This window comes from Pezoporus flaviventris, unplaced genomic scaffold (assembly GCF_033815535.1).
Source record: "Pezoporus flaviventris isolate CSIRO_AGI_PZ_B2104156 unplaced genomic scaffold, CSIRO_AGI_Pfla_v1 ptg000213l, whole genome shotgun sequence".
Classification (NCBI taxonomy): domain Eukaryota; kingdom Metazoa; phylum Chordata; class Aves; order Psittaciformes; family Psittacidae; genus Pezoporus; species Pezoporus flaviventris.
Window position 1 is genome coordinate 3195297 of NW_026892761.1, and position 144179 is coordinate 3339475.

Consider the following 144179-nt stretch of genomic DNA (forward strand, 5'->3'; position numbering starts at 1 on the left):
CTTCTCCAGCAATCAAAAACCTCATTTGTCTTCAAAACAATTATCCTCCATCTCAGGAGAGGGCAAGTCAATAGGAGACACCAGTCCATTGGTCTCAACATCACCTGCTGTCCCATCAGTCAGACAATGCTGCCTGCCGCTCCTGCATCCACAAGGGGCTTTACTAGCACTATGATTTAAGCACAAACCTGAATCCAAACTCCTCCTCAGAGCATCACGGTGACCTGCAGTGAGGCCTGGACCCCATGGGATGGACCTGACCCTATTAACAGGAGGCTCCATGGCACTGGATTCCCAGGCATCATGAATCCAGCCCACTCCTGCAGAGAACTGTAGCTTGGAAAGGATGACAACTGACAAAAACACACACACACAAGTGCCCGTGAAACACTGATTATATTTCTATGCTTTGATAGCAATATAATACTTCATATGAGACCGGGAAACATACTTTCAAACATTTTAAGTTACCTGTACACCTAACATAACCTGTCGTTGCTGCTTACTCGGGTCCATGACTTACCAGTCCCACAGCAACATCACAAATGCCCAGAACCCCACAAGCTTTTGTTTTGCTCTGGAAACAAACACACTTGGATAAAGCTCATTTTATAAACACTACAATTGCATTGCAGTTTCCATCTAGACATATATTAAGAAAAACTTCTACCTTCCATAAATACGTCACACATAAAATCTGCTCCCAAAATACATTCACGCATCTTCCCCATCTAAGATCCCTGGCTTGTACCCAAAGTGTCTACAACCTGGTAAGGGCAATTGCTGGGCAAAGACTGAGCACAGGCTGGTGTTTGCAGGTGAGGTTGTGAAGAAGCCTTTGGTTTTTGGGTGGTGTTGGAGTTAAGTCCTGCATCAGTGGGCCTAATCCTGTTTCCTAGGAAAACAGGGCTTTCCTGCACCCTGTGCCCCATCAAAGCTGCACAAGCTGCCTGGTTTCAAGCCCCAAAAGCCATCCTCCATCTCACCTTCTAGTTTTCCAGCAGTTCCTGGAGATGCTCAAGTTTTTCCCAGGGGCTGGAAAACAAGGGCTTTGGAAGCAGGAAGGTCACTACCTGGATTTGGTGGAAAGGGATCTGTGAATGGAAGAACCTGCTTTCTTGGCTCGACCACGCTCCCATCGCTGCCATACCTGTCTGCAATAGGAATGGCTTCACTACCGCTCTGATAGTTGGTCCTTTTCTAACAAAGGAAACAAACTTAGGAAAGCATAAATACACAAAATAGACAAAAACATCTACAAGGGAATCCGAAGTAGCAGCTGGCACAACAGCAGCACCAGTTGCGCAGCTCAGTAACGTAGGTCTGGTCCCCGTGAACGTGGTTTATACAGCGTAGGACTCCAGGGGCTGGCCACAGCTCTCCCCCAGAGCTGTACCTGGATTGTGTGGCTGTGCAAATACAGGCAGACTAAGCACTAACCTCGCCTGATCTAGGTTGAGAAGGAAGCCAGACAAACAGCCGCCCAAATTCCACTTTTCCCCCTCAGAAAGGTCAATATTACAAGCACACATTCAAAGGGAATGCTGCCCTCTCTACTTGCAAACAGAGCCTGTTACAAGCCAGCATCCCCTTTCCACGAGGCAATCCTTGGTTAGGGCAAGCTACCCCTTAAGCTAATGGTCTACAGATGAATTAAGTTCATTCTGCCCTTTCCCATCTACCCAAACCCAATGTCTTAACAGAGCAAACCAAGAGGAGCATTGCATAGATCTGTGTCTCGTGTCTTCCCGCACCCAACAAACAGCAAGAAGTAAGTCCAAGTTTCGCACAGTACATTACAAAAGGCATCACCTTTAAACAAAGCAAGAGGAAAAGAAGGGTCACCACGGTGTGAACCCTGCAGTGAAACGAGGCAGTGAACGTACAGTGCTCGGCAGCTCCTGTGGATGGCTGCCTGTAGTGTACCGAGGAACCAGTTAGTGATGTCCCCCCTCAAACCCATCTCCATCACGCATTCATCTGAGTTTGCATAAGTAGATAACCTGCTCCTGAACGAGAGGAGCGATGCTGTGTGTCACAGGAAGGAGGACACTGTCAGGGCAGTCTGCTTCGCATACAGTAGTTTAAGGGCCAAGTTGTCCTTGCTGCAATGCAGATTGCAGGACACCAGGGCTCTTCTCAGGCTTGGGAGGTCTCCATAGAAGTTTTGCTACAGTTGGCTTTACAATTGAGCTATTACAGCCCAGACCCTCCAGTGGTTTAAACCCCACATGCTCCATTGGAGTTACTGGTGCTTATTTCCACGAGTGGAGAATGTGGTCCTGGCTTGTCACAGACATAAAATAAAGCTACGGTAGCCCTTGATTTAAATAAAATTAAATAACTGCATATGGCATCAGCGCACAGCTTTAAATGTGCTTCTGCTGTTAAGAAAATAGCAAGCACACCAGTGGTTGATTAAATTATTTATCTTGAGCTAAAAAAAAAGTGATAAGATTACTATTTAAACCCCCCTAGGGACAGCATAGCATCCTTCTCATTGTACTTCCGAGTCTGAGAAAGTCACTTGCATGTGTACAGTGCTATATATCCTCTCCAGCCGGCAGCGAGGGTTTGTGCTCCTGGTGGTTCCCATGTTCAGATGCATCCGAGCTGCCTGGAGCTGACTCTGGTTGGGGAGGTTTGTAGAGTAAACAGGCGACTAGGAAGAAGGTTGTCCCAAGCACCTGCAGCATGAAGACACCCCGTTACTCTCTGCTCCCCATCAGCCCAGGTGCCTAAACCTCATTTGCAATTAGATTTGCTGACCAGGCTTTGCGGAGGAGATGATGCTCAACATCAGCAGAACAGCACACAGAGCCAGAGGGGGTGAAAACAGAATGTAGCCAGCCCCATAGCAATGGGACAGTGAGAATTTGGGAAGCAGTTCTGCCTCACACAGACACCCGAGGCACAGTGCTGCATGTACCAACACCGCCTGAGCCATTTGCAGAAGGCTTTTGAAAGCCTCTTTATCACAGCAACTGCTAACACTGCTACCTAGGGCAAGTGCTTGTTTGGGAGCAGTTAAAATAATGGGTTTCAGCTAATAAACAAGGAACACAGAGCTAAGCTCTCGTTTTCTAGCAGTGATCGGGGAATGGTTATTTACAGCCTGCCCACAGCACCATCCCTCACTCTCCCTAACACGCTGCAGTTATATATTTTACTCCATTTCTAGCAAAAATCACTTTGGTAACTGTTGTGAGAAGAGGACATATTTCATATGGTGCAACGGAAGCTGTAAGCCTAGAAAGTAATGGGAATTTGAGAGAATGATGCTGCCTGGAGCACAATTACCTGTTGAGAAGCAAACAGAGCTTTTGCCTTCCCAGAGGACATTTCTTGTGTGAAGGGGAAAAGATCAGGACAACCCAGTTTTGTCAAATCCTCTCCCAGAGCAATTGAGATATCAGGGCCCAGATACCTCCTAGAGACCTTCCAGAAAGGGAAGCTAACAGGCAGCATCACCTTGTAGACCAGTCCAGCGATGAGGGTGTATCGGCTCATGGCTGAGTTCTGGTAAACGTAGCAAGACCCTTGCTCACCACACTGGTCCTGCCAGAGCAGGCAGGATTTATCGATCATGGACCCAAAGGCAATGGGGCCAGGGATGCCTCCTGTGGGAAGAGAGAGCGGATCTTCAGATTGGGCAGCACCAACACACCAGCCTGGCAAGACGAAAAGTGCTCGCAGAAAAACATCAGGCTCTGCTGCTACTGTGATCCAGCAAACTCATCCTGCAACGTCTAGAGCCATAAGGTATCCAAAACATGCTGAGTTTCAAGACCCGAGAGTCCAGTGGGACAGTCCTGACCTCCGTGTCACACAAGAGCCAAAAGACAACACAGGAGCTTCAGTGCCTCTGCTCCTTTTATCCGAAAGTAAGGATACCTTGCAGAACATTGCTCCTCTACCCCATCTGTGGCATGTTACAGAGCCCTTCATTCAGTTTGCAAACCACATGCAAAGGGAATGAGGTTTTCCTGAACGACAGCAAACAAGAGGAAGCATCCTCCTTTCGACAGTGCACATCCCAACCCTTTTTTTCCAACCCAATGGGTTTTTATTTTTAGATAACAGCTTGGCACACGGTCCACAAAGCCAACAAACCACCCTGATGCACAAATTCACTCTGTTCCATACCTAGCGTTCGTACTACGATCCACTGGATCCCAAGTGCAAATGATCTTTGCCTGTCAGAGACACACCTGGGGAACAAAAGGAGACTGTTTAAGAATGCTGCCAGGCTGTATGGTACCTCCCTGTGGCATCAGGCACTAGGATCCAGCACTCTTGGTACCTCCATCCCCTCTGGAGATAGAGGTTTACCCCAGCACGGTGTCCCCCCAGCACTGCTGTAAACTGGGACAGATGTATGTGTCCCATGTCACAGAATAGAGCCACCAGTTTGATCTTCCAGCTAGACATGGAAGTGAATTAGACTTGATGCCTCTAGACTGACAGTAACAAGATGGTTCCCATCACATCTGCCCCATGAATAAGCAGAGGTAGATACTGGGGCTTCTTACAGTGTTGGCAGAGGATGTGGTGACCCTGTGCTTACCGCAGAGTGGCTGTCAGGGCAGGAATGCTGCTCAGGAAGGTGAAGAGGATCACCATGAACATGAACAGCAGCAGCAGGGGCCTTTTTGCACAAGAGGAGGCACATTTCCCTGCCTCTGCATCGCCAGGGCCGGGCAGGAGGGTTTTGTCAATGCAGCTACACTCATGATAGACCTGGGAAACAGTTATTTAATAAGAGAAATTAACTCTCCCACTTCTGCAGAGCCAACCAAATCACTCGAAGATGATGTGCCACCACCCTGTTAAGACACAGTGCTTTCACACATACCTTCTTGCCATTCCTGAGGTTTTTGGACACTTCTTTGCACCCAGCATGGCAGGGAGAGTAATACATAATGTCATCGCTCCCACAGACAGGGCTGTAGGTCTCCTCTAGACAGCCACAGTCAGCATTGCAGGTTGCTGTCAGGTTTAGGTGGCCATTGGGCAAAGCACTAAAGGAAATAGAGGAGCAGTCAGTGGGAAGACACCAAACATTTCCCAGGACAAAATAGGTAGAGCAAGAGAAGAAGAATGGACAGTAGAAGACGCATTGGATCCCCAAGTAGCATAAAGCCAGGCACAGGAAGGGTTAAATCTAACCTGATTTTACCCATGAACAGGAATCATGCCCTCCAGTTGTCTCTTTCCCACAGCTACGAAAGGAGTTTAAGTGACCAGCTCTGTTCAGAGAGGAGATTCCCACTTTTGTTCCTGCCTATCCCATTGGATAGACATTGAGGGCCCTGTGACAGCAACTGAGGAGTAAAGTATCTCACACTCTAGCACTGCTCGCATCCCCTCCCTCACTAAAGAGGGAGCCTCTTCCATGAACTCCTACTAGATGCAAAAATTGGGACATCTGTATTCTGCATCTCACCCTTAGTATCTGCCTGTAAGACTGACTGGGCATCCCCTTCCATCAACACATTCACACATGACTACCACCAGCACCGTGTCTTTGGAATTACCCTTCCGTTCTGGCCACGCAGCACAAGGCAGAGGGGAGGGCTGTTATTACCTTCCCTCGTACGTCTGGGTTATTCCTGCCATTGGCATGTTCGGGCAGTGAATAAAGAAAATGAATATAGCCAGGAGACTTGACACCGTGCAAAGTAAACACAACTTGATGATTCCTGAACAGCGGAGTTTGAACTTATTCACAAGGAATCCTCCCAGGAATGTGCCTCCCCCTCCGGCCGGCACAACCAGATAACCTGGAAAAAGGGGGAAAAAAACCCACACAAGTTAAGTTTGGAAATGTCAGCAAGGAGTCTTCAAGTCTGAATATATCAACTGCAGTGTGTCTGCATGAGGATAACCCCTTCGATACTGTGGGGCTTTTGGTGGGAGCTCAGTGGGCTTTGCTACAGTACGTGGTCCTCTGTAACAGCTCAGGTAATGTGGCACGAGCCTGGTAAGGCAGCTTTTCCTACCCAGAGATCCTAAAACAGAGTCTCTGAGAAGCACATCATTAAGTATTGATGCTTGTTGGGCACCAGTTCCTCAGTCCATGATCCAGAAACCGAGGATCTTCCTATTTGCAGGATGCTGACAAAATACGTGCCCCAATTCCAACACCCCTCGTTAGAGGAAACATCTAGTTAATATGTCCTGGTAATGCACTAGAAGGAACAGACTACAATTATTTTGCTTTCCTCTAGAGGGTAACAGATGGCTACAGAAACAACACATTTCTTCCTGATGTCAGTAGATATAGCTTTGAAAATGCACTTGGTACAGATGTGCTGATGGGAAACGATCCTATCTAATAGCTGAAGATGATAGCTGCCCTATAAATGAACTGCAAAGTGTGTTTGCCCCCATTCTACATGAGCTACAGTGCTCTTGTATTTGTTGGCAAAATGGGAAAGCAGTGCAAAAAGCGGTTTCCTCACCGAAAAAGGTAGCAGCTTCAGAGGCACTTAAACTAAACTGAGACTCCAGGAACTTGGGTCCAAATGTGGACATCCCAGCAATGAGGGTGGCTTCAGTTGCTCCTGCTAAGCAGAGGAAGATGAAGGTGGGGTTCTTCAGAAGCAGCAGCACTGATCTGGGAAGGAAAAATATACTGGAATTGAATCACTGTGGCTTGTTTTGATTTCAGGTCTGTCCCCTATCTTCAAGTCAGAAGGATTACACCCAAGATACGGCAGCATCCTATCATGCTGCACCTCTTTGAAAGGAAAGAAAACAGCACAAAGGTGGAGTTTGAAGGAGCAGTGAATTTCTCTACTTAAAGTCCTACCAGCCAAGGAAGGATGCTGAGGATACTCCCACCTCTCCCTATACACTTGCACTAGGATGCTGGTGCTTTATGGAGAAAGTCTCCATTCCTAAATGAGGCAATAACTGAAAGAACACTACTATTCACCAGATCTCCATCATTTCAAGGCTTATTAGTCCCCTGATGGCAGTTATCTTGGGACTCCCCACTCAACCAAGAGCAGGGAACAAAGCTGCATTACATCCTCATATACTCACATGCTACTCATGTCCTCATGAGAATAACAGTCTCTGCTAACCATGGATGTTTTGCAGCTCAGGGGAAATACCAAGCAAGCCTTTCTATATGGAAGAAACACCTCCAAAACACCTTATATCCCACTGGAAAACAGAACACAATCCTCACTCCATGTAAGCACAGTTTTACTTTAAAAAATTTAATGTATCTGTTGAACAAATACATCTTATTTTTGACCCACTGGGATTTAGTAGAGTGCCCTAGATATGCCTGAAAAATTGCCATGTGTCATTTATATGCAGGAAGATGATCCCACAGCAATTCCATCTCCAAGATGCAGAAAGGCCCTCGGGCACATGGGATGGTCTCAATTACCTCTCACTATCTCAGACTGGACTAAGAAGGTTGCCATTGCTTTGCAGGGGGTGTTTTGTAACGAGCTTGAGGTTCTGCTGCGTAACTTTCCCCAAGTGTAGCCTGGACCAGTACCACCAAACATCCCATTTCTGAGAGGGGCACAAACCCCTTATTCCGTACTGATGGCAGTGACAGACAGGGATGCTGTGGGATGCTCGCTGCATTGAAAGACACAGTTATTTATCACCTACTGATTTGGAGGAAATATGAAATCAGAGAAAACCCAGCTGTAGTACAACTGGGAGACGTGCTGAGGCTCAGCATCACATTCATGCAACATTACCCACAAAAAGCAGAGAATTTCATTACACTAAAAGAGCAAAGAAGCTGAAAGACCAAAATACAACCCATTCTTACACTTGATTACAGGGCGCTTTATAGGAACCATCATCTAGCTGTTGGGATTAGCTTAATTTGCTAAACTATTTTTCAGCAATGATCTTTTTGCTTGTGCTTTATTTGGAAGCACAAAGCTTAATCTCTTCGCAGGAAAAAGTTTGGAAGCTCTGTGGCTGATGTAGAAGAAGTACAATGCCTTCTCCTTTTTACACTGCAAGAGAAAAAGAGAGGAGTTCCCCACCATGCCTGCTGGCCAAAGGCTACAGGTTAGACTTGCAGGCACGAAAATGCAGAGAAACTCCCTTCAGCACCAAGAGTAAAGATTTACTCAAGTAATTCCATCTGTAGACAGAAGATGTGGTTGTGAGGAGCTACAGCATATAAAGCATTACCAAAGTCAACACAGACCTTTTCACTGCTATGAATAGAACTTCAAACACACCCAGAAACCACCTAACTCTTAAATAGTTTTGACTGTCCTCAGTTTCTGCAGCCAAAGGGATTTCAGAAGGCTGTGCATTGCCAAGAGGAGAGCCTCCCCATCTCTAAATATCTGATCCTGCAAGTCTTGACTGATATGGGTACATAGAGGTACTCTTTCCCTGTGTAACAGACCTGCTGAGTAGGCTGGGATCACCTGAGGCACATCCTCTGAGAAACACTTGCATGCCCAGGACACCCCAGATGTAACAGAGTATGATCACATCCTAATGATTCATTAATAATAGATATTTATGGAGCTTTAGAGCAGGCAAATGGGGACTTTTCCCTGCACAAAATGACTCCTACTGTCACCACCACCAGTGGAACAGAGGGCAGCACGCAGAGGAGTGTACACCAGCCTGTCTTCACGTCGCATGGAGCTGTCGTAAAGCCATGGGACAAATCAAAGCCTCATCCTGCCACCTAATCTAAGAGGGATGAGGGAAATACTGACCCCAGATTCTTGCGGTGAAGATCAAGGCTTGACAGACCAGTGAGGGACCCTCAGACTCGAACCTGTAACTCACTAGGACAAAGCCTCCTCTTCCTGGCACAGCTCTATGTGTCTTATGCTTGAATCCCTCTGCATTCACAGGAGGGGTTATTTCTCAAAAGCAATAATATGGAACCAGAGAAAGAAAAATGCTATTTCATCAGGGCTCTTCAACCCAAGAATTAAGACAGAAGTCTCTTGAGGGCAGAGGATTAAGCTGTATGGGCTGCATTCCTGTAAGTTCTTGCTCTTAGGCAGCGCTGTGAATACAGCAATTCATTACACTCATTTAGAAAGGGCCTGATGGCATGGAAGTGTATTTTGGTTTGTCAGCATTTCTGCTTATCTTTGAGACTCTTGCTGTCTGTACTGTGAGAAAGTGTGCAGCATCCAATCTCTTACTAAAACAAAAGCAACAGTGTCCTTTGGCCTTGTTTTCCAGCATGGTCAACGTGTCCCTAAGAGCTGCATGCACAGATGTGATCTCTTTAATGCAAGCTTCCAGAATAGCAAGCCTTTAAGGCACTTCCCTTTTATTAATCAAAACCAGGGAACATGAAAGTCTGTTGGGTTTTTGCTTTCAGATGAAAGCCACACTAAGGTCTGGGCTGATGTGAATTGTTTGATATGAGTTGCCCACCTTTAAGTATTTATTCTTCCCAAACAAGGGGTGAAAGAAGGTGCACCCAGAGAAGGACTGACTCTGTACCTGCTGTCAGACAGCCTGCACTGAGAAACAGTGGGAGCTTTGTTCCAGATACACAAGAAAAGCCTCAACCATTGAATTTCATCCCTCTCTGCCATGCTGTTTGTGTTGGTTTTAGTCATAACCTTATCATTATTTAAATGCAGCTTTTGAGTTTAATTTCCGTGTGGAGAGTAAGCCATGACCTCGGAAAATGGCTCCCAGTCAAGAATGCCATTTAATAACAGTATTGAAATCTGGTCAATGTTATATTCTTCATAAAACTGCCTTAACCCCTGGTAAACTTCCTATGAAGTCTCCAAGAATTTCAGGCCAACGTGAGCGGTTGCATTGACACAACACAGACTGACTGCTGCTGAACACTCCCATCCCGAGCACCTGCTTCCATCCTCCTCTGCCAGCACAAAGGCAAATACCGCAGCTAAAGCTCACAAGTAATTGCTGGCAGCAGCACAGGCTTTGGCAACACCGAGTGTGTTTGCCGTTGCAAGGGGCAGCCGTCACACATGGATGCAAATTCCTACCTAAGAACAGGACTGGGAGAAATACCAAAGGGGAAAATCCCTTCATTGACTGCAAGCTCCGAAAGGAATTGATACCCAGATCGCTCTGCAACATCCACAGCTTGCCCACCAGCTAAACCCAAGCAGCATCTGTTTAAATACAGCTCAACACACAACAAAAAAAATCATAAAAGATTTCAAAGATCCATAGCAATTGTTCCCAGGTGGAAAGACCATTTTCTATTTTGGCCATTGGTTTGTTCCCACCTAGGATCCCCTTAAACCATTTCCTACCAAACCTCCTTTGGCACAAGGATGCTTGCCCACGCTGCAGAGCCAAGCAGTGGCTCTGCGGATAAGAATGCTGCTGTGTCACTGCTTTGCAGGAGAGATAAGAAGTAGTAACACATAAAGGGTGGCTGGAAGATGCAAAGGCAAAAGGGGGGGGGGAGGAATCTAAGAATAAAAGAAAAAGGGAACTGAAGGCTACAGTGCAGAATATCTTGTTCCCTGGATCAGGAATGGAAATGTAAGGGAGTTGTTTTCTCTCTTTTCTCATTAAAAGGGCAAACCATGTATATAGCATGAAGAAAAGTAGAAGAAAGGAAGAAAAGTCCTGAGGGGACAGGGAGGAGATGTTGGACAACATCCAGTGAGGTCAAACACAAGCAAACAGGTAGAAATAATGCTGCTGTGGGAAGGGAGGGAGGCAGCAACACCTGTGCATCTCTTTTTAGCTAAAGACTGGCACCAAGCCACCCTTGGCAAAATAGTGCATTGCATATTCTTGGGTGAGATGGTTTAGTGTGAGGTGTCCCTGCCCATGACAGGGGGTTCGGAACTGGATGTTCTTAAGGTCCTTTCCAACCCTGACTATTCTATGTGATATGACTGCAGGTGGATCTTCACATGGACAGGAACAGCCACTTGTCCCCTGCTCTCCCATGCGATCCCTAGCACAATTTCTAGTTCAGCTCATTTGCCAAGAGCTCCCACCCACTGATGGGACCAGGCACTTCACAATCTCCTCACCAAGGAAGCATCAGCACTAGGTTTGAAGATGGACAAAACCTTCCAGCTAGCGTCACAGAAAGTGAGCTCAGTTTGGGCCTGCAGCTATCACTGCTGGATAGGGCTCCCTGACCCTCAGGTGTGGGATGGTTTTCTCACCGAGGCAGATCTTTAACTGTTTTCCCAAAGTCTGGATCCGATGCTTTTTTGTGGCTCCCATCCTTTAGCTGATGAGCCTCTGACACCCTCATAACAATATAGCGCTGGGATCCTGGAAATGAGAGGCAAAGAACAAGAAGCATGTGAGACATGGGATGCAGATGCTGCCAAAGAGGTGGGTTTGCAGCAGGAAGATGCAATGCAACATCCTCCCTCAGCCAATGGCTGCAAGGGAGGAATGGAGAAAGAGGCAGCTGGAAAGCCACAGGGGATGGAAATCCATGTAGGAATTACTGTTTAAACACTGGAAGCTCTTCCTCTACCTCTACCCTTGCATCCCCACCTATACACGTGCATCAGGTTGCAAGCACCAAGGTGAGCATGAGCACCAAGGTGAGCATGAGCACTATGCAGCCCCAATTCCCCCAAGCCCTGGTGGTGCTCCATACCTGGGAGGCGGTGGGGATAGCCCAGGATGGGGATAGAGATGAAGAGGGAGGCTGCTCCAGCCCCAAGGAAGCCGATCCACCATGCCCCCACCCACAGCGTGTTCTCCGGGGTGATGTCAATTCTGTAGGAAACAAAGCCAAAAGGACACAAGGGAGAGAGGCGGTGGTCTGAAACGGAGCAGGACAGCCCGGTGTGCCATGCACTGGAGCTGGCAGGGGATGGGGGGACAGAGGGGGTGGATATCAGTGATGGAAACCAAGCTCTGGCCTCTTCCCCAGCAATGCCACATCCATCACCCTTCCTGCCACACCACAGCCCTGCCTGCCTTACCAGAGAGCACAACACTGAATGAGCCTGGGAAATGTCATCATTTAATTCTCCTTCAATCTCTGGCTTGCACATTCACCTCTCCCCATTGCATTTGGGCTTTGGGGGTTGCTGCAATCCTTGTGCCACCCCAGAGCTACCCTTTGCAAGGAAACTGGTAGAAATAACCCATTCCTTCCCCAGGAAACCCACTCCCCATTTGTAATCCATTCATTTGCCAAAGAGCCTGTAAATGAAATAAGATTAAGTTACAGATAGTAAGAAGCAAGGAGGGACTTGGCTCCCTGGCTGGGTGACCAGGAGGACGAGCAGCACTGCTGGTAGTGTTGCCTCATCAGGGAGCTCATTCAAGAAGTTCACCTGCTGCTCACAGCCTCATTAGCACAGGCAGTGCAGCGTGAGGAAGGATTGAAGCTGACAGGCTTGCCAGCAGTTCCCTTCCAGAAGCAGCACTGATGCAAGCCACCCATCCAGCCTCAGCCCCCCTGCAGAAACAATGCTGAACGCCACGGGAACACTGCCACCCAGCCACCAGGTCATTTCTCCAGGTACTTATTGTCGTTTTACCCCAAAGGAAGCACAGTATAAAGGGAAAGGAACAAGATTGTTTTTTAACAACTTACTCTCTGCCAATTTCAGTATAAATATTTAGAAACATTCCTCCTACCAGATAACCCGCTGCAGGCCCAAGGATTGCAGCAGTGTAGAAAACAGCTGGAAGGGAAAACAAGCCACATGAGACAAACAGCAGCCTTTCAGCCAGGGATGCTGCCGGTGCCCAGCATCCCCTGTCCCATCGCAGCAGCCCCATTCCCTCCTGGGTGCGGGATGCTCAGCCTTCGACTGCCTTACAGCCTTATTCCTAAGGCATTGAGAAACAAAGCCAGGCAGTTTTAACAAGTTCTCATCTCACACTTATGTCCCAAGGAAACTTTTGCATCCAGCGTGTGAATTCCCGTAATATGGGGCAGGCAAAATTGGTGCAATGGGATATAACAGGAATGTAGCTGATCCCGCTGCCACATCCTGACTGCCAGCATGATGGGCAGCAGCATGGTCTCCTCAGTGACAATACAAGATGTCTGTGCTAAATGCAGCACCACTGGCCCTTTTTGGTTTGCTGCCATGGAAAGATCGTCCACTTACTGAGGATCTTGTGATTGCCCAGAGAAGCTGTGGCTGCCCCATCCCTGGCAGTGTTCAAGGCCAGGTTGGACACAGGGGCTTGGAGCAAGCTGCTCTAGTGGAAGGTGTCCCTGCCCATGGCAGGGGTTGGGACTGAAGGAGCTTTAAGGTCCCTTCCAACCCAAACCATTCTACGGTTCTCTGATCTCCTTCTCTCCCTGCACAGCCTTCTGACACAGCAGCATGGGCAGACACTGCTAAATCCTGAAATTGCTAAAAAGTCATCTCTTTTAGCAATTTCACTAGGTAGGACTGTAAGTATTTGGCAATTGCTAAGTGATCAGCAATACAGAGCAGTGAGCTGAGCCTCTTCTCTTGGCTGTGCATTGCACCAGCAGCATGTGAGCAGCCCAACGACCACCCCTGCTGTGCTGCCCCACTGCACAGATCACATACAGCCTCACTATTATTTGCCAGAGACACTAATGCCATGCACACTGGAGGGTTCCCCCAGCTGGTTGCATGCCAGAAGCAGGAGGCACCTCCTGACCTGCAGGGAGTGAAAATACCCCATTGCACTTACAGTTCCTGCCTGTAACTAAGCAGAACCTCCCCAGCAGCTGCCACTTCCCTCTGATTACCCCCCTTGCCTGTTATTGGGAACAAAAGACCAGGAGAGCTCCCCACTGTTCGGTGCCAAGGCAGCTGAACCAGCTCTCTCACCACCCATCCCACGCGTTCCAGCTGCCCCTGCAGCTCCACTCACCAATGTACACAGGGGAGTAGTTAGTCTTGACGTTTTCATCTAAATAGGTGACACCAAGCGTGTAGAGCGGCGTGGCTCCCATCCCATGCAGGAACTGCCCCAGCATGAACATGAACCTGTAGCTGGAGAGGCTGGAGGCAGCCTGGGCACAGGGCAGGCTTTGGTTCCCCCCGCAGATGCCCACCTCCGCTGCCGAACGTGCCTCATACGGTCCCGTGGTGAAGTGGGGCAAGGCGAAGAGCAGGGAGCCCAAGCCCATGACCAGCACGCCCCAGCCCAACCAGCGTGGTTTGTGGCCGTTGCCCCCAAAATAGCTGACGAAGGTCAAGCAGACGCATGCAGCGATGTCGTAGGAGCTGGCGATCAGACCGCTCTGGTAGCTGCGGAGGTCAAAGCGTCGCTCGATGGAGGTGATGACCGTGTTGATGAAGCCGTTCACTGTCATGCCTTGCAGGAAGGAGGCCACGCAGAGGAAGAACAAGACGCCTTTGGATGTGTTGAAGAGCTGTAAGCACCCCGGGGTGAACCCCCCCCAGCCGCATGCCAGTTCCTCCCCTTCGGTTGACACGTATTTAATCCCTTCATGGAATTGGGTCTCCTCCTCTCCAGGGGTGGTGGAGCAGAGGGGTTCAGCACACGAGTCGGAGGGGCTGGGCACTCCAGAGGACACGGTGCCATTGCTCAGTGAGGTGCCACAGGCCCGGCTGGCCTCACCAGGGGGAGGATGTGAATGGGACAAGTCAAGTGTCTGAGTGAAACAAAAGCCATTTTCTCCAGTTGAATTCTGAGGCATTGCCATGAACGGGGACACAGAGTCAAGCAGGAGGTTGAGGCAGGGCTGGAGGCCAGGGTGCTAAGGACCTGCCTGGCTGAGAGATGCAGCTTTCGGCACTCACATCAGTAGGGAGATGGAAAAGGTCTGAGCCAAGACCATTCTGATCTGTGAAGAGAGAAACTTTACACATCTTTATACAAAACCATGCTCAAACCCCTCAAATATTGTCCTTTCTATATATATAATTATTATATATAGTATTTAAATATATAGATATAAAATTAGTAGGGTTTCACCATGCAGTTCAGCTGGATTTGTGCCCCCACCATGGGGTGTGTTAGTACCTCAGGTGTCAGGGCACGATTAGCATTACAGAAAAGAACAAAACATTCAAAAGCATTAAAGAAAAGCACCTCTAAATGCAGTCTCCCTGCCCACTGGAGCCCCTTACCCTTCCTTTAGAGAAGACCCTGGTTAGACACCAGACCCTCACCACCTCTGTCCTTCTTCTTCCCGCAGAGACCAGAGTGCACAGCTACAGGTTCCCCACTGTTAAAAGTCCTCTGGTCTCTTTCCCACTCTGCCAATAATAGTTTATAATTATCCTGAAAAGTTTCCACAGTCAGACTGATTTTATTCCAAGCCCTCAGATCCGTTTACAACTATTCAGTAAAATCCTTTCTATAACTAATTAGACTACATGCCATTTCTGAGTGAGCTGGAGGGCAGAGGCAGCTGACTCTAACCTAATTACCAATGCAGACTGCCTTCTTTCAACCAGTTCATGTGCATCAGCACCTGATCATGCCAGCAACCAAGAGTAATTTTCCTTAAATGCCTTGGCTGAATATATGCCATATATACATATGTATGTATATATGATGACAATAAGGTTGCCTCTTGAATACCAGTCTTACATATGCAACAAATGCTAGGCGAGAACTGTTCTATTAGAGAGCATCTTCAAAGCATCCTGTATTTCCCAGTAGTTGCACAGAATCATGGGATGGTTTGGATTGGAAGGGACCTTAAAGCTCATCCAGTTCCAGCCCCCTGCCATGGGCAGGGACACCTTCCACTAGAGCAGCTTGCTCCAAGCCCCTGTGTCCAACCTGGCCTTGAACACTGCCAGGGATGGGGCAGCCACAGCTTCTCCGGGCACCCTGTGCCAGTGTCTGTTCAAAAAGCTCTTATAAAAGTGTTCCCCTTGACGTGTGAATCAACCTCATCAGCAGGGAACGAGGAAAAACATATTGACATTTGCCTGGTAGATAATAGCATGCACGAGCACTGATGTGCTTCCCTGTACCAGCAGTTCTTGCAGGCACAGGAACAGGAGCACCCTACTTCTACTTTAGCTGACTGAGTACAGTACAGGAAAACTTCCATTGTAAAAGCAAAAACTAACTGCAGGTGTTAAAGTTTTGCTGCAGAGACAGACTGTTGCAATACGTTGGCACAAAAAGATAATGCCTTGGATGCAAAGCTGTATTACCTCACTTTTTCATCCCTCCAATGTTCTTATGACTCTTACGGCTCTAAATCTGTTTCCTCATCTTTGGGGGCAATATTGGAAACAATAAATAAGAGTTCTTTAGCACTCTATTAAAGTCAGAAGAGATTATGAGGTACTGGATCAGGCTCTAAGGGGTGGAACTGTTCATGTCCATGTAAATCAAACATGCCTCCTGCACAGGAGCCAGCTGACTTCAGCTGTGTGCTTCCCGTACCAAACACAAGTCTGATGTTACGTTTGCCTGCACTTGTAAAGAAGGGTGCTTGGCTGAGGACTGATTTTGCTGTCACTGATGTCAGCTGATAGAAAAAGCCTATCTCAGTTAGTTAGCTGATGTGACCAGGAGGCAAGAGCTTCCAAACTGGCTCACCTTCACACTGGAGGAAACACTCCTACTGCCTCTTCACCAGCACTGGGATACCTCCTTGATACTTCATGAACATATATATTGACATTACATATTGACTTTTTGGTATTTCACGAGTCAGGAAAGAAATTACAGGTCCTTATTAAAGTTGTCTTTTTCTTGAAGTAGGAGTGTGGGCCACTGGACTCAAGTGACCACATCACCCTCCCCTTCAACTATGGGTACCCTCAGTCCTACTGCAGCAAACACAGTGCGAAACACATCCAAGCAAGCAACCAGCCTTTCCTCCAAGCAGCAGATGTTTCCCCACACACAGAAGCCTCTCTGCCCCCAAAGCCCACGTCCTGGCCATCTCCCAATGGAACTGGGCTAACGACTTGTTCCCAGGTGCTGCAGGCAGGAAGCCCGTTCCTGCTCTGTGCTGTCTACCAAGCTGCTTTTTATCCCTTGAAGTATTTATACACTGGCAGCGACACAGTCACTGGGAATATCAGCCTTCATAGGAGCCATATGCCACTTTAGAGGACAAAATATGATCTTCAGGGAAAAAAAAACCCAACCAACTTCACGCACTTTCTAATCATCCTTATTCATCTAAGCCATGCATTTATTGCTTCCCATTCATCTCTGGTTTTAATGACTCAGATGGTGATTTCTTGCTTACATTGAATCAGTCCCAAACCTATTATCTCACAGCTATAGATTTACTCATCTGACGGCAAGATTTTGACTCCGTTTTTTTCAGCTGTGCAGCTGGTTCCAGATTGCCAACATCACCAAGCCAACACGACAGAAGTAGCAGGGCAATGAAAGCATATGATTTGTATTTCACAGTGAAATCTGTAGACTCCCCCACCCACCTTCATATTTACCATTAAATCAATAGTAAAACTTGCAAGGTTCTCATCAGGTGATTGTTTAAAAACTCACAGGACCAATTAAAAACATTCTGTGTCACTGCCAAAGACTGTGATTAAATTAATGCTCCAAATTAACTCATTACTGACATGCAAAATAATCCCATTTGCTGAAGCATGCCTAATAATAGTTAATCTTCCCTGTCACTCCATGGGTTTTGACTTTTATTATTGTAAATAACATTTATTCATAAGTTGTGCTTTCCATAGCTGAGCACAGTTTATGGTTTACGACCAGGCTTAATCATTTCTTCAATGCTATGGCATACATGGAGATATTTGCTAAGGAGCAGGGACAGGAGATTTAAAATGATCAGACAATGCACTGCAAACTAGGGAAGCGCAGCCCCAGGGGATGCTCAGTGGCTGCTCTGGTCTCAGTTACTCTCCTTGACATGAGAGTGAGCCTCACCTTACTAAGTACATGCTTTGGGAAAGTCCGCATCCAAGTACCAAGCTCACGTCACTGCAGAAAGAGACAATTTCATCTGGGTTTGTACATTTAATTTCTCTTGGTAACACATACTGAATTTTTCTCAGGTATTCTGGCTTCAGAGGATTATCAGTGCTAATTCTGTCATGGCTGATAAACGCCATATGGATCAAGTGTAATCCACTCGCTGCTTTAGGAACAGGGAAGCCTCCCAGAAGTGAGATAAATCCATGTCCTAGTCCTGTGAAGGGGGTTTGTACTCAAGACACTGGTTCAGTTAAAAAGGGATTAAAGCAAGCATGGCAAGATGGGGTTGTTCACCTGCAAGACTGAATTGTTTTCCTGGCAGCTGAAGAACTTTACCCAGCTCACACGAAGGATGAGCCTTGCATCTTTTTGCATGCTTTTAAAAAGCATCCTTGTGCTTCAGCAATACAGAGGATGCTGCTGTTGCCAGGAACAGCATCAGGACCAGCCCAGATCCGCTCATAAGCAATTCCTACAGGAACAGCATCAGCCTGCACACATAGAAACACTTCAGGAATGAGAAACACACCCAGAGAGCAGCCAGCTGACCAATGCTGTGCTCCCATCAGTGCTACAAGGACAGCTTGAGCGCAGGGGAGGAGGTACCCAGCAGAGGATGGAGATGGCAGTACACTGGGCCACCCCGCTATTGCAGACTGCTTTCACATGATTAGCTCCACCAGTGTCTGATGCATGGAAGAGAGCAGCAGAAACTGGCTTTAAACTGTCACATGAGCAAGGGCACATTTATAAGTATATAAATTCCAAATAACAGAGCTTAGCACTCTCAAATCCTCTGTGTTTTTTCCAAGCACTTTCCATTCACTGGCGAATTAATGCAATAATATGCAAGAAACCAGGAAGGTGGCTTGGATAATTTTCAATTAACTGCTTGAAAATGCTTTGAAGATAAATCTAGCCAGATTTTCTGAGCTTACTTATTTGTTCCAGCTTATCTGTGCAAATACAACTGGCTGGAGCTGCCTTAGACTATCTTTAAAAACCTGCAGTCCCAATGCACAAAGCAGATTTAACTCTGCCACTAGACTTTGCCATAGCAAAGATTAAGCAGACAAAAGGTTCTTTTATGCTATAGTAACTAACTCCTTCTCCCTAAAGTCACTCTTGCTTCAATATCTTTTTCCTACCCACAAGTTTGATCAATGATGAGAAGGTTTTCATGCTGGCCATGGAGCTGGGCATCTCCATGGCTCTTCAAACACAGACACACCACCAGCATGTTACCAAGGGCTAGCTCTGCCCATAGCATGCCACAGTTTTCCACCATTTGGATTCTTTTAAAGTCATTTAAGGGTGTTCAATATTCAGGATAATGTTTCTACATGAGGCATTAGTCAGCTTTTCCCAATGATTACCCATTAGTTCCTATGCTATCCCTTCTTTGGCTGTATGCAGAAGATGCAAATTCAAGGAAATCCTTTACAATATAAGAAATGAAACAAAATGAGCAAAACCCAAATAATGTGAGACACGATTATGTGCTGCTTCTAAAGATAGAAGCAATAAAGATGCAAAAAATGCAACATCCTGTGTTACACAATGCAAGGGCACCAAGTACAGGATAAATGTAATATAATAACACTGACATCTGCCATGGTTTACAGAAACTTTCTCTTTGTCATCCTCCTGGTCTGACCACTATGAAAGCAAAAACAAACAGAGGAAATGATAGCATGAAACTGTGGAAGCCAGACCACAAAAAAATTGATATGGCACAAACAGTACAAGGCGCTTCTGTTGGAGGTGGTGTGTTAATACTACACAGAATTACTGCATCCTCCTCAAACAGAGGGCAACAGTCACTGCTGGAGTAGCAAAGCCTTTCCACCGGCTATTCTCTTACATCACCACTGGATAACAGCCTTTTCAATGAGGTCTCTACATGTATCACACTCTTGCCAGGTATCGGGAATCTATTTTTCACTTGATTATAAGAGCAAAAGCAGAAACACACAATCTTGCTTGGTACCAAAACTGTTTATACCCTAACTTGGGCCACTACCCTCCTTTCTGCTGACAGCCATTCAAAAACCATGGAGAAATGTGCCCATTTGCACAACTGTTTTTCCTTAGAACACTTGTCATGCCTGTGCTGCTGTGGGCCGCGAGCAGGGAGCTGTTAGAAGTGGGTTTCAAATGAACCCTCACTGTTGGAAAACCATTTCTTCATGGGGACTGAATGACTTTTCCCTTTCAAATGGATCACACAGATCAAAATCTGAAGAAGAAACACAAACCTTAAATCCCTGATTTCTGCTGCAGCATGGGAAGAAACCCATGCGAGGCACTACGCAGTGCTGTCAAGGGAAAGAGCTGGCATGGGGCATGGCTTCTGTGCTGTCTCTTTTACATGTGAACAAAGGTGGTTGGAGGTCAACATCCAAATTACTCAGTACTTCACTCTTTCCTGAGACAAGATTGATGCCCAACACCTTTTCTCTGTAGCAAGTGGACTTTCCAAGGAAAATCACGTATCACAAGGTCATACTGTTCTGCCAGCCAGTGACAGTCTTTAGCCTCAGCTTTCATAGAATCATAGAATAGTTCGGGTTGGAAAGGACCTTAAGATCATCCAGTTCCAACCGCCCTGCTATGGGCAGGGACACCTCACACTAAACCATCTCACCCAAGTCCTCGTCCAACCTGGCCTTGAACACTGCCAGGGATGGAGCATTCACAACCTCCCTGGGCAACCCATTCCAGTGCCTCAGCACCCTAACAGGAAAGAATTTCCTCCTTAGATCCAATCTAAACTTTCCCTGTTTAAGTTTTAACCCGTTACCCCTTGTTCTATCACTACAGCATCACTATTTTCCATGACAAGTCCTCTAGCTCAACCCTGTGCTAGTGGGCTGGATGCTCACCCATTCGCCTCTCAACCCAGGGACTACAGAGCTGAAGGGAGCACATTAAAAGAGTCATGTTTCTTATCCTCTTATGCTTTTAGCTATCATCAGCATCCTTTGCAATGCCTGTCATCCTCAGTGAGCACATGAAATGGGCAGGTGGAAACACTGCGTCAAGTGGGAGCACGACACATGCAAACGACAGGAAAGGTTCAGCTGAGGGAAGAGTATTTTCCACACAAGCCCACTCTTTTCCAGATCAGCAAGTAGCAGCTTCCCCAAACAGCCCCCGGAGCACAAGCTCACTGGTGCACACCGCTTAGCCTGGATCTTGTTTAACATTCAGCGATGCTCTCTAATCCTCTTAGGTATTAGTCTTGAGATTCCTGCCAAGCACAGGAACAGCGCAGCCTCCCAGGCAGCACTTAAATGAACTCACTGCTTGCAATGGGCCATTTTGCAAACTACAGTAGAACTCCAGCTGTTCTGTTTCGGTTAACCCCAGATTAGCACCTAGGAAGTTACTATGGCATGCAAGACACAGAGTTAAATAACCCTGATGTCTACAGCTCAGGTGATTTGCTCTAGGAATTCATACAGCATTAAGAGTGGGGTTTGTCTCTCTCAATTATGTGTTTAAAGTTATACGCCCAATTTGAGTTAGATGTTCCTATTGTCTCTCTGTTGCCTGTGGCAAGATCACCCTATTCAGGTTGTCTACAACCCTCATGCCATAGAATCATAGAATGGTTTGGGTTGGAAGGAATCTTAAAGACCATTTTGTTCTGACTCCCTGCCACGGGCAGGGACCCCTTCCACTGGAGCAGCTCGCTCCAAGCCCCTGTGTCCAACCTGGCCTTGAACACTGCCAGGGCTGGGGCAGCCACAGCTTCTCTGGGCACCCTGTGCCAGCGCCTCAGCACCCTCCCAGGGAAGAGCTTCTGCCTAAGAGCTCATCTCAGTCTCCCCTCTGGCAGGTTAAAGCCATTCCCCTTGGCCTGTCCCTACAGGCCCTTGTCCAAAGCCCCTCTCCAGCCTCCTTGTCAACCCCTTTAAGCACTGGAAGCTGCTCTAAGGCCTCCCCAGAGCCTTCTCCTCTCCAGGCTGAGCCACCCCAACTCTCTCATCGCATCCCCATAGCCGAGGTGCTCCAGCCCTCGGCCCTCTCCCATGTCCCCACAATCACTAGCTTGTGTACTGCTAAATCACTCCTCAGTGCAGGTATGACCTGGAGCACGAACAGGTACATAATCGTATTTCTGTTTGATTAGCGAAACGTATTACCCCAAGCTTATTCTGGCTTCATGTTGGCTGAGGCCATAACACAAACAATATTTGATCTAGCACAAAGCCAGATGGCACACAATTAACCCATTCAGCACAAATCTCAAGTGGAACAAGGGTGTTTGGACAAGATCAGTGCACAGGCTATAAGACTCCCGACTTGGCATTTGCAGCCTCCAAGCTTCCTGACACCAAGCACTCCCCAACTGCCCTCCAAAGATGGGTCAAACAAAAGTATCATACTTAATCATATTTCATCCATTTAGAATAAACTCAATGTCAGCTTGCAGTTACTGTGCATTTGAGCAAAAAATCTTGACACACTGTGGTATATTTGGGGATTTCTTTGAATAGGGCACATCCCTGTTGCATAATAGAATCATAGAATAGTTTGGGTTGGAAAGGACCTCAAGATCATCCAGTTCCAACCCCCCTGCCATGGGCAGGGACACCTCACACTAAACCATATCACCCAAGGCCTCGTCCAACCTGGCTTGAACACTGCCAGGGATGGAGCATTCACAACCTCCCTGGGCAACCCATTCCAGTGCCTCACCACCCTCACAGGAAAGAATTTCATCCTTAGATCCAATCTAAACTTCCCCTGTTTAAGTTTTAACCCATTCCCCCTTGTCCTGTCACTACAATCCCTAATGAAGAGTCCCTCCCCAGCATCCCTATAGGCCCCCTTCAGATACTGGAAGGCTGCTATGAGGTCTAATAGAGAGGGCTTGTAGGTAAATCTTGGCTTCTGAGACTCCAACTGATTCCTTTGAGAGATGCTAGTGGAAAAATGCTGAGCAATACTGTTCTGCATTACCAGGCCTCTCTAAGAAACCCTGCTCAGTATGAAACAGCAACCCCATACACACACACATCAATATACGTGTAAGCTCCCTGCGAGCACCACGTGGTTTGCAAACTGTCCCTTTCCTAGGCTGGAACACCCTCCATCTGACAATGCTCGATCAGGTCAGCAACTCATTCTTACTGCCAGGGAGCAAACTGTTGCCAAATGGCATTTCTTCCTGAGATAAAGGAATAAGCAGGTATACAGTGTTCCCACTGTCAACCCAGAACATGCGCTGGGAGTCAGAGGGGTTTGCTGACTGTGGACAATGCGGAGATGGCTTCTGCTTTGCATCCTTCCTTTTCTCCTGCACAAGGAATCACAGTGGCTGTTGAAGGATAGATTTACTTGGAAGTCTGAAAACTACCTTCAAGGTATTCCTGCTTCCACATAGCAGCATCATGGCATTCCCACTTCTGGCTTGGGAACTGTTTCAGTTTCCTTGGTAAGGAGCTGCTCACATCCTAGAGCCCACTGAAGGTGCTATAAGAAACACACAGAGCAGGACAACTTTCTGCTTGATCACCAGCTTGACCGAGGTCACAGAGGACTGGGTTTTGATCAGTGTTTCCTGAGGAATGATGGGCCTGATCCTGCCATTGCAGCCTACCCGTGCTGTGTTTGCTCACAGAAGACATTCGAGTGGGGTTTGCTCGCAGAAAGTGAGAGGTAGTTCAAAGGAATAAAGATTGGCTGGTTTGTGGCTATGAGCAAGGAAGCCCATTTATTGCCTCTTGGGGAAAAAAAGGCAATATTTTAAGTTATTTTAAAACAAGAACACTGGAGACAGAAAACCAGTGTACCACAGGCGAGGAATCCACTTCTCACTCCTTTCAGTTCAGTTTCTTCAACAACTTAAAATACTCTTTTCAAGGTTTTGAACTAAATAAGAGGAAAATATACAATGCTAAAGGTATCATGGGTTCATCAGGGTTATAGGAGGACTCCAGAAGGGCTGAGTCTGTTTTAACCAAGACCCACATCCCAGCTTTAAGGATCTAAAGTCTCTGTGAGACTGAATCCACTCTGGCAATACTAAGACAACCATAAAGTTGCTTTGAAAGCACTGTGAGGAAATCCCTTTTTGGGGTGGAATTCTTATGCTAACATAAAGCTCCATGGCATCTGCCCTGATTAAGCTGAAGCAGTGCAGGATCAGATCGGTCATGGAAGCAAGCACTTCCAGGCAAGACAAGGTAGCGCAGCCTGGCAGCTGCTCTGGGACAAGGGCTGAGCTTCTGTTTGCTATGAGGCTTTTAAAACAATAGAAAACTTGAACTCAGGTTTCAAACCTGGTTTATTTGGGCTCTGGTAAGCTAAAAAAGATTGATGCGATTTTCCAAGGAAAGGCTATGAGGGAAAACCCAAAAGAAAATCCAAAAGGGCCCATGATCCTTCATGTGTTTTGGGGACTTCTTATTTCTGTGTCATGGGCTGGTATCACTTATCAGAACTCTAGAATCTAAATGTGGTTTTTTTTTCTCTCTTAATGCTATCTAGAAAAATAAACTCCCATTTCCTAGCACACCCAAATACTTCAATGCACAAATATGAAGCCATAGCTATAAAAATGCCAAAAAGTACTTTTTCTTGTTTTTTCTTCAGCCAGAACACTGCAAAGTCAGAGTATTTTTTGGAAGAACCCCAAAGTGTTTGGCCTTGCTTTCCCAACATGAAACCAACTCCCTAACCCCTCAGACCACTGGGTGATGGTCGTACAAAGCTTGTCAGCACTTTCTTGATGGAACCAATGTGAGCTCCGAGAACTCAGATGGCTGAAGATCATCAATGCTGTTTAGCAATACACCTTCTCCATCAGTAGTAATCAAACCCAGTTTTAGTGTAACTATATGTATGTGAGCAGAATAGAACAAGAGAAAAAAAACTGGACTAATGTCTTCACTGCTCTGGGAATTCCAGAAAGTGCTGGAAAGCCTCAGCACCTTGCTGAACGAAGGAAACAAGAATAAAAAGTGTTTCCTACCACCACCGTATTCCTATTGCTCAAGATCATTTACAGTCTCGAAGTGGAAGGACGTTTTTGACAGCAGCAACATGGTAACACCCCAGACTTAGGGTATTTCTGCCTGAATTGAGATTTAAGGTTAGAATAACATTGCTCTGTTAATAGTAAACACTTCACTGCCTCACCTCATGCTCTCTGCTGTACTAACAAGAGGCCTGACGCAAAATCTATTAAAGTTAGCAGCCCTGAGTACTTGTCTACAGTCCCTCATCACAGCTACTGAAGCAGGAGAAATGCTTTTGTTTGGGATTCATAAAGCAGACAAAGTCCTTGACCTCTCTCGGAGCATTTCTCCCACAAAGTGTTTGTAGAAACTCTTTGTTCTCAACTCCTCCAGTTCAGCATCACTGCTGGTACGCCAGGAGGTCACTCAAGGGCAAGATGGAACAAAAGGAATTATATCACAGAGGGGGTTTGCCATAGATTGGTTTTGAAAAGGGAAAAGAGAGCGACTCCAGGATGGGAGAAGCTCTTGCACCTACAGATCCCGCAGCTAGGGAGGGCTGAGGTAGCTGGGGAACATTCCTGCCATTGAAATCAAGACCAAAACACCAACGTATTTAACCCAAAACAGCCTGTGCACAGTTAACAACTCCAACAGGTTGCTATAACGGGGTGACCTCTGTTTATTAAGCCTAAAAATCCAAAGGGGGAGCCTCTCCCCCACAAAATCATAGTCAGCATCTCACTAAGCCACCATCAACTGTCCCTCAGCTCTGCTAAGTGGCTGCAGAGTCTTACAAAGCTTTTCCACCGGTCACTGTTGCCTTAATGGGATCCTGCAAGATGCAAATGGCTCAGAATAAGCAATTTACAGGCAGCAGCTCAAGGAACCAGGTGAAGAAGACAAGAAACCCAAATGGTAAAGCAAAATATTTGGTCATCTGACATATGAGCACCTTCACCTGTAGGTTGTGAGCAAGCCCATAGGCAAATGCAGGTTTCTGTGCTTGATACACTCAGTTAAAATAAAGGAAAGCGAAACAGCGCTCAGTGATGGGATGGACTAAGCAAAATAAGCTGCATCAAGCAGAGCCATGATTCACTTTTGTGTTAGTTTACTGGGTGCAAAGCCCCAGATCAGAGAGCAGGGTCCCCACCAGCCTGCTCCATGCTGCAAAGACACACACAAAAAGATTAAAGCTGTCTCAAGGAGCTTGCAATTGTGGGGCACCGAGCAGCTGGATACTGATCTCCCTAAGCCAAAGGATATTTCTTTTGTTAGTGGCTGATCCCATTTCCCCCTCACCTACAAACCTCTGAGCTCTGTAAAGATTTCTTGTAAGTACTTGCTCAGTGGTTCCTGGTTCCGCTGGCCAGGAATGTCCAACCCCTACAGGAACTGCTGCTTCCAGTCTCATTTGTCATCCCTGGGTCGCACATCATGCTTTTGCCACCGTCACTTTGTGGGTTTGCCCCACGTGCAGGGTGGATTAAGGCAATACAAGAGGAGTGGCTGTTGCACAGGGCTACAGAAAAGGCTGTCATGCCTGGACGCGCTCCTCACACCCCAGTACATTAGCAGTGGCAGGGCAGGTGGCTGTGGTCTGTCCCTCATGCTGCTGCTTCAGTTTCCGATCATTTCTGGTACTCCACAAGCTAGACCTCTTTGCATATAAATAACTATTTCCCCCTCCTCCCCTTTCATTATTTGACTAACCCTCTCTCCCCGCCGTTTCATCCTTTCTCATTCTTCTTGTGTTTAAAGCCACCCAAGGCATGCTTCTCTAAAGATCTCTTCCGTGTTCTTTCCCCCCCTCAAATACTATTTCAGGGTATTTTTACAACCAAGTGGCACGATTGAAACTAAGAGCCCAGAAATCAGAAGAGGAGGCGCCAGACTGGAGTAACACCGTGTTTGTAGCGTGTTGCCTGATAAAACCAAAACAGCCTATAAAATAGCACTGAAACAGTAATGCAACAACTCGTGCGATTAACGCCCACTTGTGCCTTTTGAGCTCTCAGAATTGAAACCCAGGCTTTTATTATAGCAAGGCTTTTGCTTTGTATCATCCGAACAAATAGGTTCATAAAGTAATATAGGTCAGGCGATGGAAGTGCTCCAATTTCAGCTCAGCATGCTGCCTGCCACTTCCTTCTCTAACTTTTGTTACAATCCTCTTGAAACCAAATTGTTTATTAATAACATACTTTTTGCTTGCGATAAGGACCAATTTACCATGCCACTTAATTTCCTCGGCTTTACTTTATCATTATTATTATTTCCTTAGCTTTTCTTTAGCTATTTTCTCAGCTTTCCTCATTTTCTCCCTTTTCTTTGCACCTTTTCAATTTCCCATAGAAAGGCAAGGTTCTCACAAAAGGAAAGGAAAAAAAAAAACCATCACCAAACCACAATGAATCAGTTGTAACGAGTTTCGGTGACAAGATAACACCACCAGTTTTGAAGCGTCACCGGAGGCAGCTCGCAAATGGAAAATCTCAGTGACTTGGGCTATTTCGCTGACTTTCCCCCCACCCCTTCCCTTGCCGCAGGACAGGCTTTTCCCGGGCTCCGGTCACCAAACCACCGGTCCCACAAAACAACCTGCACTCCCCGGCGCCGGACCGCTGCCTCCCCCAGCCCCAAGCCCCACCAGAACCGCCGCTAACCCCATGCCGAGGTTTTCCATCCCCCGGCGGGGAGCGGCGGATGATCCGCGCCCATCCCCGCTTCCTCGGGGCTCAGCCGCGCCGCTCCCGCAGACACGTGCGGTCCCACCCGATAGCTCCCGCTCTGTGTGTGGCTATGTACGGTGGGGGGGGGACTGCCCGGGGAGCCCCCATCACCACCGTGCCCACCCCGCTCCCTCCATCCCTGCCCCGGTACCTGCTGCCGGGGCCGCAGCTGGCCGCCACCGCGCTCCCCTGCGCCAGCCGCGGGGCGGGGCATCCCGCCCTGACCGACGGGCGTTTTCTCCAATCAGCGGCGGATGCCGGCAGCGGCGCAGCCAATAGGGAGAGAGGAACTGGAAGCGGAGCGAAAGTGGGGGCTACGCGGGCGATGCGGGGAGAGAAAGAGGGATGCGAGAGGGAGAGATGGAAGGGGGAAAGATGGGAAGGGAAGGAGGAAGAGCAGGGAGAGCATCCCTTGTTGGGCAGGGAGAAAAGGAGGAAAGGAAATGGATGACAGAGCGATTATAAGCGGGATAAGGCTTACGGTCAGGTGCATCTTATCAAACCTGCCCAATTTCCCGTCCCGCCACACACCTGGGGCCTCACAACCCCCAGGGAAGGCTCAGGCTGCCCCATCCCGGAGCATCCCAGCCACCCTGAGATGTGCAGGGAGAAATGCCGCGATACATCCCTCCGGCACACCGAGGGGAAAAGTGTGCTGGAAGGAACTGCACTCGTGGCTGTTGTGGCAGGGAAATTATTCTTTACCTCCAGCCATTGCACTGAGTTGACATCATGTAAAAGGAAGAATAAGCCAGGGAGCAGATGCACGGGTATTATTTTATCTGGGGCATAACCACATCTATCACAGTGCTATCTGTATTGGTGCAATACAGCACCAGGCGCTGTCAGCCAGGCACGGCTGGGTTCAGGATTGCAGAGGCAGAGCTGAGGGAGTGGTGTGGAAAAGCACCGAACTCCTTGGATTTGCATTAATGTGTTTGGGCCTTTTTCTCTGCTGCTTGGGCTGACACAGGGGTTGGTGGGGCCCTTGTGTGGTTAAACAGGGGAGTCTCCAGACCAGCATCCACACCTGAGCACTCCACACCCTCCAGGACATCAATCACCTAGGCAGGACGTATCAGACATGACATGTGCATAGGTTTGCCCATGCAGCTCTTGCATGCCTCCTGATGCAGCTCCCCTTTGCATTTCTTACAAGAGTTGTTTCACACCACTTGGGAATTTGGCCTGTTTCTGCATGTTCAAAGATAAATAATTCAGGCACTTTATACTTAGCTCTTTAAACTGCAATCAGTTCTCCATTACCCAAAGTGCGTGAGATAACCTGGGTGATGGAAACCCCCAGCTAACTCTGTGCAAGGTGATGAGGAAGGGAAAGATGTGGTCAGAGGTCTCCAGCCAAGCCCCACGATGCTCATCCCTGCTTGGTGCAGAGCCAGTGGTGCTGCGTCATTCCCACAGCTGCTGCAGAGCTCAGGGACCCACAGGGACCTGAGAGCAGGGGCAGGAGCATCCCAGGCTGTGGTTCCAGGCTGCTGCTGGAAGGTGCTGCCTTTTTGTCCCATCCTAGCTGTGCCCTTTGCAGTTGGACGGGCTCCTGGTAGGTTTTGCTTTCACTTACTGTGCTAAACTGGGAGCTGTTGAGTAAGTTTTTAAAGCAAAATTAAGTGTAGGAGCTCTTTGCGACATCCTATGGTCAGGAAAAGCAGGAAGCATTTGCTCCATGGACACACACTGAGGTGACTTTATTATGATGAATCTTTTCCTGTATGCTGAAGTTTGGGGCATTATTTTGGCTGGTGCTGTAGCACCACTGATGAGTAAGGCCCTGCTTCAAAGTGTTTCTATTTTAAATAAACAGGGTGGAAAGGGCAATAAATGGGCAAAGGTGAAGCAGTGCGTCAGAAGCATCTGAGCTGGGAACCCCCTCCACATTTCCTGTTCAACCATGCCGAGCTGCGTTCATCAATGTGTCCAGCTTCAGAGTGATGCATCCCTCCTCCTCAGTTATGCTCGCTTCTCCAAATACATTTTGGTCCATCCTGCCTTTGGTGAGGTTGTCCTCAGAGGTGCACAGTGATTCTTTTGCATCAGTTTTGGTGACATTTTTTGTCTCATCCTCTTGGGTGAGGGAGATGTAAAGATATGGAGCTTGTCCTATGGATTTGCATGAGCTAATAGTAATTGATAATGTGTTCAAGGGGAAAAGTGCAGCAAGAAAAGATGGTGGTTACCTGAAAGAAATCTATCTCCTACAGAAATCTTTAGAAGATGCTGGGCAGCATATGGCAAATCAGTTCTGCCATCCCTGCTGATTCACTTGTAAATGAAAGGAGTCTGTCCCAGGGGCAAGGCTGTTTTAAACTCCAGTTTTAAAGCCCCCGGGGCTCAGCATGAGCCAATGCACACCTTGCTGCAGGAGTGGCTCCTCCAGAACCCAGCATCTTCCCCGGACCAGGCTTATCCTGGATGTTTGCAGCTATTTTAAGGGATAGGAGAAGCTGGAATTCATTTGCATTCATTTGCCAAAGCTATAGAAAGGCATGAAGCGTGCATGATGCAATGAAAGCTGGGGGCGGCAGGGGGTGGAAAGGACGGACAAGGTTTGGGGAGCACAGAGGGGAGCATGGGCAGGGTGGCAGGGACCTAAGCACAAGGGTACTGGGGCTTGGCATGAACTCAAGTCGAGCCTCACTCGGTTCCTCTCCTGGCTCTGCAAACCTGCAAAAGAGAAGGGTGCAATGGGAGGAAAGGGAGAAACGTATTGCAGAAGAATTGGAGAAGTGCTCACCAGTGTAGTCCTTGTCCTGCTGTGAGCCACAGGCACCTCCAGGGGAGATGGGGGGGAGATGAACAGACAGCCCGGTCCCCTGCACTGCTGGAGATGCACATCAGTTTTCCTTGACAGCATCTGGCCTCAATCTCCCTCACCTCTGCCAGTCTCCCATCTCAGGACCATCTCCTTTTGCTCCCTCACCTACCGAGCTCAGCCAGACTGGATACAGAGCTCTGTCAGCAGCTGATGCTGCTGGTGGCTTCTCTTTCAGAATTGAAAGGAACAAGGTTTTGGCTTGGCTGGGGCTTGGTAGTGGCACAGAGGTTGCTTCTGAAAGGATGGGGCCATCTCTATCCTGGGCCATCTCTGCCCCATCCATCATTACAGCTGAGAATTATCAGGGCAGTGATAGTAATTAACAATGGTAATCATATTATTAACATTATAGTAATTATAATATTGTTCTTACATGGGTTTCTATCTCCTCAGGCTTAGGAGGCTCTGATCCTTTTAGTTTGACCAAACCCCTGATTTTATGGCTCATGTTAACACTTGCAGCTCTTCCACAATGATTTTCATTCAGTGTTTCACGTGGGGATGGATTTATGATGTGTTGTACCTCTGGCAGAAGCTTTGGGAGCATCAGAACCTCTGGGCTGCTATTTTTGTATTAATCTCCATAAATCATTAAAACTCTGGGTTTAATGAATGCAAATCTGGTGCCACAGAAGGGAAGTCAGTTGGCTGGAGGCAGTCCCAGGCCTGGAATCACTCCATCACCAGCGGCTGTTGAATGATGCTTCTTCAAGTTCAATCCTGTAAGCCATGTGGGACCTGAGATGATCATGACAATCTTTGGGTTAAATCTGTGCAGAAATAAACCTTATTAATGCCCATCAAATAAAACTATCCTTGTTTTTCCAGGATCCACAATGCTGACTAGGAAAGAAAGGCAACAGTTGTATATTCATCACGTAAAATCTAGTTCTGGGAACACTGACATTTTTAATACAGTTAAGTGCGCATGTATTTACAAGATGAGGTTAGCACAGAAATAAACAATTTATTTAAAGGCATAATGTCTAATACAGAGTTCTGCTGCCTGAACGATCATTTCCTAATAGTGCTGTTATAAATACTTCCCTGATTCACATCTGTTGCACAACAAGCAACAAATCTCTGGGAAGGAAGTGCAGAACTGGATTTTTTCCTTAAAATAATAATAGAACAATTGAATAATCAAATTAAAACTCTTTAGAGTTTTATTATACCTCTAATTTGAGCTAGAAATTCATCCACAGGAATGACTAAAAGAAGGGATTTTTCAAGAGCAGCAACTAGTGCTGGCTTGCAGTGGGAAATGCACTTAGGAAAATCCCCCTTGGGATTTTTACCAGCCTTTGTACTATCCCACCTCTGTGAGACCCTGTTGGTTTTGAATCAGAATCCATCCTGCTCAGCACCGGGAGCTGCATTTATTATCATGAGAGCCAAAGATCCTGTAAATGAAAGGAATCAAACAGTGGCAACCATTGCCAGAGGGCACTGCGGAGTGGAAAGTGTATCCGCTCAAGGAAGGATTAGACAAATTAATGGGTGACACATCCTCTGGCAGCTCCTAAACCCAATAATCTCCATGCAAACCCCTAGTCTGAGATGTCCCCAAGGTCCTGAGAGCTGGTGGCCAGGAAAGCATCACGAGAGGCAGCAATCCCTCGCTGCCCATCCTGCTCTCACCCGCTTTACAAACCAGCCAGCAACAGGACTGCGATGCTGTATCTGTGGGTTATTGGGAAACAAATTTAGGAACCTTGCTGCTGAACGTGTACAAAGTGCGATGTGTTAATTCTGAAGGACATGAAGGAGAGCTACAGCTTCTCTTTGGAAGATCTCTGAAGGGCCTGAGCTCTTTTATTCTCAGGTCTTTTCCATTAGGTGGTGCACAGATGCTGCAGCCTTTCTTCCCTAAAATAGAAATGAAAGTGATCTCTTGCACTCCAATCAAGTTTTATTTGAATGAAATACGACGTTATATTGGCAGGAAGGATGGAAAAGTCCAAAGATGGTATCACCCAAAGAGAAAACAATTGGAGCTCAGTGCAGGAGCTGTAGGTGTGCTCCTGCAGAGCCTGAACAGTGCATGGCACTCGGCAGCTCCAAGTTAACACCCAGGTTATTTCAGCCTTAGGGGTTAAAAGGGAATATTTGACTGTGACGATGATAATAAGCACAGTATTTTGTTAACTGTTGCTCTTGGGCAGAAAGCAGCCCCGATTAGGAAAGCCACACCATGGGAGTGTATGTTCTGGGTCAGACTCCAGGACACCTTTCGTTGTGCCTGTATCCCGCACCATGAACAGGAGCTCCTAAGCTGTTGCGTGTGAGTCCCACAGAAATGCAAACAGTAACCAATAACAACAACAATTACAATCCAAATCATTACATGGGTCATGCCAAGCTCCGAAATTTAAGTTCTTTGAGCACAACTAACCTGCTAAGTTGTTATTTAGTAGGGGCCAACAAGGCACCCTCTCCATCTTACCTTCATGGGTTGCTAGAGCTGAAGCTCTGCTCCAGGACAAGGTTCACCAGCTTGGAGAGCTGTGCTTGCAACTGCAGGAACCCCCTGCACTGGGTAGGGAGCAGTGGCAGAGATGTACCCCATGTACAGAGATGTATCCTGATGTACCCCAATCCCACATTTCCTCTGCTCACCAGTGGAAAAAAAAGCAATGAAGAATAATCAGAGAAAAACACACAAAATGTTGTGACAGCTCAGAATTCATTGCTCTGTTGAACCAAGCAGCGATGCAAATGGGACCGTGGCGAAGATCACCTGCAATGTGGTCTTTCCTTCTTATTCACTGGCTGTGCTTCTGGCTCTGTGTCCGATGGGAATATTTACTCTTCCTTTAACTTCCCCGTACCAAGGAAGGGAACAAGTGCGATGGCAGCATCCCAGATGAGATGCCTGCGGCGAGCCATGCATGGGAAGCAGTGCAGAGCATCAGCACAGGGGTTTGGGCTTGGGCTCCAGCTGAGCTGCCATGGTCAACACAGCATGTTTGTACAGCGAGAGATCATATCAGAGCAACACCCTTCCTCTTTACGTGTGTTTTTGTAGCGCAATAGCAATTGAGCTATCCATTTCACACCACTTCTTTCTGGCTGGGAGACTACAGAAAGAGGTTATTTTCAGCCACCAAAGTTTCACTTTAATTTTTTCCTTAATAAAGCCTGATGAAAAAAAGTAACATTATAGCCGAGGCATGAACTTTTAATGACTTTATATCATAATAATTTTTGAAGATCACTGTTGAACTGAGTCTTTCAACCCTTTTTGCTTTGGCTTCAAAAGCTGGCACTAATGTTGCTCCAGATCTCAGGTACCATGCTGTTTGCTCTGCCCAATCCCCTCTGCAGATTTTGGTAAGCGTTGCCATTGCAGCGTGATGAAGTACAGATGCTTATTGACAAACATATATTGATTGATCTATCACCTCCCTTATAATGCAGGAGATGGTCATGAGCAGCATGTGTTGGTGAAGAATATATTCCAGCATGATAAGTTAGCTGTATTGGAAAGATTTCCAGATAGCGATTGATTTTCCAGGCTATAATTAGCTCAGAGATTGCAAACATAGAGAATATTGCTCCAGACATTGATTTGTTTAATTGTTCATAGCACCAACGCTATGGTGTGACTGCAAAGCATATCACATGCTTCCCGCAGAGAAAGACTTTGGATAAATATTGCTCCTGTAAACACAGAGAAGAAATCATGTGTGTAATTGTGTTGCTGTCTCAGATAAGGTCTGGGTCTCACTTGTTCTGGCTGATTTTGAAAACCCAGCCGTATAGTTCCAGATTCACGGAGCTGCTTTTAATCACCATCACAAGGAGTCATAGGGATGCTGCGAGCTGGCTACCAAAGGACTCTGGCTGCAACCTGCAGCAATGTGACATATCCCAGCAAGGCTGTGTTCTGCTAGTCTGCTGCTGCATCCTGCTCCCTGCAGGGATGCTTTATCAGTTCAAACTTCACACTTTTTACACTGCTGATGCTAGTGCAGCAAACGCCATGCATGCACATGGGTTACACCAGACTCTGCCCTAACCATCCCTCAGGGTTCCCATGAAATAAGTCCCATTGACCACAGCTTTGGCCATGCTCAAATCCTTTCTCTTTTTCTTCCCCTGGCCCTGCAGCAGCCAGAATTCAAGGCTCAGCCTCACATACTGGAGAGGTTTAGAGGACACAGCTTTAACTTGGTGGCTGCCATGTGTTTGTTATCTAAAGCAACACTTGCCTATGCCATTTCCTTGTTATAATTAGAGAGAAACTTAATCAGTTCAGCTTCTTGCTGAAGCAGGCCTGACTTTGCACTTGGTGTGCTGAAAGGCATTAGACAGTGACAAGCTGCAGCATCTCCTGCAGTCGGCAGAGACCAGAAGTCAGTCTCTGCAGTGTCATCATCCCTCCGGTCCTGTGGCATCACTAGGGTGCACCATGCCACCAGTTGCTTTGCAGCTGCTCTCTGCTGTTAGTGCTTATTCTGGTTTTTAATTCTCTTAATTCTCAGTTGACCAAGGACAGTAACTGCTCCCAAGAGTGTCCATGGCCACAAGCAGACATATTATTAACCCTCTATAAGACACCCTATGGCTGCTTTATCATCCCCACACATCCCAGAGCTCATGGACAAAGCGGGGTGAAGCCAGCCCCACTAATACAGAAGATGCTCCCACCCCACTCTCCCCAGCAGCTACAAGATGCATTTACACAGGCAAATATTCCCTGGACCTGACAGCTCTGGAATGTCTTTTTTCCCCATTGCCCATCTCTAACTGCCAGCTGAAGAAAGATGTCTCTTGTCTTCTTTGGAAGGAGGGGATTTTGGGTCCTCCCCAGTGATGTGCATGAGCTGGTCAGTGCTTTGTGCTGGTGACTCAGTGGCCTCATAGCGCACACAGGGTGGGGTGGTTGTTTCTTATGGAAAATAGGAGTAGTTACGTCCAGTAACAACATAAAAAAAAATCCCCCAAACCAAGCTTCCTCTTCTAAAGAGGTTTCTATTTCTCTCTAACAGGGTAATGACACGTATTTTCTGATGAGGCAAAGCCAGGAGAGCCCAAGAGAGGCAAACCAAGGACCCTGCAGTTAGGGAGGTTATTAGAACGATTTCCTCTCGTTGCCCAACTGTACCAGCCACTAAACAAATCAGTTGAGTCACTTCTCTAAAGACCTTGCAAATTAGGAAGGTTGGGCAAACAGCAAAACCCCCCCGAAAAGATCATTTCCAGGCTACAGGGATTACGTATTTTGACACGAGTCACACGGGGATTTGACAGCTGAGATTTCTTCCAGACCCTGTGAAATCTCAGGAAGGAACAAGAGATGTTCATTTTTAAAAGCCCCAAACCTTATAATACTAGAAGTAGCCAAACTGGGCAATCTGATTAGGTTGAGAAAAATGCTTTGGCAACTATAGAATTCCCAGACATATTCATTCCAGCAAAACCTTGGGAAGAGTCTCAGGAGATGGGAAGTGCTGCAGTGAAAGTAAATTAAGTGAGACATTAATGAGTTGTGTGCCTTCCCCTTCCTTCCCTGCAGCAGATCCAGGGGTGAGCAGCATCAGACCAGGGCATGGACCCTCCTCCTGTATGTGCAGTCATTGCACCAGCTGGCTTCCAATCTGGAGTGGTATTAATGGGGGCATCTTTAAACAAGAATCCTATAGGAGAAAAGGTGTAGAAGGAAAGGATGAGATGGCGATGTTCTCTTTATCTCACCTGGTTTCCTGGGAAGAGGGATCTGGGATATGGATAAGAGTGAACTGCAAGTGCTTTTCCCACTTCCCGATGTCCAGGACAGATGGGTATGAAAAAAGTCGGGTATTTCACCCCAAGAATCTATCTAGCATTTGTGTCAGTGAATCCCCCATGCATGAGGGCACAGCGGCGACTGCTGGGACACCAGTATTGAGGTGCACCAGGCAGCCCCCCCAAAACACGCACTTTTGGGGTTAGGCAATAAAGAGGTTCTTTGGGGGTTACCCACTCCCTTGCCGATATGGAACGATTTGCACAATGACCTGCGGGAGTTTCTCAGTTTTCAGCTCCCCTCGGAATTCCTACCGGGATAAGGACGGAGCAGACTTAGCCCAGTCTCACTCTCCCATCTAGTGGTAAGACAAGGAAAAGGTGGTCCAGGCGGGAAGAACGCGCTTCCTGAGGCTTTCGGAGGCGGGTATCGTTATCGGCTCAGTTAAACCCATCTTTCCCAGCACTCCGGGGACTGGGAATGTCACCAACCTGATCCAGAGGGAAACATAACAAAATGCGAAGGTGGCTCCGAGTCCTTCTCTGCATCCAACGGGGTTTGGGGGGCTCCTACTCCAGGAATAAGCCACGAAGGAGAGAAAGGAGGGAATAAACCCCAGGTAAAACAGTCTGTACCTAAAAGCATGCACTTCCTGAGTGAAATAGTATCTTCTAAATCACTCGTGGTGGATGGGAGGCAAAAAGGTGTAGAGCAGAGCGAGAACCACATCTGCCCACAAATAAATAGCCTCTCACCTTCAAACAACCCTCCCTGCTGCTCCGGCTCAATACAGACACAGCTTTACAGCTCCTCACATCCCCCCACATGTAAGCCCCATAGACACCACACTGCCTTCCCGGAAAGGCCTCTGTGGCCCCCCAAAATAGCGAGGGGAGGTGCGAGCAGCACAGGCTGATTGCAGACACGATTAGGGACCCACAGGAAACGCGTGGTCAGAAGCATGAGCTGGGGCTGTGCTCACTGAGCGTGGTGTGCAGAGCCTGACATTTCAGCAGGGCAACAGGCTTGAAGGCCTCTTCTAGGAGGCTGAAGCAGGGCAAATGGGGTTACTTTGAGCTGTAAAGATGGGTTTTATTTCAGCCAGACCCGCAGGGCTGGATGGGAAGGGTTTCACCTCTCCCACAAAACTTGAAGGTGCTCAAAGCTCAAAAATCCCCAATTTTTCCATGAGGAACTGGTGCAGAACCAGCTCAGTGACTAGCCCCACAGTGGCGTCACTGATGGAGAGACAGGGGGCTGAGGTCCTGGTGTCCCAAATTCAGGTTGCTGCCATTCGCACTCCAGCGTATGAAGACCTGAGATGCGGAATGGATGCACTTGTATAGCAGATTAATATTCTCATGTCGGATCAAAGAATGATGGCATTCCCTGGAAAGTTAGATGATGTTTCCTTTTGAGCCAATAAGGCCAAAAGCACAAGGGAAAAGAAAAGTAATCTCTCACAGGTCAGCTGTTTATAAACCTTGGAGGTGCAAGTGCTCGGCTTGCATTACTGTGATACAAAAGGCTTTCCCAGAGCAGCACATTGCTAACCGTGGCATCACCCACATAGTCTGCAGCACTATGGACTCACCTGGAAGAAGAAAACTCAGATGAGCACTGTACTCATTCCCATACTGATAGATTATTAAGATAGGTGCTGGGCAGGTTTGGAGGTCAGGTAAAAGGGAAATGTTCCATCGCTGGCAGTGTTCAAGGCCAGGTTGGATAGGACTTTGATCAATCTGGTCTAGTGAAAGGTGACCCTGCCTGGGGCAGGGGTCTGGAACTGGATGAGCTTTAAGGTCCTTTCCAATGCAAGCTATTCTATGATACCTTCTGCAGAAGGAATGCAGTACTCTGGGTGGTTTCTCAAGCAGCACCCACATGCAGGTCAGATCCAGCATCAGGCACCTTCAAGGGATGCATGAGGCTGTGTTGGTCTATGTTCACTGGAATGGGACATCATTGGACTGTATCTGATGCAGGTGGGACCAGGCTGAGTGTCGGCCAAGGTTGCTGGGCATTAGCTCAGCCACTGCATCCCTCAGATACTCCCAATGTCAGGAGAGGGCAGCCTTCACTGCAGACTGATGGGGCTGGGAGGGCAAGAGGCATCTGCACCCAACTGGCCCCAGCACAGTGAGGGCTGTGACTTTTAAGAAGAGCTTACATGATAAAGTTTATGTGATGGCCAGTGTGGAAAAAGGGGTGTGCAGATGAAAAAGACACCTTTCTCTGCTGCTGACAGGAGTTCAGCACTGTCCTGTCTGGATGCCCTGGATGTGATTCACACAGCCAAGCTGCTGGGACAAAAGGGTCCCCTGAAGCAAAGCTCACCATGACCAGCTGCTCCAAAATCCCTCTTCAGCAGGCTTGTATACGTGTACATACACAAATAAAGTTTCATTTTTTCATTGCAAGCCCATCTACATGCACCAGGCTCATCCACTTGGCTGCAATAGCAACACACGAGTGGGGATCCAGGTGGGACACCCTGGTCTTGCATCTCCAGTGATGGCCCTGCAAAGCCCCCCTGGAAACAGCATTCCCTGCTCCAGCAATAAGAAAAAGTTAATGAAAAGACAAGCTGGAAGCACAGTTAATGCTACTGCTGCGATACCTCATTTGAGCTGCAAATAAATGGTACAGTTCTGCCTCCTACCAGAGGTGTCATTGGGGAAAATCATTCCTTCCTTCTCTAAACAGCACCACATTGTTTCTGCTTCTCAACTTGCTGCCAACTTGGTGTCACAGTCTATTTTTCCATGACAATGATCTGTTTACCTGGCAGTGGTGGTACCCTCTGTTCAGCCTCCCACCCTCCAGACAAGCATAAAAGACAGTCAAAAATAGATTCACCTAGGAAAGCAGAATAAATAAGGGCTGCTCTTAGCATGTGAATAGCTAATGAAGACCCACTTTGCAGTCTTGGCATATTCATCAGCTTCAGCAGATGATTGTTGATTGTGGCTGCAGCTACTTTAGTCTGCTTTGCTCATTATACCCAGGTCAAACGAAACGCACACGGAACCGTGGCAGAAATGATAAGAGCCAATGGAGGTGGCCACGGTGGTGACCCATCCCAACTGGAAAGTTATCCGTTAGGGCTTTTTATAGCCCATTACATGGAGCTATTTCATCTAGCAGCAAGAGGTAGGTCACTTCCAATCACCAAGGGCGAGATCCAGCTCATCACACTGTCTCATTAACAAGAGAGGAGTCTCAACAGTCCTGCCTGGTAGAACAGACAGGCTCCAAACATGCATTTTGGGAGTTGCTTAGGATTCACCACCACACTAACGTGCCTGTATTGCACAACGGACTGTCCAGACCAACCTGGGTAAGGGTTGAGCAGGGTGGTGGGTCTATTTGTCACCCAGCTGCTAGGAACAGCTCTGACAACCACTGCCACCTTCTCCTCTGCCCAGAAAGGCTTTTCCCTCTTAGCAAGAGATTTGCAACCAGCTGTTAGAGTCCTGGGAAACTTACAGTGAATAACAGACATAAATACACCATAAGCTATACAAATATAGGCAATCCCCTAACAGGATTTTCTTCTTAAGCATCTTAGGACACTGATTTCTTCCTTTCCTGACACCAAAACTGGAGGGCTCAGGGACTGCAGGTGAATGAAGTTTTAATGGTATGGTTGCTAATAACCTGGGAAAGATGAAAGGGAACAAAAACAAGAAAGAAAGAGCCAGCTGGATCCTGGCTCAACACAAGTACCTGTGTCTTGATTAATTTGCTGCTAAACTTGTGGCAATGGATAAAGCCAGAAGAGGGATGCTGCACCATGAAGCACCATTGCCAGGTGACTCTGCTGCAATCTGGATTACACTGCTGTAAAACCTGCTTTAGTTCTTGTCTGATCCAACCCCAAGACCCCATGGATAGCGATTACTCCCAGACCTTTCTCTGCCCCTAATCCAGCAAACCATCCCCTTCTCACCAGTTTTGGGTCAAAGGAAAGTGTTGTTGTTAGGCTACCTCTATTTTAAGGTCTTTTAATGATTTCCACCTCTGTGATTACACTAATTAGCTCACTGGTTTCTAATGGCTGCATAGTAGCTTGCATCAGACTCCCATTAATCACAGCACTAGCGAGTCTTGTTAAGAATCCCTGATTTTTAACAGTATGATTTGAATTTATTCAATGCAAAAGTAATCTGAAGGGGGAAGAGAAGTCAATAGGAATAGACACTGTCTTTGCCAGCAGCTTAGCAGAGAGCCTCTTTGATATATATATAGAGCTGTTATGATTTACAAGAGCCCGCCAACCGCTTGCTTAGCATCTGTAATAAAAAAAGCAAGGTAAGTTTGAAGTTTCTAATCACAACTATTAAAGGCTCCTTCTCACTTGCTTTGATTCGAGGTAGTTGACTGACACATTCAAATGGGATCAAAAACTCGAACAATTGACAACACATCTCCTTCGTCCTGGTAGCTGTAACCAAGCACTTGCTGCAGCTCCACCATCTCCATGTCAAACCCAGGACATGGCAGAAATAAAGATCTAAGAGGAGGTTAAGTCTTTGCTGCTGGAACAACATTGCTCTGAGCCCTCCCAAGACCTTCCTATAAATCCTCATCTAGGGAAACTATTTAATGTGCTAAAGGGCCTCTCAAGATAAGCAAAATTAAGAACAAAGCAGCCCACATTGGATAGCTTAAACACACACACAGGGGAATGACCATCACTGTGGTTATGATAGGGAAAAAATAATATTTAACACTACTTAATAGGAGAAATTCCAAAGCCTGTACAAAAGTCTCCCTTTCCCCATCCCTTTCCAACCCTGCATGTCAGCCCTTCCTCAGAAAAGCAATTGTCACCTTCATAGCAACCTGTTTGAGCTCTGGTCCTTACTGGAGGAGTGCATCCTGGTGGGCACAGGGAGGGCTGTGGCACCAGTGGCAATGAGCTGGCCTGGAAAAGCAGTTTTCAAAGGAAAGCATGGAGGCAGCAAGCCAGGGCCAACACAAGAGGCTGCTGAAGCTCCTACAAGAGGATGCTAGTAAAATAACAGCACTTAAATGCAGTTTCCAGGCAGAAATCACACTTTGCTCAGCTGTTTGTGACCTTCATCAGCACCTTCAACACAGGTGCTGCTGATATCTTCAATGAGCACCTCTTTACCCACAGTTATCCCATGCTGGCTTTTGGAACATGACCTGCATGCTCATGGTGGGGATGGGATAACAGCGTGGCATGGGGATTAACTACACCAGACCTTGAGCAGCAGGCGCAGCATCTCTGCTACTGCAGGAGGGTAACCATTGTCTCCTGTGGGTTGTTTTTATAGGAGCAACCTCTCTATTTAGTTATTTTGCATCTCTTCAATCTCTAAGCAGCAGTCTTCACTAACTGCAAAGTTCAGCAACAAAGGATGTCTGGTCTGGCTGCAGTGAGTGGTCTTTCTCCTGTACCTCGACATGCCAATCTGGGCTCTGTATGATGATGAAGAGGGTGGCCAAGCCCCAGTTCAAAGAGCTGCTTCAGTGCAGCATAATTTTAGAGAGCACTAAGGAAAACGTTCTTAGCAGGAGGGACAAGGGTTATGCTGCTCTTGCCTGCCAAGGCTGGCTCTGACAAGGAGGAAGAAGCAGGGAGCCTTCGTTTCCTAAAGCTAAGAGGCTGAAGAGCCCCCATGACAAGCAAACCGTTAAAAAGAGAAAGTAACAATAATACTGAGCAAAATATTGCTTCAGGGAGAAATTTCTGCTTGGTTTTAGCCCAGATGTTGATATTGCGCACTCAGAAATGACCGTGTGGAAACACATTTACAGTATGCCATTAGACAGTGCATGAAAGCCAAAGAGCTGCGTTTGCAAGGCAGGAATTAAAGCATTTAAAAATTGAAAGCCATTTGAAAAACGCCATTTGAGAGGCATTTTCTTCTCTGAAAGAGAAGTTATGAGCAGAGAGACTGAGCTTCCCCAAAGCAAGTCCAATGCTCCGCTTGGTGTCTGCAGGAGGGGCTTTGGTAGGAACCAGCCATCACCTCTGCGCCCATAGGAAATCCAGTGGGTTAACCCCTCAAACCAACCTCTGCTCCTGCCCACAGCTCCCCTGCATCACCTCATTTGCAAACAAGCCCCCCTGTGCCCATGAGCACATCTGGAGTGGGGGGGATCTGCAGCATGCCAGATTTCCCCAGGGCAAGCACTTCCCACAATGGGAACAGATACCCATCCTGCCTAATGCCTGCGCCACTGGAGATGCTCTGTGTGTAAAGCCGAAAGAAAGCTTACCCATACAGCACCCTTAGCAACTCCACATGATGATCCCACAAAGCATAAAGGGATGCTGCTTCTGAAATTAATGAATGTCATCATTTCAAAACCTGAAGCCCTTGGGAGGAGGGAATCCCGAGCCCTGTGGGGAGTCGCAGGCAGAGGCTGAGCAGAGCTTTTCAGGTGGCTCACAGCAAGGCTCATGCAACAGAGGTGATTGCTCTGCACTTTGCATATTCCCTCTGTGCACCGGGCTGGGATTTTTCATTTCATCCATAATTCATATCTCGCTGCAGCGATTCTACACAGGCAGTACGGGACCTCAGCATGGGAAATAACAAGGGAAAGAGAGAGATGCTTTTTGTCACCAGACAGCAAACTGTAGAGCCTGGGTCCAGCCAACACCTCCATTTTACCCCAACTTCCCTATAAGAAAAGATGTGAATAAACAGGGGAATAAGGGCTCGGAGTGGGGATGGACGAGGTGCCAGTGTGTGTGCAGCCTGCTGAGGGGTGCAAGAAACCCCTTTGCCTTGTATGGTCCAGCCTGGCTCAGAGTTGTGCATCCCACCAGACCTTTGCTCTTGGGTCCCTGTCAGCCAGGACTGCAGGCGACCACTGCAAACCCCACATAAGCCCAGTTCCAAATCCCCTCTCTTGGCTCTGTGTATAGCCAGGAGTGACTGTGTACAGCGGCCAGCACCACCTCCAGCCTGGATACATGAAAAAGCCATCACTGACCAAACCCAGGGTGGACCATAAGCTTTTGGGGCCAGGCTGCTTCTCTTCTTCACCTGGCTCCAGCAGTGCTGAAGGGTGACAGTCTTGGTTATCGCTGTGGATGGGGAGGTCACTGTGCTGCTCTGGCTGCATCCCATACACCAAGCAGCTTGTGCTCACTCTCAAGGCTATAAAGCTTTCTCCCGTAACCTCACTGCCTTTCCTCTCCATAACACATAGCCTGAAAAAAAACCCACAACCCAGTTTGTCAGAAACCGAAGTGTTTTGTGAGATTAAAATGTAAATGTTGCTCTCGGCTTTGCAGAGGGGGTTTGTTATTTTACTTCTGACTCTGCGAGGAAATAGATTCTTGATAACTGTGGAGCTGCTGCTGCCCAACCGCTGCTGCAAACAGCCAAGCCCGAAATGAATAAATCCTCTGTCAGCCAGCTCTGAAAACCAACTTGCTGCTGGTTCGGAGAAATATTGGGAATTTCAAAGCAGCCTTGCACAAGGGGGCTGTAATTACAGCAGCTTCTCCTGCACTGCCTGGGTTTCCCTGGGTTTGAGAGGAGAGGGGAAAGCAGAATGTCCTCTTTGACAGTGCTCATAATAACCGCTATATATTAACTTTTTACTATGTTTATTGACTTGAAAATACGGGGAAAGGGCTGTGTTGGGTGTCATGCTTTGCACTGTGTCACCTACGAACACCTGAATGGGGAGCTGAAAATAATTCACATCAAATTCCTGCCTGGCTTGGCTCCAGGTTGCAGCCTCGTGGCTTTAAAAAGGTCTGGCTGAACCCAAAAGGAAGGGATCTGTTTTCTTGTCTTCCCATGATGTCTCTTTTCTCTGGACAATCTGACTCTGCAGAGATGTGCACTGCACGCAGCATCCACCATGCACCATGGTCTGCGAATTATCCAGGCACCTCGTATATCCAGACTGCTGTAAATATGGTGAACTTAAAGGGAAAAATAATAAGGATGAGTCTGTTTGCTTTCTGCTGACCACCAAAGCTCTCAGCCACCCACCAGCGTAGTCAGAAGTGAGCTGCTGGGATTTGTGCATCCCAAGTTAGCACACATTTAAACGGCTGAACTTTGGTATAAGAAGCTCTTGGCTCTCAGTTGAAAACTATGACCAACATAAATATTCACAGCTTCATTGCCAAAAAGTATCATGAGTTTAAATTAACCTTTTATGCATGATATATATAATAACCTGAATACAACCAGCAGCTTGACCAGCAGCGCTTGGAAATGATCAGTAAGGCCAGAATCACTCAGAGGATTAATTTGGAGAACAATTTCAAAACCTGAGATATATGAAAATGAGCAGACCACACATTAATAGAGCTTGAGCCTGATCTGTAAACTTAGCTACTCACTTTTTATCCCTTAAGTAAACCAGGAAAAGTAATGTATTTATAGCCTCTTGACGTAAGTAGCCTCAGTGAAATATTGTATGTAATAAATATTCTGCCATCTCAGAAAGCTTATGGGACAAAGCAGCACCGAGGCACTGCAAAGGCAAACTCTACGTGGCTAAAGATTCTTGATGAGCTGCCAGCCAGCTGAAAACATCACAAATGAGAGAAAGCAATGAAAATAGAGACTTTATTAATATAGGATGGAGTTTTATTAACCCGACCGCAAGGCAGGGTCACTGGATAAGGTCTTTTGCCTTTCTGCTTTGCAGGGCACATTTAATCGTTCCTTCCAACCATCACCTTGGAGGTTGATCAGCTTTAGCCCAACAGTTTATTGTTTGTCTTTCATTTCCTCCACTGTTTTTCCCCTCCTTCCTTTCTGATGCGAAGATCATAAGATCTTGGCCCTTTTTCCTTGACCCATGCTGCCAGCATTGCTTTTTATGGAATTACAAATCACAGTGCATCCACGTTAAAACAAAAAGTGTTCCTCACCATTTTTAAATAAGGATGTCATTTGTAAATGCTTTATTCATAATTAATGGAATTATTACTGGGTGCAGCCACATTCTTCATCCATGTACTGTAAGATATGTTGTAAAGTGCATTAGTAAAAAGCTTTATGGATGAGGATATGACAACCTGGCTGTGAAGCACATTATGGGATCTACTGTAGCTATTGTTGCAACAGTCTTTATGCAAGATTTTAAGCTATAAGCCAGCCGGGGGCTGATTGATAGTGTAAATGTTAATAATTAATAATAGGATAATGTTGATAACTATGATTCTATGATGAGTATGGATTTTTTAGTTAGTATTATGCTAATATGCATTATTCACTGAATCATAAAATCACATTAGGGCTGAGAAAGTCTCTCTAGCTTTCTTCGTCTGTACCCCTGATGAGTCAATTCTGCTCTTTCCGAGCATTCCCAAGCCAGCCTGGCTTCCTGCATGAAACCTAGGGGTTAAGAAGTACATTTTAAAACAAATTCAGAGCTCTGAGTATGTGCTTATGAGACCGAGGTGTAAAGTAATGGCCTTTGGGACACAAGTACCACAAACCTGCCCGCTCTAGGCATGAGAGACCCATGATCTGAGGGACCCTCTGCTACTTTTACAAGGAGATAGGTTAAAATGAAGCCATTGCCACTGCAGATTTCTTTCACTGAAGAGCAGCATCCTCCAGCAAGTTAAAACCATCAGGCATGCTTACCTTTTGTAATGGGTGCTGGAAGGTCCTTGGGTTGGTGAGCAAGTGGTAACACAGGTGGGGTGTAAAGATGGAGGCATAGGGGAGAGAAGTAGAAAGCTGAAAGGCAGCTCAATGGTGGTGTCACTGTTTTACAGCTGACATTATCCTTGCTTATATCTGCTAGACAGGATGAAAACGGGCATCACGTCACGTCGGGTGAAGTTAATGTCTGTTTGCTGCCAGGCACAGACTGCTCCAAGGATGTGAATAGCCAATAGCAGCCTCAAAAATCAGGATTTAGATGCTGTGTAATGGCCCCTGGGACATGCTGGATGCAAAGGCTCCCAGTGGGGAGATCTCCCCTTCTCCAGCCCAGCAGTGGCTGTCTCCATCACTCGTCTCATGCCTGCCCTCGCAGGACCAGATATATGATTTTGCCTTCTCTAGTTTCACAGACTAAAATGCAGGAGAGCTCATTCCTGGTACTCAGCAGGTTTGCAGATAACCGATGCCAAAGGCATCCAGCATACTGAGCTCACTGGTGTTTTCCTGTTGGCACCGTCTCTGATGAGGAGGGGTGCGCTCCATGAACCTCTGTAATGATATTTAAATTCCTTAAACCAGGCTAATACCCACCCAGCTCCCTGGCAATGTGGGAACACAGGTTATTGACTACTCTGAGAGCGATGTTGAGGGAGAGCTGAAAAGTGGTAGTGCAGGAATCCTCTTCGAAGGAAATTAATATCGGTAGCTTTTTCTTAGAGAGATGAGAGCCCTCGGAGCTGATCCCCAGATTACTTTCCTTATCCCTCCTCCTTCCCCACCTCTTTGATTCTGTGTTCGGCTTCTCACTGTTTTCATTTCAGATAAACCCACAAGCACACTTCCGTGTGGATGTCACCCGGATCCACTCCCTCCCGGTCCACAGACACTCTGTCTCTTCTCTCACTTACATTAGTATCAATTATTTACAGCAGGGATGCTAAACCATGAAAACGAAGTTGCAGCAAAGCTCTGCCTCGGCTCAGTACCCCACACTGGTTGCAGGTTCCAGAGCTCCCCTGCTATTTGTACTTGGCCTTGTGGAGCAATGGCCATGAATTTATTCCCCCTTTCACAGCTGCAGAGCAGCCCATGTTTTCATGGGGGTAAAAATCATATAGGGAGTGTATTGGGCAAGCTTGTCTATAGGGAAAGCATTTCCACAGTGACAAGGGTTTGGAGCAGCACAGCTCCTTCGTGTGCTTGCCAGAAGGTTTCCTTTGCTTCTTTTTTTTCCTCTCCTTCCACAGAGGCTTCCTCCCATGGGAAAACAGCATTTGGAGGAAGGAGACCATCTGCCTGCCCACCGGGGATGGAGCTGACACCCAAAAGCAGGGTGCAGCCAGACTGCCAGGGGCTGCACTGCACCAGTACTGTAGCCATTTCCCTCATTCTGCTTCCCATGGGTATAATGTCTCTTCTGGGAGCCCATCATTTGGGGGAAGAAGCTCCTTCCCTCTCATAGCATCCAGTGCTACGAGGTTTAAACGGGGCTCTCGCACTATCACTGATGAGCTCCTTAAATGACCAAGTGCATAAAGGATTTTTTTTAATGAATAGTATCAAAACATGAATAACTAAAATCTCAGTTAAATGAGGATGCTATACAGCTTAGAACAGTATAAATACAAGTGTCTGGACTCTGTTCATGCATTTACTCTTTGGATCCAGAAGTACTTCACCTCCATTGGAAAGTGCATTGCTAAGTGAGGTGATGCTCACACCCTTGACCTTGGAACAGTGCCTACGTTTAAATTTCCAGTAATTCTCAGTGCTGTTCAGATCAATCCCTGCTTGCACCAGAGATGCTGTCCTTTCCTAGTTTTGCTTCAACTGCTTGCCCAGCACATTCCCATTCTGCTGGTTATGACTCAGGAAAGTGAAAAGAGAGCCCTTGAGAAAATAAAAAGAACAAATAAACCTTTTGAAACCTATTTTGAAACAGTAGAGACTATTCAGAGAGTGAAGAACCCCCTGAGTGCAACCAGAGCCTGCAGATGCTGAGCAAGCTGGTCTTGACCCACCATGGGTAGCAAGGGGATCACCCCATGAGACCCTATCGTGCCCTGAGGTTGCAAAGCTCCAAGCCTACAACACAGCTCCATAAAGAAAGCCTTCAACCACCAGTGGCCACTTCAGCCCTGGATGAGTGATGCAGGGCACCTCTGAGCATCCCTGTGAGCGTGCAGTGGCTGTGGTCCATGCTGTGGTGATGGCGAGGAGGTGAAGGGCAGAGCTTGCCTTGGCTGGAGGTTTCCATCACTCAAGCAGATGCTTGAGACCTTCAGGAAGCCTTCAGGCAAGTCCTGTCCCTAGCCCCAAATGAGCCCTTAGCTGATGCTCTGCTGTCACCCACGCATGTGATTTTGGGCAGACACAGAGTCACTCAGAGGAGAGGTATGCAAGGGAGGACAGAGAGAAGGAAGGGTGTTTTACCCTGCTGTGAGTCACTTCATTAGCCCTGACCCTGGTTGACCCTTTTACTGTTATATCAGCCTAACTGTTTATTTTCCTCATAAAACCAAACCGAGATCGATCGCCTTTGTCTCAAAGCCCTTTATGTGTCTTGGCGCCCAGGAACAGCCCTGCCGTTAGCAACAGGCCTAATGCAAATGGGATCTTTGGGAAGCAGGGATGGTTTGAAGCAGACACGAAGCCGACCTCCCCATCTTCCTCCCTTTTCCTGCTTAAGTTTCATCTATTGCATTTAAAAGAGAAATGATATCTATTTATTTTAAAAGTAAATGTATGATGCTATCTAGATATGGTGTGTCTCTGTTGTATATGCCGTCTGTACAATCAATAACCGTGTCTTGCTGGGGATTTAAATATTAGTCTTCAAAATCCACGTCTAGAGCACCAGATTTGTGTGAAAATATACCCTTTCTTGCTTAAGGAAGGATATTAATTATAGATGCAAACCCATAAATCTTCTGGCTTTAGGTGAGATATCTGCTGGATTATAAATATGAATAGGAGATGAGGGTCCTGCTCTTCCTATTATTACTATTTTTCTTATTACTCACTGGTTATTATTTGCTATATGATCGGTATCTTCAGGTGGGTCAAACATTACTGGGGAATGGGGAGCTAAGCCTTCAAAGGGTGCACACATGTTGAATTCATTAAAAGGTTTTCTATCCCAGCCTTACTCCCTGCTGCATTTCACAGTCTGGTCCATCATTAAACACCCTGCTCATGGCCTCTTCACCTCCTCTCCATCCTGTTTTTGGTACCTTATTTCATTGCACTGCTTTTGCCAGATCATATCAATCTCCCTAATGTTTATTAATGATGTCCTGTGCATCTTATTGACAATATGCTATTGTTTCCAAGGTTCTGCTTCAACACCAGGCCTGGAAAGCAGCCAAGCCAGAAGCCACTGAGGACCTCAATATCACGCAGGGCTTTGAGGGAGGTGATAATTTTCTTCTCCACCATTTATTATGGCAGACCTGGGAACAGCAGTAATAAGCCACAAGGGCTTGATTGTCCAAGGAGCTGAGCACCCAGAATACCAAGTGGAGGATCTGTTTCAGCTAGGATGCCACAACTTTAATGTGATGGTCCCAGTGAGGCTCAGCACCTCGCAGGGCAGGGCTGGTGGGGCCTCCCCATAACATCACCTCAGAGCTGAAGAATTCAGTATTCCCAGTTAATTCAACACAAAGCAATACAGGATCACATCGCAGTGGGTCTCCCATCCGTTACCAAGTGCTCCAGAGTCAGGAATGCCAATTAATGAGAGTTAAATTTCAGAGTTCATTGAGGACCTCAAGGCTTGCTGCCTTTGCTGTTGGTTCCCTGCTGGTCTCCGCCGCTGCAGCCGTGCTGGTTGCTCTGTGGTCCATCAAGGACCAAACAAAGCCAGATGCCAACTGCAAAGGGCCAGGTGCTCGCAAGCACTGGCAGAAGCAAAAGGCATGGAGCTAAGCTGGTGTGCACCAGGATTCCTAAAGGTACCTCTTGCAGGTGCAGCAATGCTGTGGGTTGCTGACCAAATAGGAGAACACAGTGGGATCTTAAACTAAATTCATATAACACCCTACCCTGAAATTAATAGGACCCTGTATGCCAGGACTGTAACCACAGGGCTCTGTGTAAGGTCTGCTTTTTTGAATTAGATTCCTGTGCTTAAATGAATTAAGTGAGCTGTCGGTATATTAAATGATTTAATGCCTTCTTCGGTTTTGCAGTGGAATCCTAATGAAAATACTCTTCAGTATAAAATGCTGAATAAATTAAATGGTGAAGTGTTTTAATAAACAGTCTGTTGTTACGGTGAACCACGTTAAAGTGGTGTTTATGTCTATGGTAATGATGCTGCCCTGGCTTTCTAAAAGAATTTTTGCTGGTTCAGGCTTTTTGTGACAAAACATAAGCGTTGTGCGTAAGGTATGCAGTTCAAAAACAGCTGTATGGTTCTTGGGCCAAATCCTGAAATCGATGGGAATCTTGTTGGCTGGCTAACATGGAGCTGGATTAAATGGTGTTTGGAGCAGAGGACTCTTACAGACTGAATTGGAGCTGCCTGGTGCCCTCTGCCCTCCGCAGGAGATGCAGGAGTGTGTGTGGGTTTACCTACAGCATTTGGCAGCATCCTGCAGTGCTGCCTCCTGCCCACTGATTAATAAACTGGATTATCAGATGTGCCTCTCGGGTGCTGGTCACAGCAGCAAAGAGGTGGCAGGCACTGGGGACAGCAATGGCAGCTTGAATCATGCCAGAGCTAAATCCAGCACAGCTCAGGGCCCAGAGTCCCTGGTGGTGCTCAGCCAGTGGGCAGCAGGGATAAGACAAGGTCCCAGCCTCCCAGCTTCAGGGATGGAGCCCTAAATTTACAGCTGCAGAGATTCTGCTATTGAAGAACCACAGCGAAGTCACAAATAAGCAGTGGAGGGGCTTAAAAGTCTTTCTTTGCTCATCCCAAGTTAAGGAAACAAATTACATATCTTTGATATTCTTTATATAAGGTAAAGACTTGCTTTTAAAGGTAAAGACCTTATAAGAACATAAAGTCTCTTATATATAAATCAACTATGAAACAACTTTAAATATCCTGCTTTTGGATATCAGTTATCTACTCACCTCCACCTGCCACAGTATTTCTTTGGAAGGAAAATCTTTTCCTGCCACTGTTTTCAGGCTTGAAAACATAGAAATAATGTCCCAGTATCCAAATGAAAAAATAATTTAAATTGCATATATACATATATACACACACACTGTTTGGTCCCCAGTACACCCGGATGCACAATAAGATGTGTGCTCGCGTTTGCAGATCAGTCCCAGAAGAAGACAGTGGGTGGCTCCTGGAGCTGCCCAAGTGAGGGGTCTGCAGCCAGGCTCCTGCTGAAGACTTGCCATGAAAGGAGAAATTCCAGCAGCTCCCAAGCCAGAGCAGAGATGCGGAGGAGTTCCTCCACAAAGCTTCACTGTGCATGATCATGGCTCTCCCATTCCGCGATTCCTGGGTGTAGATGAGTGTTACCAAACTTCACATTTTTACTCACAGTTTCAGCACCTTTTAAGGATTACGGATGTGTCATTTCCCTTTTATCAAGCTAAAACAGCAGACAGGGATCAGCACGATTTAACTGCACCACTGCAGGTTCTTCATGTACTTGTTTCAAGCTGCTTTCTTCAGCACTGCATTTTGGGGTTATCTTATAGCAGAGAGGTGTCGGCAGGGTTGGATTTATTTGGGTTTATAGTACTTTTCCAGCCTTTCCACTGCCAAAGATGAGGCACTAATAACATTGAGGTGTCTGCGTGAGTCTCCACCAAGGCCAGATCAATAACTCTGACAAAAGTGAATTGTCCCACTCAGTGCTCTGGGATGATGACTTATGTAGTTGTTATTAGGAACACTGTAAAATCAAAGAAGGACCACCCCATCTGTGTGGTGTGGGTGTCTCTTTGTTACTTCAGTGATTTTTGGTGGATGCAGGACATGCCTTCAAACATCAAAAAAAACCCCAACAGAATTGCTTTGAAATGGCCAGTGATGATGAAACCATCTATGGGGAAGTTGTTCTGATGTTACTTCTCCCAGTTTAAAAAATATACCCTTCCCAGCCTGGATTTTACAGTGTCAGCTTCCAGTCACCGGCTCTTTTTATAGCTCTGTCTATTAGATTGAAGAGCTCTCCCTTTCTGCATTTCTGCCTGAATACATCTGGATTGTCATTAAGCCATCCCTTAACCTTCTCTTTGTTAAGCTAAGCGCATTGGGGTCCTTGAATCTGTCACTATAAGGCATGTTTTGCAATGCTTCAGTCATTCTCGTGTGCCCTCTCCCATTCATCACCATCCTTCTTGAGTTGCGGACACCGGGAATAGCTGCGGTGCCCCCCTAGATGTTACACTGGAGATACTTCATCTGCTGCTTTATCCAGTTGTGCAATAGGATCTGTCTTCCTCCCAGTGAAATCCTGGTTCCCGGAAGCGTGCCCACATTAAACCTTTGCTTATATCTGGTTCACCAAAGACGCAGGTCTGAAGAAGAGGCAGAGCCACATACCAACCGTGCTCCCACTCCAGATCTTACCAGCAAGCCTTGATTGTAATGAGTTTTGATTTTCTACCATGTGCTTAAAATGATGAACTGAAACACAGCCACTTGGGATGATTCTCTGATATGTTTAAACATATCAGCGGGGTTTTCATCCGTTTAGCTCATGCCGTGTTGATTTCACATTGTTTTAGCTTCCTAATAAATGAGACAACATTAAGTTAAACGCCTCGCAGAAGTCAAACTTGGCCCTGTTGATGAAATGTACTAAATCAATCAAATCTATAATCACATTCTTGAAAAATTATATCAATTTCATTTAATAAGATCTATTTTCCATTAGCTCGTGTTGATTGTAATTAGTTATTCTCCTTAAATTGGTATTAATCAAGGCCCTTATCAGCTCTCCCATTCTTTCTCACAAAATCAACATCAAACAATCAGATTTATAATTACACAAGTCATCCTCCTCATCGATGTTCAGGCATTGGCACAGTGTCAGTGCTGCTTCGGGCTTCTGGAAAGCTCCTCACCCTGGAATGCTCCTGGGACAGAGTCTAAAACTCTCAGGCACTGAATCCTGAGGGCTGCTGATCACAGGAAAAATCCTCTAGCTGTAGCAGCAGTTGTTTAACATCCTGAGCTGGAGCCACAGATACTTCACATCATCACATTACACCAATACCTCCTCTAGCTTTTTTCCCCAAAATAGAGAAATTAAATATTTAGCGTCTGCCTTTTATGCATTCTTTTTTTAATGTCTGCTATTCTGTCTAGACAACTACTTTTAGTCTCTTATATCTAAAGAGCGCTTCCCTGTTGCCCTCGGCTCTGCAAGCCATAGGTTTCACCTAACAGCCTTCTGCCTGGGGCTGGGTTATGTTCATTATTACTCGCTTTCTTTTCTTTCCTCTCTGTGATTTGCGACCTACTCTTGCTCCCCTTTGAGCTTCTCTTTTTAACCAGAACAACCTTCTCTTTCCCAATGCTGAGATTTTCCTAGATTCCCAAGAAGCCAGCGTGCCTTTAAACAAAGAGTGGCCAAATACCATTCACATTCACTGTTTTAAATCTTCCAGGTGACCTGGCTTACACCACTGAAAAGCAAAGGGACCTACAGTCAGCTCAGCCTTTCTTCTGTCTGTGCCCAGCACGTGTAATCGAAATGGGGTCACCTCTGTGCTGGCTGTATCTAGTTTTTGGATCTGTGATCGGCTCTCCAGCTGTCAATATGATCTCGTCGAAGATCCTTCTGGTTTTGAGGAGGAAACACTCTTCTATGGCGTATAGAAAAACCCAAACCCAGCAGTGTGAGCCCTCCAGCTCACATCATTTGGGTTGAGGTTCCCCAGAACATCGTAGGGAAATCTTCTTAAGTATTACAGATATGTGACTTAAGGAGCCAATAATTCCTGTTTTCTAATGAGAGTTGATGGTCGGGAGAAGCATCTTCCTTGGCTTTTATTTGTACTTGAGGTCACTTTCTCTTATGTTTTAGTGGTGCTTGGAACGCAGCAATGTCACTTCTCATATTGATTGTCCCTCCTGCACCTTCTTTGCCCACTCGATTCTTTCTAAATAGGTTACAGCTATTGATTTTAATATTCCAGGCACATGGATTTTTCTCCCCAAGTTTAAGTCATGCTCTCCAGGTAGAATTTGTACTCATAAATTAGTCGTTCCCAGCTTTTTGCATTGCTCAGACTCTCCGCACTGCTGTACAGGCAATTAATGTTCTCCCCATCATTTCCCTAGGTGTATTCATTAGCTCCTTTCTCAGCAGCTTCATTTTCTTCCTTGGGCCAGGGTTGGGGGTGGATGCCAAAGGATTTCTGTGCTTCTCCACGGTCTCCAGTGCCTGTTGCTGCTCACCCAGTCCAAGTATCCCTCCTTCCAGAAAGGCTACCAGCCTAGACGGCTAGCAGGAGAAAGGGAAAACCTCAGTAGAAAGGAAAACCTCAGCCCAGTTGCAGCACAGATGGATTTCGGGGTCAACATGGCAGTGGATGCAGAATGAGTCAAAAACCAATCCGTCATAAGTCTGCTTCAGACGGTCTCCAACCACTAGTTCTCCTGGCAGCCACTTCCCATGTTCAGCTCAACCTGCTGTGACTAAAGGCTTCATTACAGTCTCAGTAGACAAACATCCACAGCCTTTCCCTCACCCACTAAGCAGGTCACTTTGTCATGGAAGGAGATGAGGCGAGTTCAAGCAGGACCTGCCTTTCATAAACCCAGGCTGAGTGGGCTTGATCCCTGGTTGTTCTGTATGTGCCACATGATGACACTCAAGATTATCTGCTCCATAACCTGGCACCAAGGTCAGGCTGGGAGGTCTGTAGCTCCCTGAATCCCCCTTCTGGCCCTCTCTTGCAGATGGGCATCACATTCACTATCACCCAGTCTTGCAGATGGGCATCACATTCACTATCACCCAGTCTTGCAGATGGGCATCACATTCACTATCACCCAGTCTTGCAGATGGGCATCACATTCACTATCACCCAGTCTTGCAGATGGGCATCACATTCACTATCACTCAGTCTTGCAGATGGGCATCACATTCGCTATCACCCAGTCTTGCAGATGGGCATCACATTCACTATCACCCAGTCTTGCAGATGGGCATCACATTCACTATCACTCAGTCTTGCAGATGGGCATCACATTCACTATCACCCAGTCTTGCAGATGGGCATCACATTCACTATCACCCAATCTTGCAGATGGGCACCACATTAACTATCCCCCAGTTAACTGTGACACCCCTGTTGAGACAGGATGGCCGATAAATGATGGAAAGAAGAATGTTCCCACCAGCATTGTGCTCATTTTAACAGGCTTTATTGGAAAGCAAATAAAAAACACATGACCCCCCCCACACACACACACCTAAATCTGTTCTTGGAGGTCCTAAACAGGTTGCAGCCAGGGGTTGGAACAGAGACTTGTGATGGTTTTGAAGTGTCCCATCGGGGTGGTTTTATTTGCAAGTTGTGCACATTAATGTATGGTTAGCATATCAAAGCACAGCAATTCTCCAGGCTCAGCCCTTGCTGGGCTCAGTGGCTGGGGATGTGCCTGTCCCTGCTCTTGAAAATAACCCTCCATCTTCTTTAATCCAGCAGAGAATTTAGGGGCAAGACTGTAAGCAGAGAAGTGGTGAAGTACAAGAGAAGAGAGCAGAAAGTCTGTAAAATAAACAAGCTACAAAATGCCTCCAGGTTGCTCTAAATTATGCATCCTTCCTGTTGGGAGATGTTCAAGGTTGTCTATTTCTTTGAATGGCTTTCCTCCTGGATACTCACCTTCATTTTCTGGGATGCCTCTGCAGTGGGTTTATGCTTATTTTTCCTTCCCTTTCACTGCATTTTTAACATCTTCTTTGTTACCTTTTAAAATGCAGAGCATGATGAGCGATGTCCCCCCTCAGCTGGGCTGCGGGGGAATGGGAAAGGGATAAATGGTGTCTAGTAAGAGGTCAGTGCCTGCTGCAGGGCTAGCAGCATCCTGAACCCCTTGCGGCGGTTTCCCCCTGTTTAAGCCCAGGGCAGATGGATGATGCAGTGTCTGCAGAGACCCTGCACAGACCCCATTGCTCCCAGCCCTGGTCCATTGCTTGTGCAGAGCTAGGAGCTTCACTAATACAAGCTGAATCCCTGAGCCTCCTGCCAAAAAGCATAGGGGCTGTTCTGGGAAAAAGCCTGAGCAGCTCGTTTCCTTAATGCAGTCGGTGCTCTCTTCAGTTATGAATTTCATTTTTAAATTGTAGCTTCTACCTTTTCTATTTTTTTTTTATCATTTTATTATGAAAACCTCTAAATTTCATTAGTTTGCACTTACAAAAATAAACCTGGCATCGAGTAGTGAGCTCTCTGAGATTGTGTCATCAATTTACCCTGCCACCGAAGCAGCCCCGTGTCACGCCTGGCACGGTGACAGCACCCAACTTCAGTCCTGCGGCTGCCTGCGTCACCTGCCCTGCCTGGAGGCCAAGAGGTACTTTCATGGACTTTTGTCATTAGGAACTTTGGTTTCAAGGTTTCAGGGGGAAGAGGAAAAAAAAAAAACAACCAAAAAAGGAAGTTGATTGTAAATTTAATTCCTGCATCTTAGTCATTTCTGGACCACGGGTCATTAACCACGCATTAGTACCATCAGTACCATTTTTCATAGGGGCTGCACCAGCGACATGGAGCACGGCTGCTGCATCCTGGAGCATCCTGCCTGCAGCCTGCAGGCATCTCAGTGTGGAGGGGGGCACTCAAAGCCTGTGGGCTCGGCAGTGTTTTACTAGGCAAATTCCAGAGGAGAGCCAGAACGGTGGCAGTGCTGAGTGTGCTGGTAGCGTACCAACATCCTCGGAGTGAGGACTTCTCTGTATTTTACATTAAAACACCTCCTTGTCTTATAAAACATCCCAGCACTGTCTCTCACCCTCTCTCCACGCTCTGTTCATTTTTAACCCTTGCAGCTATGTGATGGCTTAGTGTGAGGTGTCCCTGCCCGTGGCAAGGCAGTTGGATCTGGATGATCTTAAGGTCCTTTCCAACCCTAATTATTCTATGATTCTATGGTTTAACACTTCCAGACTTCAGGGATGTGGTCGACGACTTGTCCAGTCCTAGCAGCACAAGTGCTATTTGTTACCAGTGTAAAGTTATCTCTTCTTTTAACTAAAAAGTTGTGTTGCAGCATAAAAGGTAAATCTGTGCCTATGTGAAAGACCCATCCCGAGGCATTCAGCCCTGCCCATGCTCAGCACCAGCCGGAGTCATCCAAACACTGGCGATGTCAGTCTGTCCACAGGCTTGACAAACAGCCTGAGGAAGCTGGTTCCTTTAATAGGCTTCAGGGGTTTATTTATAGCCCCTTTGAATAAGTGCAGCTGATACTTAAGATCGGCAGATTTAATGACAGCGAGCTGGCGAAAGGCCAGGTCTGCAAATAGTGCCACTAAAAGTCTTCTCCTCCATAAAATTTGTTTAATGTAAGAAATCATATCGCGCAGGGCTTTGCCTGCCATCTTTATAATTAGCAGGAGAAATCTCCATTTCACTCCAAAGAGCAGCCAGCACTTTATGGGACTTGGCTGTCTGTTAGTAGTAGTTTCGAGATTTATCTCCACGTTTGGAGGGGCTCTTGTTCTGTGTCCCATGGGAATGGGACCACTCTGGATCTCCTAGTGCTTCCCCAGAGAAGCAGGGAACAGGAAAGAGCAGCAGGACCTGTGCCAGGTCCATGTGGTGGCTGATCATGGAGGACGATCACACGCCATATATCCCAACCCCAAGACCAAATCCTTGCCAAGGAGCCACAACCCGATACATTGACATCCCTCAGAGATTTGACCAAAACCCCATCAAATCAACCAGAAAAGCAGCCCGGAGCAGGGCAGTTTGTGAGATATAGACATGCAAAACACATTGAAACCATCACATTTTGTCTCGCTTTGTCAATGTTTGATAACTTTGAGATGTTTTTCTGTAAAGAAAGAGCCACATTAGATTTTGGCAACTATTCCTACTTTTTACAGACCTCTCAATCATATACAAAATCCTTGGCACCATCCAGCTTCCTCCATCAGCAGAAAAGCTGAGAAATAGGGTTTTGCTGATCTTATTTTCTGAAGGGTCCCCTTGAGATGCGTCCTCTACCTGCACACCTCGAGAGCAGATCTTGCTTTGTCCTGAGATGTCCCATGGGATTGTGAGAGAATCTGGATTATTCTGGGTGTCTTTATGGAACAGCTTTCCCTGGTGTTTGCACTGTATATATCCTCTGCACCTCCTGCCAGCTCAGCTATGCAGAGATTTCGGTCCAGCTCCCTCCTATTATAAAGATTAACCATAGGCGAACCCTGGCCAGCTCCGTGATTTAGATTCCCTGTTTCTGTAATGGACCGAGCAATTGCCTGGCTGCGAGATGGGCTGATATTTATAGATACACTCTGGATCCCAGATAAAATGCTGTGTCTTTAGCTGAAGATGCGAGAGATGATTAGTGTCCTTTCCACGGGCTGTGGTTTAAAGTTGAGGTACTTCCGAGTGCCTTAATGCCTGGCTGACCTGGGACCTACATTCAGAAGAAGCTCTAAAATTAAAAAGGCAGAGGAAGGAAAATAATTGGGTGGATTGTGCTGAAAAAGGTGCTACCTATGGCTGTTCACTCTGTCTTTTTTTAATTTTTAAGCTTTTCCTATCATATTTTCCCTCCAGGAGGATGAAATATTGCAAGAGCCGGGTGCACGGTCCCTCCTCTTCAGATACAAGCAAGAAGTACACACACAGACATTTATTTACTGCAAGGAGGATAACTCCATCACACAGAGACACGAACGTGTCTCCTTCAATTGCCTCAGTACTCACAGGGCCTCTGAAGTCAGAGGGGGAGCTGCCAGTGTGGGGTGGGGGGGTTCAAGCACAGGGAAAATGAAGCTTGTGCCCTTACAAGACACCACACACCCTATTTCCAGGTAACAACCAGGTGTGAAAGAGGCACCTTGTTGCCCGTACATGTGTTTAGACCTGAATTTCAGGCTTTGTTAGTCTTAAGGGTCCCAGGAGGCTCCTTCGTGCTGCTTGTAGGGATTTGACCTTGGGAGAGGTTTGCAAGGTGGCTGCAGGCTGCAGCTCATGATGCCTCCTGCGATGGCAGGATCCGTGTGGTACCCACTGGGATGCTCAACCCAGCTCTGCATCAGCCGGGGTGCAGCTGTTAAATCCCCTCTGGGAGAGGTTGGTGCTGCTCAGGTGCAGCCACTTTCTGGTGGCATCCAGGAGTGATGCTCTGCTGTGCCTGATAAATGAACCCTCCCCTAACACTCGCAAGTAGGACCAGGCCGTTCTGCTTTCCACCAAAAACCTCCCTTCCAAATACACGTGAGAGGTGTTTGTACTGATGTGATCAGCAATGGGGGCTGGCAGCTGTATTTTGAGCCCCAAAAAAGGTCTTTCAAGGCTTCAAAATAGAGTGTGAAAATCCTCCAAGAGACCTGACCCCTGAACAACTGATGTGCGGCAGCTTCAGCTGCCCCAGTTTCAGGACACCGACTCCTTCTCCTGCTCTCAGTAAATGCTACAAGTCCAGAGGCTTTTCCACCAGAATGTATTAATTCAAGTGAGGTCCCTGTACAGTTCTCACCCATGATGCAAAGCCAGTGATCAGGAGCTTGCTTTTCCCAGCCTGGGGTGATGCAAACCCACTGCAATCCTCTGGGTGGGAGCGGGAGCTCCCCAAAGGACTTCAGGAGCTTTCTGGGGTGCAATGAGTGATGTTGCACCCAAGGGGGTGCAAGGAGGATGATGTCCCCTGTCCCTCCATGCTGTCCTGCAGCCAATGTGCACGCAGCAGAGATCTCATAGAATCACAGGATCCCAGACTGGTTTGTATTGGAAGGGACCTTAAGCTCATCCAGTTCCAACCCCAGCCACAGGCAGGGACCCCTTCCACTGGAGCAGCTTGCTCCAAGCCCTGTGTCCAACCTGGCCTTGAACACTGCCAGGGATGGGGCAGCCACAGCTTCTCTGGGCACCCTGTGCCAGCGCCTCAGCACCCTCACAGGGAAGAGCTTCTGCCTAAGAGCTCATCTCAGTCTCCCCTCTTCAGTTTCGGTCACTCTGGTACGTGCAGGGTGGTTTCAGGCACTGGGGATTGCACTGATGTATAGAAATTAATACTGTCTATTTAAGGGAGGGCAGAAGGAGCAATCTGATGGATTATTCACTGAGCCTCAACCCCAGGTGCATTGTGACAGAGCCCTGATGCAGCCCTGTCACACACACCCGAGCAGATCTGCAACACAGCTATGAGCGCGGGCACTTGCAACGAGCTCTGGTCACACCACTACATGGCAGAGGAGGAGGTCTGAACCTTGATCTCCAGACACCACTTTGAACATGCCTGAGCTGCTCACCACTGCATCCCACGTCCTGTGCTAGGCACCGATGCAGCCTGAGCCTTAGCAATAAATGGTTGCATCAAAATAGCTCATTTTCAGACCAAAAGTGATTCTGCTACAAAATCTACATTTTCAAGGGGTAAACGCACCTGATCCGAGCATGTAATGCTTTGTTAGCGTCCAAATCACCAGCAGAAGAGGGCATTTCACTCAATAAAGCAGCAAGTTTCGAAATAACCTGAATTATTCCAGCCCAAATTAATAGTTGTGAATTATTCACCCAATTCTGGTAGCATGTCCTGGTTTTGCTGAACTAAAACCAGCTGTATAATACCCTCTTAGCCTACTGGGCTTATCTCCAGAGCTCAAAGCTGTTCAACTTCCTTGTCTCTGTTTTCCTTCTCATTTATTTTCTAGATGATAAATAATAATTAAAAAAAAAGGATTTTTTTAAACCAGAATAAGACAGAATTTTCCTTTCCCAGTGCATGGTTTGCTGGGGCATGGGGGGGGGGGGGGAAGGGAGGCTGCAGAGCCTGAAGTATTATCAAGAATGTCACTCAAATTACAATATAATTGGGGGGGGGGGGAATATTCTGGCAGCTAATTCTGATTGCAGTGCACATTTCTGTGCCTGTGACAAATGATTTCTAAAGTTAGACTCAAGGACACCAAGCTTCCAAGAGGTCACTCCTCGATGGTGGTTATTGTGTTTGCCACACCAAAAGAAGTTTCAAATTCAGAGGAGGGAAGAGGGAACACAAAAGGAAGGGATGAGCTGAGCAAAGATTGAAGTGTTTTGTTTTAAAAGGACTGATGCTGGGAGCCATAAAGTATGAAATACAGGAGGGAAAGCAGATTTGGGGCTAACCTACAATAGCACATTAGACTTTAAAGCTGTTCCAACAGACTAAGCATTTGAGAAAGAATCGGAGCCGTTTGTGATAAGTTGCTCCTCTTATCGGCAAACTGTCATCCGTCTTGAGTGAGAACATTTTGTCCACCCTACCAAAACAAGTCAGAAAAATTGGATAAAAACAAAAATATAAATCAGAGCGGTAGCTGGGAGCAGGACTGAAATGATGGCAATTCCTTGGCAGGGATCGCCGTGCAGCTAAATGTCAGATGTGGCAGGAAGAGTTATACTTTCGGCTTGAGGTCAGGAATTACGTGCCAGCGCATGGTGGCCGACCCTCAGTGACCATGGGACCTGTGGTGACAGCCCCAGTGGCTCCATGGGCAGTGGAGCTGTGTGTCCTGGCTACTCTCCTCCATCACTGTCCCACCAGGGGCTTTGCTCAGTGCACAGCCCAGCACCGTGGCATGAACATCCCATTGATTGCAGCAGGGTCCATGCTGCTGGGTCAGGACCTCCTGCTCACAGACAGAAGCAGAAGATCGTGGTGCCTGCAGCCTGCTGTCTCAAGGCAATCTTTGCGACTGGCTCTAAATGCTGCTGGAGCCTCCCTGCCCCATGCCTGGCTCCCTGCAGACACTTTTCCATGGGATAAGTGGCTTGCAGATAATCACGGATTAAGTGCTTCTTAGGCTTTTGCTAAATCTAATCATTTCACTGCATTCCCAAAGCACCCCTGGAGCTACACAGTGGGTGGAGAATGAAGATGCACCCTCTCCTGGGTATGTGTATGTGTGTGGGGTCATAGGGACCAACTGCACCTGAAGTGCTGGACTCCCCCTCTCTTCTGGGTGCACTTCAGGGAAACCCTGCTCGGATCAGAGGAAAGCATCAGGGTACAACCTGCTCCTTGGCAGTGACAGCTATGGGCAGCCCTTCCATCCATCCTCCCCTTTTCAGCCCTGCGAGGGAAGGCATTTAGCTGCACCTCCAGTTCTTAGTGCTTCATGTCCTCAGGTCAAGGGGATGAGGTGCATGTGTGCCTTTGGAGCATGGAAAAGTATCTAGGGACATGGGCACGATATCACGGCAGGACCTTGCCATTTGAGCTGGAGTCAAAGGGGGGTGTCCATAACACCACAGGGGATGGGCAGAAGCTCGGCAGCCCAAGAGGACAGACACTGCTTTGAGCCCAAGGCATGCCCCAAACTTAGATGGGCAGCAGCAGGAGGACCAGGGGCCTCGATGCCCAGGGCAGCAGGGGTGGAGGGCAGCCAGGGTGCAGCCTGCCAGCCCCTTTCCCATGTGGCACTTGATGCTCCCAAGTGTTTCTCTCCTTCACGTCAACACATCTAACACTGTGTTCCCACTGCAGCAGAGAAGCTGAGATCACTGGAAGCAAGACCTGAATCAGATCCTGAAAAAATTAGCTATTTAGATGCACCATAGCTGCTGCTCTCTCAGCAGCAGTTAATCCACAAGACACCCAATTACAGTGTGGAAGCAGAGGTACAATGAGGGGAGAGCTGGAGACACCCTTTTACAAAATCACTAAATGGGAAAAGAGATGCTGGGAAGAAGTGAGGAGTGTGGTACAGCAGATCCTGAGCAATAAAGATGTGGCAATGTCAAAGGCTTGTGCGTATGTGGCAGAGAACAGCACCTTCAGCGGCCAAGAAGGAAGGAGGATGTTCTCTGCCCCTAGGAACTGAGCAGTAAATGAGGGGAATCATTGAAAAACTCCCCAAAGCCTTTTGCAGGTGGGGAAAGGGAAGTTTCCACAGGGTCTCACAGCATCACTCCCTGCCCAACCTGCCCCAAGGTCACTGCACCCATCGAACACCCATGCTGCAGGAGTGAAGCATCCGCTATAGCAGGGCTGTTGGAGCTGTGTTATGGTGCTTTAATTTGGTTTTTAAAACTTCTTCTTTAAAATATTACCCATTTTGCAACAGTTTGGTGCTCAGGGCATTTCAAGTGCTTCTGTAAACGCAGGTGACTGAGCAATAGCTGAGCGTTTGCTTTCACTCAACTGGGAGCAAAACATCCTGATGCACCAAGGTTAGATTGCTGGGTACTGCAATACCTGCTACAAATGCCAACAGCAAGTGCCCGTCTCAGAAAGACCAAGCAACTTGTAACAGGAGGACTGGGATAAGGGACAACAATTTGTTCCCTTTTGGAAACATCCCAACAGCAAGGACATCAAAGCTGCCCTTTGAGCAGAATCTGACGAGGGGCTGGTGCAAACTCGTCTCCTAAGAGTATCATTTAATGCACATTTTGTTGCAGAGGAGTGACTCAGGCAAGGGTTAACCAAGGCTGTGCACCAATATATACTGCATTTGCAGCTGTGTGGGTGCATATCTCCCTCTCGCACATATACAGGTATTTGGTTATCTATGGCATGTGGGCTGGCGAGCAGACAGGCTCTCCTCTCACCACGGTGGGGTGTGGGATGCCTCACGAATTCTCTCCATCACTTGTCTGGAGATCCTGGCAAGCCCCTGGGAGCCTGCAGTTAATCAGAGCCGTGTTTCTGAGCACCACTGCAGGCAGTGGGACTCCACTGCTGTGTTTCGGGGTGTCCTGTAGCAGCTATAGCCCACACAACCCCATTCCCCCAGCACTGCACACTAAGCACCTCCTGGGCTTCATCTGCCAGGTCCTGGGTTTGCTGATGGGACTTTTCAGTCCCATTTATTGGCTTTTCTTTTTGCACTGTAATGCTCTAACATTGTGGCAGGTACAAAAGAGCTGGAAGATCAGCCAAGTCACACAGCCAGTCCCTCTCTGCCACCAGACACACGGTAGAGCTAAACTTCTGCTCTGGTTGCATTTGGTTGTGCTGTTTCCTTGCTTGCAAGGATTACAATATTCCCTGCCTGTACTGCACCACTGACAATAAATCCGAAGCAACCAGGGCCCAAGTTATTGAAGAGGTTTCCCGAATGGAATGTCAATTACCTTTCCCTTCCAGCACCACCGACATCCTCTGGCACTTACAAATCCCAGCTTTATTTTGAGAAATGCAGCCTTTTGCTCTAATTATTCAGCCTGCGCTCTAAGGCGAGTGAGAGAAGTAATATTTAGTAGGTAAACTTGAAAAGGCAAGCGGTGGTTTAAATTGGTACTGCTGGGATGCCAGGCATGAAGGAATACAGTCCCTAACACAGGCAGTCAGTGTGTGTGCAACGGTTTATGTGTGAAAGTATGGAAGTAGTGGGAGCATACCATAGGGTAATGTTTGAGGTCCCATTCTGGGTGAAATTCCCTTCAGAGGCAGCTGGGATTGCTTTTGCTGGTGGGGATCTGGTTAGAGAAAACAGTGCCATGACCTGGATGGGTATTTCTCTTTCTGCCCAGCATAGTTACCACGCTTGAGCACGCTGAGAGCCCTGTGGGGCTGCTCTGATGGGTGCAACATCATCACCTCTGGAAAGAGAAGCTCCTTTGGGTCTGGAGGAGGATGCAGGAGAGGAACTGATGTGCCATCACCACAGGGACTAAGGGGTGCTGCTGTGGGAATGCAGGGATTCCCCTGGGAGGAACTGTCCTTCTCTGCCCTTGGGTGAAGTGTTCCCCTCTCAGAACTCATCATCCAGGTGCTTCGTCTCTCTCCATCCCCATCCCTTCCCCAGCTCTCTCCTCATGGGCTGCCACCCTCCTTCCACATATAGATGCCAGTCTGTCCTTGCTCATTGCTATTCTCCACCCGTCTCCTTAGCTCTGCCTAGTTTCAAAAGGGAATGCTTTGTCAAGGTGCCAGGATCCCCGGGCGGAGGTGAAGGTTGGTAGATCAATGCCATGAATGCCTCCCAGGGCATCAGCATCTCTGCAGCTCTTATGCCCAGAGAGAGGGACCAGCCCTGGGGCTTGGAGGTGCTGAGCCCCCTCCTTGCAGCGTCACTTCCAGATTTGCAGCCCAATCTCAGCTTCCAGCTTTACTCCAGCACTTGGCTTTCCCCTGGGCTCACCAGCCCAGCCATGAGCACGGTGGTACTTGGGAACCAGCAGCCCTAATTCTTGTTTAAGTTTCATTATCCTCTTTCCTATGATCTCCTCTTTGATCCTGCTTCCATCCCTCTGTGTCTGCCTTTCCCTGCAATTCCCCATGGCACCTACACATTCCCAGACAACTTGTGCACGAGCCACATCAGATTTTCATCTAAATCACCCCGAAAACAAGTTCAAAACACAAGGTTCATCACTCCTGACCTGCAACTAGACCAGAGGCAGCGGCACCAACTCAAGAAGATACAAATGCCTTTGTAAAATGCCTTTGCCAAGAACGTGCCCCATTGCTGACAAGGGCTTTCGAGGGATTTCCAGCCTGGTCCCATGGGAGAAAGAAGTGCTATCATCTTGGGACACAGTCTGGCTTTTAAGGTTTGTATTATCTGTAAGGAAAATAACCCTGTTTGTCCCAGACCTGCTTGTTCTGATAGCTCAGAAATAGGTGTCATTACCAGGTGTCATTACTCTAAAGTCACACCTAGCCAGCAATACAGCTACCGCAGATAGATGAAGAGGATAATTTGATTCCATCTTTGGAAATGTCAGACTTTATGGGTGAATAAAATACATTCCTTTTTTTCTTTTCTTCTTCTTTCATCATTCTGTTTATCAATATTGGGTGAAAACAGACTAAAAATTGCTTATAAATGGGTAGTGTCAAGAGGGAGGCAATCCCTACCCCTAGCATGTGCCCAGTGCTGCCACAGCCACCTCTGCTTAGTGTATAAGAACCATGTAAAGCAATAAAACAAGGCACAGATGAAGAAAGAGTAACCTCTGATATGTCTCAGCTATTGCTGTACAAGTAAGTCCAGGTACTGCAGATGATAATCATGGTCATGCAACATAAGATCATAGAATCATATAATCATGGAATAGTTCGGGTTGGAAAGGACCTTAAGATCATCCAGTTCCAACCCCCCTGCCATGGGCAGGGACACCTCACACTAAACCATCTCACCCAAGGCTCTGTCCAACCTGGCCTTGGACACTGCCAGGGATGGAGCATTCACAACCTCCCTGGGCAACCCATTCCAGTGCCTCACCACCCTCACAGGAAAGAATTTCCTCCTTAGATCCAATCTAAACTTCCCCTGTTTCAGTTTGAACCCGTTACCCCTTGTCCTGTCACTACAGTCCTTAACGAAGAGTCCCTCCCCAGCATCCTTGTAGGCCTCCTTCAGATACTGGAAGCTGCTCTGAGGTCTCCACACACCCTTCTCTTCTCCAGCCTGAACAGCCCCAACTTTCTCAGCCTGTCTTCATACAGGAGGTGCTCCAGTCCCTGATCATCCTCATGGCCCAAAAGCCACTGCAAATTCTTGGTTTTAAAGGGAAATCTGAAGAACTTTGTCAGGATGTGCCAAAGGCAAAGCAGAGCCCTGGGGGTGAATAAAGGGAGCTCCATGTCCTGCAGAACTGGGAGCAGATGGGGCTGGTCCAGGGAAAGGCAGGTTGCTCATGGGCTTCAGTTGCTGAGCCCAAACCAGGACAAAACCCTGACTCACAGAAAGCATGCGGCCCCTGGCAGCACAGTACTGGCAAAGGGAGAGATTTCAGGAAGGAGAATAGAATAGCAGTGAATGAACTTTTCAGATAAATTATAGCTAAAGGGGAATGAAACATTATAGTTTCAATTACTGCTGTGCCCAGCCACGCAGGTAGTAATTCAAACAAGAAACAATTGGTGGATTGTCACCCTCAAATCAGACACATACCATTTAATTCCATTTACTGAGGGTTCACTGACTGTATTTTGAATCAAATACAGCCATTAATGTGCAAAGATCTGAAAAATGCATGTGTCCCTTTTACAAATGTGACAGCGAGACACTAATTCCTGTAAAACCCTTTTCCTTCAGGTTGGGCTGTTCCTATTGTCCTTAGTTATGCAGATATCACTTATTGAAGGTTTTATTATGTCAAGCTAGCTCTTACGAAATGCCTTGTACCTTTTTGTTGAGGGCACATGAAAAGCCTGGCCAAATCCAGGCTCATTTTCCACCATCCAAACTTAGCAAATTGATTTGGATGCAGAAAAAGTTACTTTCATTAAAACAGTCAAATCCTTACTGTTATTGCCATATCTGGCTATTACAGCACAAATATAAATCATCAGCTATGGGAGCTAAAAGCTTTCAGACAGAATTGCTCTAACAACTGCCCCACGCAATGGGCAGTGGAAGGATGACGTGCGCCAGGCTTCTTCATGGGCAATATTGCTGCCGAAGTAAAAACACATGGTATTTATGAAGTGGATATTATTGTGCTGCCCTGTTTTGCTCCAGCAGGAAAGCAATGCACGCCTATGGGCAGGGAGCGTGGGAGGAACAGTGCTTGGGATGAGAAGAGCTGGCACCCTCCCTGGGTGATGCCTCCTCCCCTGCCCAGCAGTCACAGGGTGCGTGTGACCCTGGCTGGATTTTGCATTGTTTGAACCCTGCACTGGCACTACAGAAAGCTAAATCTATGCCTTCCCTCATCCAAGAATCAGTTCCAACAGTGAAAACTCCCTGTTCAATGGGGTTTGGTGGGACGGTTTTGGCACAAAGATTTTGGGGATCATCTGGAGTGCTTTTGTTTCCTTTATAAAGTAATACCTGCACATATCCCATGGGTCTGCACTGTCACACGCTCCCCATGGAGCCATGAAGTGTGCTGCCTACTTAAAACAGAGCTTTCCACAAGCTGCACTTGCCCTTCTGATCTGGTTGAGATTGCACCAAAGGGCAGGTTGCTTAAATACAATTTCACTGGTTATTGAGTGGGTTCTCAGAATGGGATATGAAGTTTCGAAGTCTTTGCATCATTCCAGGTCACACTTCCCTACAGGAGCTCCATGTTGACTCAAGGACACTTCCAGGCAGCAGAATATCCAAGGAGCAGCAATGGACAGGCCAGTTCATCCTACACATTTTAAATGGCTTAAAAAGACCCAGAAGCCTTTTTTGCAGAGAGAGGCTGTGGCAGGGACTGAAATCAGTGCTCAGCATGTGGCTTAGACAGAGTGGCCATTAGTGACTGCTGTCATTGTCACACCGGTGGAGACGGTTAACTCAGCACAGGAGTCATTAAAAACAAGCCTCAGTAGAGAGAGGGGGGTTTGTAAATGCTAGATGACTTGGCAAAAAATGAAGGAGACCCACAGCATCCTCCATTGCTCTGCTTGTAAATTCAGAACAAAACCTCCCAGCAATTTGCTGGGGATGGGATTAGGCACAAATTCTTATGCTAAAAACCCTTCAAACCAAACCTGTCCCTTCCTCACCCCACAACCAAGCTAACCTTGGTTATCCACCACGTCCCCCTTTTCCTAGAGGATGTCACTCACCACTTCCAAAGCTTTCACTGTGACATTGCTCCTGGGTTGAGAAGGGGATCACCTTCATCAGCTCAATAGGGGCACTTGGCTCCATCACACTAAGTAGCACTGTTCCCACATATCCAAGGAGGAAAGGCTCAGCCTGCACCCCCTCCTGCTCCAGCCTGAGCCCTGGGGCTTTAACTGCCTCTGAGCTTGCAATTAAAGAGCAGCATTCGCTATGCTGAATGGGTGTCCCTCTGTTAGAGTTCCTCCTACCAGGTACTTTTAATTTATTTGTATTTCCAGCAGTGATAATTGAGTTATCAATTTCAGGCTCTTTTGGGCCAGAAGCAAGGAGATCAGAGGCCTATTTTATACACCTAATTATAGATTGTTTCCCATAGCTATAAAACCACAGAGAGACAGATCCAGGAAACGTGACGTGAGATGCTCTGGGTCCTCTTCATCTCCACTGACTTCTCCCTCTTGCTCCCTTTCACTCCGGGCTGAACATCCTCCAGACAAAACAGCTGTCAAAAGCAAAGGATACCTATTTCCCCACAGGGCAAAATCCTTCCCCACCCCAGCAGAGAGCTGCTTAAAAATCAAATTCAACTTACACTTAAACGATCTGTTTAAGCCTTTAGCACTTCATAGAGTCAGGCTGAGATTTATTCCGTTTCTGTGCAGTTTGGCTATAATCTGGCTCAAAATGATGACCCGGGGTCCTGCTGAGGAGTGAAAGCTTGAGTTTCTATCCCACTTCTTCTTTTTTTTTGGGGGGGGGGGGTTACATTTTGTATGTCCCTGTTAGCTCCCCACTCCCCACGTCTGGCTGCAGTGCTGCAGAGCCACCCTCTATCTCACATGGGTCCGAGCTGCCTTCAGCATCCACAAACCAGTGCGAGCTGCCTGGAGCACTGCAGTGCAGAGCAAGTGCTGAAGTCCAGCAGATCCTATTTTTGTATTTACAGAAAGAGATGGGAATTGTCTGTGTGTCAGTATTACAGTCCTGTCGGTGACACGAAGAGGCCATCCAAGACGTATGACCTAGCAAATGTACAGTAATGCACACATCACATTTGCTCTCTGAGTAAATAGATATTGTCTATAGAGTATATTACAGCTGTGCTTTCATGTTTAATTTAATGTAAGTGAACTGCCTTAATTTCCCTAAATTGTAGTAATAAACATAATGCTAACAGTGATATCGCTAATAATTTCTTTCTCAAGTGATTAATCAACAATGAACTATTTTAATTACCTGTTCTGAAATGCCAAACTCTAAATTAATTATGTGTCATTATATAAATTCATGTGTGTGTGTATATATATACACTTACACATTAATTCCAAGGCTAATTAAAATGAATAAATCACTGGATTTGGTGAATCCATAGATCTGAGGGGGGATCTGCTTTACTCCCGCTCTTCTACCCTTTTGCATTTCATCCTCAGTACAAAGAGAATCACATTGCAGTGCTTCGAGCAAGTCATTTGTGCTCCTGAATGAAAAGGAGAAAGTCACAATCTCCCTGGTCCCACACTGGAAACAGAAGTGCTGTTGCGTGGCTGGTGGGTTGGGACGGGGACTGCATCTAGAGATGCTGCAAGGCACAGAGCTGACAGCATTGGGGTGTTCAGCAGCGGCAGCATCCCCAGGAGCCCCAAGACAAGGCTGGGCAGAAAGGGGAGACCATGCTCTTTGCATGACGACTCAAGTCTAGAGCTCATAGCCAAAAGGTCCCCAGCCATCCAGCAGTGGCCCCACCACCAGCAGTGGTCCCAGTGGGTCAGTGCTCCCTGTGACATGTGCAGCAGAGAGGGGCAAGGAACTGCAGGGGAGGGAAGCTCTAATTTAGGGATGGGGAATGAGATGGTTCTAATGGGCTGTAGCACCGGCTTGAAGAACAGAATGATTAATGAGAGCAATGGCATGAAGGAACGAGAAACAAAGTAATGAGACCTTTATTTGATACATAATACCACTGGGACCTTCTATAGGGAGAATACCAGGAGTACAGCTAAGTTTCGCCGGTTTGGGAATGTGTCAGGAAGGGGGAAGTTATTGCTGACTTTGCAGTCAAATGCCTGAGCTGTACACAACTGGGGCTGCAGCATTGTTCAAAGTAAGCCTGGGACATGTTAATTTGGTCATATATTTTCATATGGTAGAAAGACTTTTGATATAGTATGCTGTGTGGATCTATGCAATGTTGTGGGTTTAAAATGCAGTGTCCAGAGCCTGATTCAGTCATCTGATGGTTGAATTCCAGCTGGGAGAAGAAGCCTTTATATACATAACAAGAAGTTCCAGCCAAAAATTACTTATGGTTTCAACTGAAGGAGAAGAAGTTGCTGATAGTTTAGGTATGGATGTCAGAAACACAGCAGTTAACAGCGGAGATGAATGAGAGATTGGGAGGTGATAACTTAGATAAATTGGTACCTCATCCATATTAAGGAGACAGCTCATCCTCAGTTGCTGCTGGATGACATGAACAGTGGAGCATATAGGGATACTAAAATACGTTGGTCTTAAAGTTAAATCCCCGAGAACCATCAGAAATAAGTCTCAGAAGCCAAAGTGAGATTTGATGCACCCTGCAAAAATACGCAGCCTGTCAGAGCACACCACTCTCTCCATATAACTTCCACCAATTGTGGGACAATTACAGAGAAAACGATACTGTGATCTGTAAAGCAGTTCCTGGAGTGGTTTTATTCACTAACTCAATGCTATGCATAACCGTTGCCAGCAACATCTCCAGAGGTGTGTGCATAATAGAGAGACATCAAGTCAATGAGTCAAAACATCAGAAAATAAAATTCAGATGAACATCACATTCAAAAATTGCATCATCTGTCATTTAACACTGTCTGAAGACCTGCCTATTGAAATAATACATGGAAACCAAAAGTTACCCCAGGCAGCAATACCATATTGTGCTGTGTTTAGGATCTACCACAAACTGGGGTATTCTGCAGCTGGAGCTGGCTGCCAAAGAAGGAGAGCTGTGGTTATAAGCCCTACAGGGATCATCAAACTGAAGCCCCCAAGAGACTTGTAGGGGGGAAACACAGGGCACTGAGAGGGTGTGTTCCCCTCACATACCCACTTTAAAACCTGCCAAAGTCAGTAGTAACCCCGCCAGTGTCACCCATTCCCTTTGCTGAGTAGATATGTGTAATACCTTCTCTTTTAAGACCCAAATCAGCCTTTAAAAAAGGCGTTGTATCCAGCTGCAAAATTAATTTACCCTCTCTGACACTACACTTCACCGGATTAGAACCTTCATTCCTCCAGCTCCAAAACACCCATCGAGGTAAGAAGTTTCCCTTTTTGAAAATGCAGGCCTGGAAGACCTTTAAATCCCCTAACTAAATTCTTATCATGCCGTTTTCCTCGAGCACCATGTACAGCATCATCTCTGTGCTACAGCTTGAAAGGCACAATTCCCTGCAGATGCACACATCTGAGGCCAGGAATATCTGCTTCCAGGTGCGTTAGCAGGGATATCACAGCATGGGCCATAAGGTAAGTATATATATACACATATAGACAGGCATATATAATGTATATGTACATATATATGCATTTTTTAACAAGATATATTGGATGGTGGTCTCACCACGCGTGCAGGCAGGTGCTGGTGGGAAGAGAAAGCACCGCATAATGCATCCAAGTTGCTCCGTGGTGTGAGAATGAGCAATGAACATCTCTGCTGGAAGCAGAATCAGGAACTTGGGTAAGCTTTGCCACTTCGACAACAAATCACGGGGTGTGCTTGAGGGTTCATTTTTCACTGGGAAACACCGGTGAAACGAGTACTTTGCTGCTTATCTCTGTATTGCTTATCACTGCTTCTTTGCCCTTCATTTCTTGGAAAAGTCATGGTGTTTAAATGGGTTGAAGGGTGGACACTGCAAAAGAACTTAATCCCAAAGGCGTCATAAAGGGTTCATTTTGCTCTCCCAGAAAATCTCTGTCTTCCTAGATCGCTCGCCTCCCTCTCTCCGCTATCCATCTAGGTTGCCTGGTCTGTATCTGCAGGCATGCTTGCCATCCTTTGAAGAGGCAGTCTCCTCTAAAAAATCAATAGTTAACATTGTCCTTAAATAGTCTGACATTTACCTTTACTGGAGTTTTCATTTTTTCCTGGGATTTCTCAGACATTTGTATTCCCATGTATTTCTCTGCCTGTAGCCACCGACCAGGAGCTTTGCATAGATGGCAATCGTGGTGTGGTGTTAGCTCACAGCCACAAATAAGCAAGATAATTGAGAGGACTGGAGCTCACTGATAGAAGCATCTTTAATTTATGGAAGACATAGAGTGAGAATAATTACAAGCAAAAGGGTAGCATAAATCCCTGAAGAAAATATATCCTGAATGCACTTTTCCCAACAAGCAAATCTGAACGCTGGCCCAAAGGTCAAACATAAAAGACTGCGAACTCCAACCTCCTGAGCCATCCACCTTTCCTTTCCCCTCTTGTCAAGAGCTTGTCTGTAGGTTCATTTAGAAAGCTGCTTGTTCAGAGTAGGGCTGTTTGCAATCTGGGGAAGTTAAGCAAATTAGCAGAATTATTAGGTAAGAGGCAATTCTCCACAGCCTGCAAAGCAACCGCTTGTTAAATGAGCTCACACAAGAGAATTGCACGGATCGAATGACGGCTGCAGTGTTTGCAGAGAGAAGGCTGTGCAGGCGTTTTCTTTGCAATAACACTGCTCTGCTCCAGATGAAAAAGGGGACTTAGCGCAGTTTCCCTGGCAGGCTGGGACAGGCTCCGTGCACTGGCAGATGCCTTTGTCTTTTACACCCCGCTACGTGGCTCCTTCTGCAATAATAAAGAAATTAATAAAGAAGAAAACCCCAGCACCTTCAAACCAGCTCCTTCTAAAAACAGGGAGGGGGGTAGGAGAGCTGAAGCCATGAAGACCCTGGAAGCATGTGGCTTGCTGCACCCGCTCCCTGCTCCAGGGGTTTTACAGCTTCCCTCTCCTGCGGTGATTTTGGGAATGGGTCTTTCAACAGCCTAAACGAGACTGGAGTCCTCCAAGAAGCCACATGGTTTCTGATCACTCAGTCTCATTTGTATATACTCTTTGGCTATTGATTTGATATTTTTATACCTTATGTAGTGCACTTAGTACAGAAAAAAAAATGGATTAACCAAGTAAATGTGCTTTATTAGCGGGTCTCTGATGGAAAATTATGTCAGTTTTCCATCTAAAAGATGCATCAGATTAATCCATTCATGAATCAATTTGTCTATGCTTGAGAACCTACTAACACCCCACATAAAAATTTCCAGTGTCAAGCTGTATGCTGGATATAACAATCAAAGCTTCAAAATGAAGAAGAGGTATTACTGGGAAGTCTTCAGCCATTCCAACACAGCTGAGAATGAAATGCTCATCCCCAAAGTGAAGTAAGGGTGTTACACCAGGCTTAACTCCAGCTTCACTCGCAGGAGATGAAGCAGTCTTAGTAAAGCCATGGAATCGCATCTCTTAACATCAGCGCAAGCAGCAAACCTCTGGGCTTTCCCAGCCTCACCCTGCCTATTCAGAAGTGCAAAAAACACCCGCAACTGGCAGCAGAAGGGATCTGGAGACCAACAGTGTATAAAACAAGGGCCAAGACACGTGTCAGCTCCTTCCTAACCGCACCACATAGTCTGACAACCTGTTACAAGCACAAGGACCTGGTAGTATTGCTGCAGGTAACGTCGCTGGATCCTGCTGGCAGATAGATGGGGAGGCTTTGGCAAGCACCATCCTCCCTGCAGCCCTGCACAGAACAAGCCCTGTGGGCATCAAGGGGGGCATTTCCCCAAGGGGAACCTGCAAAGTCAGGCTGGCCATGTTAACCACATAAATCATCTGCAACTGATGGCATGGACCTGCGCCATGATGCAGAAGCTGCGGATCCAGATTCAACTTATTTCCTAGGTGTAAGAGGTACCGGGTCTCCAGTTTGTCTCTGCCCAGCTGCTTGTAGCCCACCTTCCATGCTCAACCCCAGCTCTGTGGTACAACCCCACCTTGCAGCCCTGGGCCTACTTTGAACATCACAGTGTTTATTTTTGGTGTTGTATAATAAAAGACAGCTACCTATACCCAGCTAAGATGCCTGGGTGTGCGTTAATATCACAGGCATGGGATAAATAAGAGCAGATGACCATTAAAACAGGGAGCCTGTCCAATCCAGGCAGAACAATTGCGTAAGAAAATAAATGGGACATTGACAAGCTGTTTTCTGTTGTAATTCTGTTTGCTGAATACCCCAATGTGAAGGATTTTATTCTTTGGGAGAAAAAAGGATGACTTATCCACACTGCAGGCTGGGGTGTTACTACAGCTCAGCACTGCCGCAGTAACTGAGGTAATGCATGAACCCGCCAAGCTGCTATGACCACGTCAAACACAAAGTAAAGGACGTTTGCTTAAACCTCAGCCAAAGAAGTACACATAGGCACGTTTTATCTCGTGGTTGCAAATAGCTCAATGCAGGCAGTCACCGTTGCACAGCTCACCAGGGCTGGGTGTCAAAGGAGCGTAGGAGCCGAGGCAGCCTTCTTCTGCTCTCACTTGGATCTGTAGAAGATACCATCATCCAGCCCTTTATTCCTTTGGAAAACATGTGCAGCACATCTCACTGTTTACATTAATCCTAACTAATGTCCCATGGCTATCGCATCCATGATTATGGCAGTCATTTTTAATTAAGGGTTGTGTCAACAGTATTGACATTTTCATTGCTTTGGGAGGAAGTAGAGGAATTTTCCTGCAGGTGAAGGCCCCTCCTTGGAGTTCTCTATCTCTCCAGCTGCACCCCCTGTATGAAAGGGCTGTTCAGCTTATTAGGGAAAAGCAAGAGTATTAAGCCCACTCTCTGTGCAAGTAAACTACAGTGATTTACACAACACTAAACTAAGGAATGCAGAAATTCAAATTCCCTTTTTCCTATGGCAAGATTTGCAGGCTTATTCTGAATGCAGTGTTTATCATTAACAGAAGCCCTGGCAGGATCTGGGAAACACTGGTGTCCCTGTGATGAAGAGGATGCATTCAATAGCCTGCTGAGAAGTGGAGTTAGACACGAATGGTTCAAGCCCGTCATTGCACCCAGTGATAAACAACCTGCAGGAGCTATCATTCACCCTGAAAGAAAGGGGAAGGCAGATCATTACATTTATTGGTCATAGTTTTTCAAGAGTCAATAAAGACCCACTAGAAGGGCATGGTTAGTAGCAGGAATATATATATTTTTCACCTCTCTCAAAGATACCTTTAGCTCAACAGCTACAGAGAGCACCAGTAGAAGGTCTGTCTTCTGCCCAATATGTCAGGATGAATCTTCCTCCTAGATGATGGTCCTGGTGTAGATGGTGCTCACACTGTACAGTTTTTAACGTCTTTAACCATCTTTAGCTTTATATCCTGATAGCCCCTTCAGGCTATATGTCAATGCCATCTGGGAGGAAAAGAAGAGACTTCTGCTCAAGCGCCGCTGTAGTGCTGGTCTCTTAACTAAAATTGTGCTTCCTTCACTTGACAAACTGTCAGCACAGAACAATTACTGCCTGTTGGTTTTGCTTGTCCTTCCTTTTCTCTTCCATCCAAAGACAAAAAAAAGAAAAAGAAAAACAGATGAAGGAAAAAAACTCACATCATAAAACTCCAAGGACAGAATCCAGCTGATCTGATTGCACCACGCAGAGACGTGCTTGCAGGTGCATCAAAGGTAGAGGTGGGTCCCTTCCTTATCACCTTTCTCTTCCTACACTTGATTGATGAATGCTTTCAGGTCTGTAGGACAGATAATGTGCTTGGTTTTATGCCTTAAGCCCTGTATAAATACGGATATTAGAGTATTAGTGTATTCAGGCTGATGTATTTAGCAGCTCTAGATTATGAATTGCTCCTCACAATAACGTTTGCGTTTGCTGACAAAGGTCTTTATTACAGAAGAGGGTCAAGCAAAAAAGGATTATTCCTACTAATTATTCACTGTTATTTAATATTTGCACAAAAGGTTTGCAGGACTGAGTCCTCAGGATTGCCTTGTTTGAGGAGCTAATAGGGTTTCCAGGAAACCAGCAATGTCTGGTGGGCCATCAGGGCAGCCTCTTAGTGGATATGGAGGACAATTAGATTTGATGTAGTTAAGGGTGGTTGGCTAAAGGCTTATAATGACTTTGACAGGACCTGATCCTGGGGTTTTCAAAGTCAGTGGAAAAACTTCCACCCAGAGCTATGCTTTATGGGAACTTGACTGAGGCAGATCTGATTTTCAGGCCATGAGCCTCATGGCCTGTGCCTTTGTTTGTCCTTATGTATTAGCAGTCCTTTCGAAAGTTCCCCTGAAGCCTACCTACTGCCTTCTGCTTGGGCATCATATTTCCTTGACTAGACCATAATTGTACTGTTAAAGAAATTCCTTGCTAAGTGAAATGAATTTCTCATTCCATAAAGATATAATTAGGCAATAAAAATACTGGCAGAAATCTTCAAGCATGGGTGCCTGAAGGTGGGATCCACATTTAAGCATCTAAATATATGGTCCAACTTTGGAGATTCCTGGGTATTCATACCTTCTCTACCTTCAAGAGAACTGGAAGCTTTCCTGCTAGTCGAGGCTCAGGCTGCTTCGGGGGTACCTAAATACGGATCACACTTCTTCAAGGAGAAAACTTTTCCATTTACATTCCATGGTTTTGTTCACGTTGCAACTCCTCCAGCTTCCCCATTTGACATTTTTTAGTAACTTAATTATCCTTACGAAGGAAGAATTTTAATAAAGGTGTTGTTTACACTGGATGCAGCCCTGGGGAACAAGAGAGAATAACCCAGATTGCGGGAGCAGGAGGGAAGAGGGTGGTATTTTGGAAACCCAGGCCACAGCCTGCTGGAAGCATCTGTTTCTGCTCAACCTTTTCCTCTAGAGTCCTGCTATCATTCACAGCCCAGACTGCCAGCAATTAGGGACTTGTGCTGAGGATTCCCTTTCCCTTGCGCTTTCATTCCCATTCTTCTTTATGAACCTTGGGACTGGTGGCAACAGCGTTAAGGTGAAGCTTGCTCAGTGACTGCTGCTCACACAGTCGTTCCTGTCGCAGTGGATACTTCACTTGATGCTTCCAGGATGGAAATCAGAAGGTGAGGTTGTGTAGTGCTCGGAAATCAGCACTGCTAATTGCAAAGCAAATAATGGGCTGAGAAAGACAGTATGTCACGACATGACTTGGAGCTTCAGAGGTGGTGGCCAGTTGGCTATTTTGCTGAGGACAGAGCTGTGCTGTGTGGCATCCTTACTACCCATGCTGCAAACTGGCTCCATGCTGACACAGGGATTTGTTGGAGCTGCTCATTTTCCTCTGTTTGCAGGCACAAATGTCAGCAAATGCATATTGCAAAGGCTCGTGACTCTTATTAGGCCAGGTCAAAGCCCCTTGTAATGCATTGTTGGATGTTTGTTTCATTTGTGAAAAATAAAGAACTTGAAATAATAGTAATTTCCAAGAAAACAGCTGGTTGTATGAAGGAAAACATCCTTCTCCAAGAGTTCATCCATTGCTTCCCACTTTAGCGTTAAATAGAAAAGGAAAAGAAAAAAAAAAGCAGGAAATATTTCTGACCAGTTCTGATACAGCCCATTCTCGCTGCTGTGTTGATACTTTAATACTGATCAACCACAGAAAGAGAAGAAAAGAGAACAACTTAATACCTGCATCTTCCCTGCAGCAACCTGGAAATGTATCAGTCATCACTGTTGTACAGATCTGGGCTTAGCAAAAGGGGGTTTCAGCACGGAAGATGGTCTCATTGCACGGCAGCAATAGAGGCACTAGTGACACTGAAGTTTTGCCATCTTAGCAGTCTTTTCAGTATGAGAAGTGATCACCGCATCCCAAAAGAGAGAGCTCTCAGCTCCACAAGTGCTTTTCAATCTGCACTTGTTCTCAGGCAGAAGTACCATGTACATGCCTGATCTAATTGAAAAATGTGGGGAGAAAAAAAACCATGTCGACTTCAGCAGGATTTTGGCAAGGGTGTTTAGGCACTGTTAAAGTGCAGAAAAATGAGCTAGCAGAATTGGGTAAGCACTGTTTTCCCTTTAGCTGAGGAAAGGTGCTCCTGCAGTAACATTGCTCCTCATGTCTTTGCCTTTTGAATACTCAGTAATATAAATATTAGATGCATGTTAAGCCTCAGATCCATCAAACAGCTCCTTATCTTAAAGCACATGAATACGTTTGGCCCTAGTAAGCACACTGAAATGGTAGCTAAAGGACCAGAAATATGGAATCAAGCAAACCAAATTTCTGGTGTGTGAAAAGAGATAAATCTCTGCACTTTCTCAGGTCAGGGACTGACTTGGGCTAGGTGTCATTAAGAAGTAAGTCCATGAATAATTTCGCATCAGACTTTTGCATCTAATCCATCATTGTACCAGCAATACTCATAGCTTGTGATAGTACTATAGATTTACAAGGGCTAGGAAAAGATGGTGCCCAGCTTTCTTTCCCACCAATCATTACATGGGAAAGTGAGTGATTTTCTTTAAATCCATTAGCATAACATCAGTGCTTATAAGGACCAGACTGGAGCAGACACTTTACAAGTGTTTCAGGTTAACGAAGTCAAACTGAGGATCTTTTTTTAGGAGCACAGCTTTTTACCTCCCAAACAAAAAAACACCGTTGGCTAGTACAGGCTGTGGATATCTGCAATTTGGGGCAATAAAGCTGGTATTCCCAACTCATTCCCAGCTCTGGTCGCCTTGTAACAACCCATTTCTTCACTACAGCCTATTGACCGAGCAGCTCGGCACGTGGTACAAAACACAAGGAGGGAGCTTCAGATCAAAACGTTTATTCTTCGTTGCAGCAGACGAAACACAGGGCTCCTGGGTGGGCATAAGCCAATACACATGAAAATGCACAGCATTTGCAGTTGAAATACACAGTCCTGAATTACAGCTGAGATCAATGGAGGAGGACGATAGAGGTTATCAATCCTGAGTGGTCTCTGATAGGTAGAATTGACTGGCAACTACATAATGACTCAGGCTCAGCCCACCAGTTTAGAGCCCAGGTGATAGATCTGCAGATGCCAGTCATCATAATTTCCTTATCGGCAGCGTTCACATGGCCATTTGTCTTCTGCTACCTGAGTTGCCTTGGTCCGGTTCAAGTGTTTGATCCTCCAAGGTGCGTCTGAGAGATCAATGCACAGCTACAGCTGGTTGAAGGGGACCAAATCCATTGAACAGTTGATTTGGTTCCATTTTACCAGCTTTAGCAAAGCATTTGGCCTCATGGGCTCTGGCCAGCAAAGAGGGGAATTCCTCGGGGTCCTTTCTCTCCCAGCTGCCTGGACCTCTTCTGAACTTGCTGCCTGATGTTGCACTGGTTCAAATGGCTTCACTTTCAGGCAGTCAGGATTAATTTAAGCTTCTTAGAGGCTATGGCTGAAGAGCGGGTCTGAATTAAAGAAGCAAGTTTAATAGCAGTGGAATAGTCTGCAGCAGTAACCACCAGCCTGGAGCATTTTTAAGCCTGATATTTGGCTCCATCTGTTTTGAGAGCCACATTGCTATTACAGTGTGACATAAGTAAAAGCTATTGTTTTAATCCAGATACTTTAATTGTCACCTCCTGCTTTCTTCTTTTCGGGGTTTTATGATGTGCTGTCCTCCTCCGTGCCCTGGGTCTCGGTATCTGAAGTGCCACCCAGCACGCAGCAAGCAGGCAAAGCAGAGATGTCTTTTGCTATGACCAGCCCAGCCTGCAGCCGAGTAACTCAGGGCTGCAGAGCTCTTTTCCCCTTGGGATTCCTCTTGGCAAACAGGAGGGGAAAGGCTGGAATACCTGAAATCCTTTCTAGAGGTTAGCAAACTCTGCCTTCCTACCCTATAGCCTCCCTTGTTTTCTCCTCTGGCATTAAAATCAGTGGTTTCAGCAGTTTTAAGATCTGCTTGAGGCAAGCAATGGTTGTATTTGCCATTGCCAGAAGCCAACAAAAAAGAGGTGGAAAGGTAAAGAAAAACAGGGGAGGGAAATTAAATGAATCCCCCCACTTTGCTTTCTTGCAATCTCATAATCAGGCAATTTGCCCCCAAACACCAAAAGCTCCTGCCCCGCTGCGCAATGGTTGGTGTTGCAGCACTGGGGAGCTGGTTTCCCCCTGCAGCACCAACACCCCACTGCCAGAAACAACTCAAGTAAATCGAATTTACAAAATCACAGCCACTCCGACCATTCCTGCAGTGGGAGCCAATAAAGTCAGGCCTTTCCCTGCCAACCGAGAGCCATGCTCAGATATTGCACACTGCCATGTGCATAACCTATTTAAAGAATTTACATGCGTCATAAGGCACAGGTGACTTTTTCCCCCTTTTTCCTTGTAGCCCACCATGCTGGAAGATGATATTAGGAAAAAGCACCTGAGCTTGCAATCACTGCTCACAGAAATACTGCAATTGGGCCAGCGTTACTGCTCCCCAAGAAACACAGGCTTTGCATCGAAACACTAAGTGCTGCAGATCACTCAACTGCCCAAACATGTTACTCTAAGCTTCTAAGCTGCCTATAAATAAATGGAAAGAGAGACAGAGGGAGAGAGAATAGCTTTTTAAAAAGAGCTCTACAATTAATTTAATCAAGTTATTTTTGGGTACCTTTTCAAGAGACTATCAAGCCAAGGAACTAAATGGAAACTTAAAACCTGGAAGTATTAAATTCATCTTTGTTCAGTAACAGGAGAAAAAGGAAGGTAGTTATCTACCAGCGACTGGGTGGAGGTGGAGGTGGAAGTACCATCGGTGACTGAGGCTGCACTGAACCTGCAAGCTAAACCCTGACAGGCACATGGATTTTGGGTTAGAGTGCACCAAGCTGCTTAAGCATCACCACTGCACACTTCAAATACATCCTGCTCCCAAGTATGCTTGCTCTGTCCCTGTCCTGTTGATGTGGGGACAGAGATTAGAAAGCAGCACTGTGGGAGAGCAGAGTGGGAGTTATACTGAGCATCTTCTGCCAAGGACAAGTGTTGCTCCAGCTCCTCTTTACTTTGGGGAGTGCCCAGGAACACATCTGAAATCAATGCGAGTCGGCGGGGATGTTCTGTGCCGTTTTCTTTAAATCCTGCAGTGAGCTATGGGTGAGGTTTTCCTTTTTAGAAAATTAGGTTTTCTCTTCTGGATGCCATTCATCAAAACTAATGATGTCTCGCTGGTGGTGAGGCCTCCTCAGCAGCTGAGAAAGAGCAGACCACGTTAGGGGATGGAGAGCATTATAACCCACTTGTAGCCTCCCGGCAGGGAGAGCAAAACTCTCCACCAGCTGGGAAACACCAGTCCAGGCTCTGAGGCTGTACAAGCCATCAGAGCAAGATGAATTACAGAGGCTTTGCTCAGATGTGTTCGAAGGTCTGAGCTGTGATGAAGCTCCTGATCTATCCTACGAGGCAGTGCTCATGCTCTGAATGCCTGTGGAGCCCCAACCCTGTGAAATGCGGGGGTACAGGGCTCAGTGCTGCCAGGTTCAGCAGGCAGGATCTGCCCAGCCCTAGCAGCCAGGCAGGGGTTAGTGTCACTCTCTCTTCCTGCCTATGCTGATGTTGTAGGAGCAGCCTGCAACAGCACCATGTCCTGGATTCAAAAACTCAACCATTGACACCCCCAAATGTAGCTCTGCTGTCCAAAGGGAAGCCACATCTAGGCATTTCCTCATGAAACTGGGTCTGACATTGGGAAGGTCCTTTCTGGACCCCAGGTCAGGATCAGGTGCTGGTGCCACCCTTCACAGGACCCTGCTCGTACCCCTGCCTGCCTTTTGCACAGGCACATCCCCGAGTTGAGCGAAGTCCATGCATGCTGCAGGACGGCACTGAAGAGCCACGGGCACATTGAGCAAGTGATGTGTTAGAGGCAAATCAAAACCAGAACAACAAATCAAACCTGTGCATCGCTTTTCCCTCTCTGTTGGCCATTGCCTAGTGCCTCTGGTTTGCTTTTGTCCCTAGGGTCAGCTACACTGTTAACAATAACAGGCATGAGAACAGGCAAAAGCCCCGCATCACCAAACCACTACCACGGCAAGTAGGATCAGCAGTAGGCAACGTAAGAGGATTTGCTCTATTGAAGATGTTTCCACTTTAGCCTCAATATTCTAATAAAGATGTATTATGGACAGTCCAGAAAAGCCAAAGAATTTGTCAGCATTTGTCGATATTCCTAATGAAGCAGAAGATTCAACATGCAATAGAATTAGCCTACAATGAACCCTTGCATAGGGTCCATCCTTCTGAGTCCAGAAATCTCCTGCCTATTTCAGTCCGATACCCTTTTGAGAAATGAGCATCCCTTGAAGTCATTATCATTATAAGCTAAAAGGCCAAATGAGACAAAGTACCGTTGCTCTTCATCTGAATAAACAAATCATTTTTAGATCAAATGCATTAACAATTTATCATTCTAAAATCCAATCAAAAGGAAAAAACAACAATACAGAAAATTGATTTCCTACAGCTTTATCTTAATGAAGTGTACATTCCCTTCGTAATTAGCTTTGGAAGGTTTTTTCCCTTTTCCTCAAGCTAATGTGTTATTTGATTTCCATCCAAACATGACTAAATCGGAGGAAATTTCCCCCAGATGAAGTGGTTTCTGATAATACAGGAAGATGTCTACTCACTCACATTGCTACCTTTTCTACCAAACAGCCATACTTGTACTGCAGATGATTCAACTTTATTGCATGGTGTCTTTGCGTGGATGCTTAAATCAATGCCACAGTCGTTGTATTCTGCACAATGTGCCATTTGCAAACCAGAAAATACAACCTCGCCCCTTTTATCCTTTTCCTTACAGACATCAAATACTAATTTAACTTATATTATTGCAGGGGAAAAGTGGACCGTGTTTTATTAACATCTCTAAAATTATAGATATTCAACCCCAAAAAGTCGACTCCAGACAAGGCTCGAGAGTCTTCCGCTTGGATTTTATTTGACTTAATTAAAAAGCACTCAGTTCCTTTGTGCACTAAAGTAGTTGCTGACATTGCAGTAGCCACTCAGTCTTTCAAACCAGAACTATTACCTGAACTTAATAAAGTGTCTATTTAATTTATACACCCCCATGAACTCACCTGTCTCCCACAGACACAATGTGGTGCTTGCTAATGACCAGCAAAGGCAGCAAGTTAACAGCAAACTCCCTGGCACCTCGGGGGAACTTTGCTGCCCCATAACATAATTTCCATCACCTTTTATCTGCCTTCTCTGACATTAATACTGTTATCCATGATCCAATGATCCACTGTGCACTGCTGGAACCACTTTTTGCCAGGCCACCTCTCTGTTCCTCCCCTAAATCTCTCTTTAAAATCTTTTCTTCTTTAAATGATGCTGAACAGAGGGCTATTGCTTTCATCCTGCTTCACTGAGTATTTGCTGAAATGCAATAGCTAATTTGATAGTCTGGTTTTATTTGGATGTATTGCCGAGGTACACAGCAACATCTAGGATAGAGAATAAAGCCCCAAGCCCTACAATTATCACCTTATTCCTTAGTTACACGGAACACCAAAAGTCACCTTATCAGAATCTTGGCTTTTAATATGAGAATCTCTGCCTTCAACCAAATTCTGGTCCTATGTAAAAGAACAGTCCTATTTCAAGCACAGACCTGGTCTATTCTAGCAGAGCAGAGCACTGATACCTGGAGGGAGCTGCAAATTCTCTGACTCCATGCAGGATCTAGATGGACCCTCCATTTGCCTGAAACACAGCAAATCTTCAGGAGCAGCACCTCCTGAAACTGGTGGTAACAGTTGTAGGATTGGGTATTTGGGGGTTTTAACTCACACCCTCCAAAGAGAACAAAGCTGTTCTCTAATACAGTTTGTGCATTTTACGGACCGAACAATTAAAGAGGTTTTAAAACATGTGCTGACTGCATGATTCCATACAGGGCCGTGTACTCAGCGTTTTTAAACAGCAACTGATACGAGATACCACTTAATAGTACAAAACACCAGCAGTCCCGTTAAAATCAATAGAAAATTAGGTGCTATGAAAATGCAATATGTGTCCAATTAGTTATAATTGGAGCAAATGGTGGTGCAGATAAACTCCTGGAAAAAGACTTATTTGGCCAGAGCACTACCTGCCTGCTTTCGGCACGGCACAGCAGCGGCAGCAGCGGGCTCGGCTGTACCCTATAGCATGAAGAATGATCTATCTAATACACTTACGTTAACTGTTATCTAATTACAGAGTTGCTCAGAGCCTGCAGGACTGCCTTGGTGCACCACTGTGCATGGTGAAAAATGATCCTCTGTCACACGGAAACCTCCCTGTTGGACTTGACAAATTATGCCAACAAACCTGCTTAAGAACTAAAAAATCCTTGGACACGGTGACAGGCAGAGAAAGATGCTGTTTTGGGACAGATATTTATTTATGTATCTGGCACGGCTCAAGCACTGTGGCTCAGTCCTGTGGATACTCACTTTTCCCCCTGCCTGTCTGTTGTTATATCAATTTAAACCTCCTTCCCACCGATTATTTTTCAGGCTTCTTTCAACTCCTAAAAACTCAGCTGCATGGCAAAATGGGAACTAGGTTATGCAATTCTAACGCTTTATTTTTAACATCTTTGGTGCAACATATTGGCCTCCTCTTTGTTTCATCTTATGACTAAAGAAAAAGAGCCATATCGCAGCGGCACAAAAGGTACAGCCCCAACCAAGCGACACTCTAGCCCCTTCCTGCCCTTGCGATGGATGGAAGCACATCACTTGTGGTACAGCAAATATTATTGATTTGGAGGGCATTTTTTCATATCAACTCTATGAAATAGCAGTTATTTTACCAAAACTATTGACTCAGAGCTAAGAAGCAATAACTTTCTCTAGGGTTTGTATTCTAGTCCTGCTTTAAGTTATTAATTCAAATTATTAAAGACTTATAGCTACAATAAAAAACCCAACCAACTCCTGTTTACCCAGACCTGAAACCTTTTTGCATCATTGGACACTGTTAAGAGAACTGTTTCTCAAGAAGGGGCAAAGCAAAAGAAGTGGCAGCTATTATTTGTTACGCTGACTCAGACGAACAGTGGAACAAGGAATATTAAGACCCAATCCATAACTTTTGTGGCCGCTCAAAGGACGTATTCCTCCTCGACACTGATAAAAGTTTAATATGTAGTTGCCCAGGTTTTTAATAAACTTGTCAACAAAAGAGCAAGGCAAATTGATGGGGACCTTCCCAGGAATAAATTCAACTTCAAATAGGCCAAATGAGTGTGGAGGACAGGGAGGGGACGGCACACGGCCGACTTTTGCTGGGCTTTGCAAAAACAGTGCAATAGATTTTAGTAGGTGCATCTTATTGTCTCAAAGACAAGGCTTTAGGACAAAGCTAGCTTCATTTAAAGAGACAAAGAGGTGCAGCTCCCCATGCATCACAGCTTGACACCGGTGAGGAAGGGAAGGGGCAAAGCCTGAATAAATACCCCTCTGGTCCTGCCTGCCTCTGCATCCCAGTCCCCATCCCACAGCAGACCTGCTTAGGGACAAGCTGCAGGGTTGCTCCCTGCTTTTGGACCCTAGTCCACTGCTGCACCTATTTCAGGACATCCCCTCCAAGTACCTCCTGCACAGCCATCCCCTCTGCTCAGCCAAACCATCCCTGCTCCATGCTCCATCTTTACCCTTCACATACTCAAGACTGAGCTTAATTCAAGCAAAACATAGTCCTTTTCCACCTCTGTTACAGGAGCTGGATCACACTCCCGCAGTCTACACATACCCTTTGCATATAGGGACCAGCTGTATTGCATCCACATGGACATAAACTACACACACTGTCCACCTTCTGCAAGGTTAGACGTGAAATCACTGCAGGAGATTCATTATTTTCTAATAGCCTCAGCCACGTTGGTACCTTAAATTATTATGACTTGAGGGTTTTTGTTAATTTGTTTACCCGAAGTAAACACAAATATTAAATCAGAGCTTCCAACAATCTCACTGCCAGCAAATTAACCCCCAGATCCCCAGAAGGGAGCACTCATCTCAGCAGCTCCTTACAACACTTCGTTTCCTGCATCATCAGCTCCATCCTGACACCTTCCTTCACTTGCACCTAACAGCTTCAACAAGCAGTGCCTCCAACCCCAGGTCACTTCTCAGATTGGAAGCAGTGCCCCAGCCATCATGGTGAACTTTATTCTTGATTGCCCTTACATCACCAGATTCCTGCTCCCGTGGCTTTATCCGACTCCCCAAATGCCAGGGTTGACTTGCCTATGTAAGGGCTTTGCAGGGATGGCTCCCGTCCTTTACAGCTGCTGGGTGACTTCTGCGGTCAGTGGTCACGAGTCCCACACTTCTTGGCTGCCCAGATGCCACCTAATCCGGTCCCACCAGAAGGGCAGCTGAGAATGAGCACTATTTATAGCAGTTGTTTCCCCTGTCCCCCTGGGCTCATCAGTCTGACCAGGGCTTTTTTAGATAGCGGCACAGGTCCCAGCACAGGCCATATCTGGGCATGGGGAGGCATTTACATGCACAGCCCTGGGCTTCGTGGAAAAAAAAAAGGGGGAAAAGAAAAGGAAAACTCTGCATCTGTTGGAGATGTCAGCTGCTGAGCTTTCCCCGAGCACCAGCACTTGGCTTGCCTCCTGAGCACCACCAGTTCCAACTGCTGAAACCTTTGACTGTTAAATTCTGATTTATTCAAGATAGATCTGTGCCTGGAAGCCTTCCCCTTGTACATATCCACCAGCGGCCTCTGCTCCTCCATACAGACTACTTGGCAAAAATAAAACTAAACCAAGGATACATGCTGATGCTGGTCAAACAGTGCAAGGAAAAACACCCTCAGAGCACCACAGGGCACATCAGTGGTCAGGAGGAGGCAGCCTATGCGATATGCTCCATCTGCATACACAGGTACCCACCGAGGTGCTCACGGGCATGGTGCTGGCATGGCACAACCTCACCTAGAAACACAGCACCGTGCAGTATTGCACCCAGACTGCAGCCCCACGGTGCTGGAGCATCTCATGGACCCCATCGCTCAGCTCACTCCCGCTTGGATACCCCCACATAGACATGGCTCTGCAGCGTCTTGGTTGAGCTCTGGCCTCAGCACCTCACACCCTGCATGCACTTAGAGATGTCAGGGCGTCCAGACAAGTCTTTGCATTTCAACGTGAGCACGGAGGCGGCACAGTGCAGCCAGGCTGTGCCATCTCCCCAAAACACATGCCAGGCGTCACTGTGCAAGCCAATACCAAAGCAGGAAAGTCCTTACAAACCCAGAACAAGCTTGCCCTTCAAGCATCAACCCACTTTGGCCTCCTCCAGCTTTAGTCTTGCAACAGCTTCAAGAACTCCACAGCAAGCACCTACTCTGCCTCTGGGGGAAACTGAGGCAGGGGAAGCTACACGACCCATCTGCAAGCCCAGCAAGCTGGCAGTGGAGCCCGTGCTACGACTCCCATCCTTGGGGGACCAGGCTGCTCTCATTGTGACCCCATGCATCTCACAGCATCGCTGCCCACTCAGCGAAGGTCAAGAGCAACTTCAGCATCAAGCAGCAAACATTTAACCTGGCATCTTCTCCGGGAGGCAATTGCAAGCGCGGTGCTTAAATCAGCCCTGGGCTTTCAGGGGAGGGATCCGAGCTGAGGAGCGAGGATATTTCTCTTGCAAGGAACACACCACCCCCTCGCCCACAGTCACTGCTAAGTGCAAGATGTGGTGAAAGTCTTTAAAAATAGATATATTCCCAAGCAATGCATGCCGCTCGCATCTGGCAGGGCAAGCCTAGCATGGAAGCTCTTTCTTACTGACTAAAAAGAATCATTAACAGCAAGAGGCTCGTGCAACCTTGACTCTCTCCTTCTCTCTTCAGGGCCTTCTCTTGTTCTTGGCCTAAACCAGTCCTGGGAAACACAAGGGAAGCCCTGCCCAGCTAGGCTGGTGTCAAAGGCAGGGAAAGATACTGCAGTGCAGTGCTGATCTCTTCTGCAATCGGACGTGCAGACTAGCCCGAATGCTGAGTCAGCACAATTTCTTTTTTGATTGGTTGATCTGAGCAACATATTTTCAATGTATGCTAAAGGGGCAGCAATTAATACATTTCCCCCCTTTCCCCATCTTTCCAAACCGGTCCGAATCGAATGCACAAATCTCACCCCCAAAGTCACTCTCTGGTCCTAAATATTCTGAGGTTCTTTCATTTTTAATTTAGGGCATAAAAAAAAAAAAAGAAAAAAAAAGAAAAGAAAAGAAATTTGCAATCTAAGCGATGCTCACTTTGATCGACTTGTGCTGCTGCAGCTAAAATATCTGTCCTGCAGGTCAATCTAATCATGCTTAATAGCAGTTTATTCTTCAACACAACATTTTTCACGTTGGGTCGACAGTTTTAAATGAGATTGCTGATGCACCCCTTTACTAATGCTTTTACCAGGGCCAGCACATCCCTTGAAATACTTGTGCAATAAAATGCTTTATTGCTCTTGATGAATGCACTATTAAACTTGAATTGCAAACATACACACACCCCCTCCTCCTTTTTTGTGTGTGTTTTTTTCCAAAAGAGGGTGCTGGAATTTATGGGACCACCTGTCTTCTAATATTAAGTAACAACAGTAATAACAGATCATCAATACAACAAACACGGAAAACTAAGACAAAAGAAACCCGCTGGGGAAAAAACGCATGGATGGCACAAATTTGTCCCTGTGCTCTCGTGTGCACGTGCAAAATATCCATCTTCTACCTGCCGGTGGTTCCGCTTACATGCGGAGAATCCATCTCGAGAACGGCTGGATTTTGTGAGGCATAGAATAGAAAAATTTAACTAATTTGGTCCACTGGATTTATGGCTTTTACAATCCTCAAAGCTCCTGTTCCCGCGCCGGGCACTGCACAGCCCTCGGTTTGTAGGATGGATGGGAGCACCTGAGCATCCCGGTGCTCCCCGCAACAGCACTCAAGGCAGGGAGATGCTCACCAGTTTTTAATGAGCGAAAAGAGAAGTGGCATCATTTTAGCTATCAAATAGAGGGGACTGAGTGCGATGCAACGGTCACAGCTTAAACCTAAAGAGGTGAAAAAGGGAAGAGGAGCTGCCACAACACTGAAGAACGGCGCAAACCAGTTGCTGAAGGCCTCTAGCCATCATCTGCTTCCATTACTACCAACAGCAACGGGCTGCTGTGGCTCGGGAGGGGGGGCTCACATAGACACCCCATTTCATTATTAGCATCATCTACGCCTGGGTTGCTGGGACACGTGCCACAGCAAAGCCTCCCCGCCACCTCCGCTCCCATGCTGTGAGACAGCGCTCAGAATTAGAGCTTTGAAAATATTTACATAAAAAGATAAATCTGAGCACTTAGTGACTTCCTAAAGTTAGCAATTCCATGTGATTAACAAGCGTATTAATTCAGAGAAGGGGGGGAAAGGAGATAAAAATTGCATCAGGAATGCAGGTATCTACCGTAAATCAGACCATGAGCACCTTCGCGAAAGCAACGCGCAGTGGCAAGGGACTTTAAGTAAAACCTGTGCTAAGGAAAGAAAGAAAGGGAAGAAAAGAGAGAGAGAGACATAAAGAGAAGAAAAAGAGAAAGAAAAAAGGAAAGAAAAAGGAAAAAAGGGAAAAAGGAAAAAAAATGAAATAAAAAAGAATGAAACGGAACAAAGATAAAGACAAGCAAAGAAGGTTGGAAAAGAAAGCAGGAAGGAGAAGAAAAAGGAGAAGAGGTAGGGCAAAGGGTCAGCAAGGAAGCGAGTGAGATTTTATATATAAATTATATATAACGTATAATTTTGTGCTGTATCCAGAATGGTGAGATTTGTCCTCATTTTTCATCACGGATTCAAGCTAACATCGGCAATTTACAAAGGAGCAAAACTGCAACCCCGCTTGGGCCCCAGAGCTTCCCTCCTCGGGCTCAGCTCGTTTCCCAGTATCCACCAGCTTCATATCTAAATCTGATAACCCACCAAAGCAGGGCTGGACACACCAGGGCCTATCCTGTGGGGACCTGGTTGTTGAGGACCCTTCCCCATGTAGGGTGACCGAGCTCAGGGGACTCTGCATCCCTGCAATGAAGTCCTAGGAGACTCTGCCGTTGCCAGCCAGCAAAACCCAGACTTCCCAAGGCCCAGCATAACCAGAGCATCATGACACGCAAACAGGATGCTGTGCAAACCAGCCGCTCTCCAGTGCAAACCAAAGCCACCTGGCAAAGGAAAGGCTCCTCCTCTGCTAGGAAAGACTCAGCACTTCCCACACCTCCATCAGCCACGGTATTTACATTAAACAAACAAAAAACCTCTTAATAAATCCCTCCAAATCTCATACACAGGAAATCTTCCTGAGAGCCAGCCTGCCTTTTCAAACCCATATCCACAAGCACCTGCTTACAGTTAAATCCCCTTTGGCATACCTGTAGCAAGTGATGACGGCGCTGAATAGAGCTGGATAAAGACTCCACAAAATCCAACCTTCGAGTCTCGTCCTCTCCCCATGCCTAGGAGAGGGTGCTGTGATGGGTAAGGCTTGGTTAACCTTGGTGCAGGATGTGGAGGCATCACACCTATCAAACGATGCCTCAGGAGCCCGTTAGCCAAATGAAGAGGGCTGTTGCAATTGCTGGGAAATCACCCAAAATCAAAACGCTGCTCTCAGCTGCCCCATGGAGATGGGAAGGTGAGTTTGGGCAGCTGGGGAGCTGCTATCTGGGGAGCTTGGCTTTGCCTGGTGTTACAGGCATCACAGAAGAGTGAGGATGTTTGGGGCTGAAAACTTTAAACCCTCAGATGCGACTCCCACCTGTGTGTTAAAACCCAGCTCCTTTCATCTTGCCTCATTATTGTAGGATCCTGAAAAAACACCCAACTGTTTTACATTGCAAAAGGTTAACAAGGAAAAGCAAAAGCCAGTGAAGGCTTCCAGAACTAAAGGAGCTCGTTTTCTTATTTTCCTTTGGGAAATAAGACCCTTATATCCAAGAGCACTCCTCTGGCTTTAGCTGTGATCTGCAGACTCGCCACACCGATAGGGAAGATCTCCTTGTCTCCAGTTTCAAGCACAAAAAGTTTTAACGTGGGAAAGACTGGAGAAGCGGAATTTGCACGTTAATTCAAAGCTGGAACACTGCACACCCGAGTCACAACTGTTGGATCCTTTTTCTCTCTCTTCTCCTTCCACCTCCATCTCCTTTTGTTTCTCCTCTATTTAAAGATCAGCCAGCTCTGTTTGCTACCTATTGCCCTGGTTTTGAGGTGGGGGGAAAGGGTTGTTGGGGAAGCAGGAAAAAGGAGCGATTGGCCTGCATCCCTGTTAAAACCCAGGAGCGGCCAGCCAGCTTTCCTCTGGCATCGCCTTTCAAAGCCCATGCCGCAGTCAGCATATTGAATATTTAATGTCCTGATGAGCATTTCCACCTGCTGACACAGGCAAAGTGACAGAACAATACACGCGCTGGAACAAGACCATCAACTGACTCCCCACTCGGGCTGCCAGGTCAGGCAGTTAAATAAGAAATAATACCAAATAATGTGTCTGTCTTTCTCCCCTGCTTTGCCCAGGGTCACACATCGCTCCTCTGAGAAGGGTTCCCACCTGAAATACATACTTCTTTACATTCCATAGCTTGCCAGGTTCATATGGGCATATAAAGAAGTATGTCTCTCAAGCAGGTAGTTTCAATATGCGCATTTATATGGTCACAGGAGGAAAAATAACGCTGATTTACAATCTACATCCTGAGAGCGAGTTACGGCTCAGTTTAAACCAGCAGACTTTCCTCCTGCCCAGCCCATGTGCAGACACACACATACACACACATACACCCCCCCAGCTCCTGCTCCTCACTGGTAATTCCAGGCTTTGCCCTCGGCAGGTGATGGATTTTGGTCCCTGGGAAGAGGAACTGGATAATTCACCGGTCACAAAGCAGCAGCGCTCCGGTGGATGCCCTGGCAGGGGCTCTTTGTCACATAAACAGCACAGAGTCAAAGCCAACCTCCCACTCCACCTCAAAAGTAGGTGTTTCATTCAAAATGGTAAACTTTCAGCAATTTAAAAGACTAAAATGTGGTTTAGTGGAAAGGATTTGCTTTATATGCATATAGAGATAATTGCAGACAAAGCCATGTGGGGGAAAGTTGAATACCTAGTATTTCCCAATTGCCTCCAATTGCAATTTGGAAACAAAAAGCCAATTTGTTTTCAGAAAGCTCAAAATCAAATGGTCAGCTACTGATTTACAGACCGACACCGGGAAGGACTGCTCCATTTGCCAGAGTAAGAAAACTCATCAGCCCCAGACAAGCAATTGCTTTCATCAGTAAGTAGAGATTAAAGCATAGGAAGAAGAAAGCATCTTACCTAGCGAATCCAATGATTTTTCCTCTGCTGGTCACTGTGAGTGAGACATTACCTCGCAGATAAGCAAACCCAAAAAGACAGCACATGCCTTTTGGGGAGTTCAGGATATTGGAAAACAAGAAATATTAAGATGCTTCTAATAACTCCTCCGGTAGCTCCACGCTAAAGGGTTTCGGGGATACACCTGCAGACGCACAACGGAAAAGGCAGCCGAAGCAAGGTGCTGGGAGCTCGGACCAAAGTCTCTCTGAGTTATTCCCACAGCCCTGTGGGGTTGCTCGTGCACCCATGGGGCTGGATCCTGCACGCAGCCATGAGCTCTCCCCCTGTCCCTCGCCTCCCCGCAGCAGCGCTGAGCTTTAAAGCTCCTGGAACAATGTGGGCCGAGTGGCAGGGCTGCAAACGCCGCCCGGGCTGAATGGGGGACTATTATAGGCAGGATTTAGGCAGGGAGCGACGGCGGAGGTCACGCCGGGCGCTGCCTGCTCGCTGCCTGCTCGCTCAGCACGGCGGGCAGGGCGAGCTCACCTGCGCCCGCCGCCCCTCGCCGCGATCGATGCCAATTTACAGGCAAATGCGGAATGGCTGCCTTGGTGTTAATGAATTTTACCGTTTCTCACAGGCTTCTAATGAACCCTTTAAAGAGGGTTTAAGTAAACTTAGCAAGTGGCAAACTAAGCACTTTGGAATACCTAATTGCATCGATGCTTTTCCACTGCTTTATAAAATATCACTGCCAGATGGGGAGTAAATATTTCCCTGCTACCCTCTGACTTCTAGCACCACAAAAAAAGCAAAGGCCATGCGGAGCCGGGGTGTAAATCTACTGTTCTCAGCCCCCAAAATGGCTTTACACCACTCATACAACACCAGCAAAAGCTTTGGTCCTGGCTCGCTGCAGCTCTCCCCATTCCCTGAGTTTGTTGGCCTTTTTAACCATCATTATTTGCCTCACTCCAAGGCAAATTTCTACCTTTAGTTTGGATTAAGGGGAAGAGAGATGGAGCTGTGGCACCATTGTAATGCATGACTGCAGTGAAATTAAAGCAAAGAGAGAGCTGAGGAGTGTGAGAGAAAGTCTGAGTGCTTAAGATTCAAAACTAAAACCCAAACCCAACAAAAATCAAAGTGCTGGTGGGGGGTTTTGTGCAGCCAAGGCACTCCATGGCACTGAGTTTCCTTCAGACTGGTAACAGTAGGAGAGCGACTGGACTTCTTGGACCATTAAACACCTGCAACTCATACCCAGTTTGCTTTCATCTAATACATCTGATATAGGCTGTCAAGATCAGTCCCCAACTTCTGCAACGAGTGGGACAGTAACTGCCAGCCACTAAAAGAGCACTATATAAGAGCTAAAGAAAAATGACCTTTTAAAACTGAAGGCAACGCCACAAACCTGGCAGGAAAAGTTCATCCTGGACATTTCAATTTGCCTTGAGGCTCCGCGTGGAAGCTGGTGCTTTCCAGGGTTTGGAAGGAGCAGATAAATGGCGTAATGGTGCTTTTAATGGTGACGCCAGAGGCACCCTGTGGTTCCCATCCTGCAGCTACCACCAGGAGCAAGTGGTGGTGGGTGAACGTCATCCAACGTCCTCGACCCACCCTAGGCTCGCTCCCAGCAGAAAAACCTGGGAAGTAAAATTCCCTGGGGAGAAAAATGGATGGAGACATGGACAGTGCCAAGGCCAAGGGGCAGAGAAAAGGGAAGAGCCTCAGGTATTGTCTGGAGGTGAAGGGGGAGGAGGATGGTGGGAGGAGTGGAAAGCAAGGTGCTGTATATTGTATTATATACCTGCTCTGCTCGAGGTGCTGCTCAGGTCCTGGTGGCAAAGTCAAGCACAAAACTTTGGGGACTTTGGAGAGAGCCTGTGTTTAGGGCTGAGTGCTGGGGAAGGGAGAAACAAGCAGGACCTAGGCAGAGGCATGTGCTTGCCCCAGCACAGCCCTAGGCCAAAGGGCTGGGCTGGGCAGGGGATTCAGTCCTTGAGAGACACTGACACAACCATCGAGAGAAACCCAGCAATTAAACTGGCAGCACAGATCACAGATCTCTGCCTATACAATTACACACTACTGCTGAGTGTACGCTCTCCCCGGCACAGACATAAACCCATACCCATATTCTGAACACAGCCTGGAGATGCTTCTACGTGGATGATACGTTACACCTGCTAATAGATAGCACTTGCATATTACTATGTATAAAATATCCATATGCATGCTATAGAACACACTTAAATCTGTGCGCATGTATGTGTCACAGTATCCATCTCACAATACCGATGCCTATATATTTATGTGACAAGGTATCACCACTATCATGTAAAATATGACCACAGTCAACTCTGAGCTGCAGAAGCTGTAACAGTCAATTGATGTTACACTTCATGTAACCTGAATTCCAAACCCTTGCAGGGAAAACCTAACTTCTCCTCCTCCTATTCCCCTTCTGCTAGTCCACAAACCACATGCCTGTAATTAATGTCCATTTCTCAGCATTTTAACAGTTAATCCCCCCAGCACTGAGATCATTGCAAGTTTAGGCTAAGTTTAACCACATTTCACCCTTTTGCTCTGCCTGGTATTAGCTCATAGCACTAGTTTGTTGCAAATAAATAAATAAAGCCCCAATCCCCCCAGGTGTCATTAGCAGCCTGTGTCTGAATTAGGCATTTAAAGGCCAGTTTAACCTTGCAGAACGGCTGCATGTCAAAGTTCTAACATTTCAGTTCAGATTATTCTAGTGCACTGCTTGCTCTGCAGTTTGTTCGGGTTTGGTTTTGTTGGGGTTTTTTTATATGCAGAGTATGCCACAGCAGAACAAAAAAGAAAGGGGGGGGGGGAGGTCTCTTAACCCATCCCCACATGAAACACACACCCAGCACATCCCTGCACAGACACACACAGGCAACACACACACACACACACACACACACACACACATACATTTGCCAGATGCAAAAGCCCAGATTTAAGTCCCCGGGTAAGTTGGATGGGCGCTTAGTCCTGCATTGGCCAGGAAAAGTGTTTAAAAACAAGCTGAGCTGGGAGCGGTTAAAGGCAAGGCAAGGGAGCAGGAGGAGGAAAAAAAAAAGACATACCAGTTAGGAGCTTCTGTTGCAGCAGAGGACTCACCAGAGCACTAGCTGAAAGCTGAATCAGCTTTCGAGAGTTAGGGATGCATAGAGGAGGGTCATGGAATCACAAGGTAATAATGCGCTTCATGCTGCAGCCGTCAGCCTTCTCCTTATAGCCAATCTCTAATGCAGGAAGGGAGAAAGAGAGCAGGCCCGGGGATGGGATTAGTCCTCACTTGGAGAAGAGAAAAAAAGACCGAAATAATAAAGCCAAGAGTCCCCAGGCAAAGGCTCCCTCCCCATCCCCAGCCCCATCCCCAGCCCTCCACAACTCCGGCCCCGCGGTGCGGCGGAGGCAGCGCGGCGCGGCGGGGGCGAGCGGCGGGGCGGGGGGAGCGCGGCTCCGCGGGGCTCCGCGCAGCGCGGCACGGGTTAAGGAGAAACAACCTTGCCCGCCCGGATTGCAGCACACCTTGATGCGAAAAGGGCTGCGCCTGCAGAAGTGCCTGCGCCCCCCCCCCCCCCCATTCCCCATCCCCATCCTCCTCATCATCATCCTCCTCACACCCACCCCGCATCCAGCCCCCGGGTTGGGGGTCAGGATGGCAAAGGGGGGGGTGCACACCTCGGGGTGTGTGTGGTGGGGGAGAAGGTTGGTGAAGGAGAAGGGGGGGGCAGCGCCGGTCAGAAAGCGAGTCCACCTTTCCAGTGCTTATATACCCAGCGAAGCATCCGAAACACGCACTCCCGGGCGAGTGGCCCCTTCTCCTGCTCTTCCCTCCCTGACCATATTTAGTCAACCACGGCAAAAAATAGCCCGTCAGCTGGAGCCTGCGGAGCAGTATTTGGAGTTCAATCACTCCTCGCAGCCCATTGACTACTGGTCCTGCAGGGTCCTGACTCTGCCTTTTTTTTCCCCTCCTGCTATTTTTAGCTAGGCCAAATACAGCAGGAGCTCATCTTACTACTCTCCACCAGCCCGAGGGTTCGTGGGGCCCTGGCTATGTTTGGTAAGCACCGGCGTTGGGAGACGTGGAGCGGAGACCTTGTCAGTGCCGGAAGACCTTTGGGTCGCACCCAAATTCATGTGTTTCCTCTCCTTTACCTTCTTCCATTTGTTAATTCTTCCTCTGTGGTAGAAAGGTGTCCAGGTGAGAAGGTGGGGAAGAAGCTCAGTGGATCCTGATTTTTGCCTTACATAGGGAAGAGCCAGGATTCAAAGACCTCACGCTGGGGCCAAGTTCCTCACCATAATGTCTTGGGTACCTCGTTGTCCAGCCATGTCTCCAACAGTGTTGAAGGCTGGAATGGTATTGGACTCTTTCCACCCTACATGGGGAGCACTAGGGAGCCCCATCGCCAGCTAAAGAACACCCCTTGTTATGGTGAGTTAAGGCAGGTCACCAACAGAGTGGTGTCTGCTGGGCCTTGGGGTCATGGGAGCTTTCCAGCCTCCAAAGCTTCACCCAGCAGTACACTGAGGAGGGCCAGTTTTGGCAGCACAGGCACTGCCTTTGGCTTGCGCCCAGAAAAGCAGGTGGATGTGCCTAGAAACTTGAGTTAGGCCCCGCTTCAACGTAAAGATGTCAGGACCGCAGAACCCTGAGGAGGTCACCTTGAGAGAGCACGTAAATGATGACATAAGCACCATTGGCTGCATTCAATGCTTATTTGCAGCAGACCTCTATCCTGGAACACCTCCTGGATCCAATGCCCCCTCCTGCCCTAACCACACCAGCTCTCTAATACCATGCCACCTCATCCAGAAGGTCCACATCACCTCCTTGCATCCCAAGAGCACCTCATGTTGATGGACCACTGCCATGGGCAGGCTTTGAGGGACTGGGGCTGGAGGGACCAGTACCTGCCAACACTTGCTTGGATGGTGGATGTGGGGTCAGGGTAGGAACCCCAATGAGGTGCCCAACACCCTCTGTTCCCATCAGCAGTCAATGAATGTGGAACGACACATAATAGAGACACCCAGCCACAGGGTCTGTGCACTGCCACACAGAGACCAGGCAATGCTGATCCCGACGGATACCTCCACTTAGGACATCACGTGAGACTGTCAGGCAACACTCGCCTGAGGGTGTTGTTGGGAGCTGACAGCAAGTCATCTAAGGATGGGAAATGCCTGCAGGAACCACCCCACAGTGCCACGAGGTGGGAAGGGCTCCCAGGACGTCCCAGCAGTGCTTCCCCATGCCCTGATGCCTGAACTCCCCAGCTCCGAGGGCACTGCCAGAAATAGCCACAGCGGCTGATGTGTCTGCTCCCTGTCCTGGGCTGCCTTGGCCCTTGCTCTGTCTGAGCCTGCAGCTCTCCTGAGCCCACACTGGGAACATGGATTTCCTCTGCCCGCCCAGTCCCAAGGACAGGCTGTTCCACACCAGCAGCGCTGTTCAGACAGCCCAGGAACGGGTGTGTGGCAGCAAACCCAGGAAGTCTGGTGTCTCTGAGGTGCCGGCACCATCACTGTAGTGGCCATAACATAGAGCAGTGCTCAGGACACTCTGTCTGACCCCAGGGTACAAACTTGGAACCAGCAGTAAGGAGACACCATGCTTCTCCTCACTCCTCTGCTCCAACGCGGTCCTTGTGACCACCAATGTCCCCTTTGCACCTTCAGGTCATTTCCATGCAGAACAGCCAAGCATTTCCTGCAGTGGCACAAACCACGTCCTTTGGGTTTTAATTCCTTCTCTTTTCCATCACTGCAGGGATGTCCAAGCCTCTCCCCCTCGGGCATCATCCTGGAATTTCAATGCTTTCCTAGACCATGCCCTTTCCCAACTGAAGCCACAAAAGCCCTTCTGCATACTGGTTCACCCCAGGGCCACCCGAATACATCCAGCGGGGGCTTTAGCCAACATATCAGCCAGCACAGGGGTAGTTCGCTGCCTGTTACACTCTTGGGTGCATCTTGTGGGGGGGTTGAGAACCCAAGTGCCAAAAGCGACAAGTTCTCACTCTATTTTCAGCCCCATCCGAAATCACAGAGTCCCCTTGAGGAGCAGCTCCTCATGCTCCAGCAGAACCCACCACCAGCAGCAGGGGAGCTGTTAAGAGCCGCTGCTATCGCAGGCACAATTGTGCCCTTCTTTGGATTGAGTGAGTTGTTATCACATCCCTGACAGGTTCCCTGGGGTTGAGAATCCATCCCGACACCAAGATATGTTGGGAACAGGAGCGAACTATAAACAGAGATGAACCAAAAGCAAATCAGAGATGTGAATGAAGAGATTGTTTAGAGCGCAAACCTGCTCTTTGCACACAGATTTCTTCCCTTCACTAATTGCTTTACACCACACTCACCCTTGAGCTCACAGGGACTGAAATACCTATGTTCCTCTCCCAAAGGCACTGCACTTTTTTATCAGGACCTGGTTTGGAGCCTGCACCATGCCCTAATAACACTGGGAGTTTGGCATGCAGAATGCCGGGAGAGACGAGTCTGAATGTGCAACCACCGCAGCCTGATAGACTTTGCATATATATATATATATATATATATATATATATATATATATATATATATTTACCTACACACATACATATATACACATATACCTATCTACATGTGCATATGTAATAATAACGCACGTGTGCGTGCACATCATCATTCTGCATTAAAGCTCCTTTAACCAAAGAAGCCTGAGGAAGATGCACGGCAGGCTGTAAAACTGAACCAGTTCGAAATGTTATGTGAGAGATTGCAACGCTCCAAACAAAATGCAAGATGTTACTTTAAAAGAAGCAGGCCTGGGCTTTTGAATTTATGTAACCTAAACTGATTTTGTCTGTTTGAAATTGTTGTTGCGTGTGGGGAATCTCAAAGAGGAGAGGAGCAAAGCTGCAGACGTTTCCTTTGGAGTCCAAGATTACAAGCCCCTTTACTTCTCCTTGCAGCTCCAAAGCTGTTAATGGTTTGCTTCATTTTATTAACAGCAGACAAGGAAAAAAAAGAGAGATTCCTCCTCGGAGCATGTGTGAGGTGACAAGTTGGATAATAACAGCTCCTTTGGAAGCTTTTATAGTACATTAGGCAAACATAGTGGATGTTTATAGACTTTTAAAAATGCTGATTATATAAAATTGCATTTTTAGCCTTCTAAAATACCAAGCTACTGTAATATAAATATTTCTAATAATATTAAAAGAAACCCTAAAAACGCAGATTATTGACCCAATTGGAGCATTATTTGTATTGATTTCAGGTTTGCTTTGGGCCAAAATCTGATCTCAAACCAAACAACTGGACAGTACCCCGTGACAAGAGCCAGGTCAACCAGGTTTTCTCCTCCCGCAGATGCTTTGTTTTCCTGGGATGAAGCCAAACTGACCGAGCCCTGCACCCCATTTACCCTCCCTGCATCCTCAACCACCTCCAGCTCCAGGAGCTCTTGGAAAAGCCAAACACCTCCCAGCACCCAGCTGCCCGGCCAGCTTCCCACCTGGCTGGTGGTGAGGAAGCTCATGGTCACCCAGGGGTTGGTTTTTGTCTGTTCTCCATGAGAATTTGTATGAATAATTAATATTTTATTGGCACAGCAGCTTGACTCTGGCTCTCTCCTGTTTCTCACTGATAAGGTTGCTGGGGATGCGCCTTCTCTCTTTTTGGTCTCTTTTTCTTACTTTGCCTCCGAATTCCATCAGTACATGGAATTAGCTTTTGCCAACAGCAGTTGTCTCAACACAGATAAATTCTTGCCAAAAATTAAGGGCTTGACAAATTGGCACATCCCTACCAAAAAAAACAATACCCCAAACAACGAGTGAAATGATGAGTTATTCTTTGGTTTATAAAAGCAAATGTTGGCTTTGTCTTTTATTAATGACTGGGAAAGACCAACTCTGAGCTTTGGAGCTGCCTGCAAAGTCCCCTAAGTCAGTGTGAGATCTGGCTTTTACATCACACCACTGTAACGCCTGTTTGACCCCAAAGAAGGGTGTTTATTTCATCTTCCTGCAGTTAATTTTCTTCCCTTTGGTAATTGAAGCTCAGTTTTTAAATAAAACACATTTTTTCTGTGTGCAAGGTCCCATCTGTCCATTAACTGAGCCCATTCCACATCACTTGGGAAAATCGCAGCCCCACAGACAGACCAAGGGAAGGAGCTGCCAGCAACTCACCCACCAGATGAATGCAGCGATCGCAGCACCATTTTCCAACGTATTTGTGCTTCAAAACACATCTTCTAACCCAGATGCCAGCTCCAGCCTTATCCGCTGTACATGGATATAACATGTCTGTGTGACATACAGTTCATTATGATGCAAAAGGTGCTTTATCCCCGCTCGTCCCAACTTTTGTCCTTTTATTTGGTGTTTCTGGCAAGAGAAAGAAAGAAAATGAAATAGTTTTCAAAAATAATGTCAAACAAAAGCAGTGCTCACTATAGCACAGTAGTAACATCCTTTCCTCTCAAGATCCTAATGTGGGAGACCGCCGTGTTATGCTCTCCCCTTTCTAATAGGGAAACTGAGGTAGAGTCGGGGTTGCTTTGCTGGGGAGCCAGGGCATGGGGCTGCTTCTCTGCATCCTTCCAGTGAGCTCAGCCACCTCTGGGGTTTATCAGCATCCCACTGTTGGTGGATGAAACGGTGACATTAGTGATAACTTAGTCAATACCCACTGTCCAACTTGAGTTCATTCACATGTTGTGGGCTTTTTTTCAGTTCAGCAGCATGGAAGGGTTGGGTTTTTCTTTAACATTCCTGAAGTTGTGAAATACAGCTGTCAGATGCTATTGGAATGATGGAATACAGCTGTTTCACTGGCTGGCTGGGAGATTTCCAGTGTCTCTTATGCAGATATACACAAAACCAGCATGTTGCTTCTGTAGTTTACGTGCATAATACAGAGCTCTTTGTTTTGGCAGATACTCTTCTGAAAACACTCCCCACCTCACCTCCAAACACAAATGGTTTTCACTTATTAGATGGGTTTTTTTCCCTGCATTGTTGGAGCAAAAGTAACAATGGGCAAAAAGGCAGCAGAACAAAAGGTTTTCATAGCGGTCTATCTGTTTAAGTATTTATGAAGCACCAATCTCTCAGGTACCTGGCTCTTACTGTGGTTTTAAAAGATTATTATGCTATCATACTATAAAGCAAAGAACAAAGGCCCACTCATAAATTTAGACAAACCCCCCATATTTTCCCATCTGCGTGATCTCTCTGAAACCTGGGATCTTCTTTTGTGTCAGGGACATTTATGTCTTCTCCGATGTCCTTCCAACAATAAGCGTTCCAGCAGCAGAGATCACGTTATATACTGTGGTTTTGTTTGTGGCAGAACAAAATTAAATGAGTACATAAATTACTCTGCTCTGGAATAAAGAAACAAGCAAAAGAGCATTTCTTTTTTAAGTGGCTTTTTTTTTTCCTTCCCTGATAGGATGAGTTAGATTTCCTGAAACCATGTGCAAATTAAAAAGTTCACAGTTCAGGCTTATTGTGAAAGCTAAATCTCAGCCTCATTTTGAGAGGCGGCATATTTAGGAAGACACATTTGGATTTATATAAGAACTTGTAATTGGTTTCCCACATCTTCCTCGAGCGAGCACGCCTCCCGCTCCCTCCCAGATTAACATTGGTGGTGCTTAACAGCAAAAAGGACACTCGTGGCTTGGTGCACGCCACAGAAATACCCCCTGATGCTAACGGAGCGCTGCAGAGGTCCTCTCTGAGGACCTGCTGCCTCGACTCACTCATACCTGAAATACAGCTGTGCCCTTTGCACCCCCCAATGCAGCCTGTACCACCCTCAGCAAGTTTTTGAGGAGCAAGAAGAGCATCCTTGAAGGGATGAGGGCTGTGGCAGGGACACCAGTGGGGATGGTCTGAGTCTCCTTGAGCACCTCCACAACACCCCATTGAGCACAAACCTGCTCTTAGGTTTCTTATAGGGCTCCTCCACTGCAAATCTCAGGCCTGGAGTCACCACTGATGACTGACCCAGAGCCAGAGCTGTACCAGACTGGTTTGGGAGCAGAGGAACTGGGAGGATGGAAGATAAACCTGATCAGGAACTGACACAAGAGAGGCACGGGCTGGTGCGAAAACCAAAGAGCTGGAAGGGCTCCACGCTTTTTTGCTCAGACACATCTTTTCCGTGCGTACAGGGTAAGGTAACAAGATGCATGATTTATTTAGCACAGAGAAAGCAGCTGTTCGGAGGAAGTATGGGAGTTTTCAGGCAGTCATGCTCAGTGCCAGAGGAGTCCCATTTACAAACGCTCACTGCTTCATTTTACCCCATCCCTGCGCTTATCTCCCCATCAGGCTGTGCCGTGTGGGCACCTTCAGCTCTCAGTCTCTACTTCTGCCTTCATCTCAGTTCATCTCATCTTCATACTGCAGTTGCCGGTACTGCCTGGGTTTGAGGGTCACCCCACCACCTTTATCTAATATAAGAGGCTGTATCTGAGTTTCTGACATTGTCTGAGCCAAGGAAATCCTGCTGCGCTCTGTCAAGGGTATTAAAAACGAGCAACCCACTGCAGCCAGGGGCATCAATGAGGCTCCACTGCCTGCCCAGGAGTAGGCGAGACATCCTCAGAGGGACCTGTACCAGCAGCTTTGTGCCTGATGCTCTGCTGAGCCAAGCCCTTGCTCAGATCAACCTCTCTACAAGTTCACCTTTCATACAGGGTCTGTGCTCGCCCCTCCAAAACCACTACACAGGACTTGTGATGCTGGATGGGGTCAAACTCCTCCATAAGGTTAATATTTCCTCTTTCTTTGCTCAGAGCTGGGAATGAAACTACATCACTTCTGCACAGAGTGTGGATGGTGCAGAGATCACCAGCTCACCAGGCTTTGAGGCTCAGGAGCTGCCCTGGGAAGCATGGCACGTACCCTCAGCCCTGCTGCAGAATACCTAAGCGGTCTGGAATTAACTGTTCTCCTGCAAGTAACTCACTAATAGACGTGATTAGCAATTAAGAAAAACATTATTATCTGTCACATGGGATTGGGGAAATATTCATTGCAAGCCTGTGCATGACAGCGGTAAGAAAAGTGTCCAGGAAGGCTAAGAAAATATCAGTAAGACAATGTCAAGGAGGTTATCATAGGGAAAGAGGTAATGATGGGAGAGGAAGCCAACAAGGTGATCCATGAAAGATGGTAATGAGCAGAAGTGCCAGCCAGCAGCGTGCACAGTGTTGCACTTACAAGACAAGATCATTTGTCACAGATATAGGTAAAAGTTCTTCTGGAAGATCCAAGAATTCCTTGCTAAATCAGGAAAAAAAAACAACATCAGCAAAAAAATCACAGGTGAAGCAGTGAGCAAAAATCATTGAGCAAAACAAAGGTGCTCTGTACTCATCGTGATGGGCAGCTCAAAACTCTGCTGGTCTTCTTCATCTCTGCCTTGCGCAAATCCCTCCACACTGGTCTAAAATGTGTGGGGAGCTTTTAATGCAGTCCCTGCCTCTGCCAGACCTTCAACGGCAATTAGGCACCAACCCATGCAGACAGATAGGTGCTTGGTAACATTTCCAAAAGCACAAGCAGTGAATTAGATGCTTACTTATAGCAAAGCACTTCTGAAATTCAGCTGAACTTCCTCCCACACTTAAAAGGCCCAAATATGCTTGAAAATCTGCTCTTTCCAGGCACACTGCTATGCCTCCAGCTAAGCACAACGCACCCGAACTGCTGTGACCAGATCGTTCTAGAGGGGCCATGTAGTCAGAAGACATCTAGACTGCACTTAGACCCTGGCCAGGTATCTCCAACTAGAGCTTTCCCAGACTAGTAGTAGGACACAATAGCTTGATGGCAGCAATTTCATGCTTGCTAGATTTCAAACTTAAAGCCATAGCCTTAGCTCCTTCTCCCTAAAAAATATGGAGCCAATATAAGGGAAAATAGATGTTATTTCTTCCTCAAGCTGCAAACGTTAGGTTAGTTTTTCATTCTCAGGCTGCATCAGGATGCAATATAGGCAAGAATAACTTATTACCTCTTGGGATTGTTGGAATAATTGGAGCAAAGCCTGCTTTTTAGGAAGGACACAAATAGCTTCTAGCCGTGGTCTGGCAGAAAAGGATCGTGTCACCTAAAATTGTAAAGAAATTCCCTTCTGGAAATGAATGCAAAGCTTTAATGAAAATCTTCTTAAACCAACTGGTGTTGGAGCCAAACCTAAGTAGGCTGGTTTTTGTTAGGACATACCCTTCATGAGTTGTGAGCTTACAGTGGCACTGGCAGGTTTTTGCCCATTCCTCTTGGTCATGCTTCTCTATTTATTTAACGTTACCCAATTCATTCAAGTGTAAGGTAAGAACCAGTGGATTATAATAAATGGTTGTTGAAGTTTAGCAAACCTGTAGGACCCGTATGTATATTAATCCTCATTGTAAGTGCTGTCAGTTGCCACTTAACCTACAGTAGCTGTCTTCCAAATTTATTATATTAAATACATATTTGAGATGACTAATTTACAGCATTAGCAGAATACATTTATGTCACATCCCATATTCCCTGCCTTTGCAGGCTCCTCACAGGGAATGTCTCAGGAACCAGGCAACACACCCCAAAGCTGCAGTGAAATGAACACTCTGGAAAGTTCATTGCCCACCTTGTAAATCAGGAGTCCCGAGAGAAGCAAACCCAAACCCTGTGGAGGAGCCAAAGCAAGAACACATGCCACAGCCACCTTGTTCATGGGCCCATCACAAGCCTATGTCTTAGCCTCAGCCACGTTTTGCTGCAGGCTGCTGGAAGTCAATGACCTTCTATCTGCTGTTCCTCCAATAAATGGGCTGAATTTAGCTCTCAGGTTCAAAAGTTACTGAAATGCCCACAGATCATGAATGCTTAATCTCCCTTTCCTCAGGAATCCACCTCAAGAAGCCTGAGGGTCCTGATCTAAGACTTCCTGCAGTCAATAAAAGGCTCGTTTTGATGCCATTGACACTGACACAGCTTTTCTAACAAGTCTAACTAACACTAACAGCACGTGTGGGTCTTGCACACATCTGACTTGGGGCTGCAATTTTCCAAGCAATCATTTCTCCTTGATTTTTGAGCTTGGATCCAGTGTGTGTGCAATGAGGTGTGTGCCCATTCGAAGGCAGAGCTGAGGTGTGTTGTTCTGCAGTAATGGCACGGTAACTCCATTAGAAATAATAGTAATTAGGTTGTGACTCACCTTAGCGCTACCACATTACATCCTAATGGCTGCTCAGTTAATTCATTTTTATTGCATGTGTTTTGGAATGGAGTTTTGGAGTGTGCTAGTAATGCATTGGAAATCACGAGTGTACATGGGCTCATGGGGTGGCCCAGCTGCATTTTAGTGCTCTTGCCAATAGCAAAGAGATAATGAAATCAGAAGGAATTTCTGCAAGGAATAGGAAATGCTACCTTACAGTGGGTCCGTCAGTAAAGTCAGCCTTGTTGAGAGGCGGTGGGAAATGCAAACAGGGCTTCTGCTCAAAGAGGGTTCAAGTAAGCTTGGAAAACTCAAGGAGGTGTCGTTGGACACAGGGAAAATGGAGCAGCAAATGAATCATTGCCTGCTTTGTAGGGGAAGGTGACTGGGGGAGACACACTGGCACCTAGAGAAATTGCCTGGGTCTGCCCAAGCTGGAGCCCCAGCCTGCCTGCTTCGTTAGCCCTTGGGCTATAGAGGGATGATGACCAAGCTCTTTGCTGCTGAAGCCTTCCCTCCTGCTCCTTTGTTTACAAGGGCAGGGCTCCTTTTGTCTGTCCTCTTTGTGGCTCATTATGACCATTATTTGGGGACAGGGTTTTTGCAAGGTGCAAATTACCTTGCAAAGGTGCGAATTGCCTTCCTCCAGGGAGGACCTGCCCTCGGAGCAGAGTCTCCACCTTTCTGCTCCGTAGCCATCCAGCCTGATCACCGCAGGTATTTTTAGAAGGTCGTTCCGAAGCAGTCATTTCATCCAGTGATTTTATCCTCTGCCTTTTAGCAAACACTGTTATTTCCCCCCTCACCCCCCGCTGTTTCAGATGGTGACAGGTTTTCATGTCAACATCAAATTACCCCATATTTCTCGCCCAGTTCCTGAGCCAGGACCTCTGCTGACACACGGAGTCACGCTGGTTGTCATTCTCAGCAGAGGGACCGAGACCGTGTGAGCCTGGATGAATAAATGTCTTTCTTTCCTTTAGAGGTGGTCCCTCGAGGCCAGTTTTTCAAGCAGAGGGATTTTCCACTCTGCAGGACAAACAGTGCCATTCATAGAAAATATATGTTAATGGAAGGGAGCTTCATGCCAGCATCTCTCTGCGTGTGTATCAGCCTCAGCAGCAATGACTGTGCAGCTCCAGCAACAGGCTGCTTCAGCCAGCCAGGCTTGGAAGCTGCACAAGGAGAAATGCCTGTGTTTCTGTAAACCCTAACACTTTGCTTTCTCTTGTGATATGTTCCTTTTGTTTTCACCTTTCTTCACTTTCAGGCATCAAATTTACAAGGGCAGAATGTAATTTTCCTCCTAAAAAAAAAAAAAGGATATCTGGATTTCAAATAATTCTCCCGGCTATTTTAAGGGAGGTCAAACCTGAGGCCCCAAACCCCTTGACAGTGTCCCTCTGATACATTCCATTACCCAACAAAGGGTTTGATGTAAGCTGACATACATCTTTTAAAAGATAGCTGATAATCTCATTTTGTTGAAGTATTTCTATCACATTACCTTTAGCTTGAGGCTGAGGTCTCCAGCAGGAGTTGAAGATAGCAGCAGGTTGGTGAGGAGCTCTGCTCCAGGCTGGGTTGGAGCATGGGGTCTGTGCCAAGCCCAGCAGCCATATCTCACAGGGCAGCAAAGCATAGCGTTGCTCTTGAAATCTCTGCAGAAACAGTGAGCCAGTCACCCAGCCAGAGCTCATTTAACCCAACACAGCTTTATCCACTTCTTATATTGGTGAGAACAGCACCTGGAGGCAGTCACAGGCAGCTCAGGAAAGACTGGGTTTGTTTTTTCTGCAAGGTCAAAGAGAGCCAGGCAGGTGAGAGAGAGTTTCCTTGCACCACAGTTCCATCCAGGCAGCATGAGAGGTAAACCAGGCATGATGGAGTGGTGCAAGCACTGCAGGTGGTGGTGAGCTAATGGTGAGCTCAGCCCATGCTTGCCAACCTTGTCTAACCCTACCACTCATCTCTATTCCCAATGCTGGTGTGTTGGTGTTGCTTTCCCCATGCGGGAGAGTGCCCTGATGGAGGCAAGGAGAACTGGAGGACAGTGCTGTTCAACAGGTACCAGTGACAGGTCTTCACTCAGAGCAGGGCCTTGCACCACCCCGAAGTGATTTTCATGCCACTAATGTGACATGTACTTTGGTCCTGCAACCTTTTCCAGTCCTGGGAGCACTATTAACAAATAATTTTGTCCAGTGTGTTCTAAAGGTATTAGTTACATTTAGTGTTCTGCCAAATAGCTGTTTCTTTCCGGTTTGGCAGGGAGCATCTCATTCAGGAGAGAAGATAATTGTCTGGCTCAATAGCTGATCTATTTTCTACCCAATGATGGTTTTCCTTTTGAAAACTGATGATCGATCAGTTACATTCAGGATCACCAGGTGTAATATGTTTACCACATAGCATATTTTTTTCCAGAGTGGAAGGAACGCATTAGGCTTCGTATCATTATCAGGGGATATTTCTGATGTAAAACTGTGCTGTATTAATGAGACTACCCATCAAAATGGATGGGTCAGATTAAAGTAGGACAAATTGCAGGCTCCTGCTTAGAAGTCACACGGGAACCTCCAGCCTACATTATCTGTAAAATTCAAACCAAGCCCATTTTTGGTTCAGACATGTTTACATTCTTATTGGAAAATATATTAAACTATATTTAATGACGTTCATGTAAAAGGTTGACTCATGTTTCTGCTTGATGCCGCCCAGGTCAACTGAACCTAGAGCTCAGGACTTTCAGATACTATTGTAATTCTAATACTGATATTATCTCTGCAAGATAGGTCTGGGCATGGAAGCAAAACCTTTCCTCTTTCCCAAAAGAGTCACAGTGATATAGGAATCATTTCACCTCTTTTTGTTGCGCTTCAAGTTTTACATTATGTTTTAATAGGTCTGTCATACTGTACAGACAAAAGGATGTTCAGCTGCTGCTGTAATTAAAGAAAATCACTGCAACAGATAACATCAACTCAGCAGATTTCAATGATCTTGCTTTCCCTGCTCCAGACTCTACTGCTCCTTGCATACTGAACTTCATCTCCCCTAACTACAGCTTCTGAAGACAGGCACTCAGTCAGTCCTATAGAGTCTCACTGTAGGATAATTTGTCCCGTGTTAGCTCAGCCACCTGTGTTAAGCCTATTAATTTCTTCCGTACCAGCTCTGGGAGCAAACTGGGCAGGAGGCCGGCAATGTGTCTGCAAGCAATGGAAGAAATATCACTTTGCTATATCCCAAGAAAATCCCGTGAGAGAAATGCGCTTTTGGTGCTCCCATTAGCATCTCTGGCTGGTATCCAGAATTTCTCCTGGAATTTCGAGCTGCATTCAGCTTCTTTGAGCAGACCCACCCTTCTCTTCAACCAGCATCACCCGGTCAGAGCATCCCCTGCGGACTGTGAAGGAAATCTTTCCAGTGCTACATTTCATAGGTTTAAATAGGCAGCAGAGCTCCACATTAGGATTTTATTTCTTCCTCTCCTCCCTTAGATAAGTGTGGAAAAAATCACCTGTAGTTAAACTTAGTCCATTGGAAACCATGAATATTATATTGTCCTTTGTGCAAGAAGGGAATTAAAGAAATGCTTTTGGCCTTGATTTTTTCATTTGAACTTCTCTGCTTGAGCTGCACTTTTCTATTACCTCTGCGACTCTGCCTTCTTTATGTTATTAAAAGAAAAGTAATTTATGATTGCCCGTCTTGCAGTCTCTAATTATTTCTGGCTGTGCATCACAATTATTAACTTGAGAACCCATCCTTTTCCTAACAGGATGAAAGACACTTAACCTTTTTGGAGTGAGTTACTTGTAGGTAGCCATGTATCCATCACTGCAAGCCACTGCGTCCAGTCAATAATGACACTTTTCTGTTTTGCTGTGTTGTTTATACTTGGTACAAGCCACATGTTGGATTTACAATGAAGACGAAACAGTCACAGGTTGCTTGAGGACTGGGTTTAGTACCTGGGTGTTCTAAAGTATCTTGCACTGTTCATAGCCTAATTCAAGATGAGGCAGTAAAGTAGCATTCAGCATGAACTAGAATATCATGGAATATCATCATATCACTGCTGTTCTCCTTTTATTTTTTTTCTCTGGATTGCACTGGTTTTCCATTTACTTCTGGTGGGTAATGAAGGCATCTGTTCTCATCCCAACAGCTATTTGCAACTTGCTTTCTGAGAAATGGAATAGCACTATGTCAGCAATTTTGATCAACTGAGAAAATCCTGCCCTGTGTTTATGAGGCCAGGACAGTCATTGTATGCAAGCAATTTCCATAAAAAGTCCCAAGGAATGGAAGATGAATGGGAAAATTAGGTTTCTGAGATGAGTTCAGGTACCCCAGAGAGGTTTCGGAGGTGGATCTTGGGTGCGAACATCACAAGCAGAAATGCCCTGGCCACGTGTAGTGTTCATGAAAATTAAACCCCAAAAAGGCTGGGGAAGCCCCCACCTTTCACAGCAGAAACCCTAAAGCCACTGGGGAAACCCATTTTGTGTCAGTGAATGTGCTTTCCCCAGCCCCCATGGCCCCTCTGCTGGCTCCCATTGGAGTAAAACCCTGGGCAGTGCTTTGCTGCATTCCAGATTTCATCTGTATCAATCATTTCCCCATGTACCAGAACTAAAATATGTTACCTGGCTCAAATACAGCAATCAAAGTGTTCCATGCCAAACAACACGTCTCCATCAGTGAAGCCAGGCTGGCCTCCTTTTTGGGTCCAACCTCTCACTTTTCTGTATCAAGACCATTTGTCTATAAAGCGCAACCTCTTTTGTGTCATCGTGCAGATAGCCTTTAAGGTAGGTGTAACTACATGCAAAGGAAGGAGTGGGGAGGAAAACCTTTAAGTATTTTGCATTTATAGTTCTATGTAGCTTTATTGCATAGTCAGTAAAAATCCCTGCTGATTATGTCATTGCTGAGGCAATCAGGTGCCAAAAATACTGGGTTTTATTTCATCTGAGCAATAATCATTTTCTGCCTGAACAGTAGACCTGGTTATTGTTTCTTTCCCTTATGTTTTCATTAATTAGAAGGAGGTGGAGAGGTAACAAACGACTCCCTGGATGCTGAAGTGTACATTTTTCACTGTCAGGTTATAAGAGGCAATGGGCAAAGACAATATATCCTGTCAGATGTGAGAGTGCTTATTGTCAGCGTGGTTTGTAAAAATAGAAAGTGAGGTAGCGTTTCTGGATGGAGTTGAAGCTATCCATGGATGGAGTTTAATCTGACTAATTATAACTAAAGGCTTTGGCAAACAGCATCATATAGCTGCAAGAATACTGGGTGGTGCTTTTTTTTTTCTTATCAAGTCCGTGTGAATGTTAATGTGTGTCAGTGTAAAATCGACTTCTATTAAATCTTCTAAATTGCCATGCACTTCTTCACCCGCAATGCCTCACTTCTTCATAGCAGCGCCGCGGAGTTACTGGTAAAAGTATTAAAACTCTTTGAAACAGTCATATATCTTCTGGTTTACAGGAAGTGCTTCAAGGGAGGGGAAAAGAAGGAATAATTTCCGAGGAGCACTTGTCTCTTGCAGCAGAGCAGAGTGGAGAAGGGGGTTTCATCTGCAGCTGAATGGCCAGGCTCCATTTTATCGAGCAGCTCCCTAAATCCCACTGCGACGAAGGCAGCCCTTCTGGAGGAAGTGTTCTTTCCTACTGGAGAGGCACTAAGGAATAAACCCTGCAACCTGCATGGGAATTTTAGGGAACTCAAGGAGCTTCTCCTGACTTTGTCTTGCCAAGATGCAGCTCCTCATGTCAATACTGAGGGGTGGGGGAGACAAAGTCAGCCAAGACCCCCTGGTTAATTGGGGATTCATGGAGAGCCTTTGCTCCTGACAACACATGGAGATGAGCACAGCCCTTTTTCACCCTGAGCGTTGTTCCAGCCCTGGCTGCATTGCCCTCCCCGTGACCACCGCACTGCTTCCCCAGGGTCCTCTCTAAGAGCTGCCAAGCTACTGCAGAATATGAAAACAGGCAAGAAAAAGCCAAGATGAAGTTTTTCTGGCATGCAAATGATGAGTTGAGCTCTGCTTTTTTTTCTGCACTGGCGAATCTTAATTGCATCAGGCTGTTTGAGATTCCCATATGCAGAGTGCTCTGTAGCCATAACCATTCCTACCTTCCTTAACCCAAATACTTCGTTACAGCCACTACTCACCCTTTGCCATGGCAAGGTGTGAGCAACCCATAAGAGCCAGGGACAGGCTCTTCTGCATGCTGTCTCATGTGTTTCTCAGCACTGGGAGAAGAGCCCTCTCCATCACCACCCCTGGGTCCAACACCCTGCAGTGCAGCCTGCTTTCACAGAGGACTTCTACTCGTGTACAGGCAGAGTAGTGCAGGCATCTAGAAATCTAACAAGCTGAGCATTAGCAATGCAAAGAGAGAAGCAAGAGAGGAAGTTGGCTGTGTGAGACAGATGTGGGGTGTACTGCTTGATGCATACCTGGTAAGGTGCATTTTCAAAGGTGGTGAATGGAATGGGATAGAAGAGAATGGGATAGGATGGAATAAACTAGAACTCATTATACGTAGTGATTGAGTATCAATCTGTGCTCTGCAGGCTAACAGCTTTACAGGTATGTCTCTCAGATACCCATCTTTAAAGCGTCTTATTTTCTGTTCTAAGAACAGCAGCCATGAAATCCACTCTGGATGTCCCAGGAAGAGGGTGATGTTCCTGCTCCGGCAGGGGGATTGGACTAGATGATCTTTCGAGGTCCCTTCCAATCTCTAACATACTGTGATACTGTGATACTGTGATGTTTAGGAAACTGAAAAACCCTCTATTTTATTCTGATGATTCACTTTGCCTGTGTGAGATGGATCTGAGACCTTTTCTTAGTTTCCTTATTAACAGATAGTTACTGACTTAGAAGCAATGTTAATATGCGGTTAGAGATTAACCCAGCCAAAATCTGTCCTAGCTCTCTTGGCAGTATCAGTCCATAAATGCTATGGTAATATTTCCAGTGTAAAGCTGTGGGTATTTCACAATTTCACATCCCAGAACAACTGTGATGACTGCTGAGAGCATTTGCTTGATGGCATTGCTGCTGCTTGGATGACTCTTGCAGATATGTGTATTTCAGGAAAAAAAAAAAAGGAAAAGGAAAAGAGAGAAAAGAGAGGATGTAGTAAAAAGAAAATTAAAATTTATCTGAGCCGAATGAAGATTTTATCTTCCCTTCTGCCTAATCCTAAATGTGAAAGGTCAGTAATGACAGCGCGCTGTGAAAAGGAAAAGGCTGTGGGGTTGGTATGAAGGAGGCTACCAGTAAATTGCAGCAGTTTTACATAAGACTGCAGCTCCAGCGTGGGGAATTAGATGATGCCAACCTGAGGGGCAGAGTCCTCACCCCCGATGGCCGGGGAATCCTGGGTTCTGGTCTTTGGAGTTGCCTTGGCACCGTATGTGACGGGTTTTGAAATGAAAGATGAGGACTGAGCAAACCATGTGGCCATCAGGTTGTTCTTTGCCCAAGGACATCCCTCCTCAAACCCACACACGCCTCTGGCAGCTGCCAATCACTGTGAAGAAGCTATTTTACAGCAACAAAAATAGGAAGTCTCTTGGTGCAGTTTTTATTTCCCCTGCCCGGTTGTCGGTGGCTGTTAAACACGATGGACACTGAAGGCCTGCTCCCAGAGCATGCTCAGCATTAGAGCTCCCAAAGCCAGCCCTGCCTGCAGTAATAAAAGGTGATTGTTTACAAAACTGAGTATCCCCTTCCTTTGGGTCACTCTTTTAATTGACTTCATTAATAAAGCAAAGGCCCTGTTTAAACATAGCTTCATCTTCCTGGCAGAATATAAGCAGATGTCCTAAAGAAAACAACATGCACTGTTTTTAACTCAAAACTTTAATATTAAATTGCATTAACTAATAACATAAAATCCAACCATCTGGCTTTTTGGTGGGAGGACTCTAATTCCATTAGGACTTTAATAAATGTACTGCACTGTAGAGACATTTTACTGTGATAGCCTGGGCAAAAATGAGTAGCGTTTACAAGATTAGTATATGCAGCAGCCTCAGGATCTCTGCCTTGGAATGGCTTTAGATGTAGCCAAGGGGACATCACTGAAGGACAGAGATGATGTAAAAAGTACCAGCAGCAGGGGATGTATCTGGGGCTTTCACATGCCCTTGGGTGCAATGCCCTGGCACATGGATGCGCTGCTGCCCGGGGAAGGGGAGATGAGATAGCTGGTGGCCCTTGCACTAGTGAGCAGTTCAGGCTTTCACTGGGGAGGCAGAAATGATGTGATGATTCCACAGAAAGGAGTGGATTACTCCAAACCCTGACATATTTGTCTCTCTGGTGTGACCATTGCCATCCCCAGCACGAATAGCGGCTTTCTTGTGCCTTGTTCTACCTCCTGCCAGCCTGTGTGTCTGCCCTCCTGATACAGAGAATCATAGAATGGTTTGGGTTGGAAGGGACCTTAAAGCTCACCCAGCTCCAACCCCTGCCATGGGTAGGGACTTCCACTGGAGCAGCTTGCTCCAAGCCCCTGTGTCCAACCTGGCCTTGAACACTGCCAGGGATGGGGCAGCCACAGCTTCTCTGGGCACCCTGTGCCAGCGCCTCAGCACCCTCACAGGGAAGAGCTTCTGCCTGATATTTAATCTAAATCTGTGTCAGTTCAAAGCCATTCCCCCTGGTCCTATCCCTACATTCACTTGTAAAAAGTCTTTCTCCAGCTTTCTTGTTGGTCCCTTTAGGCACTGGAAGCTGCTTCAAGGTCTCCTTGGACCCTTCTCCTCTCCAAAACATCCCCAGAACCCTCCTGCCATGAGCAGATCCCACTTCTCATTTGAGGCAGCCCATGCCAGCTATGATTCTGTCTGTCTGTCTATGCAAACCGTTATGCCCACATTAGTCACTTCTTCTTCCCTTTTAGGAAAAGCAGCACAACATAGACATCTTGCTATTGACAGTGATGTCCGTGCAAAGGGCACACTGATTGCGCAAGAGGTGGAGCCTGAAACACACCCAGCCACCAGTAAACTGAATTTCTGAACTGGTTAATCACTGGTAGCATTAATTACTGGCAGGAAAAAGGATGCAGAGTCCCATTTTGCTCTTAGGATGTAACTAAGGTGAATTAATCTGCATATGCTGTGAGAGTAAGGGCAGTTCTGTGTCCTTCGATAGGGTTGATCAACAAACCCTGACTAATGCAGCGGGCTGATTTCTGGCACACCAAGCTGCCCGGGATGAGTAACAAATGGAAATCAGTGACAGCATTATCTTTCACTGGGAATTAACATGGGACACACAATGGTAGGTCCTTCTTTATGTCAGTTTTGTTTTCCCTGGCTCTATTTTCTTGCAGCACACTCCTAGCAAAGAGCATCCGTGCATCTTATTATTAATATTTTAAATAGAATTTATTAACGCCACGCCTGTTTGGGTTATTTTGGACAATATGTTTTCCAAATTGGTCTTCATGCCAAGTGACCCTTCTGATCACCTTGCCTCAGTAATTACTGGAGCTTCTTTAAAAGGCATCCTCTGCTCCGAAATGTTTGTGAGTGAAAGCACATTTCTATGGAGGTATCTTTGGAACACAAAGTCAATTTGCAAGGAGCTGCAGTGTCAGATGAAGCTTTTAAAAACTTGGACGTCTTCCAGATTTTAATTTACATGATCATTAATACCGACTTACTCCAAATATATCAATCAGTTTAAAACACACCATGTCTCATTCCCAGTTCAGGAAAGAATCCTTAACCAGGTGAATGCTTAAGCACTTCGCTTAGCTTTAAGTCTTTTTGAATGGCCCAGTGTTAAGCACGTTTTCCACTGAGAGATGGTTGGAATTAAACTTTCAAAATGAAACATCCAGACCTGGCTTGAGAACAGATTCCCTGAGAAACCTCTGCATGGGGCACAGGTGATGCTCTGCACCCTACAGCCCCCAAAATCTGAGCCTGAGCCACCCTGGAGCCAACACGTGGCTTTCCAAGAGCCTGTTTGATTTTGTGTTTTGACACACTGATACAACAGAGTGGATTTAACTCCTTTCATTAATGCTCCTTATTATCAGCTGAAATAATATTTCCCCTCTGCTGCCAGCACTTGCACAGCACGGTATTACCATCAGCTGGGAAACCCCTGCAATCCTTTTAACCTGGTGAAGGATGAACCTGTTTCATTTCAGATGTGGAAGGCTATAATAAAGCCATCCAGAAAATGACAGGTTACAGGGCTCTGTGATTTGGAAACCGTTTCTATTAAGTTGCCTTCTTGTCTCATGGAGGGATGCTGATACTTACACTGGGACCTAGCCGAGCCCTCGAGCACACTGCTGCGAGAGCAGCTAATGCCCCGTCTCTCATGATCCTTGTACTTCTGGCTGTTAATGTCATTTCTCTGTAACACGTTGTAAAATAAACACCCTTTGGGTTTTCTACCTAAATCCACAATACAAAAGGGGAGTTGACTTGAATTGCCCAGCTGAATCATTAGAAAATGAATGCTTTGGAGAGGGAAAAAAAGAGAAAAGTATTACATTAGTGATCCCCCAGCTTGTCTTTGTGTCTTTTCTCTTTCAGAAATCTCCCATGTTGCTGCTGTCTGCATTTTTCTCACAGTATTGATACTTGAAATACAGCATAAATAACCTCCCTTTCTATTCTTAAGCCTTCGATCCTGGATCACTCCAAGCCTCTTGCCGATAAGACCATTTTCAGTGTCTGCTGGCCTGGAAGTAGCCAGCAATGGGCAATGAGCTCAGGAAAAGGTCTGAATATTTGCCCTGTCACCATTCAGGATGTGCCGTCATCCCATCAGGCATTTCATCGGGCTTCATCCAGGTGGACAATGGGAATTTTTCTATCCAGAGATGAGCAGCCATGGGATGTGCATTCTGGGGCTCTGATGTAAACCAGTGCATTCCAGAACTGCCCACGTTTTGCATTAATTGATCTTTCTTCTGCTCATACACACAAAGGTTTCCATTTGCAGTAAGGTCACTGGTAAAGGTATAAAAGTGATGATATATTAAAGGGGAAAAGAGAGTTATGTGGTCCAAGCCCATCCCCATTTTACTGCTGCCCACCCTTTCTGGTGTTTATGTGGAGCACCCACTGATGCTGTTAGCCCTTCCAATGAGGTGACTGCAGAATGATTGCTTTTCAAGGTCAACAATTTCAGTTTTACCACTCTTTCTCCAAAAGGACAAGAGAACAGCAGGTAGGGAGAGATGCATAGATTAAGCAACATGATCAGCTGTTAATTAAAGTCCTCTAGGAGGGGGAAGAAATGACTTAACCCTTCCCATCATCACTGGGCAAAGCCACTTATCAGGGGCAGAGTGAATTGTACCTTTCCTTTCCTCTTATTCCTGTGTGTCAAAGCCTCTTACTCCCTTGCAGTCCCCATCAAAGCATCTCATGTGTTCTGCTCCTCAGTTTTCATTAGAAGCTCTCAGACAGACACGTAATCCTTGCTCAACATTTCTTGACCAGTTCAGTGTGCAATTGGGTCTCCTCTTCCCTTTTGGCAATGAAATAGCAGAATCACAGATTATGTATATATATACACAGGGGGGGTGTGTGTATATATATCTATATGTATATATTTATACATAAAATAAGTACAACTGGAGGAGCAAAAAGACACGGGCCCATTCAGGGTCCTTCCAGCAACTCCCTGAATTAGATATTGTATTTCTGCCCTATGTTTTATCTCCCCACTGCTCCCAGCCTGACACTGGAGACTGCTGAGGACTCCTCAGCTGCTCCAGCTCAGGAAGAAGAAATCCAGAGAGCTGTAGCTGGCAGAAAACATTGCAGCTCCCTTGGGTAAAGTATTGCAGACTTACAGCAGGTGCCGTGACCTTCTTGCAGACTGAATTTACTCCCTTCTCTCTGGATGGACCGGTCACAGCTTCATTTCTGCATGGCTTTCAGGATTTTCCTCTGTTTTCTGTGCTGCTGCCTTTGGATTGTTCTTTAACTGGAGAAACAAGGCAGATCTCTTGTCTGGGTGGTGTAGCAGCCCAGACAACCAAGAGGAATAGTCCATAACCAACAGGAGAGGAAAGAGGAGGCTCAGGGTCTTGTTGGAACTAGGACAAGTGGTTTATGGAGCAGGGAAGGACAGGGAGAAGGATGAGCTGCTTTACTCCCACTCAGAGGCAATGAGGGAGGTGTTGTAGCTTAGGAGGAGGTGGGTTTCCCTTCTTGCTTTTATTTTGCCTTTAATCCCCAACACCTGGGCTCCTTTCATGAGAGGTGCCTGCTCCTGTGCAGAGGGGCAGCTTTTGTGTGATGAACTCACAGGATCAAGCAGCAGAGCAGGATGCATTTTATTCTCTCTATAAACCCCACAGGAAACTCATAGCATGGGCTGTGTACAGTGGTGCTGAGAAACCATTTGAAACCACTGTGATTTATCTGCCTGAGAACACCACTGTGCTTTGGTTCAGCTAGCATCGGGGCAGTAAATTAATCCTGCAATGCTCCTGTCCAAACTTACATCGATTCAGATTTTGTTGAAAATCATCCATTAGCTGAGAATTACTACCAGTGTTAGTGGCAATGCTGTAGTGCCATTAATTGGAATTAATGGATGGGTAGTTTTTATAAGAGATTTGAATGAAGGCAATATTCCTTTCAAAAGCCACTTTATTAGAAATTTGCTTGCCAGCTGTAAAAGGCAATGCCACAACAAGCCTTTCCCCAATGCTTTATCCATGGCTTGATGTGGTTTTAATTAAGGCAAAGCAAAGCACTTGGAAGTGTTTTTGTTCCAAATAAAAATAACCATAGAACGGATAGCTATTTATTTACTGCAAAATGGGGAGCTCGGACCAAGAAAGGCTGGGAAGGGTCACAGCATCCCTGTCCCTGTTTATTTACTGGACCCTGAATATCCTCTGACTTCTGGGTATTTGCAAGTGCTGCAGGTAATTCTTGGTGCCTTATAAGTTGTTACATTCCCACACCTCTCAGGTGTGGAACAGGTTATAACCCTGGAGGGTTAATACTGGAGCTGCTGGAATAGCCCCACTGCTGGCTGAACTGGTTTAGAGTGACCCATTTTCTGCCCTTTCCAAAGGGGAATAAAACAGAAGAAGAGACAAACTGATGATGCTCCACTGAAGTCAGAGGGGCTCTCCTGATCCGTGATGTGTAAAGATCCTCTGTCCTTCCCTTCTCATCTCATGGGGATACAAGCGCTGTTCTATATGCCTCTTCCATGACATTTGGAGTGTTTTACCAAGGCAGGATAAGAATGGTGCTCTCCCTTTATGCTTGAGGAGACAGAGGTAGAGGAGGTTAAAGGTTTTCCTCGAGACCACAGAACAGGAGCTCACCAAGCTTATTGCAATAAAAATCACCCTCCCACTAAGAGAACAGGTGAAGGTTCCCTATAGCATTTACTTTAGCTTTTAAACAAAGCCAGATATTGGTTTTTTAACTGTTTCAATGCTACCACAGCTATTTGCTGTCTGCCCTTGCCTCTGTTTTCATCTGGGGCTTATTGATCTGCTCACATCTCCCATGAAAACACCTCCATTGGTGCAGCATCAGCATCCTGCACCTGACACTGGCAGTAGGAACGCACGTGTGCTTTGTATGACCCGTGTGCAAGGATGCTTTTTCTGTGTTTCTTCTAAACGTGGGGGGCTGTGTGTGTTTAAAATGGCAAAGGCTGAAGTGAGCGCATCAGGGTCTTGCAAAAGTCACAGTAGCAGGGTTAAGGCAGAGGTAAGGACAGCCTGTATTAAGCCATGTGTATGTACACGGGGAAACTGCACTTTAAAGCAGTTAAAGAAGGAGTTTGCTCATCATTTAGGCAGATGGCTCATACAAAGAGAGTACTCACACCTCGGGTCCCTGACCTGTGGAGCTCACCTGGAGCAGTGGTCCCCAGGCTCCTGCCTGCGAGGGATGAGGAGCGGCTGCTGCACATCAGTGTGCTGTCAGAAACCCTTCGCTGTCAGAAACCCATGGCAGTCATGGTCAAGGACATTCCATACAGCCGAGCCTACTTGGAAATGATCTCATTCCCTTTCTCTTCCTACATCCCTCAAGTTTTCCTCTCCAAACAACCTCGTTTTTCGCCTAAACCTATGCACAAATGTACATTCTAGGAAACAGCAAGGAGCAAAGCACAGCACACCCCTTCAGCTCGCGGAAATCTCAGTTCCTGTTGTTAGAAACAGGGGCTGGGGCCAGTTTCTGCAAGCACATTGTGGGCTTCACGTGCAGAAGGGCCATGAAGGACACATTGACTGTCCTTGGATGATGTGGTGGATGCAGGGGATGCAGGGCTCGGGTACCCATAGGCAGGGCTGTCCCTGCCTGCTCCTCCCCTGTGCCACTGAACGTGACCCTTTGCACAAGAGCTGGGCAGGTTTCAGAAAGCCAAGGGGAAGCACAACAGGAATGAAATGAGGTTGTATGATCAGAATCCTAATTAAGGAGAAAATATTGGAAATATGCCATATTAGAAACGCTATTACGATTAATAGTGACAATACCACTCTTGGGAAACAGGCAGATTTACACAGTAGCTATACATAAAATTTACTTTAGCATATTCCCCTCTCTGCCTTGTTTGCACACTGTAATAAAAAATTGCTCGTATACTGTATGATGGTATTATTTTTATATTTAAATATTTGAGCCAGCTATTCATTTTGTGGGGAGAGAAAGGCATGAGGAGGTCTTGGACCTACAGAGCAAAGTAAATGATGTGCTGTGATATATTTAGCAAAAGATATTGTGAAAAACATTAAAAACCCCCAAGTATATGTGGACAGGAAGGTAAATGCAGCAAGGAAGAGCTTAGTTTGGGATTCCCCCAGCAAGAAATAAGAGATCATGCTTGTAAGATGTGCATCTGTCAGTCATGGTGCCACGTTTGCAGTGATTTTATCCTCCAATTACTCAGTTTCCTTATTAACGGGGAAGGTTATCAGTGAAGTCTTTAGATAGTATTTGCCCATGTAGCAATGAAAAGTACTTTTTGGTGGCAAAAATGACAAAACTATTTGCTGTTGCTGGCTCTTTGTGCTGTTTAACTGGATCATTGCCCTATCAGACAAAGCAGCCAACACATTTTATACATGGTTACATTTATACGTGGACATGTATGTTTCTATACCTATGCAGTATATGCTATGCGCATATTCCTCCCTCTCTCTTTCTTTTCTCTCTCCTTATATACCCATATGTTCATGCAGAGAGGAAGGTGGTGTGGACAATGATGCTCGGTCATCGTTAGTATGGGATAGCTGTGGAGCTCTCTGCTTCCATGTGTAATTAAAAGCTGCTCCGTGCTTTGAGCTGTCAGAGCCAGGAGAGGTTTCATTGGCAAGCAGTCCTGCAGCACCCAGTGAGGCAGAGGGCAGTGGGGATTCCTGCTCCATCCATCCCATGTGGGGCTCCCAGGATGTACCAGGAAGGATGTTCAGCCCTGCACCAGGATGAGATGGCAGGTTGGATTCGGTTCTGTGCTGCACCAGCATGAGCAGGGATGTGCAGGAAGATCCTCCCACGGTCCTGCTCCAGACCGGTGCTGGGGTAACCGAATTTCTTCCAAATAGTGATATTGGTTGAGAAAGAAAAGACAAAGAAGGGTTTCTATGCACAGAAAAAGAAATTGGAGGAGAAAACAGCTGGAAAACAGCTGGAAGCTACACCACAGCGCAGGCACAGGCACACGGACTGCCAGGACTTGTCCCTGGGATTAGCTTTATCCCATATAACTAGCTTCATGGATGCTGCTTTCACCTGGGAAGGAGACAAGATGGACTCTAGACCCTTTGAAAGGATAAAAGGATTACCTATTGCATCCAAAGATCCTGGGGCTCACTGCTGGCACATGACAGCACTATTAAGCACAAACCCTTTCCCAGCCCCACATGAGGAGCAGCCCCAGCAGGGTCACGGTGCTGCGTTCACATACCAAACTATTAGTCACACGTAAACTGATCTTCCCGCTCTCTTGGGTTGTCAGGGGACATCCCCTTACCAAAATACAGCCAAGAATGCAGTGCTGCATTAATGCTCATTGGAAATGCAGGACAGATCCCCAGCTGGTGTAAGCTGTCAGAGCTCCCTGAAGCCTACAAAGGTTTCATCATTTGGGTCGACTATAGATTGCCCCAAAGGCTTTAAAATCAACAATTTGCAACACTGGTACAATGCCCATAACTGATCGTTCTCAGGACACCCACCTTCTTATTTAATAAAGCTTTCAAGTCTCTTTGTGTTTTATTCATAGGAGCAGTAAAAAATCCAAGGACCCGGTATAAAGACTCATTTATTCTCTTCTACATGGCACTATAAATTTACACTGCGTTTGCAAACTAAGAGCCCATATCTTAGGGCAAACCAGAGCTCCAAAGTGAGAGCGAGAATGGCTTTCAAAAGACCAATCTGTCCCAACTAGAGATTGTGTCGAGAGCTAAAATTTACAGCCACGAACCCTGAAAATGAGAAATTAGATCTAGAGTTTAGTTTTATTGTTGGAGCTGGTCTGGTCTTTACTAGTTTGCAAACACAGAGCTGTTTCTGCATTCATCCCTCCAATGCATAAATATAATACATAATACAGTGAGGGGAAATGGGGCTAGGGGTGCATTATATGGGGCACACTGAATGCCCTGGGCCATCAGGATGAAACCCATCACATGTTGGATGCATCCTTTGCATCCCATGCATAACAGTGACATGCTGGAGAAGTCATGCTCTCCATGCTGTAAATACACTGGGGCGGCTTAAAACCCTCTTCATGTCTATTCCTTGTCTTCTTGTCTCCCTTCACTTTAAGTCACCAGAGAGCATGACCCAGGAGCCACGTGCACCAGCACTGGGATCTGCAAAGGGATCAGCACCCAGCTCTGCTCCTCTCCCTCTTGTCTTCAGCTCCCTAACAGGCAATGAGGCTGTTTCCAGCTGACCTGACCGATGGAGCCACTGATTCCCCATTCTGATCCTGGCTGCCCCTTTCTGCCCATTGACAACCCCACTGCATCCATGAAATTCCCCCAGTCCCTGCTGCCCCCAGCTCTCCCCTTCAGCTCGTTCAAGTAAGCCGCAAAATGGCACAAATCCAATGTGATCAAATGCTTTCTTAGTGTCAGTCTTTTCTTTCAAAGGACAGAAAGGAAAGGGTACGGTGTGATATTTATGAGCCTGTCAAGCTCGCTGCTCTCACCAGAAAGTGCTCTCAGGTTTCCTTCCTCACTGGGGAAGGGACAGAGCAAGTGCCGGGGAAGGGCAGATGCGTTCATGGGGACTGCATTATCATCTGTAAGGCATCTCCCTGTTCATAATGGGCATGGTGTCATCATGCAGAGTTCTCCCCACTGACAGCCTGGCCCCAGGTTGCAAATCGAAGGGTGTTTGTGAGCAGAAAGGGTCCCGGGATGCAGCAAGTACCATTCCTACCCTGAGCTCAACCAGGGCACTCAAGCATCTTTCTGCAGGGCAGCAGATGGGTCTGAATTTTGTCCTGGCAGCCTCTTTTCCTCAGTTCCTCATAGGACAAATGAAATGTCTCCTATTCGCTTTCTTTTTGAATGTAATGTGTCACATACACTTGAGAAAACACAAGCAAGGGACGATCGATCCTTCATGTGTTGGTGGAAAGGTGGTAGAGTTTGTGTTGGGCTGTACCTCCCCATTTGGTGAGTATACAAGCCCTCACTATAAACCAACACGCTTAAATCCGTTCAGAACTGGGGAAAATAGTGTTTGCTGCTTCTCATCTGTGTGCAAACAGTTTGCCATGTTGCTTCTCTGCAGGAAAATGATTGAAGCAAATTATAAGTGGTGCTTCTAACACCGAAGGCCAGATCCTCATCAGCTGCACATCAGTGCAATTCCTTTGCCTCAAATACACATTTATAACCGCTGAGGAGCCTCCAAAATGAGAGGACTGTAATTACAGCTGTATTATAATGCCTCTTGTCGTGTCAAATGGAGGGCTATTGACAGCGAGCAAAGACCTGAGAAACACTGATAAGAATGAACTGCAAGTCCAGTTCTCCGATGTGATTCCCCACAAGCCATGATTTATGAGTCCCAATTAGCTTCAGGAGGAATTGGTAGAGGGTGGCTTCTCTTGGAGAGCCGTGCCAGGAAGGTGCCAATATCATAGGAGGTGTTTCTGAGTGGTATCTGACCTGCCATTGATCTTTCAGGGTCACAGATGTCCTCCGAAAGATTTCCTTTAGGCTCAAGGAGAGCGGCATCATTTGCTATTGTGATGGTTGTCCTGCTTGCTCCTCACCTGAGGAAAAACAGCCACTCCTTTAGGGCCATTGCTAGGAGACATCAGAGCCTCCCCTTGGCCGTTTTGATCCATCCTTTACATTCCATACCCTCCGAGAAGGTGGAAGGAGTAGGGTTTTGAGCAGTTCTGTTGGGATTTTTGCCTAAGAGCCTGTAAGCGTGCTGGTCTTGGCCAGCTGAGGCACATTGATCTGGCATTTCACAGGGAGATCAGGATATCACTCCGTTGGTCCATGATGGGAGCTCACAGCTCCTCCTCTTAGGTTACCAGTGATGTTGAATCTCTTTAATTATAGAGGCAAATGAGATTTTCTGAGACAATTAAATTAACAGTTCTCTGGTTTGAATGAAGAGGATGATAGCAAGAAATGTGTGATAGTGGTGACCTTGGACACTGAAATTTTCCTCTCTTTTCATCCAAAACCATCTGAAATGCTTGGCCTTGGTTTACACCTCAAGGTTTTTCTATTCTCCTCCATTTTTAAGAAAAAGGGCAGCCAAGCCTCAGTTCTTACAGGCCAGGGAAGTAATAACTTGTCACTTGAAATAGGTCTATGAGCTAAGATTAGTGACCCTTTCTGTATTGTACATGTGCTTAGGGGGAAAGGCAGGACTTCATGCAACAGCAGCGAAAAGGTTCACATTCATTTCAACAGAGCTGGCACTGTACTGTTAGAGGGAAAAGCCCAAAACAAGTAAAAGAGAGCCTAATCAGTTATTCAGCACGTGACCGTGCTGAGAAGACAGTCTCAGAAACACAAGAAGCAAAATTCCAGGATTTATTAATGCTATGGTGCTTTCCCTAAAAGGATAATCAATGCACCCAAAGACTCGGAATCAATATTTGTCCTTCTCAAGCAGGGTATGGTAAAGAAATATTCCCAAAAGCACGCACTTCTGAGGTTTTGTTTTGTTGCAGAACATTGCAGTCAACTACAGAACGTCTCTGATAATGAGGAGAAATAAGTGTAAAGCCCACAGTGGGCTATCCTATAGAGGATGTAAAATGTGCTTGGTAACAAAAAGTTCAGCCCCAAGTAGACCTGACCTCATAATCTTTTAAATGTATGGCAAAGACTTTATCCACTAGATTTAGGTTAACAGTTTTGGGAATTTGCAGGTGTTAAATTAACCACGAGAGACATTTTCCAAAGTGCAGCAGAAACACTGAGCCTGATGAGGAATAATAATTAAAAATTGAATTAAAGGGCTATGGAGTTTAAGGAAAAGTATGTGGCTCTCTCACATGAAAGTGACACATACTCATGAAGTGGGTCTGATGTTGTGTGATACCTCAGGTACAACTTGTTAAGCTCCAGCAGAGACCTGGCCATGGCCCATCTGCCAAGCAGAGACTGACTTCAACCAATAGGTATGAAATCTGGACAGCCCATAAACCCCATCTGCTGCACTGGGCAGCTCCTGTAAGAGGACTGGGCTCTCCAAGCTGTATGTGCTCCATCCCACAGCACAATTTTGCTGCAGTTCAGGCAGATCCAAAGCTTTAACTCCTGCCTCCATCCTCAGAGTCTTCACACGGAGCAGGGAATAAGCCCTGATGCCTCTTACCTAGTTACTTGTTGACCCATTGACCTGGTTTCTAGGTTCACTACGCATACACGTAATCAAATGCTGTTTTAGTTCAAGCACAAAACCTAAAGTATATAAACCCCGCAAAATCATTACTCATTTCTTTCTCTCATCCACACAGCCTTCTTGTTTTCCAGCTGTGCTACTTCCCACAAGCATGCTCAGCATGAGAGATTACACATCTATGCAAGTCTGGCCAAGATTTAGGCTTACAGATAATGCCCAGTGCTATCAGCTGAGCTGTAGCTCTACATGTGTAATTACTGATTTAGCAGGAGTAGGAATGGATAGAGTTTTTCTTGCTCTTGGCTCCTTGCTTAGTTCCTTCAAAACCATCAGACTAAGGCAGTTCCAGGAGGCTAAAGCCAGGGGTGTTGTTAGTAACCCGGCTTGTTGAGGAGTATGGGGTACAAACACAGCCAGGGCTACAGGGGAGAAATTCAGCACTTCTCTTCCCAATGGGAAAAGCCATCTCCTTTGAGCTGCTTGAAACTATACTGGGCAAAACTAGAAGATGAACTAGTGGGAATGGTGCTTGGAGCCACCAGGTCAGTCTCCAATGTCCATGATTCGCATAGCTCCAGTACATAACAGTGTCCTGTTCCTGGCAATCACTCAGTAAGGATATTGGAAGTAGCCTGGTTATTGAAGACATAATTACTGCATAATTTGCAGCTGTAAATTCTCATGATAACCCTGTCCCTTACAGAGGGGAAAAAATAACCTGCTATTTTATTTACCCTGTCAACATGTGGAACTTGCCTTACAGTGTAATTACATGGTCAGTAGTTACATGGCTCTCTGGTTGATGATGTCCTGTAAACAAATAAAGACCCACAAATTCCACCTGCAGGGATTCAGGCACTACATAAAACCGACATGATTTTTAAAGCCTCTTCAGTGTGTGCAATACTGCACCCATGAAACTATGTGCCCAATCTCGCCCTTTGCTCCTAGGTGTGCAGGGAGCGTTTGTGCCATGCAAACAGCTTTTCCTTGCAATAGCACCTAATCTACGTGGTCTATACCTCAGGTATTCAGTCATCATTACAGCATCACCTTCAAGACCAAATTTAGCTCAGCATCACTCTCTCTTACACATCTATACCTATATTATAGAATTATAACTCCATTTAGGTTGGACAAGACCCTTAAGATCACCAAATCCAAACTTTTGTGTGTATTACACACACAATTCATTTGCAGCCTCTGCCCAGCAAGGCAACAGCCTACCTAGTTTATCCAATTTACTGATGGAGAACAGTGTAGCTCCCTCATGGCTCCCAGTAGCACGGAAACTCGTAGTAGAATTAAGATCAGTAGTTGAGTTTCTAAAAGCCAAATCTAACACCCTGACCCCCAAATCCAATCTTTTTTCTCTGCTGGGATATTGCTTGCGACCACTCCACTCCCTGCTTCTGAAATCTGCTTCTTTGCACAGCCTGGGAATACGCAGTGGGGAGCAGGAGGAAAGCTGAGATGAATATGAAGAGCTTCCTTGCTTTGTTTATTTATATGACCTTAAAGATGATGTCCGTGCATAACGTTGAACATGACGGAGAGAAGCTGACAGGGCAGTAAGTCCTGGCTACCACAGAGCAAAACCAAAATTGCATAAAAATACCAATTGTAAAATTACTAAAATCCATTAGCTTAATTAGCATCATTAATCAAGGCAGAACTTTTGATACGTCATGTACTTTCACAAGAGATAAATGTGCCTTTGATGGAAACCCAGCAGGTTGCCTTGCTTTTGGGTCTGCCTGGGTGTAGAGGTGAGGTTCTGCAGGGCACAGGGCATGCACACAGCTTGGTGTGAACGCCATCCTCCAAGCAGGGATCCAGCTGAGTGAAGAATTGGCACTGTATTTGACCAAATCTGGCCAGGTTTTAACAGTGTCAGGTCCACCTGCAGAAGTGTAAAACTGCCTAAAGAACTACACTCATTGCAATATCATCCCCTGGTTTTGGCTGGTTTCGAGACAAGGTTAGCAAGGATATAGCAAGGATATTAATAATTCCTGTAGCAAGTACAATAAGAAATTCCAAGACTGTGCTACGTTTTCTTACTCCAGGTTCATTGAGCTCTTGCTTTTGTTTCCTAGGGGAATCTCTGGGGAGAGCAGTATTCCTCTATCTGTAAACCCTTCCAAGGAGAAACACTAGAGAGAGCTTGGTAGCACTCAGCAGCGCATCTACAAGCAACCTATTCCCAAGATCATGTCTGTCTTGGGGGGTACTCCAAGCTCTCATCTTTCTTTTTCTCTCTAGATTCATGTTTTTGCGGTCCATCAGGTCTCCAGTGTGCAGTTCAGGGCACCCGATTACCGCAGGACTTTCTTCCCTTCACATCAGGACTCAGTTGTTGCTCATTCCCTCTTCCCAAGCCGTGGCAATAATTGAATCTTCTCTTCAGTTCCTTATAACAAGACCCAGCTACAAAGGCTAAATGCTTTATTCCCAAGAAAAGCCTGAGAGATAAAATTCACCAGCAGTGGAAGCACAATACAGATCTTGGTAAGAGAAATAAATGTCCCTTCAGTCCACCACTATCTTTCCAGCACTTTATCTGCAATGAACCCAAACACAGTCCTCAGCTATTTGTATTGCTAAATATAATAAAAGAGAAGTCAGCACTTTCTGAGGGATACACTTCCATAAAAAACAGTTCGATGGCATTTTCTGCATTAAAGACATTATTCAAGGGCTTTTCTCCTTTCCCATATCCAGTTTCTGCTGGGTGGGTATACATGTGGCTGAAGCTTCCTTCAACGCATAAGGCAGCCAGGCTGTCACTGAACTGCAAAAAGCTTACTCCAGTGGACCAGCTGGAGTTGGATTTGTTAATATAATTCCAGGCTGGAATTATAATATCCTGGACAGTAGTTGTCTGCATAGTGACTGGGAAAGGAGGAACTGACTGAGAGCAATTCTGGCTCGTTCCTTGCTTGCCTTTTTATTTCCCTGACCAGTAGATGGTTCAAATGGATCTGCAAACCACTGCTGGCAGACAGCAGCACTCAGAGAGACAGGGCAGTTTTGGCCTGTGCTTTGCAGCTTGATGTAACACTGCAATGAGAAAGTAATCAGAAATAGGGGTAGTTGATTGTAAGCCTTAATTAACTATTCATTAAATTTTATTAACCCACAAGTGAAACTGACTGTACCAAGCAATGAATAAAAGGGCTGCAGTCAAAGCAGTTCATGTATCACTCATTTCTATGTGGAAAGAAGGCTCATGATTTCCTTGAGATGGCCAATACGTAAGGACCCCTCCTTGCTAAATCAGTCTGGCCATTTTCCTACATGCCACTGATAAGGAAGTATTTACGAATTTATTCCTAAATTCAAAGTATACTTCAGGCCTTAATTTACTGTCGTAATTATATCACTGGCTCAATTAGTCCCCAGTAAAAATGTTATGCTATTGTACCAAAGAAATGTAGTACCTTTGAAGTAAATGGATTCACTTGCAGAGTAAGAAATCTTCCTCTTTATTGTGTTTTCTCGTCTACTGCTTACAGGCACCCTTGTCTCAAATTGCCCTTTTTATTCTATTCCTTGCAAGTGCAGTTTGTGCCTGAGCTCCGGATGCTCCTGTAGAGTGAAATACTCCTCGCTAGCCTTGGGGCTGCATTGGAAAGCTTGGTGGTAACGTTACCTTCTTAAAGCTTTGGCAGCCTCATTTGCATGATGATTTGCATGTGATGCCTCTGATGTTTGCTCTGTCACACAAAGGCTAATGGGTCTGTAGGTTGTATCTCCACTTGCCTGCTTCGTTTCCTTCTTGCCAGTGATGGGACCATGCTATGAGCTTTAGGGGAAAATGGCTTTATCTTTTGTCCTGTAGATTTTCTCCTATTGCATTTGACAAACACTGGCCCTAGCCTCAATCTACCTCCCCCAAACCAGCTGAGACCACACAGAGCAGTCCCTGGGATCCCTGCAGAGAAATCACTGCAGGACCTCAGGTTGACCCAGCCACAGTGTTTGGGTTGGGGAAGGGGGCAATGCAGAGCTGCAATGGATGCAAAGTCCTTGTCTTGGAGCGTTCACCCTCCAGACAGGGCAGGAAAATGGTCAAATTGGACAAGCGGTGTGTCAGAGGGATGAGGTAATAGCACAGCAAGGAGAATTTGGCAGGAAATCTATGAGCTGGCCAGACAGCACAGGGCAGAGATCCGTCTAAGAAATGGGAACGCATTGCCGTGAGCAGGATCGTTGTGGACTCGGAGCTCTTTCAGACGTCATTTGGCATCACTGCCTGTCCTCGCTTCGGCAAGCCTCTGGGTTTCGTCTTCAGACTCAGGAACTGAAGAACAGTCCAACTATTCATCCAGAAAGTTGTTCAATGCATCTTTGATTGACTTGTATATACACGAGAGCAAGAGCCCCTCCAGACCAGAATCAGGCTCCAAAAACAGCAGTAAAATTTGCACTTCCTGAGAACTTCCTCCAAATCCAGAGCTCTGAGCAGGGTGACCTTGGAAGGATGTCCCTGGGACAGCCAATAGCCTGAGATTTGCAATGACCCCCCTAAAAGGTGATCCTAAAAGGATCTGAAAAGGATCCTAGAAGGTAAACCTAAAAGTTGATCCTTCCCCACAGAATCACATCTTAACTGTGGCAAGTGCTGGCTGCAGAGCTGGCTGATTGCACAGCCACAGAACGTGACAGGTACCACACTGCATCTTATCTGCATCTTCTCTCTTGCAAACACATCTGCGTGCAGTACAACGGGTTTCAGGGTTGAATGACAATGTCAGCATCACCAGTTTCCTCCAGGTTTCAGCAGGGAATGCCACAGAACACCAAGCCCACATTCCTTGTGCTCTCTGTGTAGTCAATCCAGTCACATTCCCAGGCTTGCCTGGGTTTCTAGTTTATCTGTCCCTGGAGCTGACATGTCAATAGGTATCTTGGGTTTGTTCTCAGAGAGCTCCAGCCAACTTCTGCTGTTCAGTAGAAAGTTACCCCTATAAAAAACAGGGCTGAAGTCCCTGCTTATCCCTAAGAAAGTCCGTTAAAAATGGTCCACAGGTTTATCCACTGGCAGTGAAGCTCTCATGAGGGAAAAGCTCCATGTGCAAGCACACAGTATGTGAGATTAATGCTTCCTCTATTCTATTTCTCAAAACCAACGTATTTGACACCGAACATTAAAGACTCTAAATATTTTAAGCCTGGAGAATGTTCTCCATCTCCTTTTCATGTCTTTAAGGTAGATGAGATTATTGGAGCTTGCCATTTTCCCTCACCTCAAATGAAAAATGCTAAAAACCAAAGTCAGAAGAAAGTGAATTTTCTCTGCATATACTGTTTTCTTAACGTCTGACTTATTTATTTTAGCTGACAGTCTCTGTGCCCGGGCCCGTGGCTGCTCATTCTGTGCAACCTGTATTTATCCAGGTGGTTTTGTGCCTATTAAAAAAGGGAATGTAGCAAAATTAATGTATTTTTTACATCAGGAGAACTGAATTTATTGGTCTCACCACAGAAATGAATTTAGCACTCCCAGCTCTCTCATGCTGGACAATAAAGACATGGAATGAAACTGCCATACAAAGCTTTGACAAAACTCACAGTTGCATGAAAAGGAGTAAAAAGGGCCAGGGTTAATTTACCACCAGAACTGAACCAGCCTTTTGTGCCAGTGATGCACCAGTGATGCCATGAAAGGGATTTCTACCCAGTGACCAAAAAACCTACCTTGGGGGAGTTAATGGAAATGCAGAATGGAAAACAAACACGATCCCAAACAGATTTATCTTAATTTTCTTCACTTTGGAAAATGAATCTGGGTAATAAATCAGACAATGGGGCTTGTGCAAGGCAGCGTCCTTCAGCCTCACGCACTCGTGTGCCAACAGTGTACTGGTTGGAGCCGAAGGATGCTGCGCATGGAGGTTCAGCAATGGTGGAAACCACAACTCGGAGGAAGCAGAGGTTGTTCTGCCTTCGATCTGGTCCCACCCCAGGAAGAATTAAGCCAGCACATCCTCCAGATCAATATATAATTTACATGCTGGTCCCCACCTCTCTGCATCCTTCTTTTAATGTTTCCAAAATATAAAACGAATAAAATATCTACTGTAAAAAAAAAAAAACAAACAAAAAACAACACAAAACAACACCCAAACCAAACCCAACAAAATATTCTTTTCTGTTGGGGCTGATTGGGCAGCGGGTGCTGAAAGATTTATCTTGGCAGTAAAGCTGGGAAATGGCTATAAACCTGAGCAGAGTGCCTCTGCGCCTGGGTCCGAGGGAGGCTAATTGTTTGTTTGTTCTCCGTGTTTATGGGTTATCTGTGGCTCAGCTGACAGGAAACCTAAACCTGAAGGAAAAAGCACATCAATCGCCATTATCTGCCTTCTGTGCACGCACTAAAAGTGAAGCCAGGCATAGGGGTGGCTCATAGACCCAACCCATCGTGATGTCTTGCTCCGTTATGCACCATGGATGCAGAGGAAGAAGATGAGGACTCCACCATTGAGTTCATCTCCTTCCTGAGCCCACCCCTGTGGTGAGGACATCAGTGCTGGTCAGACAAGGAAAACAGCAGTAGTTTTTTTCCTATTGCCCTCAGAATAAAGAAGATTGATGTAAAATGATGTGCAAGTGCCACAAGCTTTGGAACTCCCTTGGGATTGCACTCCAGTGGTTTCTTTTACCCAAAACGTGCTTGGGTGGTGGAGTGAGATCCACAGATCAGTGTTTTTAGAGCGTGATAAGCATTAATGCAGTCAGAGATGTGCCAACTGCTGTCCTAGGGACATTGCTGCCCATGTCTCCTTTCTCTCCTGCCCATCAATGGGATCTGTTGTCACGTTTTGTACCAGTATGACACAGCAACCCCACCTGGATGAAACCAGCCCAAGCTTCCACTGTGGGGCTTCACCCCCTCCGAGGGATAGGCATCCTGTGAGAAGGACCATGAGGCCCCACTCACTTTCCTCTGCCCTGTGGGTACTGAGGATGGATGGAGGGCAGGAGCTCTTGGGGAGGAGAATGCTCTGGCAAGGCATCCAGACCGGGTGGAACATGGCACAAAAGCCCTAAAACGGTTCAGGGCACGGTTGCATCAGCTGAATAGGTTTATATCACTGCCAGAAACATTCCCCAGATCATCATTTGCGGTGACCTTGTGCCTCTTGCAGTGCAGTGGAGATGCTCCCATCAGGCTGGGACACCCTCATGCCCTGCCAGGGGACTCGGGCAGTGAGGATAGAGATTTTTTTGCTGCGTCACCAACATCTCTTTAGAAATAGTTCTCTGCCTCAGTTTCCCTGTTGCATCCTTTCCTTCCCACACCACATTGCTGGCAGCATGGCTGGGAATGCACTGAGCAGGGGCTTTACAGTGCCCCACACACCAGAGACCAGGAGAGACTGTAATAATAACTATTGATTTTCCAGCTTACTTTATGTTTTGCAGTGTGTTTTGTTGTAGATGATATAAACAGCTGTCTGTGTCCCTATCCCAGGGCACGATACAGAAATGCCATTTTTTCACGGTCCACGGGAATAAAATGCAAAGTTCATTTTGCAGTGATTTAAAAGTTATATTAAGGCCCAGCGTCGGATGAAGCAGGAGCAATGTGCTTGTAACCAGATAACTCCAAAGCCAGAGTGACCGTTTGGGTAAGTCACAGCTGTCACACTCGATTTATCCCAAATCATGGGCTCCAACGCTGCGCCCCGGGTTTCAGCTTACGGTAACTGTGCCCACCACGAGCATCCTGCAACCCCAGTAACGCACCCAGGGCCACCAAAGTGCTCTGCCCAACTGATCTTTGGGGAGAGTGGTTTCTATATAGGCATGCATTTACTGTTTGTGTGCTAAATATAGTAACAGAGCACATGGGGAGTGCGGTCCCTGTGAGTTGCAGGGGAGATTATTCATCTTCCATTTGTTGCACCTTCACGCTGGCAGGAATTACTTTAGCCAAACAGGATTTAATAAATCATTTGTTCATAAACAGCTGGTCATTTTCCAGCTCACATTCTGAATTTCTAGAGGAAAAGGGGATGAGAGCCCACATGCAGGAGGAACAAGAAGTGCCTCCAAACCCAGAGAACCAGGCACCAGCACAACCTTCCGCATTAGACTCCCAAAGTATGCAAAAGTGAGGGTGTGATAAGGAAAAGGAAGGCTGTAAAACTTCATCCTTATCTTCCAGATAGTGCCCCTGATCTTGCTTTTATTTATGCTGGTGTAAAGCAAAAGTAATTCCATCAGTGCCGCTGGTGCAGAACCCGAGCGGGTGATCTCAGAAGCGTGCCTGGCCCCTCAGCTGGTGTTTTCTACTTTTCAATCTATTAATTTGACAAAGATTTTCTTGAGCGGCTGAAACTGCAGATCCAGCCTGCGGGGCTGAGAGGGAAGGGGGGTGAAAACGAAGCCATGTGTGCATCTTTTCTGCATCTTTTCTCATCTCCACCTGCATTGTTCTGCTTGGTAGGATTTTAAAGACAGCCGAAAAACCCACAGTATGTGTTGGAGGCAGATCTGCAGCGAGGCTGGGGGGTCACTGCAGCCTCTGACTATCCCCAGTTAAATGCATTTCCCTTGGTTGTAGACTTATTTTCCTCTGAGGCTGTTTTACTCTGGTGACCAAAGGAAAACGAGTTCAGATTTGGCTGTGCACAAAGGAAATCACGTCCTTAACGTAATGCAAGCAATTCTAATTATTAGTTATATTAATTACTATTACCATTGCACCAAAGGGTTGCAAATAGCATAGAAACATCCCCTTCCCTTTCGCACTGTGTAGGGTTATTTTTTTCCCCTCCAGCATTTCCTTGATGGCACCAATTAAGAAACACAAGACAAATGTTCGGGAATCAGATTGCGGGTGGTAATTGTCTTGACAATGAAGAAGGCAGAGCAGAGCCCGCAGCCTGCTGCTCTGCAGGTACCGCCACGCTGCAGTGCTGACAGCAGTAAAAACTTGTCTCTGACAGTAAACTAAGCATGTATGACCCGGAAGACATAGAGAGCAGATAAGGGCAGTAACAGAGACTCCATTTAGTGCTATTAAAATGGTTAAAGTAGACTTAGGATCAGAGATGCCAGCCTGAAACTTGAGAAGCTCTGAAAGTGAGGAGTGGCAGATGGATGGCCCGTGAGCCAGCCTGGTGCTCTGGTTCCCACAGCACAGCCGACTCATCCCATGTTCCTAAGCTAGGAATTCTAACAAATAAGGATATTTCACTATAAAAAGTGGGTTTTTTTTTTTGTTGTTTTTTTTTTTTTTTTGCAAAGCAGCTTTCCTGAGAATTTTATGCTGAAAGGACAAGTGGTTTCATCATCACTTTGTAGGATTCTGCCAGTCATTGCAGTAAGAGAAAAGGCTTTTTCTAATTAAAATACCAAGAGACACTCACAGGTACTGCCCTGTGCCCTGCAGAGCTATTGCTCAGGGTGGGACACATCAGCATCTTAAGTATTTAGCTTGGATCTGGGTTGCTTGATGAGGGCTGCAGTGAGCAGCTTGCGCAGGCTCAGTCCTTAGCCCTGGTGCCAGGATATTGCTGTGACCCTCAAGACATCAGTGATGCTCGGGACAGTCCTCATCTCTTTCCCCTACACCCTCCAGTGCTGCCCTCCAAGGACCATCAGGGCAAGGACCACCGAGTCCGACATCCGAGCATGGATGCGACGATGCTGCAAAAGCCCCTTGGATGTGTTTATGAGAACAAACACCTCATTTCATTACCATCTATGTGACAAACTGATTTATGGCAGACAGTGGCAGAAAGTGTCTGACACAAAAAATATTTTTTTTAATCAAGGCCTGATCACCATAAAAAATGCACTATTTCAGTCAAATATATCCAGCTGCAAATACCTTACATGGTAGCATTAAAAAGATGTAAACTCTCAGATCTATTATAAACAACTTCTTAAGGTAGCTGAGGCTTGGAGGATTTTGACACAGGGAAGGATGAGGGGTGTCATAATTCCATATGTGTCCAGGGATTATGGACTTCTTAATGAAATTTCCAGGGTTTGTGGGAGCTTTTGATATACATCTGTTACAGCTGCCATGACTAGTACAGGTCCTGAGGTAGCGTTATTTTTTTGCCCATCTCCCTATAGCTTCGCTTGTGGTCCGTAACACTGAGGTTCCCTGACACCTCATGCACAAACTGCCGTGTCCCATCTGATGTCTTCTGTCCCTTCTCCTGTTCTCAGCCTTCCTTTTCCCTGGGAATCTCCAAGGTACTTTAAGAAGAAACCTCATGTCCCACAGCTCAGCAGCCTCTCCCTGCTCCTAGAGTCTTTAGCCCCATTTTCCCATCCATCCTTTCCCCCCTGTTACTTTCTATCCCACTCCGTGTATGCCCAGAACCTCAACTACTCCCCCAGGACAGCAAACCAGACAGGAAAAAATGAAGGAATAATGTTCTCCAAAGCCTAACCCAATGGGTGGATTTTCACATCTCCACCAGCATCTCCCTCTTGCTCCTTCCAGCCGCGGGACCGTCTCTCCCTGCCTGCCATCCTTTACCCTCCATCCTATTACAAACACAGCAGTGGATCATTTGTTTCTTGTCCTTGAGGCATTGCCAGCGTGCAACCTGCCGAGCTGGCTCCAATTCGTCATGCTATTCCTCGTGGCTGGTTGGTTCCCCATCTCTCTGTGCAATAGCAAACATATATCGTCCACGACTTCACTCCTTCTATCTTCCACTCCATCTTCTGAAGGTGTGTTCATTTCTTACGTTCCTGTTTATGCTGGGTTTGAAGATGGGCTGCAGAAAAAAAGCTGGGGCTGGTTTATGTCAGTAAAAGTATAGGAGTTGCTCAAGCCACTGGGTATCAGCAAGAATCAAGACTAAGGTAAGGAAAGAGAAGCAGGAAAACTTGGAAATTTTGATCCAAGTAGTTCTTTTCTTCCTTTCACCCATTCTAATCTGGGGGAATTTGGCCAAACCAAAAATACCCTAATTCATGGGAGCAATTTACATGCACAAAAGAAACGGAAAGGCTGCTAACTCCCCACTTACAATGGCTTTTTGTTTCGTTTTTGCCCTCTCCTTGGTCTATATTGAAAACAGCGGGAGTGATAAATAAGCAAGACCAGACAGAAAGAAAACTGCCTTTACTCCTTTGTTTGCTCTTTTCTGGAGTTTTTAGAAGAGTTTTGGATCAGTGTGTTCCTATCGGTGCTTTTTGCCTCTGCCCAGCTGAATTAGCGCTACCTCTCTGAATAGCAAAGCACGAATGGCCCCAGGAGGGGGGAGAGGTGACTCTCCCCATTCTTTGGCAAAAGCAATAGCTGTTTTGGGGATAAACAATGATGAATTGGCTCCAGCTTCTTGCCAAGGCATTAGGTAAGCAATATAGCACAGAGCAAGTCAGTCCTGCCTTTTCCCGGTTGCATTTGTGCCGCTTCACCTCCTTAAATGCACTGGTGCCCAAAATGCCCTTTTGCTGGCTGCCTGTTTATGGATGGCATTGACTTGAAATGGGCACAGCCCAAGGGACACAAGATGGGATAAGTGAAAGCGGTGTCGTGCTGGGCTCTGATCCTCCCCTCCAGCCTCTGGCCCTGGTTCTGCAGTGTCTGTGTGTCCTTCGTTTTCTGCAACCTGCACTCAGCCCTGCATTGCAGCAGCAGAGGAGTCCCCTCGGCTGCTTGGCTCCTGGAGCTCAGCGCGGGGCTGCACCAACCCACAGCTCACTCAGGGGTGGAGGGGAGAGGCTGGGGACAAGTCCTGGGGGACCCCATCCCTTGAGGGATCCGAGGTTTCCCCAACCCAGCTCCAAAGTCTACCCAAGGGAAGCCCCCTTTGTACCGGAGCAACCTCCTCAAACAAAGCAACCCATATTTACTACTAGTCCTAGGGGAAACAGTCAGTGCTTCAGGATAGATCATCTCTATTCCTGTGTGCTGCAAAGCTCCACTGGACAGACAGACAGACACGCATTCAGGAGAGCCATGCCAGCTGGGTTGATGTAATGAAAAACTGACATCCAAAACTGGGTTGGGGGGGGGGGGTTCTTTCCTATGCCCTTCTCCCACACATGCACCCCCCAAATGGAAGAGGGAAACGAGCACGGTCGAACTTTTGGCACAGCCTCTCCATTGTGGCTCGAAGGAGAAAATGTTGGGTGCCAGGTTTTTTACTGCAGTGTCAATTAAAATGCCTGGACTAAGATGATGGACACATCGCGGGGAGCTCAGCGCAGCCTCCTGCCTGTTAAGAGACATATTAGAATAAAGAGCAAATGATTGCTGAGAGCAGGGGCTGCTTGAGAGAAAGACTTAAATAAAACCCAACCAAGGGGGAACCAGCCGGTCCGTGCCAAGGTCTCTCAAAGCCTTTGGATGGTTTGAAGGGGCTGGAGGAGGCTGGCAGCTCTCAGGTATGAATCCTGCCCATGCAGACATGCTGCAGATATTTGTCTCTCCAAGTGTGATTACACTTGGAAAAGTGACTTGCCATTACTGCCCTTGTGGGATTCTGGGTTTATTGGCTCTAGATCATTTTCCAGGGTGAAAAAAAGAAGCCATGACAGAAATGAAGGGGTTTCGCTTCTTTCTCTTTGTTTTTCCACTTTGCTTGCTTGCTTTCAGGCTGGCAGCTCAGCAAGCTCACCCTGGGCTTTGGGGGTGAAGAAGAGCCATAGCTCATCCCACTGGTGGGACATAGCGATGGGAAGGGAACCAGCTCCTAGCCTGAAATCACTGCTGTGGTTGCTGTGCTAAAAGGGGCAAAATGTAATAAAAGACATATTTTAGCCCTGAAGTCAGCAGATTTGAGGGTGAACATGCAGGTCTGCGGGGTAGGAAGCTGTTGGGTTTTGCAGACACGTCCGATGTGTGACCACACTTTAACCGGATGGGATTCGGTAACAGAATGCAGCGGGGACCAGCTCACCTTGCGGTCCAGGGGATGGTGATGGCACACACAGGCAGCACAGGCTTCTGCTAAACCTGCATTAACATTTAACCTGAGCAAACATGGACCTGCTCAGATGGGAAAGGACCTTTCCTTCAGACAGGGGAGGAGTTAACTGGAGTCTCCAGGGTTTGTGCTTAAGTGTATTGTGGAGTTTGTGCCATTTGGGTCATTTCTTTGGTTTGCTAATTAAGTTTTTCATGGATGGTGCTTAAGTCATCTAAGCCAAAAGGATGCTCTTTGCTCACAGTATGTATGCATTTAGTAACTTACACCTGGGTTAGTCCCTGCTCCCAGGTCCAGTCATGAGGGGTCAGCAACAGAGACAGTTTCCAGTATGATTTCCTCTGGCTGTGTGAGAGCATCACTTGCTATTGAGGCTGCAGCCTCACGCTCCCAGTGAACTGTAAAACCAATTTAAACACGACATTCCACAAATTAATGCAAAGCCCACTGCAATCACACATTGGGCTGCTGAGGAGGCATATTCCAGCCTGGAATTTGTTACCTGGCCAGGCCATTCGTCACCGCATGAGAAGCAAAAACTTTGTCGCCCTTTAGCCCCTTGGTGCAAGGACAAGTGAGAAACACGGATACACAAAGGGCAGCTCCTGCCATCCTCTGCTGGGATGCATTTTTAACCCTGCTCCCAATTCTTTGGGGTCAGTGCCATGCTGTGCTTTAGGTAAAGGGGTATTTTTAGCATCAACTGCAATAATCAGCCCTTTGGTACCACCTTTCTCTCCAACACAGCTCATCAGCAGATCTCAAAGGGCTTCCTGAAGGTGTGTGAATAATTACCTGCTGCGTGAGGAAACTGAGGCAGGGGGAAGCCTGCAGGACACAGGAAAGAGGATGAGGGCTTTGTATCCTGTGGGAGCTGTGCTGCCTTGCTGAGGTGCCACAGGCAGCAGCCGCCCCGCTCCCAGGAGCCGGGTTTCAGAGGCAATTAGGTGCCTAATGATGCAGGCAGACACCTGGTGGCATTTGCACTGGGAATGAGGTGCTTTACATGCCTAGGCACTTCTGAAAGCCTCACAAGGCATCTACCTGCAGCTGTAAGCTCCTGCAAAAGCCAGAGTGTTTTCAAACCGCTGCCTGGAGGCTGCTCTTGCTGTACAAAGGCAGGTTTGGGTCTTCAGCATGCAGGAGAGGGCTAGAGAGGCACCACTTACTCAACCAGTCCCTTACAAGGAACACCCATCACCACAGGCTTCCCTCTATCCACAGGGTCCCAAAGCTCAATCACTGCACACAAGACCTGTCACCACTTCTAACCCACTCTTCCAGTGCTACCTTTGGGTGAGTCTTTATCCCTTTTTGCACAACCACCCCATACCTGACCCATATGTGCTCATACCTCTTATAGATCCAGGCACAAGATCCGCTTCACTTAGCAGGGCAGAGGCAGGCCATAGTCCTTGCAAGTGCAAGGGTGAGCTTGCTGGATGCCACATCTTTACATCCTTCATGCTCATAACCATCTCATCGGGTTTATAAGCTCTCTGGAGAACTCAGCTAGGGTTTGGTTTGGACAGCAAACACTCATAGCTTGGGGCATCAAATAGCTCAGGAAGGTGAGAGATGGGGGTGCTTAATAAATGCTCCGGTGCTTCTCCACTCCCCAGCTCCTCCCATATTCCAGCAACAAGCTACACCTGAACACCTCACCCAGGCTTTAAAAAGGCTCTCACAGCTTTGTACCCCCTCTCTGCCTATCAGAGCTCAGCCAAAACCTGCCTTGCCAGAGCTTCCCCCCGTCTTGGAGAGTGCTGCTTGCACCATCCAGCTGGAAAGCCAATAATCCATCAATTTATTAAGCCCAGTGTTTCTAGGTGACTCCCTTAATTGGGAATTTATTCCAATGCTGTTTGGCAAAAAGCAGAAGTTCACCCCTCCTCATATATGGTTTATTGTCCCTGTCCGTGGAAAGCTGGCAGAGAAAAAGAACAGCTTCAGTAAATGCAAAGCAATCTATAGGGCAGAATGGGTCTCCTCATCTTCTTTCAGAAGGTTTTATTCAGCTCAGGTTTTCTGTATGATACAGTGATGAATGAAATACCTGGGAACAGTGCAAAGTAATGTTATTTATGGTGAATAGTAAAAGAGCATCCCCTCTCTTAGTGTGCAATTTTGGTAACAGCAGGATTTTATGATTAAAATGAGGTTTCCCTCAGACCATTTCAATTCATCCCAAACTTAAAAAAAAGGTCTTATGTAGAAGTGATGTTGGCTTGGTCTTCCCAGTGTTCAACATGTCTTTCAGACATCCATCCCTTGGTAAAGTCAAGGAATGGATGAACACCCCAGTCTTGCTCACCACTGCATCAATTTTGTCATCAATGAGTCCTAATAATCCATAAAGTCAAACCCCACCATCACCTGGGACATTTCAGACTAAACTGAGCCAAGAACTGGCCTTTATCACAGCTCAGCAGTTTGGCGAGCCCAAATCTTGATCTCTGCAAGTGACTTCCAAAGACCACTTAATTCATCACTGCAAGGACGCTGCGCTCAGGATGGGTACCCGCCTTCTAAAACTGCTCCTTATGGCTCCAAATTCAATAAGCCCTTTGCAAACATGCTGCAGGCTTGGGCTGGGTGATGCCAGCTGACTTGGGTGGCACATGCTTTGGTACCTCGATGGCTTGGGGACCCCGCTTGGCAGGGCTTGGTTTAGAAAATGCCTTCTGCTTGCTAAGCATGGGATGAAAACCCCTTTCTTTTCGTTTTGTTTTGGGTTTTTTATTGTTGTTTAAAACGGTTTGTTTGCTAGTAAATTCACAGTATGGCTGAGATAGCACATTTGTGTTGTTAGGTACAAAGATAATGGAGCTGACAAGTATGCAGAGAGGAAAATGATTTGGTTACCTCTTAGCGATGCAGCAGCAACTGGAATGAGCCCCGCATCTGTGGCTGCTTCCAGGCAATTACTGCTTCCCTCCCAGCACTTCTGACAAATGCTTCTCCTCTCCTTCTCCCAGTTGTCAGATGCAGAAGTTGCCATGAGAAGTGGGTTCCCTCCTTTGGCACTTCTTTTAGCTTTCCTGTGATCAACCTGGAGTATTTCCATGGGGAAAAATCCAAGTGTCGTGGTGTGAAATTCCCCGCACAAGAGGGTGGGATGAGTCTCAGCACTGGCTCCATTTGTGTGCTTTACAGATACCTCAAATGACTTTACTAATATCTGTAATTGAAGACTTTCCCACGTTTGGGGTCAGCTCTGGTTTAGCGTGGGTTTACTGGTATTCCCCCTGGCTGTGCCAAGAGCCCATTACACAGGGTGAAGGAGCTCCCCTTTGGGCCAGCCATTGCCTTCCCTCTGCCACATCCAGCTCTTGTAAAAACAAACACGGGCTCCCTAAGTGCAATTAGCATCTGAGGAATGCCAAGAGAGGGAGATTAATCATTCATAAACTAAACAAATACGGTTCTGATCCCATTAGCCAACAGACAGCGTCTCCCATTAATTTACTTCTGTTTGAGGTGTATCTATTAACCCCTTTTAATCAGCTATTATTCTACTTAAACTCTTAGCTGGGCTTGGTTATCAGAGGAAGGTACCCTTCTGACATGAGATCACATTAAGATTATGGAAAACTTGTCAGGAATGAAGAGCCTTGCATTCGTAATTGAGTTATAACCTAATTAAAAGAAATGAGGTATGCTTCTGAGGAAGGCCCTGCCAGCATCTGCTTCTCCTGAGCATCCTTTTTCCTCCTTCCAGAGGTCCCTCTGATGAATTTTGTCAGCCTAAACTCAACGAGGCAGGTGTCATCATCCTCTGCCTTAACATGCTCACCCCCGACATGCAGAGCTTTACTCCGTGTATTCCTTTGTACCTATGACAGAGTTGAAAATCTAATGTTTTTAAGAGTCAAAGAGGCACATGCAGTTCATATACTTAGAATCATAGAACCATAGAATAGTTCAGGTTGGAAAGGACCTTAACATCATCCAGTTCCAAGCCCCCTGCCATGGGCAGGGACACCTCACACTAAACCATCTCACCCAAGGCTCTATCCAACCTGGCCTTGAACACCACCAGGGATGGAGCATTCACAACCTCCCTGGGCAACCCATTCCAGTGCCTCACCACCCTAACAGTAAAGAACTTCTTCCTTATATCCAATCTAAACTTCCCCTGTTTAAGTTTTAACCCATTACCCCTTGTCCTGTCACTACAGTCCCTAGTGAAGAGTCCCTCCCCAGCATCCTTATACTTACCAGTTTGCAGCCCTCCACTTAAAGTTGATTACTGGTGGTGGACACATGCCTGCTGCAGGACGGGCTCACTCTGCCCCCTCAGTTAGAGAGCATTTTGTCTAGGGAAAATAGAATAGTTTAGACTACTGGCAGCAGTGTGTTAGATCTCCAGCTTCCTGAGGTCATCTTCAGTGAGTTGCTTGTTTCTGCCCACATCCAGGAGCAGGACGCATGAGCTGGGAGAATTGTGTGCTCTGGAGATGCTGCCAGCATCCAGCATCATGGCACATGGTTGTAGCACTGATGCAGGTCAGATGGAGCAGCCAGGCTGAGCAGGGTAGAAGAAGATGATCTGCTTTGGGATCACTGCTTTGCATTTGATACCATAGGTGAATGCCAACAGAGCAAGGGGCCCTGCATGGCAGCAGGCAGCAACTGGGTTCTGAAAACACCATTGGGGTGCTGGCTTTGCTCCAGGGTTTGTATCACTCATTTGGCCCAAAAGGGAGAGGCAAAATGAAAAGGCTGTCATAGATTCATAGGATCATAGAATGATTTGGATTGGAAGGGACCTTAAAGCTCATCTAGTTCCAAAACCAGAACAGTTCAAATAGATTTTCCTTCAATTCAGACCAGAATTTTAAGAAGAGTTGGTGATTTAAGCCTGAAAATCTTGCTGCTAATTATATCCATTTTCATCTGAGGGCTTCCACGCTGGGGATCACTTCCATGCCAGCTCCATGCAATAACTCAAATAAAGGAAAAGGAGTTAAGTCTCACCTGAGCTGCCCAGCTCCCTATTAGCACAAGGTAAATAGCTCTTACTTTCTCTCTCTTGCTTCTTGGGCTGTAGGGGCTGACAAGACCAGTGAGATGAGAGCCCTCCCTTCTTGCTTCAGTGCATAAACACTGCATCTTTGGGGATTTGCTTTGGTTAATTTAGGAGCTGCTTGAACTTTGCTTAAAGGCGCCTGCATGTTGCTGTCCCATGGGGTCACCCAATGTGTTTGTCATAGCAGAACCTGCAGTTCATTAGAAGCACTGAGTCAGCTGATTATTCCCAGAAAATGTAGTATTATTTAATGAATTATGCATAAAATATTAGCTAATTGTGAAGTTCCCATATATATA

The 144179-nt window shown here is 46.5% G+C and overlaps 1 protein-coding gene and 1 long non-coding RNA gene across 15 annotated transcripts; both read right to left on the reverse strand.

Moving 5' to 3' along the window:
• Positions 1–382: 382 nt before the first annotated feature.
• On the reverse strand, positions 383–27987 carry SLCO4A1 (solute carrier organic anion transporter family member 4A1). 3 transcript variants are annotated; one of them, XM_061441396.1, is made up of 12 exons: positions 27702–27987; positions 13810–14749; positions 12542–12632; positions 11591–11712; positions 11142–11253; positions 6465–6619; positions 5588–5783; positions 4856–5021; positions 4568–4740; positions 4147–4211; positions 3472–3620; positions 383–2687 (listed from the first exon to the last, which is right to left on the reverse strand). In XM_061441396.1, the coding sequence occupies exons 2-12, from the start codon at positions 14606–14608 to the stop codon at positions 2544–2546; spliced, it is 2172 nt and encodes a 723-aa protein (XP_061297380.1). In that variant the 5' UTR covers positions 14609–14749; positions 27702–27987; the 3' UTR covers positions 383–2543. The 3 variants fall into 3 exon arrangements, with proteins under 3 accessions (XP_061297380.1, XP_061297382.1, XP_061297383.1); XM_061441398.1 differs by having other exon boundaries at positions 13810–14764; XM_061441399.1 differs by lacking the exon at positions 27702–27987 and adding an exon at positions 15036–15167.
• Positions 27988–43348: 15361 nt separating this feature from the next.
• LOC133262696 (uncharacterized) lies at positions 43349–96560 on the reverse strand. 12 transcript variants are annotated; one of them, XR_009741382.1, is made up of 5 exons: positions 96334–96560; positions 95886–96044; positions 92782–92869; positions 55569–55698; positions 52267–52903 (listed from the first exon to the last, which is right to left on the reverse strand). It is a non-coding gene; the product is annotated as an uncharacterized LOC133262696 (long non-coding RNA). The 12 variants fall into 12 exon arrangements; XR_009741387.1 differs by lacking the exons at positions 52267–52903; positions 55569–55698; positions 92782–92869 and adding exons at positions 43349–44041; positions 45726–45884; XR_009741386.1 differs by lacking the exons at positions 52267–52903; positions 55569–55698 and adding an exon at positions 43350–44041.
• Positions 96561–144179: the final 47619 nt, after the last annotated feature.

Coding starts and splice junctions, on each gene's coding strand:
- SLCO4A1 (XM_061441396.1), bottom strand. CDS start 14,608: ATGGCAATGCCTCAGAATTCAACTGGAGAAAATGGCTTTTGTTTCACT. Junction 5,022..5,587: donor ACCCAGACGTACGAGGGAAG/GTAATAACAGCC, acceptor TATTTCCTTTAG/TGCTTTGCCCAATGGCCACC. Junction 4,741..4,855: donor ACCTCAGGAATGGCAAGAAG/GTATGTGTGAAA, acceptor ACTGTTTCCCAG/GTCTATCATGAGTGTAGCTG.